The sequence below is a fragment of the Triturus cristatus genome, chromosome 12, assembly GCF_964204655.1.
Source record: "Triturus cristatus chromosome 12, aTriCri1.1, whole genome shotgun sequence".
In the NCBI taxonomy this organism is placed as follows: Eukaryota; Metazoa; Chordata; class Amphibia; order Caudata; family Salamandridae; genus Triturus; species Triturus cristatus.
The window spans coordinates 449,785,424-449,929,602 of NC_140595.1; positions in this window are offsets into that span (position 1 = coordinate 449,785,424).

The following is a 144,179-nucleotide window of genomic DNA, read 5'->3' on the forward strand; positions in this document are numbered from 1 at the left end:
AAAATAATGAAGATCAAAAAGGCTGCATAATGTGTGAGTGTCTCTCGGAATTATAGATTACAAAGATGACCATGGGATATCGTCGTTCAAACCAAACAGATCGCTTTTGAGTTTGAACACCCATTTTTGTTCTTTCAAGAACAAAAATCTGCTGATGTCGGTGACATGAGTGGGGATGAAGGGTTGCTCTAAGACCACCCATCTCAAGTCCTCCGGTTTATGAGCCAAAGACAGAAAGTGGTTGGTAAGTTTGGTGGCTTGTTTATTCCGTCTGATAGTACTCTTATGTTCATTAATGCGAATTTTGATCTTTCGTGTGGTCATACCCACATATCGCAATGAACAGGGGCAGGTTATGAGATAGATCACCCTGTCGGTGTTACAATTCGTGTGTTTTCTTAGAATCCAAGGTGAGTTGGTACCGATATCAATGGTTTTAGTTGCCTGAGTTTGAGGACAGACAGAGCACTGGCCACATGGGAAATGCCCCTGTACCGGTGGCAGGTTCCACAGGGTATTAGTGATGTTGGTAGATTTTTCCCGTGGTCTTGTGTGAACTAGGTTGTCTCTAAGGTTAGTACCTCTTTTAAAAGAGAAGAGGGGTGGTGGTAGCGCCTCATTCCCTACATTTAGAATCCGCCAATGTCTTCTGATCGTTTTTTGTACATGGTTAGACCATGTGCTGAATGTGTTGACACAGGTCATTCTCAACAGTGGTGGTTTTGGTACTGGAGGCTCTAGAAGTGCCCCTCGATGGTTGTTGGTGGCTCTTTTCCAAGCGCGTCTGACTAGGTTCTTGGGGTATTGTCTGTCTTGTAGCTGACTAGATAGCTCTTCTGCATGTCGATTAAAAGTGGTTAGATCAGAACAATTCCTGCGGACACGCAGGAACTGTCCTATGGGTAAGTTTTCCCGGAGTGATCTTGGATGGTGACTTTGAAAGCTCAAAAGAGAATTCTTTGAGGAAGGTTTTCTGTATAGCTCACTCCCCAGTCTGCCTTGGTCCGGGCTAATCACGATGTCTAGGAAAGGCAATCGGGTTTTGTCATAAGTTGCTGTGAAGCGTAAGAAATCGTTTTGTTCATTAAGCCATACATGAAAATCCAAAAGAGAGGTAACAGATCCATGCCACACTACCAGAATGTCATCAATGTACCTTCTCCATATCTTTATCTGATCTCTGAATGGATTTGACTCACTTAGTACATTGTGCTGTTCGAAAAGGTGGACATACAGATTGGCTAAGCTCGGCGCGAAAATGCTGCCCATGGATGTTCCTGAGACCTGCAAATAAATTGTCTCCTCGAACCTGAAGAAATTTTCCATCATAGCCAACCTGGCACATTCCATGATGAAGTGAATTGGTGTGATGGTGTCAGGGGTTCTCATCTCTAGACGACTCTCTATGGCTGAAAGGGTCTCTATTTGTGGAATAGAGGTATATAAAGATTCCACATCAAAGCTCACCAATATGTCTGATTCTGTGTCAAAGACGATGTCTGGAAGCAGCCGAAGGATGTCCTTCGTATCTTGCAGATAGCTCGGCATCTCCTTAACAAGCGGCTGCAAAAAGAAATCCACGAAAGTGGAAAGAGGTTCTAACTGAAAGCCTATACCTGATATTATCGGTCGCCCTGGAGGTGGTCTTTGTTCTTTATGGTAGTTGTATGTGCCTAGCATTCTCCTCAATGTTCACTTGTGGATGGGTATGTTAAGGGTGACAGATTGATATGTTCTTCTGAGTCTTTGACATGCAGATTTTTGGCTTGGATGCTTCGTCGGCTATGTATTGGTGTTGTTGTGTTACATGTCCATTGTGACAGTGGGTAAATCCATTGCATGTCCCGGGGGTGTCTGCTTGTGTAAGGGGTGTGTGTGACCGGGCCTGCTGGTGGGTGTAGTGTGATTTGGCACTGGGGCTCCCAGGTGATGTAGCTGTCCCCCCATGGAGCATGCTGCCATGACAGTGAGTGTGAGTTCCTGTCCTAGATATCTGACCTGGTTGTCTTGGTGTTTGTGTTTGCACTGGTCACAGGAGGGCCTTGTGCTGCCTACACCCGGGCCGAGTGTGAGCTATCTTGTCAGTACTTTCCCAATCCCTGTGCATTGTGCATGGTGCATGGGTATGTACCTGGGCCATATGGGATGAGGGCAATTGTGTCTGATTTGGAGTTCAACAATGTGTTTTGTGCCACCCACCCTCCCAGCATACCGGACATCCATTCTTGGGTCGCTGCTTCGTGTAGCATGGGACATAGCATGGCCTTGCTTTCTCAATGGAGCATACACATGTTAGTGGCATTAGCGTTGTTTTTGACTGTGGTTGTGGCCGATGAGTGCTTGGGGGTAGTTGCGTGCATTTGGTGTAGTTGGGATGCGGATGTCATTACCCCCATGTTACCTAAGTTGTTTGTGTACTCACCAGGCTCTGGAAGTCCTTGCAGTCCATGTACTCCCACCGGCGGAAGCAGGGCCATCACCTTCTCCTCCCAGGGATGGAAATGTACTGGTCTGCGGGGCCCACCACCTCCAGTGATGTTGCTGTGGGCCTAGTCATCATTCATTTTGCGCTTTATCGCCCTCCGCAGATCGTACCACCTGGCTTGGCATTCATTCCTGGTCCTTCTGATGGGTGCAACAGCATTCACCCTATCGACGATCCTCTGCCACAGGCGTTTTTTTCGGCTATGCTGGTCTGTCTGACCAATGTTCCAAACAACTGTGGCTCGACTCTGATGACTTCATTGACAAGGATGTCCAGCTCCTCCCTTGTGAACTTTGGATTCTTGTCTGTGGGCATGGGGTGGGGTGAGGGTGTGGATGGTTGTGGGTGTGTGGGTCCGAATGTGACGGTGTGGGTCTGAATTTGAAGAGGGGGTATGTGTGAAGGAGGTTGTGTGAAGGTGTATATGTTAAGGTGGATGGGTGCAGTTGTTGGTGTGTGCTCTCTAGCTGCAGTGAGTCTGTTGCAAAGGCTCATGGTTTGTGTGTGTGGGCCCTTTTTATTGGTCCATTTGTGGGTGGGCCTCAGTTTGAATTTTTGGTGGGTGTGTTATAAGGGGTGGTTGTGAGTTTGCCCCTCTGTTTGCCTGTTTGGATGTGTCCAGGTCAGTCATTTCCATTTTTGGTGCACTGTAGACGTGTTTTGTGGTGTTGTGCGAGTCGAATAGACCCTCCTTGTGCTGTTTTACAGTGTCCGTGGTAAAGTACGGTATAGGGGTACGAGTCGTACAGGCACATACCCCCATGCGTTGTGTATGTACGGTGCGTACACCGCCATTGCTAAGTACGGTGCGTACACCGCCAGTGCGTATGTACGGTGCGTACACCGACATTGCTATGTACGGTGCGTACACCGACATTGCGTATGTACGGTGCGTACACCGCCATTTCTAGGTACGGTGCGTATACCACCATTGCGTATGTACGGTGCATACACCGCCATTGCTATGTATGGTGCGTACACCGACATTGCATATGTACGGTGCGTAAACCGACATTGCGTATGTACGGTGCGTACACCGACATTGCATATGTACAAGTCATTCCCCATGTACGGGACGTTTTCTGTACGAATCGTAAATCGGAAAGCCGGTCCGGATCGTACTTGTACGCTCGGACTGTATTTTTACGATTCGTACGGAAAAGTGTCCGGGTCCGTCTCGTACAACTTTTCCCGCTACGATTCGTACGGATCGGGCCGATCCGTATGTACTTTTTCCCGTACGAATCGTACTTCACGGGTCAGACGTGACTTGTACGATTCGTACGGAAAAAAATAGCCATACAAGTCGTACAGAAAAAAAAATACAGGATCGGAATCGACCCCTATATTTGAGTATTGGGGTGTATAATTGACTACGTGAAAGACAGTGATTGCAAGAGTGTCTACATACACGAATGTGTACATGCATTAGTGATTGTATAAGAGAGTAAGTATGTGATAGTATCTATATAAATAAGGAGAGGGATGTGTGTATAAATAAGGCAGGTGTTGTGTATATATCTGCATAGGTGAGTACATGGGTGTATGATTGATTTTTGGCATGACTGACTAGATGTGTGAGTAACTCTATGGATCAGTAGCACTGTGTAAATGTATATATACGTGTATGAGTGGATATTATACTGATGTAATGATGAGTGACACCATGTATGAGTGACTGTATCAGTGTATATCTGTCTCACAATATATAGATAGGAATCAGTGGATGGATATCTAGTATCTGGTATTGGTGTGTCTATGCTTTTCAAAACAGTAGTCTGTATTTTAGAGTGCGTCTATCAAAGGTTATTTTACAGTGTGAAGAGGTGTGTCAGACTATCACGTGGATGATGTCATCAGTGATGTCATGAGTGATGTCACTGACCATGTCATGAGTGATGTAATATGTGACGTCATCAGCAGTGCATTGCAGGCGCGAGTTATAGTTAGCTCAACTAACTATAACAGACGAATTTCTCTGGTTTTATATAAGTCAAATGTCCAACTAACTATAATGTCCCTGTTTTTTTCAGTGAATTTCTAAGGTTTTTTAAATGCTAATTCCTAACTATAACGTGTGTAAAACCTATGGTTTTTCAGTGAATTTCTAAGGTTTTTTTAAATGTTAATTTCATATTTTAATATTTATAAAACCTATATTTTTTCAAAATGTTTTTTTATATTTTACACTTCTGTAATCCTTTTTTTAAACTTTACAAATTATGTAATCTTTTACATCTTCCCCACAAAATATGTATATATATATATATTTTTTTTTTAGAAAACTACAGTCCCGTACCGGTAGAGTTCCAAGCTCGATCAACACGCGAATCCTATCCACCACATTTAAATGATGCGCATTTCGTATCCGAAGGGTTTGTGGAACCGCGTCCCGCGTAACAACATGTACATATGAGGTCGCACCAGCCGCTACTTTGGTATGCGACGGGTACGTACTACCAAGCCAAGCGTTACGTCATGTACGTATAGGGTCCCGCCCGCTGCATGTTGCGTATGCGACGAGTGCACGCTGCCATGCCCTATGTTACATCATAGATGTACGATGTTGCACCGCATACACCATTCCCTCATTTTTTTTTATCTCAAAACTATATCTAAAAACTTTAAAGTGTATATGAGAGCAAGTGATAATTAACAATATTTTAAACAGTTATATATTTCTAACTCTAATAAACTTATATTATAATAAATATATTTTCTAAAAAAATCACATGGGGTGCAGTCTCATTGCGCACTGGCTGCGCGATTGCCATGTAACCATGAAAAAAAGCATTTCATTAGTTCATAACATTTCCCATTCTAGCAGTTCGAAAACGCCACCAATTTTAGTCAATATCTGTACTGCATTTCATGAGACACACCTCTTCTGCTTAGAGAGCTTTGTTCAAAACTTTTTGCAATATACACATATCTTACACTACACACAACATGCAACCATCATTTTCATCAATAATCATGCTCTGTAAAGTAGCCTTCCACCTAAGATACCCATACACCTAAAAGTTACATTACCAACATTTTTTCCAATACCACAGGTAACATGGTTGCATACCCTGTCCACAACACAACGTAATATATTGCGGCCCAGAGACAGTATTATGCATAGATAATGAACACACGGACACAGATAGATAGTGGAAGTGGATACGGGCACATACGCTCGACTCCTTTTTATTACCATGGTGACATATCCAGTGACGTCTGTGCTGGATGTGTGTGCGGTAAGTCTAAACCAGCCTTTAGACAATGGTTGCTGCTAGCATCAACTACTACAGTAATCATTGGATCACACACAGAGATCCAATATTAAAAGAATCAATAATGTATGCTGCAGTAAGGTAGGGACAGTAGATGTGAAATAATACAGAATTAATTCCATCGTAAAAGAGCAACAACTTGTGGTATACTGACACACAATCAATAGATCTGAAATGATACACAAAAAGATTATATCATAAACGCTCCATCAGTTCTAGTGCACTCACATAACCACATGAAAAGCATTCTGCATGTGCACAGCTACCGATAATGCGTGCTGTAGACAGGCCGTACTAGGAGCAACATCTGTTGCCATCAACACTGCATCATCTGCAATACCGACTCAATCTGAATTATGAACACTGCTGTCTGCAGTGTAGGCCATAGAGAGCTGTCACAAAGGACCCACAGATACGTAAAATGACTTCACCTACCCAGTTTGTCATCAGCGAAGCAACAAAAAAGAGTGTGCAAAGCCTGCAATGATACATATGCATGGTGCAGACAGTACACACTGGAGCAATGTCTTTTCCTACAGGACTACCTCATCTACAATAGCGACTCAATCTCAATTGTGAACACTGCTGTCTGCAGTGTAGGCCAGAGTGAGTGGTCACAAGGGCCCATAGCCACATGGCATTCACTTGAGTTCTACAGTTTGCAATACACCAACTAAAAAAAAATGTGTGCAGAGCCTGCATTGATGCATATGAGCGGTGCAGACAGAGCTCACTGGAGCAATATCTTTTCCTACAGGACTGCATCATCTACAATGCCGACTCAATGTCAAATGTGGACACAGAAGTCTGCAGTATAGGCCAGAGAGAGCGTTCAGAAAGGGCCCACGGCCACGTGGCATTGACTTGACCTCTACAGTTTGCAATACACGAAGCAAAAACAATGTGTACAGAGCCTACAATGATGCGTATGAGTGCTGCAGACAGAGCACACTGGAGCAATGTCTTTTCCTACAGAACTACCTAATCTACAATAGCGACTCCATCTGAATTGTGAACACTGCTGTCTGCAATGTAGGCCAGAGAGAGCAGTCAGCAAGCTCTACAGTTTGCAATACACGAAGAAAAAAACATGTGCAGCTCCTGCAATGATGCATATCAGTGGTGCAGACAGAGCGCACTGGAGCAATGTCTTTTCCTACAGGACTGCATCATCTATAATACCGACTCAATGTCAAATGTGAACACTCAAGTCTGTAGTATAGGCCAGAGAGAGCGTTCAGCAAGGGCCCACAGTCACGTAGCATTGACTTGAGCTCTACAGTTTGCAATTCACGAAGCAAAGAAAACGTGTGCGGAGCCTGCAATGATGCGTATGAGTGGTGCAGACGGAGCACACTACAGCAATCTCTTCTCTTACAGGACTGCATCATCTACAATAGCAGCTCGATCTGAAATGTGGACACTACTGTCTGCATTGTTAATTAAAAGCAGTACTCACACACACGACCATCAATACTTTTTCTCACTCCCTCTTTACAAAATAAAACAACATAAATTACAAAGAACTCTACAATGAATAAATCAAAACAATTCGAATTGGGATTTCATTTCTCCACAGTCTACACTATTCACTGTTCCTTTAGACTTCCAAGATAAATTTGGTCATTTCACTAAACCTATAACTGATATAAAAAAAACTTCTTGAAGCAAGTATACTAAAACAATATTGTGTATGTTTCAATAGACGTTCTAATTACTTAACTACTGGATTCTGTAATTAAACAATCACCACACAATCTAAATTGTGAACCCTGCAAACTGCAGTCTACACCATATCCAGTGGTCATTCACAACTCACAGCCACATAACGTTGGATTCGGAAGCCCGGATTTGGTTGCACCTGCTCAGAGGGGTACACAAAAATCATCACAGACTTTAACTTATGACATCCTCAATCATAGAATCAAGACCCCATTTCACTGTTTGCACCTGCTGTACCACAGTATACTGCACCGACTACTGTCAACAAAGCCCAATAACCATGTGCAGCACTTAACTACAGAAGCACAGAATCTGATGCACCTCAACAGACGGAGTTCTGTGAAAAACCAGGAACAGGTAATATCGGACATCATCCATTGTGTGATCAAGACACCATTCCACTGTTGGTACCTAGAGTTGGTTGCGCCTCATCAGAAGCTATACACAAAAATCATCACACACTTCAACTTCTGACATCCTCAATCATAGAATTAAAACCTCGTTTCACTGTTTGAACATGCTGTACCGCTGTGTACTCCAGCAACTGCAATAAACCATGCCTAATAATCATGTGCTACAGCAAACAAATGATGGACGGAATGCTGACAGTGCAAACATTCTCCCCCAGTCAATAGATCTGGGTTAAATCCATCGTTATTTTGCCCACTATGCCAATCCATGTGCAGCAGTTAACTACAGAAGCACAGGGTCTAATCCACCTCAATGGAAGGAGTTCTGTAAAAATTAAGCAGAATGTAATATCGGACATCTTCCATTGTGGAATCAAGACAACGCTCCACTGTTGCAAACTAGAGTTGGTTCCACCTGGTCAAAGGGAGTACCTTCATCTCCACTCTCAGATGCAGTTCTAACATCATCGATTATGGCATCAAGACACCGTTCTACTGTTGGGACCAAGAGTTGGTTGCAGCTGGTCAAAGGGAGTACCTCCATTTCCACTCGCAGATGCAGTTCTAACATCGTCCATTGTGGGATCAAGACACAGTTCCACTGTTCAGACCTAGAGTTGGTTGCACCTGATCGGAGGGGGTACCTTCATCTCCACTCTCAGATGCAGTTCTAACATCGTCCATCGTGATATCAAGACACCGTTCCACTGTTTGGACCTGCTGTACCGCGGTGTACTCCACCGACTGCAGTCAGCCAACCCCAATATTCATGTGCAGCAGTTAGCTACGGAAGCACAGAGTCTGATGCACCTCAAGGGAGGGAGTTCCCTGAAAACTCATTAGCAGGTAATATCGGACATCGTCCATTCTGGGATCAAGACACCGTTCGACTGTTGGGACGGCGAGTTGATTGCACATGGTCGGAGGGGGGTACACAGAAATCATCACAGACTTTAACTTCTGACATCCTCAATCATAGAATCAAGACCCCGTTTAATTGTTCGGACCTGCTGTACCGCACTATAATCCAGCAACTACAGTCAACAAAGCCCAATAATCCTGTACAGCAGGTCGTTACGGAAGCACAGAGTGTGATGCACCTCAACGGAGGGAGTTCTCTGAAAACTCAGCAGCAGGTAATATCGGACATCGTCCATTATGGGATCAAGACACCTTCCACTGTTGGGACCCAGAGTTGATTGCAGCTGTTCGAAGGGAGTACCTTCATCTCCACTCTCAGATGTAGTTCTAACATCGTCCATTGTGGGATCAAGACACCGTTCCACTGTTGGAACCTAGAGTTGGTTGCACCTGGTCGCAGGGAGTACCTTCATCTCCACTCTCAGATACAGTTCTAACATCGTCCACTATGGTATCAAAACACCGTTCCACTGTCGGTACCTGTCAGACTACTGTGTTACTATTATACAGAGCACTCCACGCTCCTGGGCCTCAGGCTGGGCTCTGTGTGCCTGTGTCGCGGTAGCCAGCGATAATCTCAGGAGCCTTCCGAGCTCGCAGACCTCGGCCCAGGACCTTCCGCCAGTACTTGGTCAGCCCTCTTTCACATACAGCGGTGTCAAAAGGTGAACTGTGGGGCATATATGCGTCACAGCGGCCTCGACGGTTTCTGAGTACCAGCAGGCTGAGAGCATCATTCACGCACACACCTTCGCTCACAGCATCAGCCTCGTGGCGGTGTAAGCTGCGCAGATCTGGCAGACACGTTTGCCAATCCGGAAGAGAACCACACCCAAAGAAACGTGCCTTTTATTCATACCCCTACGCTAGCCTTGCGTACAGCGAGCCAGCCCACTTCCCTAAACATTTGGGGGGTGGGGAGGCACGTACGCACTACCATTCCGTAATCTTCCCTACTGACTGTACTATCATGGTTGCGCCCACTGTCCACTTCACTCAATAGACCATCAGTGTATGTTGACATGTACATGTCTGTGCTTTGCATACTCAAGTCTGTCGGGCACATCCCCTCAAGACTTTGCATTGCATACTTTTATAATCGAGAATTACTTGCCACCTTCACACATAATTTGCTCTCATCTCTCCCCGCATTCTGCATAGTGAGGCAGAGGTGCCATGCCATGTTTGGTTTGTGTACATGGCTAGCCACGGTTCCCACAGTACGTAGTGTCATTGAGTCTGCTACGTGCACATGTTGTTTGTCATGTTGAATATCATTATATAAGGTAGCGCGTTTATTCACGAGCAGTGGCTTATTCCATTTACATATCGCTGTCTTAAAGAGCATACAAAAGTTTTTCTCACAGGTGAATAGTGCGACCACAATGGCAGTCATTCATTACTATCCAAGAATGTCCAATTGCACGACGCTTCTAAGCTGACAGCCACCAATCTTGCCTCCTTTCTTAAAAGGATGCCAACTTCCACAATCACACCAACATTCACACAACTTTCTAACACCAGTTATCTGCTTCTCAATAACATACACTCCTACGGAATATGAGCTGGCATACCGCATGTCCTTACTGTTTCAAACACAGTAACTTCCTGTGGCAATATCTATTCCTACCCACACAAACTAACTCCCAAACTTCAACTTGGCCTTCAATTCCTAGTTTGAAAACACATTTCAAGAAACAAACCAAACTAAAAGCACCTTTGTTCAGAACAGAAGTCTCCCTCACTTCTGCAAAAGAAATTTATCGACTGCAGATACCAGGAACTTCAAATAAAATACACTCCCTTTTAACAACGAACCGCCAATTACACTTTGTGAATTGTTACACACTTTTTCAACACATGTCACACTCAAGGTCTGGCACACTTTTTTAACAGCCTTCTAACACGCTTTCAAACTGTTCTTCTTTTAATACCAGACTACATTCAGACATTTTTTCAATCATCTCTGGAATAACAGGAACAGTGCCCATAATTCTCACCCTCTTTGCGGCCATCCTACTACTAATTCTACTTCTAGAAATGGCTACGCTCTCTATGTTAACAACTATGTCCGACAGAATATGCCTCTACGCCAAGCTACATCAATAAGGTAAAAAAACGGAAAAACTTTTCGGCTGCCTTCGTCTATCCATTATCGGAGCTAGCTACAACATAACATTTATCTACACTTATGCAATATGCGTACAACCATTATTTGATTGCAAATCTTGCCCATTCGACTGGCGAATGGATGTATGCCTTGCTAACATCTCAACAATCGCTCCAGATATCCAGCAGGTAATGGAGTATCTTGAAAACCATGAAAGTGATTGTTCTGGCAGTGGAGCAATGGTGAATGCAATGCAAAAAGGAATCGCAGCGCAATGGGATTTCTGTGCAGCCACGAAAGATCTCCTGCAACGTGCGACCTTTCACAACATCGCAGATTGCCTGCCTATTCAAATTACCGCTCCAACATTCGAGGAACATTACTGTCCCTTCGAGGATATGAATTGGATCGCTTTGCTTTTCTCACCCGATGGCAACAATAGCCTCTTGGAACATCACGCATCTCAAGCAGCTGAAGAACTTCTGGACTGGAATCTCCAAGACTTGTAAGAAACTCACATTATTCTTGAATGGATTATTTGATTGCAAATCTTGCCCATTCGACTGGCGAATGGATGTATGCCTTGCTAACATCTCAACAATCGCTCCAGATATCCAGCAGGTAATGGAGTATCTTGAAAACCATGAAAGTGATTGTTCTGGCAGTGGAGCAATGGTGAATGCAATGCAATGCAAAAAGGAATCGCAGCACAATGGGATTTCTGTGCAGCCACGAAAGATCTCCTGCAACGTGCGACCTTTCACAACATCGCAGATTGCCTGCCTATTCAAATTACCGCTCCAACATTCGAGGACCATTACTGTCCCTTCAAGATATGAATTGGATCGGTTTGCTTTTCTCACCCGATGGCAACAATAACCTCTTGGAACATCACGCATCTCAAGCAGCTGAAGAACTTCTGGACTGGAATCTCCAAGACTTGTAAGAAACTCACATTATTCTTGAATGGATTTTTTTCCATCTTTTTTTACTTTTTCCTTTAAATTTTTTATAATGCACTTCAATACTACTACTTTGATATAATAACTTTCTAAGTATACTCAGACATTTGAACTCTATCCTCATTATTCAATTAAATTCAATAATCTTTATTCTCGATCATCTTGATCATCAAAGATACAAATATATAACAATTGTTTAAAAATAAAAATTTTCAATACACTAGACAAGTTCATTTAGAATTGAGTTTTGAACAGAAAAAAGCCCATGGGTGGAACATTTAAGGAAAACAAGAATTAATAAACCAGTATCTTAAGGATCATACAGTACCCCCCACTTTCAGAATGCGAGACCGAACATGCCACATGGCCGTTAGATACTTTGCCACAGCGAAAACAGTCGGAGGTGACAGGTCAGTTTTAAGGATTCTGAATGCTGGGCGGTAGTTCCTACAGCCCATGTTCTTAAGGATAGGCAAAAGCCAATACCTCCTTGCTCTTCGATAGGCTTTGCAAAAAAGGGCCACGTGCAAATCACTCTCCCGGGAATGTATACAGGCAGGGCACTGGTCTGTTGTAGAAGTGCAGGACCAGGAACTGGTAAAGGCCCTCAGAGGTAGGGAACCATACCTCCACTGTAAGTAAAGTTTTCTTGTCAACACAGGACCCATACCATCTAATACAATTTCCAAATGATAAGAATCTTTCAGTTGAATAAATGTATGGGTCAAAGATCCCGCACGTGTATTTGCTATGTCAGTGGTCAACTTTGATTGAAAGTAGAGTTGTGTAAGTGCCTTTCGAGAGATCCTCCTACTGGAATTAGCAGGGTCAGTCCATAGTTCCGGGAGGCCTAAACCTTCACAGGTGCTCCTTATATATTTTAGCCAGGGAATGTTGTTGGCATTTGGTGAGGCCAGGAACTCCTGGAGCTCGCATCTGTAGTCGCTGAGGTCCTGGCTACTCCATATTCGTCGCCAGAAAGCTAGGGGCTTCAAACTTAAGACCTCAGCTATTGGCCTTAGACCTAGATCTAATCTCAGGGGAAACAGTGGGGTGCTAGAGGGAAGGGCCACTAGTTGCCTGAGAAATTTATTCTCTGTTGTTGTTAGATTTTTTGCAGGAACGTGGCCCCAAAGCTCCGCCCCATAGACAACTGATCCCCGAGCCTGAGATTTATAAATCTGTATTATTGGGCCTAGTGGGCGGTATATGGATTTGCCCATCATCCTTGAGATGCCCCCCACTTTCTGTGTTAGTTTCAGGTTTGCCTTAGTCGTGTGTGAACTCCAAGTCATCTTCTCGTTCAGGGTTACCCCAAGGTATTCAAATGTGGAGACCCTCTCCAGTCGCACCGTACCCAGCAGAGGGTTTGGGCGTGATGAGGGGGTAGGGTTTAGAATCATAAACTTTGTCTTGGAGGCCTTAATTTCTAAGCCCCTCTCAGTACAAAATTCCAAGAACCCATCCACTATCCTTTGGATACCCATGGGGGATTTGGACAGCAGCAGGGTGTCATCCGCAAACATTATGGCGGGCACCCTGCTGCCATTCAATTTGGGGGCATCAATGTCTTTGAGCTTAGACAGATGAGCGACTACCCCGTTGACAAAGAGGCAGAACAGGGTAGGCGCAAGTACACAACCCTGCCTCACCCCCCTGTCAACGGGGAATCTTTCAGTTAAACCCCCCGCCCTGCCACATCTGACCCTCGCAAAGTTATCCTGGTGCAGTTTGATCAAAATAGCCAGGATCTCTGGTGGAACACCCAGGTCACACAGAACGGTCCAAAGTTTGGATCTGGGCACCAAGTCGAAGGCGGCCCGCAGGTCCACAAATACTGTGTACAAGCTGCCGCCCTCGACAAATGCTGTCCTCCAATAAATAAGATTGAGGCGGAAAATTTGATCCGTGGTGGAGACACCTTTCCTAAAGCCTGCCTGGTAGGGACTCATGACAGCAGCTTCGTCTATCCAGTTCTGTAAACGATCTAAAATGAGCCTCCCGAAGAGTTTCTGCGACACGTCTATTAGGCTGATGGGCCTGTAGTTGCATGGGAGCAGGGGCGAGCCTTTTTTAAAGATCGGGACCACCTCTGCGCCAAGCCAAGTACAGGGGACCTCCATGCCCCCTAGAATCGCATTAAATAACATCAGGAAATAAGGGGCCCATATGTCCGGCTCCTGTTTGTAAAGATCGCCAGGAAGGCCGTCCAGGCCGGGCGCCTTTCCCGTTGACAAGCCTATTATGGCCGCCCGGACTTCTCTAAGTGAGAAAGGGTCCCCTTCCACAAAGTGTGTCGATGGAATTGTTTCAGAACTCCCGTGGCCTGGCTCCTCTGTATACAGAGACTGGAAATGTTCCTGCCAAGCCTTTGCAGCAATATTTGGCTCTATTGCCGGGGCAAGTTCCCCGGAGCCTAGGTTGACAGTTCGCCAGAACTTCCGTGAGTCCATAGACGCTAGGGAGCTGGCAAGTTCCTCCCACTTCTTCTGCTCCCAATCTGTTTTTGCATTGACGATCAGCTTTTTAAATTCGCGTCGCCTAGCTCGGATTTCCAGCCTATTTTTACCGTTCTTAATACTCAATAATAGTTCACTCCTGGCTTTGCGGCACGCCGCGTTGTACCATGTGCACTGATTCCTTCCACCCCCCCTCCATGGGCCATTAATAAATAAGTCTATAGACAGACTCTTTACGACTTCCTCATGGTTCAACCAGATTTGGTTATGGGTATCCCCTCTGGTTGGTTCATCATTTAAAAACGCCATGTTCTCTAAAATAGGGATAACATTTTTATAAAACTGCGGGAGCTTGGTTGAACTTGCTGCGATTTTTTCCAACTTGATTCTTCTACTATTACTTTCGAGGACTAGATCGGGATTTGTTTTGGATGGTTCTAATTCCCCGAGATCTAGTCCAGGAAGGAGAAAATCCAATTCCAGGGCATTATGGTCACTGTCTTCTCTGTCGGTGACCCTGAAATCTATGACATGTGTCCAAGATGATAATTGCACTAGAATATAATCTAATCTTGATTCGCTGCCTTTGCGGTTGAACGTGGGTTTGCTCGGAATGTCAGAATTGGTTCGCCCATTGCAAGCCCTAACCCCATATCTCAGAGTTAAGGCTGTAATCTGTACTGCCAGTGGGGTCCAAGCTTTGGGCGGTGGGGATACTAACGGTGATACTCGTCATCTTATCTCTTCCTCTAAGAGATCCCCGTCTAGGAGACCTGGCAGGGGCTCAAAATGAGAATTCAAGTCCCCACCCACTAAAAAAGGGAGACCCTTGGGAAGTTCAGACAATAGATCCGCTAGTTCATCGATGGTGGATGACTCCTGTGAGATGGTAACCGGTCTCGAGTATACATTTACCAGCGCTAGTCTACAGCTACGAGGCCATTCCAGTAGAACCACGAGTATGTCTTTTGATGCTACTGGAAAGCGCGTAGCTTTGCATCCCAGGTGGACTGCAACCCAGGTTTCAAGTCCACCGGATGGGCGTCCCCTTCCTCGCCATTTCGCGGGAATGGAGAACACAGCGAATCCCTGCCTAGCGTGTTCCTCCCTCTCCCAAGTCTCCTGGAACATGCATAGGTCTTTGGAGTCGGTGTATTCAGTCCATTCCTGGTGTTCAGATTTGTTTCCCAAACCTGCCACGTTCCATGACAATATTTTAAGCATGGGTGGCCTATCATTCATGATGGTGGTTATTGTGCGGGCGTTCTCTTTATTGCTAGTCATGATCTCTAAGCATGTTGGGGGGATGGTTTCGTCCCCCACAATCTGACCTGCTCTGGCGGTAGGGATGGTCAAGAACCCATGATGTTCTAGACTATCGGGAAGCTTTATTCCAAGGTTAGTTTGATACGCAGACTCCCGCGTTGGTTTGTGTCCTGGTTTGCCAATGGAATTACTCCAGCCCTCTTGATGTTTGGGGGTATTGGACGAGTTTGCTTCTAAGCTAGTTTCGTCCACAACCTCCCATGCTAGAGGGTTGGACTTCCTGCCCGTGGGAATAGGTAGTCAATCTATCATATCTAATTGACTATACCTATTATGTGTTGGAAAATAAAATTGCTGGCATTGCTGAAGGGGTTTCCGGGGATAATAGTTTTGCCCACCTGCACCCCACTTGACACTTTTCCTACGGCAGACTTCCCATCCTCCATCGTCCAAGTTGGAGGTATAGTGGGCTAGCTCCTGTCTTTGAGGCATAAGTGGTTCTCTCCTTCCTCTTAACAGCCCTCCATCCAATCTATCGAAATATGTATGTTGTTCTTGGGTTTCCGAATGCCCTTGTTGTAGAGATCGAGGGTAATGATGATTTTCCCCTCTTTTGGGGTCTCCCCACCCGGGTGGTCTTAGTGGCTGATCCTCCCAATTCTCATCCTCTCTGCCATGTACTATGGGAGGGTAAAGGAAAGAGAGGGGTAGAGTTTGGACAGAGGTCACTTCTTGCTCATCCACATATGTGCTGGACAGTCCTGCGGTGCTTAAAATTGACTATAATACAGTCACTGTTTATAGATTTAATAGTGTTACCCAGCCATGAAACCCTTCGTACCATGAGAACAGGGCTCAATACACCTTCAGGAAGTGGTCTATATGTACAAAGCCAGTTTATGACCTTGTTTTTGAGAGAAGCAGTAGATTCTTCGGGGGCGGATTTCAATTCTGGTACCCCCGCCAGAATGACAGTGTAAGGGGCTGCTTCTGGTGGAAGGTGTATTGGTCCAGGGTCTAGTCTCTTGCTCACACCCCCCGTCGGAAACTCCCCCTTTTTTCGTGCATTGGTTGAGGCACAGTCACTCAGCCCTGCAGGATTTACCCTGTTTTGGAGGGGAGAGGAGTGAATCGACTGTGCTACATGATTTTGTGGGACGTTTACCTTCGGCTGAGTGTTAGTGCTTGGGGGTGGAGTAGATGATACCTGGTGCACTATATGTATAGCATTTTTAGTGCCGTTTGCGGGCTGAGAGGGTCCCCTTTTTGTTGACCTGTCTGGAGCCTCAGTCCCACCATTATTCATTATTTTCAGGCTATCAGCTAGTTGGACTGATGATTTTTCTATGGCCGTGAGCCTAGCTTCTATTTTAATAAGCCTTTTTTCCAGAGGACTTAGGAGGTTACTTATAAGAGTGCCTATGTCTGCCAGGGTGACATCCTCCTCATTATTATCGGGGAGGTTTGCATTAATTTGAATACTTGCCCCCCCCGGTAGATTGGGGCGCGGGGTCTTAGTTCTGCCTTTTTACGTCGTTTCCCTAACATTTGGGCATGGAGTCTTTTGCAGGGGATTCAGGGGGAGATTTGAGTGATTTAACTCTCGCTTGTTCCTGTTCGTGTTCCCTCCTCTTTTTTTCGGGATAGCTCCCTCTCTAGTGTCCTTTCGATGTGTCGTTTTAGGGGTTGTGGAGTTATCATTGTCAAGATCTGGGGTAGGATTTAAAATAGGCATAGGGTGGGGTTGTGCAGGGGGGAGAGTTAACATACTACAATCAGCAAAATCATTAAAATCCTTCCTATTTGACTGGGAAATACAGATTGATATGTCCGTTGCCTCAGAGGGATTTGTTGAGCCATCCACCCCTGTGTCCAACATAGGGAAATCTGTGCTTACCACGGGTGACTTTGCCAGAGCCAGAGGGCCCATGGACGATCTCCGCACCCAGTCCAGTTCTTGGGATATTCGTCTTTCTAGAAGCGTTATATCCTCGATTAGCAGAGACCCAGCTTTCACGAAATAATTGTCAAGTGTTCCCTTTGATGTAGGTTCACGGGCCATAGCACTTTTGCTCCTTGTTTCTCTTGAGGACATTTCTGGAAATGAGCGCGAGTGATAGACCTCACACTTCGCCACAGTTTGTCACAGTTTTTGGAAGACCCAAGGGGTAGGCCCGGGCCCGGCCTCTCCTGTCCTCGAACGGCCTCAAACGGCCCGCTCTTTGCCCGGTCTTCGCCCCGCGCTTCGTTCCGCGCGCGTTCCGCTAGCGCGAGTGAGGTCGGCGAAATATGAATGGAAAAGGGAAAAAGGACTTCGGGGGGAGTGGCCGAGAAGAGGACCCAGCTGCGGCGATGTTGCTCCGGCTGCGGGTAAAGCTGGTCCTCGCAGTCCCGCCCTCCCATTAAAATGCAGGTTTAAAACTGATGGCGTGGAGGCAGGAATCCGCAGCAGTCAGGGCACACAGATTGTTCCTGCAATTGGAGCTTTATACTCCAAGCGGCACCCGCGCAGCGGGGGCCGCGAGTCGTGGCGTTGATCCGGGGGAGGGGCCGAGAAGAGGACCCAGCTGCGGTGATGTTGCTCCGGCCGCGGGTAAAGCTGGTCCTCGCAGTCCCGCCCTCCCGTTAGGAATCCGCAGCAGTCAGGGCCTCATTATTCCCCCTTACGTCTCCAGTCTAACCAGGAATCGGTGATGTATGGCCTATGTAAATACACTATTTACTTCCAAAATTAACCTAAACCCGACACCCGTTTAGAAACCACGTCTATTCTTTGTGCACACACCTCTCTGCCTGCCTGTTATTCACAAAGCCCTTTCACACAATTTTACTCAAAGTCAGCCTCTGCTCAGAACCTCCCGATAAAAATGTAAAAAGACAACTTTGTTTAGGAACTGGCTGGCACAGTGTGGTAATCGTAAACTACCTTTATTTTCATTATACTATGTATTTATTCATGTCTAATAGCTATTCTGTAGGTCACATAGAACTGTAACATATAATGTGCAATTCACTGATGCAGGAGCTTCGATTTGACTACAGCAGAAGCAATTGGAGTTTGTCTAAGCTCGATGCCTTGACTCTCTACACAAGAATGTTTTTTTGAAACAGCTGAAGACAATAATGTACGGTTTGACTACAAAGGTACCGAATGTGCTTCTCAGAAGCAAAATGTTTGTACTCATCCTCAAACTTCCAATGTGGGTAGAACTAGTACCAATTCTGACACGCACCACATTGAATTTACTGTACAACAGATTGCTAACTATTCTACTGTTGTTAATTTTCTGTTACAAAAAAGCACTGCCCAGGTACATAAAAAGTTTGATGACTACATTTTGCAATTTCTTTTTTATTTCTTTCTTATCGTACCTTTATTTTCTTTATAGAATGTAGAGTCATTCAAGTGTAATAGCTATTGTTTATTTCACATGCAACTGTAACATGTAATATACAATTCACCTATGCCGGAGCTTACGTATGAATACAGTTGAAGTGGTTCAACTTTGCATCAGCTGGATACCCTAGCTCTTGCACCAGTGGGTCCAATTATGGCACTGAAATAAAGACACTTTCTATACAATTTTCAAACTCCATCCCTTTATTACTCACAACCAATTTCTTAGACACAACTCATTTTACCATTTTCCTTCTCTGGCACTGCAACATTCTGCATTATATTCTTCACAATTATTCCTTTATTCCTGCTTCCTAAAACACTAAATTTGACTCTTCAGACCAATAGGTATGAGTAGTTTGTTTCAGACTCCCTGTATAGAATAAACGCACACTAACACTACTTACACAGGTATGCTTCAGTGGCCAGTATCCTACAGCGCCCACAGCACGTCACTTCACAGCAATAAACTCATGACTTACACTCACAGTTTCATCCCCGAGTCTTCATACCGATACCACTAAGTACTTTGCTTCCCACTCCCGCTATACTTTAAATGCATACTAACATCACCTGCACAGATATGCTACAGCGCCCACTATGCTACAGCACCCAGAGCACATCACTCATCACTTTACAGCACTCAGCTCACAGTTTAGACGCACGGTTTCATCCCAGAGTGTACCGGCACCTCACATCAGCACCATCTCATGGTGGGCAAAACAGCACTTTCACACCAGTAGGATAAATAATTTGCTTCACACTCCCTCTATAGCACACCCTACCCACCCTACAAACCTCACAGCACTCCTACCCTCCTCTTTCCCACTTTTTTCTCCCTTTTTCCCCCTTACTCGCTTCAACAGAATCACAAAATGGCGGCCAACACTTCCTAGTTGCAACCGCTCGCACCGCTCGCAGCCAATCAGCAGTAAGGTCATGATCGTAACGCCTCAGTAAATCAGATGACAGAATTCCCAAATATCGATATCAGTAAATTTTGATATTTCTCAAAAACTACTGAACGGATTTAAACCAAATAAACAAAAGCATGCTTTCTAGACCAAGACCCTTCTCCCTTCCAAATTTGGGGTAATTCCATTCACCCGTTCGACCTGTAGCCTTGACTAAAGTTTCCTATGGAAATTAACATTGAAAAAACACGTTTGGGGACCCCCTTTTTTCTCATCCCCCCTTCACGAATCACCTCCAAACTTTCAACATAGGAGCTGATCTCGACAAAGAATTAGTTGTGAAAATGTTGTGAAGATTCGTCAATCGGCGCCAAAGTTATTGGAAATAGAATGTTGCCATTTTCCTATAGCAACTAGGTCCTAACTATAACTACCTACTGGCGACCGCCAGTAGGTAATATATATATATATATATATATATATATATATATATATATATATATATATACATAGAGTGAAGCTCTGAAACGCGTTAGGATTGTGAAAAATATGCATTGGACTGTGGCTGCTGGTTTCCGTAAATATATATGATGAAAATCATCCTGTTTTTGGTGTGATTCTTGCCTCAGGGCGAACTTTTGTTTTGGATATATATATATATATATATATATATATATATATATATATATATATATATATATATATATATATATCGAAAAGTTCCAACTCCCACTACTTCCGACCTCCACACAGCGGCGGCGGTGAAGAAGGAGACTCAGACCCCGCTGAACTTCAGGTAAAGTATTTATTTCGATTTACAACCCACGCACGACGCGTTTCGGGCTTCAAGAGCCCTTGATCACATATATATATATGTTCCCAAAAAGTACCCTGCGCATCAAGGACGCCACTCCACAACAGACCGATTGACCACAATCTTTTATTTCAAACCAGCGCTGGCAATTCCAATTGTTTCTCTTTGTGACGCATTGCGGAGCAGCTGCTCCTTCTTCATGGGGAAAACTGGCAAGTACGAGTTCACTCAACCTTCAATTTCCACTTTTACATGCGCTCCCAGGTGAGCTGCATGCCGGTAGTTGTAGTGTTAATTTTTCCCCTCAGTGGGTCTCGTATTCTTGACAGCATATTTCACTATCCATATTATTAAAGTTATTTTGAGCCCTCCTTTGGCCCTCAGAATAACAGTGATGGTTTCAATTTAAATTCTTTTGTGCTGCAAGCAGGCTCGGAACGATTTCCAAACCCAGCAGACCTGCATCGTTGTCAACAGGCTGTGCAATCCTTCACGGACGGGCTTCCACGTGCACATATTCCCAAAAAGTGCCCTGAGCTTCAAGGACAGATGATAGAAAAAGCCATGAACACTGAACTTTCTCTATTCATCCAGGAACATAAATTACTAGACTCCTCCCAGTTTGGCTTTAGAAGCCAACACAGCACAGATACAGCTCTGATTACAGCACCTGAATATGTCAGAACAACATTAGATAAGGGTGGAAACGCTGCCCTAATTCTATTAGATATTTCTGCAGCGTTCGGTAGTGTTAGCCACAAACTTCTTATCAATCGTCTGTTTGAGATAGGAGTCAGAGGTACCACTCTCAAGCTCCTCAGATCCTTCCTCACAGACAGAACACAGTTTGTGGAATGTAATGGTCACAGGTCTACATCTTTTACTCTACCCTGTGGGGTTCCACAAGGATCGGCATTGAGTCCCACTCTTTTTAATCTGTACGTTATTCCTTTGGCCTCTCTGATTAAAAGCTTTGGTTTCTCAGATGTCTCATATGCTGACGACACCCAAATCGTCAATCTCCCATCATTTTAGTCCCCTAACTGGTGGCCTCAGGAAATGGGTGCGCCCCCAACTCCTGTTTCCAAAGTGAAAAATCTGGGAGTCCAATTTCATGAAAAACTTTCCTTTGAGGGACACTCTAATACCATCACCTTTCGTGTTTCTTTATGTTCAAATCACTTAGGAAGGTTTTCCCCTTCATCCCTCTGGACCTACGCAAAGCAGTGATCACTGCACTGTTTTTTTCTAAAATAGACTATTGCAATGGGCTTTTTCTGACTGCCCATAAGAAAGCTCTGGACAAGCTCCAAGTCATTCAAAATGCAGCTGCCAGATTGCTTCTAGGAATACCAAAACATCAATCGGTCTCCAAGTTTCTCCCCTTACTTCATTAGCTCCCGGTGAGTAAGCTGGTAATGTTCAATATTTGTGCATAGTCTTTAAGGCCCTTCATTTCGAGGGTACAGAATCCATAAAACAGCTCTTTCAACAGTACACCCTACTGCCAAACTCTGGAACTTGATGCTTCTGAAACTAAAAACCTTAAAAAACGTATATCTATCTTTCGTAAGGCTCTTAAAACCTGACTGTTTAATAATTAGCCCAGCACCACTCATTTTTGTTTCTGTCCTTCATCTGACATCTGGTTTTATCCTTACATTGGTCCACCCTCTGGGAGCCAGCACCTAGACACCTATGGGTAGTAGTGAGCTTTAGAAATCTTAATTTCATTTCATTTCATTTCCAGTGAAATTCAGCAGGGATAGTTACCTGAGCTAACTATAACTTACGCTCCAGCAATGCACTGCTTCTAACCTCACATATTACATCATTCATGACGTGGTCAGTGACATCACTGATGACATCTCAAATTACATCACTGATTACATCATCCAGTGAGTGTAAGTATTTTTACGAGTTTATGGGGGTTAAACATATATACTAACCTACTACAAAAGTTAAATTAGTATACTTGATGCACTACTACTGAATGATACTACTTCTAACATGTATTATGTGAGTTTCTGTGTGACTGTATTCTTGTGTGTATGGGTGTGTAAGTGGCTGTATGTGTCTATAAGTGGATGTCTGAGTAGCTGTGTGGGTGAGTGAGATGCTGTGTGAGTGACTGCATTGGTGAGTGAGTGGGTGTGTCAGTGGCAGTATGAGTGGCTCTATGGGTGAAGTTGATATTTTGGTTAGTTTTTCTGATATAGTTGTAGTTGATACTGTGTGTTTCATTATTTTCGATATCATCTATATATTTGAATAGCAGACAATATTTTGTGTTTGACATTTATGTGTTCAATATTACTATTTTATGATTTTGTCTGAGAGATTATTGTCATCGATATTTGTGTTTCTTTTGTTAAGTATAGGATGACAATATTTTTGTATTCAATATTATTTTGATAATATTTAAAGAGTCAATATTGTTTTTCATGATATTCCATCATAGAACTCAAAATGTCAAAATGGACAACTATTTAGCCATCCATGGTCAGTTTCTCAAGAATGGCTCACTATTCTTTTTCAATAGCCAGAAGATTGATAATAATGTCCACTGTGTTAATGTTGTGCCACCATTGTACCTGGGATCCCAAAATTGTATCCGAGGATGCCCAGTATGTCAAGTATGTGCCACCATTGTGCCAAAAGGCTGCAAAGATTGCCCATTTTGTCATGACTGTGCCACCAGCATGCAAGGGAACACCACAATTGTTGCTAAAAATCTCCATTATGTCATGAGGTGTGCTGCCATTAGGCCTGGAAGAGTCAACATGGAGCCCCATATCTCAATAACCATATATCCAAAGTTCTGTATGCACCAAAGTACAGACTTATTACAGTGTACACATGCACACACACTCAGCACAAGTGCACACTTACATGCACGAAAATACTCAGTATAGCAGCTGTTGCTTTAGATCTCACCACTTACAGTGGCAATGATCCAGCTGTGTGACTCAACCCACAATGCACCATGTCTGTAGTCTGTCACAGCACAGATCTTGAACCAGACAGTCACATCACTGGTGCTGCCTGCTTTACTAGGTGAGAGTTGGGGCCGTTACTACTAAAGAACACACCTGTTGCAATGAAGAGAAGCACTTAGCTTTGGAAACTTGGCGACAGGCAGTGAATTCCAGGCTCAGAGAGGGCTGGCTGGATGGAAATACATGGCAACAGGGGAGTCAGCAGGCCAGTGACAGAAAGAGCTGAGAGAGGCTCTCTGTCACTTGGGGGAATATTTACCAGAAGCTAGTGCCTCTGCAGTGGCATTTTTTTTTAATGCAGCGGCGGCACAATCAGTGCTCCACACTGCTACATATTCACAAACTGATGCATTTGGACCAATGCGTCGGTTTGTAAGAGGCCTGCGTAACATTATACCTGCACCAGGTAAAATGTAGGCAAGGTAGGCATTACCACGTTAAAAGCCACGTTGAACTGATGCAGCGGAATTTACAACTATTCACTGCTTCACTCTATGAATTGACTGCATCAAAATCCCCACACCTTCTCAAACCAGGCATAAGGATTGACACAGGGCCTTTAACATGGGACTCGCCTCTGTGTTTTGACACATTGCTGGAGTTGTGTCAGTCTTACGACCAGCTCCAGCAATGCAACTCTTTAGCATCAAAAGATGCGCCAGAATTTCTGCTGGATTATGAATCCTTGTGCCATGGAGCACTGTATTGTAAATACAATGCATCAATGGCGCTGGTAGGCCATTTGTGGCAGGTGCAAGAAATCTGACGCATTGATGCTGATGCATCAGTTCATGTAACAATTCACCTAAGTCTGTGGCCTACAGGACCTATCACATGACGGTGTCATCACTAACGTCATGTGACTGATATCCCATACCACTGTCTCTGCCTGGAACCAAAGACATGGCCTCATGTGTTGCTCCAAGCAAAAACTGACCCCACACACATTAGGCAGTGGGTTTGAGAGCAGGAGAGACACGTGTAGGTAAGAGCTGTGGGGCCGGGTTGGGGAGGGATTCGACAGACTACCATGAGGGAAAATTAAATAAATAATTATTTTTCACTCGTCGTCTGTCGAAATTCCCACCCAACCAGCCCCACCGGGACGCAGCTGGTTGAGAGACGTAGGGGGACACATCATCTAAATACTTTAAATACTTGTACCAGATGTGAGCATTCGTAATATGCGATGAAGGTAATCAGAGGTAAAGAAGACCGTGAGATACTCGGCCTCTAGTCAGACCACTCACTGGTTGTGGTTCCATGGCACAGAATAATATGTTGTTGGCTTCAGTTCTTATTATACTATTTTTTTCAAAGCTCTAAGTCAAGTGGCTGGTATTGGAATGAGACTTCGCATTTGTTCTTATTCAACTGAAACTGACGATCAATCCACAATCGAAAGCAAATAGGTTGAAAAAAATGATAATTTATGTGTTTATTGGGAATAAATGTAATGCAAAGTTCTAAGGAACTTAAAAAAAAGGTTATTTGAGACTTTTAGTAAATCAGTAGTGTTGCCACCGAATAGCCAATGCACCCAAAATTACACAGAGCATTTTGCAGTCGACTCCTTCCATCATTAGTGCAATAATGCTATCCTTTTAATTGGAAAGGGTCACAGAAGCCCTGGGCCTACATTTCCTCTACGCCCTCGAGATACTCGCCATTATAATTCGAGTGTTTTTTGTCTGACTCCTACAGTGAAGAAGACCCTCTGAAGCACAGCTAGACACAGAACCCTACTCGCAAACTACGAGAACTTGTAGACTGGCATACCCTCATTTTCAATGCCTCAAGGAGTGAACACTCAGATTCCGTACTAAAGAGGACACAGAATCCCAAATTGAACCTACTCTGCCCTACTAAATTTAAAACTACAGTCCATTTCTGCCTTTCTCGGCCTGGATGGCTATTTTGTTCGTGTCATTCCTCAATAAAAAGGCTGCCACTAAGGAACTGGTGCCTTTTATGGATGCACCCCAGCAATGACACAGCACTGTTCCCTATTTATTGCTGCTGGGATGACAGTACTAAAGGGATTTGCATATTATAAATGCATAATTTCCCTTAATGAAATATTTGATATCCCTTTGTACTGAAACTGGGGAAATCCAATTCTGTTCTTGTTGGAAAGGTGTGTCCTCCTACTTCAAGGTTTGTACATGTGAAGCAATTCCTTGCAGACAGGCATCAGTGCACTAAACTGATTTAGAAAACATGAATGTATTAAAGTGCTGCAGTGCTAAGTTACTGGGATTGTTTTATGGATGAAAAATGGACGATTGACCAAGACATTTTTTCAGAGGCAAGACAAGGGAAGAAGACAAGGTCCAAATTTCCAAAGATGACCATGATCGTGGTCTGAGGTGCAACCTTTCAATATATTACTGACCAAGGTATGAGGTAGAGAACGGGAAGTGATGAAGTCATCTGTTTTTGTGCGTGTGCATAAATGCAGCCAGTTATCTGCCTTCGAGATATGTGATCATGCCCCTGTCAGTGCTGTCAGTAATGGCTGGTTTCTGTCCATCTGTTAATGACTGAGTTGAGTGTTAATCTCCTCCCACAATAATTCAGGTCCAAACTCCACAAATGTTCTTGACAGCCTTGCAGAAAAAAAATGATTTACCTTTATTGGAGTACAGATGAAGTATCAGTTTGGAACCCTCAGTATCACTTTTGGCAAATGCTTTCCTGTTTCCATCATCAGATCAGGTCTTCAAGATTCACACTGATGGCTTGCAAAAACATCTGTCCTAAATTTCTTGTACTGCGTGGGGCTTTCTATTAAAAGGCAGGTAGAATTTACTTGGTGGCTTCTTCAGTGACAGCTGATGAACTTTGAAAGTGGTGGGATGTAAATGCCTGCCTCAGATTTAACAGAATTGTCTCAGCTTTCTATAAAATAGTTTGGGGTAGGCAGTGCTTAATTTGTTAACGAAATAAGTGCTAGGGCCCTCTTCAGGAGCCCTCTGCAACTTTCACTACCCATTGCCCCTGAGATCTCTGCTAATGACAGTACCAACACAACTACTAACCATCACACTCCTACTAGTGTGACAATCCAGAATATTCCAGGCCCCCAAAGCTACAAGAATGGCTTGAGTGGAAGGTATTAGCCATTATTTTTTTTTTTTTTTTTTTTTTGATAAATCAGCATCGATGAAACAAGTTTACAATCAGAAGAAAAAAGAACAAACAACCAATAATCATTCCATAATGAGTAAACATACACAGAAAAGAAGTATAATAATCAAATCCAATTACTCACTGGAGCCCATAATGAGAACCCAAATTCTTTCCTTCGTGTACTTTTATGATTATATAGGGAAATTTCCAAATTATACAAGGATAACAATTTAGCTTTCCATATAGAAAAGGAAGGTGCCTCCGAGCTAAGCCATTGTGAGGTAATACATAAGCGGGAAATAGCCATACAAAGAAACAAGAAGCCTTTCTCTGGGGTTGAGCGATTTCTGCTGTTGGAAACAAAATCATAACCAAAGAGTACTAATTGTGGTGTAATGTCAACCGAAACTCCTAAACCTGAATTCAAAAAACAGTGTATTTCTTTAAAAAAAGAGGTAAGTACAGGACATTCAAATATCATGTGCAACAAATCAGCAGCCCTCTGGCTGCATCTAGGACATCGATCCCCCTTATTTGTACCCCATTTGGCTATCTTCGCTGGAGAATAGTACAGATCGAAAATTGCCATATAACATTGACTTTTATAGCTACCTGAGAATAAAACCGCATCCAAAAGATTCAACACTACTTGTAAATCAACACCGACTATCCCTAGCCGCGATTCCCAACGTTGCTCAAAATAGGCAAGATCATCCTGTTTGGTTGCAGTTTATTGGGAATAAATGTAATGCAAAGTTCTAAGGAACTTAAAAAAAAGGTTATTTGAGACTTTTAGTAAATCAGTAGTGTTGCCACCGAATAGCCAATGCACCCAAAATTACACAGAGCATTTTGCAGTCGACTCCTTCCATCATTAGTGCAATAATGCTATCCTTTTAATTGGAAAGGGTCACAGAAGCCCTGGGCCTACATTTCCTCTACGCCCTCGAGATACTCGCCATTATAATTCGAGTGTTTTTTGTCTGACTCCTACAGTGAAGAAGACCCTCTGAAGCACAGCTAGACACAGAACCCTACTCGCAAACTACGAGAACTTGTAGACTGGCATACCCTCATTTTCAATGCCTCAAGGAGTGAACACTCAGATTCCGTACTAAAGAGGACACAGAATCCCAAATTGAACCTACTCTGCCCTACTAAATTTAAAACTACAGTCCATTTCTGCCTTTCTCGGCCTGGATGGCTATTTTGTTCGTGTCATTCCTCAATAAAAAGGCTGCCACTAAGGAACTGGTGCCTTTTATGGATGCACCCCAGCAATGACACAGCACTGTTCCCTATTTATTGCTGCTGGGATGACAGTACTAAAGGGATTTGCATATTATAAATGCATAATTTCCCTTAATGAAATATTTGATATCCCTTTGTACTGAAACTGGGGAAATCCAATTCTGTTCTTGTTGGAAAGGTGTGTCCTCCTACTTCAAGGTTTGTACATGTGAAGCAATTCCTTGCAGACAGGCATCAGTGCACTAAACTGATTTAGAAAACATGAATGTATTAAAGTGCTGCAGTGCTAAGTTACTGGGATTGTTTTATGGATGAAAAATGGACGATTGACCAAGACATTTTTTCAGAGGCAAGACAAGGGAAGAAGACAAGGTCCAAATTTCCAAAGATGACCATGATCGTGGTCTGAGGTGCAACCTTTCAATATATTACTGACCAAGGTATGAGGTAGAGAACGGGAAGTGATGAAGTCATCTGTTTTTGTGCGTGTGCATAAATGCAGCCAGTTATCTGCCTTCGAGATATGTGATCATGCCCCTGTCAGTGCTGTCAGTAATGGCTGGTTTCTGTCCATCTGTTAATGACTGAGTTGAGTGTTAATCTCCTCCCACAATAATTCAGGTCCAAACTCCACAAATGTTCTTGACAGCCTTGCAGAAAAAAAATGATTTACCTTTATTGGAGTACAGATGAAGTATCAGTTTGGAACCCTCAGTATCACTTTTGGCAAATGCTTTCCTGTTTCCATCATCAGATCAGGTCTTCAAGATTCACACTGATGGCTTGCAAAAACATCTGTCCTAAATTTCTTGTACTGCGTGGGGCTTTCTATTAAAAGGCAGGTAGAATTTACTTGGTGGCTTCTTCAGTGACAGCTGATGAACTTTGAAAGTGGTGGGATGTAAATGCCTGCCTCAGATTTAACAGAATTGTCTCAGCTTTCTATAAAATAGTTTGGGGTAGGCAGTGCTTAATTTGTTAACGAAATAAGTGCTAGGGCCCTCTTCAGGAGCCCTCTGCAACTTTCACTACCCATTGCCCCTGAGATCTCTGCTAATGACAGTACCAACACAACTACTAACCATCACACTCCTACTAGTGTGACAATCCAGAATATTCCAGGCCCCCAAAGCTACAAGAATGGCTTGAGTGGAAGGTATTAGCCATTATTTTTTTTTTTTTTTTTTTTTTGATAAATCAGCATCGATGAAACAAGTTTACAATCAGAAGAAAAAAGAACAAACAACCAATAATCATTCCATAATGAGTAAACATACACAGAAAAGAAGTATAATAATCAAATCCAATTACTCACTGGAGCCCATAATGAGAACCCAAATTCTTTCCTTCGTGTACTTTTATGATTATATAGGGAAATTTCCAAATTATACAAGGATAACAATTTAGCTTTCCATATAGAAAAGGAAGGTGCCTCCGAGCTAAGCCATTGTGAGGTAATACATAAGCGGGAAATAGCCATACAAAGAAACAAGAAGCCTTTCTCTGGGGTTGAGCGATTTCTGCTGTTGGAAACAAAATCATAACCAAAGAGTACTAATTGTGGTGTAATGTCAACCGAAACTCCTAAACCTGAATTCAAAAAACAGTGTATTTCTTTAAAAAAAGAGGTAAGTACAGGACATTCAAATATCATGTGCAACAAATCAGCAGCCCTCTGGCTGCATCTAGGACATCGATCCCCCTTATTTGTACCCCATTTGGCTATCTTCGCTGGAGAATAGTACAGATCGAAAATTGCCATATAACATTGACTTTTATAGCTACCTGAGAATAAAACCGCATCCAAAAGATTCAACACTACTTGTAAATCAACACCGACTATCCCTAGCCGCGATTCCCAACGTTGCTCAAAATAGGCAAGATCATCCTGTTTGGTTGCAGTTATAATTTTAGACAATTGGGATATCTTACATTTCCTTTTTATACATTCCAAAATTGGATTCTTTTCTAAACTAATCTGACCTCTTGAGATAAGTTTAACTAAAAAGCTTAGAATCTGAAGGTATTTAAAAAAATCCATATGATGTAGCCCATATTTCTCTTGGAGTTCAGAGAAAGACGTCAGCTGATTATTAGAAAATAAGTCCCCAATGGCTCTAATCCCCTGAGTGTTCCATCTATGCATAATTTAATCTGAAAAAATCATAGGCAGTTTCCCTATTTCTCCTAGAGGCATGTATCGATGATATTCTTTTATGGTAAAAAGTTTATGCACTTTTAGCCAGACTGCGGCTGCAGCCACCAAGATCTTAAAACGGGTTCTTTTATAATAGCTGGGCTCAAAAAATTTAGAGAATAAGTAGTTGGCTTCTGGCCCTAAAACAAGCTCATATATAGAAGGTGAAGAAGCAGGGTCAGAATATACCCGAGGGCCAAAAAATAAGATCCTCATGTATTGGAGCATGGCCGCCCAATAGTAGTACTGAAACTGGGGAATACCCAGCCCCCCCCTTGACATTGGTAGAGTAAGTTTCTTAATGGCTCTTCTTGACCTCTTATACCCCCAAATAAAACGGGAACACATTCTTTCTATTTTTGTGAAAATTAGGTTGGGTATAAGAAGAGGAATTGAGCGAAGGAAATAAAGAAATCTTGGAAAAACCACCATCTTAATGACATTACACCTACCATAAATAGATAGATGTAAATAGTCCAAATTTTCCAGCATTCTATTAGAAGAGATTAGAATTGGATCGAGGTTGAGACTGACAATTGTTTCAACCTTCGAGGCAATTTTGACCCCTAATATACAGCCTCCGAAACAGTGTTGACACCTAAAAGAGGGCCAGTGCCAGTATAGAGAACTTGCGTCTTATGTAGATTCAGTTTATAGCCGGATAGAGATCCAAATTCCATGGTCACTGTTTTAATACGGCTCAGCGCTTTAACGACATCCATTGTGACAACTGCCACATCGTCAGCATAGGCTAACACTTTAATAGATTGAGACATAGGTTTAACTGGTATAATCTCTGGATCCTGCTCTATTTTTACCAAGAGAGGTTCAATATAAAGAGCGAAAAGTAAAGGAGAGCAGGGGCAACCCTGCCGGGTGCCTCTATGGATCTGAAACTCCGCAGAGTGCTGCCCAGATATACGAATTGAGGCTGCCGGCCTAGTATAGAGAGCTTGTACTGCTTTAATAAAGGATAATGGAAATCCTTTCCACTGGAGGACGGCCCAGAGAAATTCCCAGGACACCCTGTCAAATGCCTTCTCGGCATCCAACAGGGCTACCCCTATTGGGACTTCTGACACCTGGGACCAATCCAAAAGAGAGATTACTCGGCGGATATGATCTATAGTATCTCTACCTGCTACAAAACCGTGTTGACGATGAGAGACTAATGGTGCTATAACCTTGCCAAGTCGTCTAGCAAGAAGTTTGGAAAAAATCTTACTATCCGCGTTAATTAAAGTTATAGGGCGGTATGAGGCAAGTTCGAGCGCCTCCTTCCCTTTCTTTTTAAAAACTATAATGGTTGTTTTAGACCATGAATCAGGAGCTGTACCACTAAATACGATCTGAAATAAAGAGGTTAGTAGGTCCCGTAGGACAGACTGAAACACAATATAAAATTCCAAAGGAATCGAGTCAGGCCCCATTGCTTTGCCCCGCGGTAAAGAGAGCATTGCCAATTTAATTTCCTCCCATTCTAAGGGGGTAGCAAGAGTGTCCTTCTGAGCCTGATCCAAACCTAGAGAGGGGATCTCCTCCAGATACTCAGCTGAACCACCGATTTTTAATGTATATTGAATTAATAAACAACTGTTGTGCTTATCTGTAAATTAGACAGACAGCGCCACCATGTGGTAGACTGCCATAAGTGCAGGTGTTGACAAATAAGTGCCAGTGCTGAACCCTGGCAACCACCTGGTCAATTTGAGCACTGGGGTAGGGGCAGAGCCATCTTTAGGGCAGTGCATCTGGTGCACTTGCACCCGGAGCTAAGCTTGGGGGCAATGTGTTTAGAAATAATTTATTGAGTTTAAAAGCACAGTACCTTTTGTGTCCAGCAGTTTTCAGGCAACCTTTAAAATGTCAAGGTAACTCTAGTGGTTAATGTTCCTGCTGGAGAGGGAGTGGAGTTTTATCTTGTGGCAGTTTTGATTCATCATTGATGCACAGATAGTTAATATGTCTTCTGCAAAGAATATGTATCATGCAGATCACAGAAATGTATTTTATGTGGCTTCCTCAGTGGGTTACCGCATTTGCCACAGAGATTCTTCTGTTACATGCAGTTCAAAAGTTACAATCCTAGCACAGCACAGTGACCTGCAGACTCTCTTCAAAGACCATCCAATCTGCATGGTATAGGTTAAACCATTACGTTTTCCCCCAGGCTTTCATAATTTGAATTTTGCTTAAAGGGGTTTGTTTGGGTAGAAATACGTTCCTATTAGTAAAGGAGCCCCAAACACTGTGGTATGTTTTAAATCCTGAGCTTTTGCTTCTCTAGGCCAAACACTCTTAAAATATACTGCCTTTTAGTATGGATAACCTGTTATTCCTACACCTTATGATCCTCATTGATTTATGTAACACTTCCTATACACTGATTTATTCATGCATGATTCTTTGTCTCACGCCGATATGCAAACGGCACGAGGTAACCCCTTCCACTGCTCGCAGAACTCCGCATAGGTTGGCAGAGTTTTTTTGTCACATCGCGGAGTTCCGTGTAGCAGAACTCCGCGAACTCTGCGCAGGCTTAAAGTAAGGCAGACACGATATCTGTCAGACACTAAGTTCATTGTACCTACACGTGTCATCGAAACTACGCTCTGACATACGCAGAGTGCAGAACTCCGTCCGAGTAAGTACGTGCAATAGTGATCACACTTCACTGCACATTTCAGTGCAAGATATGTCATGTGCTTACACTGGCCCTTCCATGATCAAATGCATGATAAGCTTTTACTACATGTTGATGGAGTTACTTGTGATGTTGAACCCAGCAGATCAATGGGGAAAATGAAAGAACACTGCATAATTCAAACACATTTTGTCTGCTCATACTGCATATTGCATATTGCAGGAGATATGCACATACAAATCTCCTAAATATGCAGTGTGAGCACACCACATATACCCTAAAATGTACAATGTGAGCAAATGACATAGCATGCAAAGACATGGAGGATTTAGGCATGATATTCTAAAACATGCAAGTTTAAAACTTCACTCATCGCTTCTAATACATACAGTGTAGATGCATCACACATATCCAGAAGCACTGGTTGGTCAAACAGTTAAGTCTGCTCATGTTAGGGAAGCTGAGCTATGTGTTTTATCATTCTTGACATAATGATGCAACCAGTGCAGGAAATTAAGTGACTCCAGCGAATCACAAATCCAGCAGCTAATATTGAGCTGTATCTGGGCCAGCCTCAATAAAACCTGCTCACTTTGTCCCCGTGTAATTTTCACACACCGGGACACAGTCCCCAGTACCCACATTTTGGTTTCTTTGATTTTGGGCAGTGTCTGCAAGGGGTGAAGGTGGTCCTTAGTTTCAGTTCCAGCTGGACCCAATACAAAGGCCTCACTTAAAGGACCATCAGTCCTTCTTCTGTTGGAGTCTAATCATTGCTGTGAGCTAGCTGGAACCTAGCACCAAGATTACAGTGACATGAAGTGAAGGAAAAGCACTCAGCTTGTGGTCACTTCACAAATGCAATAGATTAACTAGTATTTGGAGGGTGGCTTTTGACTGTGATTAAACTCTGTATGTAAGAGATGCACATACACTGTACGATTGTGGCACATATATGTCTGTACGAGTAATTATACTAATAATCATGTGTATAGCACTTCGCGTCAGAGGTACAAAGCATTTTCTAGTTCCATGCGGCCTAATTCTGGCAATCGGACCGTTTGCTACCGGAAAAATGCTTTTTCTAATGTGCAAAATGTGATTCGGTAATATGTTTTTACGATTTGGTAATTGGAAAAGGAGTGCTTTGGGTGTTCCTTTCAAAAACCAAATCTGCACGGTATGTATTATTGTTTTGCGAACTAATTCCTATCGCAAAACAGTAATACTTAGTCACCATTTTAAAAGTGGCGCTAACCCATTCACTAATGGGAAGGGGTCGTCTTGGGACCCCTTCCCCTTTGAGAATGTTAAAAAAATATTTTTTACATATTATATTATGGACCACTGTCTACTCTTCAAAAAATAAAACTTTAAAGTTTCATTTTTTTTTCTTTTTATACACATCCCATTTTCCTTTAAGGAAAACAGGCTGAATGTTTAAAAAAAGACTGCTGTGGTAAAAAGCAATCACATACATGTTGGACTGCTGACCGCAGCAGAGCAGAATCCCTGTGATGGCTGCAATTGCAACTTACTTCATTAATATTCATGAGGTAGATATATTTGTGACACACTTGGAATCCATAATGAAACTCAAAAGAGTTTCATACATTAGAAATTGCGATTTTCTAATTGTGATTTGCAGGAAATCGCAATTCGGAAATCGCAATTCCTATCTTTGTACATCTGGCCCCTTCTCATTTATTTTTTATTACATTTATTTTATAGGACTATTCATTCCAAAGTAGAGTGTCAGAGTGCTTTTATGCGGAAAGAGTGAATCATACAAGTGTAAGAGACAATGTACAGGAGATGAGGGTTACAAGGTGTAGGAGTCACATATCATCCACACTGTACATATTGCATGTTAAGAGTGCTTGGTCAGGAGAAACACAAAGTCAGGATTGAAAACATAATGCAGCCATTGGGGTTTTCTATACTAAAAATACTTTTTTATTACCCAAAAATCCCCTAAATATCAACCATAGAATAATTAAAGATTGGAAAAAAGCAATATGATTCTGTAGATATGCCTTGAAGTTTGCATGTAGCACCTGGATGCAGGTTCATAGATCATTGTGCTTTAGTAGCATATTATAATTTCTAAAATGCTGGAAGTATTCTATCACAAAAGCAGTAATGCACTGTGCTACCTACATAAAATCCAAATCTGTGAATTGCATGCCACACGTTGGACTTTTCAGCAGGGACTTAAACCCTCAATGCAACTTTATGGTGTGTCAAATATTGAAGCGGGACAACACACAGCTCTTTCCAGTAAGTGCATTAAATCCCTGAGTTATCTTACGGTTATTAATTCCTTTGAAATGTCTGGGCTGTTAGATATTTTAAAATGTAGCCTGTTTGTTTCCAATTACATAAACTAGAACAGATATTCTGTCACATTTTAAGTTGTTGCCAATTTCTTTGAGAGATTTAAAAAAATGTGTAATTTGATTGCCAAATTTAGTTCTTCATGACTCTATCCCTCGTCTCTCCACCACTTTCCTGCTACCACACCCTGACTGGCAATGTTCTAATTCCCAGCACTGGATGTGGCTCATCATGAGTCCTCACACAATATATTTCAAGGTGATGTGCTTATTAACAATGAAAATGTTTATGACCAAGGGCTGAATCAGATTAATATTTTACCAGAGAGCCCGTGCTGGATAAGCCCTTTAAGAGCTCTGAGGCATGATAAAGGAGTGTGGGTAGGAGAGCTATGGAACATTTGCAGCTGAAGGGATGCCCAAAGTTGACATGGTGAAGTCCTCTTCTGCATTGCTGGGCTCAGTGTTTCCCAAATATGTCCACGGCTCCACAAACAGTCTGTCACAAGAAGAGGAAGTGTTCTCGATGGATAACTATCACTTGTTCATGCAGCTGCATGAGCTTCTGCCTAATCAGAAGCAGGGATCGGGCTGAATGTTGACCCTCCTTCTTTAAACCAACTTCTGATCAGGCATGACGGCACATGATGGACAAGCCCTGAGGTTCCATTTTCTCACATGTAGCACTGCCACAGGCTAGTGCAGCATGTCAGTTATGTATTGTGAATGTGTGCAGCTGAACAGTACAGTCACAGCATGGCACATATGCAAAGGACCCAGTGAAGCTGCCGACTGCTGATGACACAATGTTACTCTTAAAAAAACAATTGGTTTTTTTCTTATGTAAAAATTGTAGGATGAGGATGCTCAGGTAATTACGGAGCTCAGGAATGAGTTGAGAGGTGAAGCCCTAGTGAGCTACCACTGGGCTGTCTATGACTTTCCCTGCACAATTTATTTCAGTTTCTAAGACTCGGACTCTTAAGCTGAAAGGTGCATTACTTGTAGTAGAGCAAGGTTTGTGATTTGGAGATTGAGCACTTCTTATACTTGATGTTCAAGGAAATTCAAGGAGTTAACTGTGAGGGCCTAGGATTTGGTGGCTGGCAATGCCACATTGTACTTGACTTTAGCAAAGACAGTAACAGAGTATTTTCAGGGCTAAGTAGTTCCTAAAGGATTGTCAACAATTTTTTGGGAGAATGGGCATTTCCTTTCTACAAACAACAGTCAATGATCAATCTAGGTCAGGACAAAAAGCCTGATTATCAAGCATAATTCTTTCTGGAACTCTTTTGCTGGGGTTGTTTGATCAGGAAAATATGACTTTATGTATCCCAGTAAGGATAATCCTCTTCAGTTGGGTCTAGCTGACCAAAGAAGATATCCCATCTTTTTAGTGGCGTTCACGAGGTGAGATATTGTATGCTCATACTGTTGATGTCTTGTCAGGAGCCCCCTAGATGCTGATTCTGTGAAAGTACTAGCTATGGTTTTAAGATTCTTTCACTGCATTCCTAAAAATGAAATTCAAGGAAAATACTTTTAGGGCTTTAAAATTGATGGCTTGCAATGCCATGGATTGCTAAACTTTGCAACGAGATCAACTGATAATATTCAGCATTAAGTAGTACTCAGAATATTGTCAAAATGTATTGCAATACTGAGCATATTATTTTCCACAAACAGTCAATGGCCAAAGCCTGATGTTCAAGTAGGGGAGGATTGGAATGGAGTTAGGGAAGTGAAAACATGCAGTGGTAGCTGGTGGGCAAGTGCTGGTATAGGTCAATTCTGACTTGTCATACCAACCATTGTTCCTACACTGAATATGGGTGTAGGAGGATGGGTATCTCTTGGCCTAAGTGTAGTTTGGAAAGTGGGGGGGTTATGTGCACAGAAAGACAGGAAAACACTTGAGCTCCCATGGACAGCTTAAAGGAAAAGAAAAATGTAGTTCCCTGAATGCAATCAATGTCAGCATTTGAAAGATGGAAGTCAACCAAGCACAACAACAAAGGACCAAAATGTTCCTGGATGGGACAAACAAATGAAGAGCAAGGAAAGCCATTGAAATAAAAGGAGACAACTGAGATAGACAACAAAGCCCTTCATTATTGAGCAAGGGCTGAGCTGACCCGAAGTCAAATGTATGTGTATAGGTGTTGGAAACAGTAGGTCTGGTCATGGACAGTCAATGCTGTCTGTAGCTGAGATTGATCATACAGAGGTCATAATTACCTATTGAGGTCACAAGCTGAGGTCAATGCAACAGAAATGTGGACAATCCTCTAGTTTAGTGAGATAATATTTTTGAGTTAACTATTGAATGAACTGAAAATGTTTGGTTCCTGTGGGACTTGGCCCTTTTTGGCTTAAGTTCACTAAACTTTTTGCTTTCCCCCAAGACCTTTTTTCTGACATGGCGTTGCCAACTTAGATGCCTTGGGTACTTTGGCACGCCTGATCAGTGTCAAAGTGCTCCCTGTATAAAGTGTAATGGTAATTGGTTGTCCATAATTGGTATGTTTGCCTTACTAGTAAAGTCCCTAGTAAAGTGCACTATGTGTGCCAGGGCTGGTAATGCAAATGCTACTAGTGGGCCTGCAGCACTAATTGTGCCACCCACACAAGTAGCCTTAAAAAGGGATCTCAGGCCTGCCATTTTAGTGCCTGTGCGCAGTTTGTTAAACTGCCAAAGTTGTTCTGACTAGTGCACCCACTTGCCAGACCTTACCCTACCCTTTCTATGCACATCAGACAGCCCTATTGTAAGTCCAAGATACCCCCTGGGCAGTGTGCAGTGCATGTGAAAGGTAGGACATCTTGCCCATAGGACAGTATGGGGAGGCTTTGTAATATGATTTCCAGCCTATCTTCCCAAAGGCTTAAGATGGAGAGGTGAAGTTTAATGTGCCTGAACTCACAATGTAATAACCCATCTTTTTATGAAGGTGGTTTTTGCATTGTGTGTTTAGAAGCCACTCTTTTAGAAGTGGCTGGGTTTTTGTGCTCTAACATTTCTGTATGTCTCTGCATTGGTTGTGGATTGACTGTCTGGATTTGAAAGTGATACGATCTGGGGAATGTCTTGGCCCTGGGGAGGAGGTGAGACAGTAACAAGCTGACCTGCATCTGGAGTGTAGGGGGAGGAGTAGCCCCTAGTGGTGAAGAGGCCTGGGTTGCTGCCATAAAACAATGGTCCCATCTTCTGCTGAGTGATTGAGAATCCAGACCCCCACTCATCAAATAAAGAAGGTGTCACTGGCAGGGAGGCACCCAGAGCTGGTTTGAACAGGGGTCAGTGCCCCCTGAACACAAAGACTTTAAAGACAATTAGGGGTATAACTATGAGAGCTGAAGCCCGTGAACTTTAGAGAATGGATTGATCAGGTTTGAAGAAGACTGAAGATACTTCATGGTCAAGAGGAACCTTTGCCAAGGAAGAAACAACTGAAGAGACTGAAGGAAAGGACCGACCCTTGCTGTGTGTTCGGCGGCTGGCCTGCAGTTTGCTGTTTTAACCAAGGAGAGGCTAAAGGGACTTTGCTGTGTGCTGTGCCCCCTGCTTGAAAGGACTTTGCTGTGTGCTGTGTCCGGAAGTAACTTATCCCCAAGGGCCCGAGGTGAGCTGGCTCCCTGTTGCGGAACCGCAGGAACACAAAAGTTTCCAGGAGAGTCTCAGCAACGCTGTGTGCGTTTGCTTTTTGCAGCCTGAGACCGTCGTAAGAAATGCCCTGTGAGCGTGGGCACCTGGAGTCCAAGCGAGGCTCAGCAACGCTGTGTGCGTGTGCTTTTTGCAGCCTGAACCCTTCGTGAGGATTGTCCTGTTGTCATGTGCACCGGAGTCCAAGTGAGTCTCAGCGATGCTGCGTGCACGTGCTTTGTGTAGCCTGAGACCTTCGTGAGGATTGCCTTGTTATCGTACACACACGGAGTCCGAGTGAGTCTCAGGGAAGCTGTGGGCGTGTGCTTTGTGCAGCCTGAGGCCTTCGTGAGGATTGCCTTGTTATCGTGCACACCAGGGGTCCAAGTGAGTCTCAGCAACGCTGTGTGCGTGTGCTTTGTGTAGCTTGAGACCTTTGTGAGGATTGCCTTGTTATCGTGCACCCGGAGTTCAAGTGAGTCTCAGCGATGCTGTGTGCGTGTGCTTTGTGCAGCCTGAGACCTTCGTGAGGAGTGCCCGGTGATCGTGCACGCGAAGCTCAAGTGAGTCTCAGTTACGCTGTGTGCGTGTGCCCTGTTGCAGCTCGAGATCTTCGTAGCATCAGCGGCCCGTAATTCACGAAGATTGCATCGGAGGTCCAAGTCGCTGGAAGAGGAGAGGAGATCGAGGTCGCACCACCCAGGTAATTTGTGTTGACTCCTGGGGCGGGGTGCGAGCTCGGAAGGAGACGCTCTCGGCCTCTCCTATTCCTGCAGCATGAGCCTCTGCCTCGGCTCATATCGCGGCCCGTACTTGCCAACAGAGTGGCAGTACCGGGGCCGGAGCTGTGGAGCTGCACTTTTTGTTACACCATACCCGTGTGGGGGCAACTGTTGACAGAGGCTGACTGCGAGTCAGCATGAATGGCTGAGAGACCGCCTGAGGCACCATGATCAGTGCTGGTGCGTATTAAGCATTGCATTATTTCTGCATAACGAACTACCTGATTGTCGTATTACGCATTGCAGTGTTTCTGCATAACGAACTACTTGATTAGTGTATCACGCATTGCATTATTCCTGCATACTGAACTACCTGATTAGTGTATTACGCATTGCATTATTTCTGCATTACTAACTACCTGATTGTCATATTATGCATTGCATTGTTTCTGCATAACAAACTTCCTGATTAGTGTATTACGCATTGCATTATTCCTGCATACCGAACTACCTGATTAGTGTATTACGCATTGCATTATTTCTACAGAACGAAGTACCTGATTGTTGCGTTACACATTGCATTATGTTTACATTGCAAAGTGCCTGTTTCTAGCATTATGAACTGCATTATTTTTACATTGCAAAGTGCCTGATTCTAGCATTACGAACTGCATAGCATTGCATTAGGACTGCAGTGGAACGTTTAGAAGTGCTCATTATCGCCAGAACTTACAAGGGCTGGCTGGCCTAACAACCGGCCAGGAGGAATATTACAAATACGCATATGTTGGATTTATATTGTGTGGTCTTATCGTATATCTTTTTATATAAATGTATACTCGTTTTTATGAAACCCGTGTGGAGTCCATTTGTGGTGTCATCATTGGATTGCTGTGAGCGTGGTTAAAAATACTTTACACATTTGCCTTGAAGATAAGCCTGGCTGCTCGTGCCAAGCTACCAAGGGGGTGAGCGGGGGCTATCTGCAAAGGTGTCCTTCCTTTCCCTGATGTGGAAACGAGGGTCCCTATTTGGCCTAGGGTGCCTGCCTCAGCCAACCAGGGATCCCGGGTCTAACAGTTTCATATGTTGTTGCAAACCTTGTTTTAAGTCAATCATGATAAGTACATAGATATGCAGATTTCCCAAAACTCTTACACAATTCTGTACTTTGTCCATCATCCCTTTAACTGAGCCTCCTTTTTACTTGTAAGTCTACTACTTCTTCTTCACATTCTACAACATCTTTGGTGAAATCATGTATTTGCTCAAGAAATGAAGTGCCAGGGTGGAGGGCTGAAGAATATGTTGTAAACAACCTTTGTGTATTCTTTTTTAAAGATCGCATGCTGGTGTTAAAGCGGGAACAGGGATTAAAAGACACAATTTACCATCAACAGGGCTAACCCCGGCATTATTGTCACCTCTTAAAATGAACCTTTGCTATTGTTATTGAAAAGAGGAGGGTTAAAACATTTTGTCAATGATAATTGCAATAACTATTCTAAAGATTTTAGTCAATCTCGAGAGTAGTTAAAGTTTTGAAGGGTTTGAATAATTAAACCTTTTATTAGATCATCGGTATTGAAAATCACAATTTAAATTCAGATTAATATCAACCGTCAATATATGATAGAAAAATAAAATCAATAATGGTTAATCAAATCAGTAAAATTTTTGCATCAAAACGAGTTCCACAATGGAATGAATCCCAATTCTAAGAATTGGGTAGAAAATGGAGCTAGTCAGAACCCATAAGGAGCTCTAAATTGGGAGAGTGAGAATAAGCATAAAGCTTTAGTATTTAAATCAGTTTAAATAGATCAAAAGTATCAAACGAGGAACTTCTCATTAAGTGCAGTTCAAGAACCTCAGTAGAGTCTCTATGCAATTAAGTCTAGGTCTAGGTAAATGGGAAAGTGGGCAAAGACAGTGTTCCATTCAATTATTCTTTATTCGATTATATATATCATAAACATAAAAGATAAAAACATATACATAAAATCCATGTTAAAACCTTAAAAAGCATCATTAGACATATTACTGTACAATTCTTTCCTAAAAACAATGTGTGAACATTTAAGAACATTATAACATTTCTGTAAAATTCTGCAACGTAGCCTAACCTAGTCAGCATTATTTATTAGACACACATTAGTTTATTCCAGTATGAGACACCTTTTAAGAATCCAGTAACCACCAACATCACCTCCTGATCCAATAGTAACTCTAAATATAAAAAAGCAGGGTGAAACTGAGTAACACCCCTTACTTTTAAAAGTGGTAATAAATACCTTCTGCGTGAGAATTAATTATATTTACAGAATAAGACCAGGTGTATCAAGGTCTGGAGTGAGCTACCATCACTAGGGAAGGTTAAAAGAGCATTGGGTACAAATTGGCCTGGAGGGAAACAGATCATTGTACGTATAGAACCCAAATGAAATTTACTAAGCAAAGACCCGTCCCTGGGATGTTTAACTGCTATGAGATGAGGTTCAACCCCAATATCAGATTTCAGCAGTAAATAAGATCTGTTGGAGTTTTTCTCCAGGGCCCAGGCTTCCCTGTCATCTTTAAATATATTCAAAATGTGTTCCTTAAAGAGACTACGATCACCCTCGGCTGGTTAAAAATATCCATGCAATCTAGGGAACAGGCAACGGATTTTATATAATTAATCCACTGTATTTTATGACCATACGTGCATTCAATGCAATCCTCAGTCACACTCCTGTTAAACCCCAGTCTTCCATCTACCCAAACAGATATCAAAAGTAACAGTGGAGCCAGTTTAACCTGATCCTGCACATAATTCAATCCCAATTTCTAATGGATTGCAAATAAGGAGCTGTTTGGACCTAGCCCCAGCAGTCTTCTACAGAATTGGTCCTCTTCAAGCTGAATCGATCTACACCTACGGTACCCCCAAATGGCTGCATAGTATGTCAGGACTGGGGGACATTTCATTCTTTAGATTTTCAGCAGGGGCAAGATGGGTTTATGCCCCACCGACAGTGAGAATCTAGACAAGGCACAGCAGGCTTGTGTGAATTGGTAGCAACGACTGGATATACAAGAAAGCCAGTTGTTCTGATGGTCAAATGATACCCCCAAATAGGGAATTGTGGAAACCCTAGTGATTTTCTGCCGTTTGATATCAATAGGTAATTTTCTAACTTACTTCCTCCCACAGACCATATAATGGGTCTTTGAGCTGTTTGTATCTAGGTCCAGATCATCCATGAACTCCACAAATTTGTCAACCAGATGTTTTAACCTGTTTGCCATTCGGGCCATCAGCACGGCATCGTCGGTGTATAGCAGGGTAGGCATACTGGCAGACTTTACCCTAGGCAGGTCAACCCTATTCACACTCAAATAATTATTCAGGTTTTTAATATATAATAAAAACAATATTGGAGCCAACACACATCCCTGCCTAACCCCCCCGTGGGAGACTAAAAGATTCAGTTGTCTCCCCCTTTGTACCGTATCTGACGCAGGCATTTCTGTCCGCATGTAAAGCTCTAGGAAATACGACCAGCTGGGCTGCCAATCCAAAATTCCTTAAGGATGTCCCACAGCTTAGATCTAATCACCCGGTCAAAGGCACTAGTGAGGTCCATAGAAGCAAGCAAAATAGACCCCTGCTATACTACAACATACTTTCCTATAATAAAGTTAAGGTTCAGGCACTGCTCCAGAGTACCCATCCCTTCCTTAAATCCATATTGAACAGGGCAGATGATATTATTTGCCTGGGCCAAGCTTCCACTCACTGAAGGACAATACGCCAAACCACCTTTACCACTGAAATAAGCAGGGCGATTGGTCTATAGCAGGTAGGATCCTGCCTATTCCCCTACTTGAACACTGGAACTATGGTGGCAGATTTCCAAGTCAGCAGTAGACCTAGCTGGGTCACAGCATTAAGAACATTAGTCAGGACTGTCGCCCAGAGATGTGGTTCAGCTTTATATAGATCCATGGGTATCCCATCTGGTCTAGGTGCTTTGCTAGACGGGCTACCCATGATGGCCTCATAAACCTCCTCTTATTCAAACCAGATCTCTAGTGGGTGCAATTTATCAGCATCATCCTGAAGAATGGGGAGTTCTTTGCCCAAAGCGTAAACCTTATGATAGTGGGCAACTCAAAGGGCTGGGGAGATAGAAGAGCCTATATCATCTTGCCCAGCCACATTAACCACTACCCAAAAATCCTTAGAATCTCTGGAGAAACAAGTGGACACCAGCCGATCCGAAGATGCTTCCTTCAGTTCAGCCTTCCGCCTCCCCAAGGCTAATTACACACCCTCCTGGCATCCTTAATAATATCCTGGTTGTGGAGTATAATGTTGAGGGCCTCTCGCAACTGGTTTCCTGCCAACCTAAAGGCTTTGTCTTGCAGCTTGGCCTTGCACCCCTGGGTCTACTCGCCATATCCCTTTTGATATTTACGGTAGACTCATTAAGCTGGTTAAATGCATCCACAATTAGGGCAGGTGATGTTTCCAAAGATAACTGGGGCTCCTCAATATTAGCAATAGTAAGGCTAACTAAAGATTTAGGGCCTCATGTAGGAAGCCAAATACCGGTCGGTAACGGGCGATTTTCAGTAATTATACCGTTACCGACCGGTATTTTGGCTTTTGAGATGTAGGGGGAGAATTTCATGATTCGGTATTTACCGAATCGGTAAAATTACCGAATCGGTAATATTACCGATTCGGTAAATTTACCGATTCTGTAAATACCGAATCATGAAATGAGATGTAGGGGGAGTGTGTGGTGGGTGTGGGGATTCGTTATTTACCACCAACTAAAGGTTGGTGGTAAATGACGAATAGGTGACAAAAAGCATTTTTGTGCACGTTTAAGTGTGCAATGTGGCAGACATACATGCCCTTAGGGCATGTATGTGCGCCACATGTGCACACATGGCCGAATCAGGGGTACAACAGGGTGTCAATGTGACACCCTGCCACCCTTGCATGTGCTCCCCCATTACCGAATCGGTATTTACCGATTCGGCTTACCGAATTTTTCCGAATCGGTAATATTTACCGACTCATTACCTACATTGCATTTACCACTTCATAAATACCGAATCGGTATGATTCGGTATTTATGAAGTGGTAAATGCAAGCCCACCTACATAAGGCCCTTAATCACTTTAGGCATTGGGAGGTTACGCTACTTTACCCTTAAACCCCTGTCTTTAGTAGTTAGGCCCATCAGTCCTGGGTCAGCATTTTCAGCAGGACCAACATTTACCCTGAGTACAGTTTCTATTGGGTTGTGGTCACTAAAGTTAGTTTCATGAACTACTGCTGGGCTGATATACTGATCAAGAGACCTTGAACTAAAGATATAATCAATGATGGTCCCTTTACCCCAACCCACAAAAGTGGGGAGTTCCCTAGACAAACTAGGGCCCACAGGTATTACATGTATTAAACTGGCTTGTCCAAGTGCTTCTGATAGTTTACGTCCCCTCCGGTCAGACCCTTGATATCCAGTTACTAGGTTCTCTAACACAAAAGGGTTACTATCTATGGATTTTTGTCCTATCTTAGCATTAAATCCTTACTCATTATAATATTAAAACGTTGGCAATGGGCATATGATGTAGTCTCTATGTGTGACACTACTTCAAAAAGTGCCTCAATCTGACACCCGGAGTTGCTAGTCGAGTTGTAGAAATTTACTATTTAAAAAAAAAAAAAATCTTTAGAGCTGGGCACCCAAGGAATCTGGACTCCTCTATATTTAAGGGAAATTGAAAGTACCCTCAGATTGGCTGAAAATCGAACCAAGATAATTAGTCCCCTTTGTGGCCTATGCCAAGGGGAGGGATTTGTTGCCACACAAAAACGTTCCTAACCATCCAGACCAACCAGATCAAGAGCCCAAGTCTCCTGAAGCAAAATGAGATCAAAATCAGAAATTAAATTCTTTCATTCAGGGTCCACCTGCTTATCCCTAATCCCCACTATGTTTCAGCTTAAAATATTTAAAGAGCGCTCTGGAACACTTAGAAGTGTAGACTCAGCAGTAGACTCAACAAGAAGATTACTATAATAACCAATGTGTAGGCAGGGAGGGCTATCACTAAATGTACAAGGAAAAATACCCTGTAGTCAATCATTTTGGTCCAAAGCACAAAGGGGATCGAATCTGTTACTCACAGGAATAGCTATTTGTTCAGAGAAAATAGCAGGTTGCCTAGAGGTATTAAAATTCATACTTGCCCTTAAAGGGGGATTGGGCTGTAAAATACAGTAGAAAAAGCCAAGTGGAAGAATAATAATCCGTGTTTCCTTAGTGGGCAAAGAGCCAAAACTAGATAGTAGATGCTTGGCCGACACGGGTGACCTACAATTAATCACAACACTATCCCCCCCCTAGTAATTTTGGCATAGGACCAACCCACCCTACCCATCTCACACACAAAATGTCATCAGAATCTTTACAGTCAAAATTTGCATTATTTGTCAACCAATGGCATTCTTTGTTTTTCAGTTGGTCAGTAGTTTCGATAGTGTGGGTTAATACTTGGGACCCCTGGCAACATAAGGACAACAGTCCGGAGGTAAATTTAGAAAAGGGAGCCATGCATCTGGCTTTATCTTCCTGCCCACCAATTCCCCAGACGCTAGTTGGTCCAAACAAGACCTATGGGACCGATCCTATTCTGAAGAACTCCTTACTGCAGATGAAACTAAGGGAGTCAGAGGCTGGGAAAGCAACTGGGATTGCTGGGGTGGATTGGGGTCACAAATGCTCCTTTCATCTACAACTTGACCTCTGGAAACAGTAGGTTGCCCATAAGTATTGAGAAAATCAGGCTCCATAGTCCTTCCTCTGAAAGAAGAAATTGAATCGGGAATCTTTAAGAGGGTCAACCCCATCAGTCAGTTTGATTATAACTGACTCCAAGGTAGATAATCATTCCATCAAGGGGGCTATACTATGGAGGATCATGTCCTTAAATGTATCAATCACATCAGACCAATCCGTGGCAGAAATATTCACTGATCCCAAAGAATTAGCACTTGGCTGGTTTAAGGATGGGTTCAAAGGTCCTATTGTGCCCCTTGCTTTAGGAGGTTGTTGGGTTTCCCTCTTCCTTTTAGGCCAGGGTGAACACTTACTGTTATTAGGGTTTCGGTTGCTGGATTGTCCAGAGAATGAACCTCCGGAGAGGGGCAGGGAAGGCTTGGCTTGACCTGGGACACTGCGTGTCGTTGTGGGCCAAGACTGTGAGGCCTGTATGACCAACCCCCAAAGTAATGATCCAAAGAGAGTGTTAAAAGAGAGGGTTAACATACTCTAGGAACACACACTATTACAGATATTTCATCTTTTCGTCAGCCAGTCAGCGTTCAATGCTCTCATGGGAACAGGATCACTCCTCATCTTCTCACATGAATACAAAAGTCCTTTGATGATAATGTTGCACTCTCAATAATATGTTACCAACTATGCTTTCATATGGAGTGTGTTTCCTTCAGGCTGGCTTTCTCACTTATGTACAATGGTATTTTATTTTCTAATGTCAGCTTCTAACCAGAAACCTATGTTAGAATCAAAACATCTATTTAATAAAAGAAAAAAAATTTGCAGGATCATCCTGAAGGGAGAAAATAAGCAGGTTTGGAAGTCAACTTCACATTTTAAACTTTTCAATTCAATGCTTGAAGTATTCATTACCACATTATTATACAAATTTAGTTATATATAGCAAGGATCTTTATATATGTGGAAACATTCTGCTAACAACTTGAAACTACATAAGCAACTTATTTGTTCATAAATCCAAAAGTTCATGGTGTGTTCAAAAAGCAAACTTTGTATGTGGATTCAGCATCTTCTATTCAAGATTCTTTTTCAAGCAACATTGCTTTAGCCATTATTGAGGTCTAGTGTGAGTAAGTAAACATTTTACAGTTTTATGCATTCTAAATACGTTATTTCATTAGGAGTTGCACATTTATTCTGCATATTAATTTAGAACCAGTGCTTTTTTCTTTCTTAATTATAAATATAAATCTGCTCTCCCACTGGATTCCAAACGGGCATAGCGCATGAGCACAGCAATTATGCCCAAGTGATGCCATCACTCTGTAAAGCTCTATGAGGTAGCTTCCAGGAGAAATAAATGAAGAAAAGCACTGCAAAAGTGAGGATTGGAAACTCAGAGGCATCAAGAATTGAAAAATGCCAGGAAGGATGTAACCTTTAGCGCTGGGTGTGCAATGCACTTTGAACAATCAATATTTGAAATTGTTAGTACTGAAAGTAGTAACATTCTTCAGCTAAACCCCTATACTGCACACCTGGAAGTAAAAGATCAATAGATCTAGTTGGCTCCTCAGGATAAAATGACTCACACAAAAGGAGTGCTAGGGGTCTATTTGCCATACACCCTCCAACATGAAAACAAGACCACTAGTACGGCAAATTATCTATTCCTGCGTTTTCTTAAAATAACGAAGCTGTGTCTAGGGAAAAACAAAAAGCAAGACAGATTTGATCAGAAAGGCCTCACTCATTACTTGTGGCATGCTTTATCCTTAGCCAGGATGACACACTTCGGGCCTAATTTATGAGGTTTTGCCGTAGGGCAGCGCAACAGGCCTTCCTGCTGCACTTCTATACGGCAAAAGAAAAGGGCAGAAATGCGCCATATCTTTGAGATACAGTGCATTCCTCTCCTTTTCCCCTGCGCCGGCGCACAATGGGCTGCCGTGCGCCAACGCAGGCACCTTTGCACCATGGTGCCATATGCCTGCGTTTTAGGGATGATTATTTTTGTAGAGGAAGGGAAACCTTTCTGTACAAAAATAATCCCAAGAGGCTTCTTCCTCTTTCTATGCGTGCTGCAGAATGCAGCAGGCATAGAAAAAGGAAAAACGAGGAGAAGTAAAGATATTTCTCCTCGTTGTGCCACCCTTACACCTCCCCTGGGGAGGCGTAAGCTTTTGGTGCTGCCTCAGATTTACGATTTCTCATAAATCTGGGGCAGTGTCAAAAGCCCATGGATGTTGCTGCAAACGCCCCCAGCAACACCCATTGCACGCCCCTTTAACGCGGAACACTGCGCTAAAGGGACTGATATTTATCAGGCAGCATTAAGCCAAAAAAAGTGGCTTAGTGCTACCTGATAAATATCACGCACGCTTTGGCGCAATGGAACGTCAAAAAAAGTCACGTTACGGAGGCGCAAGGAGCCTCATAAATGAGGCCCTTCTTTTTGTCTAAGTGCTTGTTGCCCCCTCTCAATAAAAATCCTCAAAAGTCCTACATGTGGCGAACAGCATACTAAAATATTTAAAACCAACCAACAAGAGTTTTGGTACCATGCCTGAATCAATAAGTTATAAATATATTAAAAAAATGTTGGGCTTAAAATTAGGTAAAACCAAAGGGAATGATGGACGGAGTGTTGAACAATGCAAGCACTCACCGCCAGTCAACTGATCTGGGTTTAATCCATCATCATTCTTTAGCTCACTTCGCCACCTCAGTTCAGACATGGCCATATGCAAATCAGTCTGACCCTGTGCCTCATGGAAACAGTCCAGCCCGACCTGCCAAGCTATGTCTTCCCTGACCCGTTAACAAGCATCCTAGGACCGGTTTCTGGCTAATCAGCCGTCATCAGCCAGGCTAGCTTGAATTCAGTGGCAAAGTGAGCAAGGGACCCACGTCTGGGCATACCCTGCGAACTTAGGGCGAACAAAGTAAAACCAAAGGGGATGATGGACGGAGTATTGAACAATGCAAGGCTTAAAATTAGCACTGAGGTGGGGAGATTTGTAAAACGGTATTACCACTATGCTAACCACTGCCCCTTTTCACTATTTTACCCAATATGTAAAGTTTAGGAACATGGTATCCCTGAATTTGTATTTTGTAATGCGTACTTCCAATTTCAAAATCATAATCAACTGTACTTTCTAAACACACCAAGGAAAACTAACAATGTGGCTCATTTGGGTCATCACATATCAAAACCCTAAAAGTTCAGCTGAGCTACAGCAGTGCTCCTCATTTCCTCAATCTTCTACTTCTGCCATGATCTTAACATCCAGAAATTGGTTGTACCACTCTGGTATTTTGGACCATACCTTAAAGGAATACCTATGTTTCCAAATTATGTTTTTTAAGTTGTCAATTATGTTGTTGACCTTTCCTGTGCTCAAGAAATCAACTCATAATGTCCAATGAAGAGGCAATACACAGATAAACACATAATCTCACATTACTACAAATATGTGTTTCCCTCTCTTTCGCCCTGGGGGCTCATGAGCTCCAGCCACTCTGACTTCTATAGATTGTTATCCAGGATGTTGTTGCTCGACTTGGTATGGTGGAAACCTCGGTATAGGTCGCTGCTTCCACTCCAAACGGCACATTTGCTCTTCGGCACTAGACGGCAATACAATGATAAATACAATGCTTAATTTGTGATGATGGTAGCAGGTGGTGGGAAACAGCGCTCATTTTGAGGAGCAAGGACCAAGGGGCATATTTACAAGCTGGCGATAAAAGATTATCGCTGCTTTTGCAGACGTTTTTAGCCGAAAAGCGGCAATAATTTTATCGCCTAGTTAGCAAGGCCACGCTAACGCGTGAAACCTTGCTTTAGTGTGGGGATTCCTAACGCCCAGCTTTGCATCTCTAATGAGATGCAAAGTGGCCGTTCCTGACCTGGCATGACAGGAGAAATGTCGCTAATCATCAGGCTCCACGCTATGAAGCATAGCGGCAGGAAAAGTAGCGATAACCCCTGTTATCGCTACTTTCCTTACACCTGCTTCAGGACTGACTTAGCCATGATATCCTATGGAAGGTGGATATCATGGCTAAGTTTGTGAGTCCCTATCAGCAAGCTAACGCCACACTACGTGAGACTATCGCTGGGTTTCCAGCGATAATCTCACGTTAGGCAGTTAGCGTGAGGATTTTTATCACTGAGGAGATAAGCGTTGCTAATAGCACGCTATCTCAGCGATAAAATTCCACGTTACCCGGCGATAATTATCCTCACGCTAAGAGCGCTGAGCGATAATTATCGCTGGGTGTTGCTGATATGCCCCTACATTTCCATCATCAGTCTGACCCAGAGCAAAAAATGTAAAGTCAAAAAGAAAGAGGGACTCATTTACAAAAGTTTTTGACACATGGCAGCACAGCAGGTCTACCTGCTGTGCTGCCATGCATCAAAAGAAAAGGGCAGGAATGCGCCATCGCTATAAGATATGGCGCATTCCTGTCCTTCTCCCCTGTGCGGGCGCACAAGCAGCGGCCATGCGCCAACACAGACCCCCCTGCGTCATGTTGCAAGGGTGCCTGCATTGCAGAGATGATCGTTTTATTTAGGAAGGGACATCTTCCTGCTCAAAATCAATATTTGATGGCATTTTTCTCTTTTTGCGTGCATAAAAAGAGAAAAAAATGAGGAGAAATAAAAAGTGTTTCTCCTCGTTGTGCACTCCTAAGCCTATGCCGCTAGGGGCCTCGTAAATGAGGCCCAGAAGGAAGAAGTGAAACATAGGAAACCATGACACAGGGAGAAAACAATGTAGATTAGTGGAAGAAGGAGGCTTGAGGTGGATTCAAGAAAAGACAGCCTTGGTAATAGGCAACATGGCATTCGGCAGCACCAGTGGCATGCTCCTAAGGAAAACCTTGATTCCTGCACTTACACAGTCTTACAATTTTAGCGCCAGTTAAATTGCGCCAAACACAAATCAGGCACTAAAAATAACTCACTGGCCGCTCGAAAACGCAGTTGATGAATTCTTGCAGCTCCTTATCACTTTTCATAGAGTTTCCAGGGGGCTGATTGCTTACGTCTTTCTTTTATTTATTTTTTCTCAGTTGTCCATCTTGTGAGAGTACTGTCAAACACAATGACGGAACGTTCCTTCCCTATCATTCCTCTTTGCAACGTTTGTTTGTCACTGATTTTTGTATGGGTTGCCTGTTAAAATATACATAAAGCATAAACAGTTTAATTACAAATATAAATTTGTACATGTATACCTCACATTAAATGCACTGGAAGGGATGAAAATGGCATAAGAAGGCAGTACAGGCTGCTACCGGACCAGGCTGATGCGATGGTGGGGGGGGGGGGGGGGGGGGGTTAGTGGACTAAAAGAGAAAAAAACCATAGCCACACTGTCTCAGATGCATTGAATTAGTTATATGGCGCCACTCATACCAGTGTAGGGTGTCCGAGCACTTTGCATCACACACACATTACACAAAGACAATCAATCATACGTGTGTAAATCCGTGTATAGGAAATGTTACATAAGCCAAAGGACTGAAAGTGTAGGAGTCACATGTCATCCATACTGGTAGGCAGTATAGTTTAAGAGTGCTTGTGTGGAGAAGCACAAACGCAGAGTCCAAAATAAACAGCATAGTTGGGAGTATTCTTTAATAATAAGAATCGATTTCTAGCCAAATTAACCCTTTTTGCAACGTTAATCAATGTTCTAATAATGTATACTTTGCAGTGTGTATGCAGTTCTGGGATGAAAGTTAATAGCTCACTATTCTATATTAGGACTTTAAGTACTGTCAAACACAATGACGGAACGTTCCTTCCCTATCATTCCTCTTTGCAACGTTTGTTTGTCACTGATTTTTGTATGGGTTGCCTGTTAAAATATACATAAAGCATAAACAGTTTAATTACAAATATAAATTTGTACATGTATACCTCACATTAAATGCACTGGAAGGGATGAAAATGGCATAAGAAGGCAGTACAGGCTGCTACCGGACCAGGCTGATGCGATGGTGGGGGGGGGGGGGGGGGGGGGGTTAGTGGACTAAAAGAGAAAAAAACCATAGCCACACTGTCTCAGATGCATTGAATTAGTTATATGGCGCCACTCATACCAGTGTAGGGTGTCCGAGCACTTTGCATCACACACACATTACACAAAGACAATCAATCATACGTGTGTAAATCCGTGTATAGGAAATGTTACATAAGCCAAAGGACTGAAAGTGTAGGAGTCACATGTCATCCATACTGGTAGGCAGTATAGTTTAAGAGTGCTTGTGTGGAGAAGCACAAACGCAGAGTCCAAAATAAACAGCATAGTTGGGAGTATTCTTTAATAATAAGAATCGATTTCTAGCCAAATTAACCCTTTTTGGAACGTTAATCAATGTTCTAATAATGTATACTTTGCAGTGTGTATGCAGTTCTGGGATGAAAGTTAATAGCTCACTATTCTATATTAGGACTTTAAGTTATAAATTGCAAGTAACAAAATGATGTCTCTTTTGAAAGCAGTAATCTGCTGATCTATTTACATCATATGCACTCTGTAATCTACTTGGTACACGTTCTTTGCAGCAGGCATATTAACCCTCTGCACTAACTTCACCTAAGTCAAAACCTCAACTTTATAAAACACTGATCTCTCTCCAGGAAGATAATTAATCACGCGAGTTTTCTTGACGTTATGTGAGGCCTGGTAATTGCCGGCGGAAAGAAACGCTGCAGCAGGTGCTTCAAAAGCTTAATAAACTTTCAAACACGGCGCCCCCAGGAAACCAGCACCCGGTGCGGTGGCACCGCTCGCACCGCCCTAAAGCCGGCCCTGCTCCTTCCTGCAGTCCCAGCCGGCAGCAGGAAGCACCCGGGCTCCCAGGTTCCCCTGAGCCAATCACAACGCTGCAATGCAGCATTGTGATTGGTCTGAGTGCCATGGTTCTGCACTCAGACGGGGACTGGGAGGCTTCACATGTTCCTCACCTTGCTGTGTAAAGCAAGCCCAGTAGGGAAGATGCAAAGTATGTATGACTGTTTGGCAGGCTGACCACTCCTCTCCTTGCTCTGGCCATCCGTGCCCCGCCCGAGAGCCACTGACTGCAATTGGAAAACTGAAATGTTAATAACGATATGTTATTATCATTTTTTTTTTTTTTTTGTTCAGTGGGAGACGCTCTGTAAGAAGGGTTAAAATCCAAACTTAGCAAATAATCGAATATAAAAAGAAAATTGAATAACATCTTCCACAAACCATTCATTCATTGAATCACAGAAAAGATCTGTAAGAAAAAAATGAATGTTCTCTATTTGTTACTGACTGCAAACACTGTGGACTTTGTGCATAGGGGTAATTGGAAATTTGGAATATCAGACACAAACATGTGTACAGACACTTCTCTAAATTCGTTTCAAGCTTCCGATTTGAACTTCTTACTGTACGAAGTATTACGTTTATTATCATGCACAGTAAAACTTTTAAAAGAAGGCATGAAGTAAGTGACACAGCATATTTCTTCACTAGGTGTGTTCATGCTTCACAATGTTACACAAATGCACTTTCGTGGTACATTATATACACATTTCTGTAACGTTGTTTATTTCTATATTTCATCAGATACCACACAGTATTTAAATGGATTTAGGAATAAAGTAACATATACCATTACATGTATTGCCCATTCGGTTCTACTTCCATGGTTTGCTAATTATTGCCACATATTTAGGTGGATAACTTCTCGTCCATTGCCTCGTTGATGTACCCGCAGTGCATTATTGAATGCCCATTGAACATTTGCATTAATGTCGCCACTGACAAGTCATTAACCACATAATCATGAGCTACTAATGCATCTACAATCCGCAGATCAGTGATCAGTGCTGGTTTTACATTCTAGTAACAGCTGTAAATTATTCATGACCGTCCCTCGTTCAACCCCCATATGGTTTCCCTCTGATGGATGTGACGATTACAGACATCGGTGAGTCAGCGAAACAAAATTAAGTTTCACCACGGACAAATATGTGTTTTAAAAAACAATTCACAGCATTCACTTCGTGGACCTCACATTTTCTATGCCTACATAAGACTGAACCACATCAGTCTGAGTGAATTGAAACAATCAGACAGAGTTTACTCTAAATAAATCTCCTTCTGTTATTTTATAATTTCCTGTGAGTTATTACAATTTCTTTTTGCATATCATTTCATATCTTTTGGGACCCGTTCTTTGTGCTTCTCTGTTCCTCTATCTAAAGCGAGTGTGAATCTATTTATGACCAGAAAGTGATTTTCATATGTGTTACTTCTCAGTACATCGAGTCATCATGTCAATCAAGCACTCAGTCCCGGACAGTCAAATGTCTCCTACTTCAAAGAGACTTTAAATCTAACAGCCAATATGAGAGGAAGTAACAAAGTTACTTCATCACCATTTAGTATTTCTCAAGTCTAAAAGATTCAACAAAAATAATTATGTTTGGCCTATTTCTAACTTTTTTAAAAAAAATTGTAATTCGGCAATCTACTTACATGTGTCCTTTTGTAGTGCAAGAGGTGCCCCCCAGGTCCTCGACACTTGGCTGGCATTAGTTAGAACTTTTCCTGAAGAAAAGGTGAAGTTACAGAAGTTTTGTGCTCCTCGTGATGGCAAAGCGATCGCTTCTTCGTGCTAACCACAACAGTCCACGGAGAAATGCAATGCAAGACTTCCATATCACACCAACATTGACAGTCCATGATTATCAACCAACCTGAAGCTCCAGTGACAACCACCTCTTCGTATTACAACAATGACCATCCACAACGCTCGGCATGCTCCTGGCACCAACATCCTCCTCCGCGTGGAATATTCTGAAATAAATGATGGTATGGATATCCTCAATGCTTTAAGGGCTTTATAAAAATCTTTAGGTCCACTGCCTAGTAAGTAAAACTGTTTATTACTAAGGAAAGTAGGGAAGCATTCTCATTTATGCAATTCTCTAATCTGTTTTATTTTATCTTTGCATTGATCAGCAGAACATAATTCTACAGATAATCATTCTCCATGCATGTTTTACATGAATTGTCCAGAAATATACACTCAAATCAGGCTGGTCTGGGTATTTTTCAGCAGCATTTTTATTAACTCCTCTTGTGAATGAATGTGTTACACTGAATTTATAGGCCAAATGTGGTGCCCTGGCGATATATCCTGTGAGAAATCCTGAAGAGTTAAACATTTTCAAGTCAAGTTTATTAAAATGTATAATCGGTTTCCACAGACACTAACAAATAATGCTGATTTTAAAAAGAAATATTTTTCTCTAGCAATAAATGTTTAAAAAAATAATTAGCCTGTTCTTTAAAGTTCTCAGGATAGTTTAATAGCCTCCTTATGGTTCTATCCACGAATGTATTTTAATTATTGGTTTTTCTTTGTTTGTGGGCATCCAAAGATAACACGACCCAAGACGTGTCTAATTGAAAAGCAAATATTGCTAATTATTTCATCCCATTTATAATTGTCAGAGTTCATGCATTCATTAATTTGGTAACAGACAAAACATTGTTATAAAAACATTCACTGCATGGTTGGAAGTGATCATGTCTTTTCATTCCACATTTATAATGGAAACAGTCTTGAAACATTTTGAACATAATTAAATCCTGCACAAAGTCAATATTGCTAGTCGAATCCTTGAGCATCTTATTGAAGTTTGGTCTATTCTCATCTGCTGGCAAAATAATGACATCTCTTTTGCCACCAAATAAAGCATGAAGTTAGTCCATTTCAGTTATATTAGAATAACTTTGAACAATAACGCAGACGCTTGTATATAAAACCTACTGGCAGATACATGCATCCATTGAACAGATTTATCTACAAAAGAGTTGACGTCAGAAAGCGAGCAAGAAGAGAAACCAAGGAATCAGAATAACGGAGTAGATAGGCCTCTAATTTCATCCTAAATTGCCAGTAATCTGACAAAATGTTAAAAAAACCAAAAATCTCTTGACCCACATCTTTAGAATGAAATATTTGTATCATGAGGAAAGCAACAGAGTGCAAAAAAGAGGCTGGCATGAATGTAAGGTGTGAACATAGGGAGAGAAAGGATGGACCCTTTTAGTAAAAAAAACCATAATTCTTTGAATTGGGTCTATAGAGTGCCAGGTGTGGGCATTCTGGGCCCTCAAGACATGATCATATCTCTACTGTCCACAACCCAATCAGATCACCATGTTTTGCAGGAGCTGTAACTTGGAAAACATGTCCATTGAAGTCCTCGGTAGTTGGCAATTCTCTAGCTGAAGGGAAATAACAAGTAGACCACCTTATCCAGGAGCAAGAATCTGACGGAATGCAAGGTAGGATATTTTTTAACAGCTTTTTCTTTCTGCAGACATTAAATTCTTTGACCTGAAAGAGAACTACAAGTTAAAAGCAGACCCAGGACAACATTATAATAGGAAAGTTTCCAACCTCTTCACCAATGATTTGAAGCTAGATCAAAAATAAAAACAGCTAACTCATCTGCTAAGACCTCTCATCAATTGTTTTAGCAAGTAATGGGGGAACTGCAGGGGCTTTTCATATTAGTTGGAAAAACATACCAAAGACAGCAGGGCATTAAATACACCCTTCCTGGTACACTGAGCTGGGTTCAATTTCCCCTGTAAATTTTTCACTCGATGAAATGACTGACCTCAATTGCGCAAGAGAGCTTTTTGACCTGTTAGAGAGCCAGCCCGTGATCCATGCCTACTCATAGTCTACCAGAACCAGAAGCACATATTTCAATGCTTTCCTCCTGTTTATAGCTACGAGGAGTCTGCTAGACAAAAACATTTCTGATCTCTCTGGATTCTTTGCCCCCAGATTTAATAAAACCGGTTTGCCTGAACTTTCAAGCTGATGATCCAATCCACTTTGAGGAGTGAAATCAATTTGTTCACTTATGACAAATATTGGTATCAATTATTGTTAATCGTGGTGACCTTTTTCGCTCCAAGACCTCAGTTTGGGCACCATGCATGTGGTCACTTTTTAACGCCATTTTATAGGGCATGGCGCTGCCCTCCACTTGGGCAGGGGCAGAAATTATCCCAATTTATAAAAAGGGTTCACCTCTTAATCCAGCCAACTATCACCCCATAAGTCTTTTAGACGTTAGCCAAAAAATGTTTGCATGCGTCCTCTTGGGGCGATTGCAATCTTGGATAGAGGAGAGTAATGTTTTAACACCTCTACAAGCAGGGTTCAGGGCTAAGATCTCTGCTATTGACCAGATCTTTAGATTACAACTCATCCACTGGAAAACTGTGGTTCTAGAGGGTGGCAGCCACTACCTCACGTTTGTGGATCTTAAATCCCCTTTTGATTTAGTTCAGAGGGATCAATTGTGAGGCATACTTCTGGACCTGGGATTTCCAGAAAATATCTGCTACCAGTTGAAATGCCTTCACCAAGATAATTATGCACGGATAAGATATGGCAAAAATGGTGAACTTTCTGCCCCTGTCCCCGTAGAGAAAAGGGTATACCAAGGATCTGTTCTGGCCCGACACTCTTTTCCCTTTTTATCAATGAACTAATAGAATCCCTGCTGGCTGGAAAAGACATCGATGCACCCAGGTTAGCAAACTGCAAAATTCCAGCTCTTATGTTTGCGGATGACACGCTGTTACTTTCCAGATCACCTATGGGTATTCAAAGGGTTCTTGCTGTATTCAGCGTTTTTTTGAAAAAATCTTGGGATTGGAGATAAATTTACAAAAACCAAGTATATGTTTTTAACACAAACACCACAAACTACCCAAATCCCCAACTAGATGGTAGGGCCCTAGAGAGAGTGTCCATATTTGATTATCTGGGGATCACACTAACCAATTAAATGGAATGGGGGACACAAATAAAGAAAGCTAGTTTAAAACTTTCCCAGTCTACGAAAGGTATCATAAAAGTTTACAAGAGCTGCATGCACAAAGTGATAGGTCCTGTACCAGAAATTTACAAGACACAGGCAAGGGTTGCGGCCATGTATGGGGTAGAATTATGGGGCCACTGTTCACCCACCTCTCTATCATTGACAGAGAATTCATTTCTCAGGCAATTGCTGGGTCTTCCTACTAGCGCTCCATTAACACCTCTTAGGATGGACCTAGGGATCAGCCCTATAGCAGATGTAGCCTCTTCTAGACCTCTCCTATATTGGCGACGCATTTGGAGTACCCCCGAACTAGCCGAATACAAAGAGGAGTTGAAGGATGTTATGATGCTAGAAGGTGAGGGGAAACTCCCCTGGCTAGCCTATATTAGGAACCCTTGCAGGCTCTGGGGAGGGTAAACATATGGACATCTGCTGGAGAAATCTGTCCTAGGACCCCCAGAAAGGCACTCCTCGAGACCCATAGAGATTTTAAACTGGCCGAATTATGGAAGGGGACCAAGCTTGGATGCCTGACTTCCAGGTTCTTGGAAATTAAACAGCAATACAGGCTAGAACCAGCGCTAGATTATATTCAACCACCTCTAGCAAAGAAGCTTTATCTCCAATTTAGACATGGGGTGCTCCCACTTCGATCATTTACTAATAAGTGGCAGGGCTCCCACACTCTAGATTGTCCAGGGTCCGACCAAGCAGAGGAAACTGAAATGCACATACTTTTCTTCGGCCCCACCTATGGGAAGTCAAGGTCTCGGTGGATGCTACAATTGTGTAGGAACATGGGGACCAGACATTGTACCGAGATGTTTAGGTTTTTTAAATATGACACTGATATGCCTATTGTGTTCTCCATCTCGCGGTTTTTATACTCAATGTGGTGCACTCGGAGAGCTATTCTAAAGAAAGCCCCTACTGGAGATCCTTAGATTTACAGCAATTATTAGTTATGCTATGTTATGTACCTTTTAGAACAATGTGGTATGTGCACTCAATGTAGAAATGATGTATTTTATGCACATTGCACAATCTTCTGTTGCGGAACACTGAGCAGGCTTGGGGGTGCAAACTTACGAATGCAGCCACGATTTGTATTATTAGTGTGATTTTAGAAGGAAAAAAAAAGGGAAACAAAGTAAATAGTTTTTTAAATGACGTGCTGTATTCCTCTAAAAATGTATCGTTTTGTGTTATGTGCTTTTATGGCCTGCATGGCCGAAATAAAGATTTTTTTTGACTGACTGACTATTAATATTTGCTGAGTCATATTTCACAAGTGTCCTATTGATGTCTATGAACAGGAATATAAGACTGGAGAAAGAAACATTGGCAATCTAGAAAAGAACAGTTAGGGAATGTTTGAAGGAGCAAGGATTCCATGTGAAGTTTACTAGGTGTTAATGAGCTTCATTTTCCTGTTGGTAAGCATTTGTTTTATGTTCCTTTTCCAAAACTCTCAATATTGAACCAAGAAAAGGTATACTGCTCACTGACACATATTGTACATCTTCTCAGTAATTTTAAGGCACACAACATCCTAATAGGTTTCCTTGCTCAAAAAGTCTATAGTGAATCAGGCTGGATCCTGCACCCTTCCTCCGCAGATCTGTTAATGCATACTTAGCTTGAACTTAAGCTGTAGTAAAGCCATCTTCAGTCTACAATTCTACAATGGTACATCCCAATGCTGCATTTAAAAAGGGAAACTATACACACATGCCAAAAAGGTTTACTACATGTTATCATACCCTTTTTAGTCTTTCCCCACCTTTCTCTGAGCCGCAATAGCTGTTTTATATTTTTAATATCTGCACCACCTAAAACTCTTTCTAGATGTGGTGGGAGGAGGTCTTGGAGTATAACATTCAGGACAAGAAAGAGATGACTGAATATAATTAGGCACAATTTCTTCTGGGCTTTCCTACCACACCCTGGGTTTTTGAGCTCCATTAGCTACCCATCTTGCCCTTCCTCTCTCTTAATGTCTGCCCCAGTAGATGAGGCTGAATCGCTGCTTGAAACTCCTAACTGCAATCTTCGTGTCCATCCTACCTACCCCACCTTCACCCTGTTTTACATTATTTCTCTGATGTTCATGATACACATGCACCACCTTTCTTTTAAATTTTTGTACCCTCCTATCTTTATTAAGGGACTTCCTGGGTGGAAGGTACCCCCTTTAATTAAACCAAATCAGTGGGTGGATTTTTTAATCTGTTGTCACATGTGCGCTTAAACTTTTCCACCTCCACTAAATGTGTGATGAGCTCCAAAAGCTTTACATTCAATCTTTATCTTAAATGTTGCTACCCCTGCTGCTAGACAATTCGTACCTGATGTTGAATAGCTTTTAGATGCATTTAACCTAACACTCTACGTGCACCCAAATTGATCTACCTCATTTGGTGACTTTTTACCTTAACAGTTTCTTTATTAGCTGCTTGATAATCTGTATTTCAGCTGGAAATGCTCCAAAATATTTTTACTTTATGCGCTATGTATCCCCAAAAGTACCTACCTCACTGTGATAATTTATATTTTATATGGTTCCTTACCCGTTGTTAGACAATCTGTAATTTTGTTTTTCGGAATTGCTGCTGGTCAGTAACCTAATGCACTATATGCTTCCAAATTGTTCCTCATCATTGTAATGCACTTATTTCAAATGTTTCATTGTCCGCTGCTAGGCCATCTGTACGGTTAATCTAACATGCTATGTGAACCCAAAGTAATTTACCTCATTGTTAACCTAATATGCTACATGCACCCAAAGAAATCTATCTCATCTTGAGGTTTTCTATTTCAAATGTTCTTTAGCTCACTGCTAGTCTATCTTTATTCTATTTGGAATGGTGACTAGATCTTTTTAACCCATAGTACTACATGCTTCCAAACTGTTCTTCCTCATCCTGATTTTAACTGTCTTGAATGTTGATCCGCTCTGTCACCCTAATTCGCTCCATACTACCCACCTCTATCCCACGGACCGGACCCCTAACTTCCTGTGGGAAGTAGATCATTGGGATCCTGCATTTCTCCCCTGTCTCCTCGCAATCTTAATCTCTCCCCCCTCGCTCAGGCCTATTCTTCCACTCGCTGGTCTATAACAGGGACTCCTCAAGTCGCTCTTATCACTCTTCATTTCCCCTCCCATCCTTATCCCCGTAATCTCCCCACTTCCCAAATATGCCACTCCCCCACAACCCCCTCTCTCCTCCTGATCCTGCACTCTCTAGACATGGCTCCAACTCATGGAACATCCTATACCCCTCAAACCTTTCAAAAAACGGCAAGAAAAACTTCAAGCATAAATTACTCACTCATCTCCCAGAAACCTTAATAGCCGATACCTATCTTAGTCTCACCTCTCCCATTAAATCGAATGAAATTTTCTTTACCAAATGCCCCTCTAAATGGAAAAGCACCTTCCTCCGCCACCTTCAAATCTCTAAATCTACTAACATTCCTTATGGTTTTAAACTGTCTACCTCCCCATCCCCAACGTTTCCCGGTGAAATTGACATTTCCATCTTCAAAACTGGCAACATCATCATACAAGCCTCAGACCACCACCTCACCCTCTTTGAGAAACACTTTAGCACCTTGACGAGCCAACTCTCTCTACCCTCTCCTAACCCCACCCAGACCCAACTACCCAACGACCATATTCGGTCGCCTCCCCCACTAGATCTCCCTCTCCCACCCCTACACATCAACCCTGTACAGACTGTCCTACCTATTCTCCCTCTCACCCACGACCAACCGTCATCTACCCTTCTCCCCACCCCTAACCTCTCTCCTCTCACCCTTCCCCTACAACTTATACTTCCTGCCCCACCTCTCCCGCTGCTAATCTCTCCCTCCCTGAATGGCTCCCCCCCTCTTTCGGAAGTAACCATTCCCATCACCCCCAATCCCCACTCTCCACCTTCCTCTGCCCTGAATGACCCTACTTCCAACCGTTCTCTATAGACGCTTAACATCCTGCAAAACAGCTGGAAGGTCCTTCCAACTGCATCTTTGGACCCCCCTCCCCTCCACACACTAGATGTCCTGCCAAGACAAGAACGAAACCTACTGCATCCCCCACTCCCTTTCAACTGAACCCTCACCTACTCTTCTAACTCAGACGCTTACCAACATCGAGCGATATCTCTCCATTGTGACCTCTGAACTCTCAGAGCTCAGAAAGGACTAAAACTCCCTCAAATCCCTGGTCCTCCCTAACTACAAGGAGGCACCCTGTACTGGCACCCAAGGCATGCACCTACCCAATAAGTGGAGAACTACACCCTACCGTGACCGAGCTCGCAGGCCTATGCGCACTGTTAATGACTTATCCTCTTATGACCTCAGGAACCTCTGTGACTCCTTCCTCCCTTATCTGTAGGTTCCCGACCTTCCCCCCAACATGCCAATATTCCCGTGATCACGGGTATCAACAGAATCCCATCCACACTCCCTTCCCCCCGACCCCCAGCTCAACTCACCTCCATCCAATGCATTACTACATCAGATGGCCCAAACCCCCTCTCCTGCATGCTAGTAAACTGCAGCTCAGCGGTCCGACATGCAACCGACCTATCCGAAACTATACTCAGCGAAGACATTGACATCGCCTTCCTGACAGAAACCTGGTTCAAGGACCATTCGACGGCTTTTCTGGACCTAATCATCCCACCCGGCTTCTCTATCCTCAGGAAAGATAGGTCCATAAAGAATGGTGGCGGTCTAGCCATAATATATAAAAACATCCTTAATCTCTCCCTTCTAAAAGACTCTGACCACCAAACCTTTGAATACCTTGGTGCTGAACCCCCAATCCGACTGCACAACATCTACCACCCACCGGGCGAATCGCTTCTCTTTGCCAAAGAACGGTCTGACTTCATCTCACTAACCTCTCTTTCAAACTCCAAAAATCTCTTCCTAGGTGACTTCAACATCCATTGGAACAATTTAGAGGATCCTATAATCATGCGCCTCAGTAACCTCCTAGAGATTAATGATCTCAAACAACTATGTCAACATCCAACCCACACCAAAGGAGCAACTCTTGATGCTATCATTTCTGACAGTGACTTTACGACCCTGTCTAGCATCAATCCCACTGACTGGTCGGACCATCACCTCATCCTTTTTAAGATCGTAACTAATCCCGCTCCCCCAACAAAAATCTCCAAACCCTTAAAATGGTCCAGAAACCTTAGTCAAATTCCCTCAGGCGTTCTTGAATCTGAACTCCAAGCCCAACTCCTGCTCACCCATCTCTCCCACAATGACAACGAGCTCATGGAGCATTTTAACAAGACAGTCAATGAGGTGCTGGATCACTTAGCCCCTCCCAAACAAAAAAAACAAAGAAGCATCCCATTCAACTCTTGGTTCAACTCTGATCTGAATAATGAAAGACGCTCTCTTAGATAAACTGAAAGAACATGGAGACAACACCCCTCTCCCTCCCACCTAGCACTCCTCAGATCAGCAAGATTGAAACACAAGAAACACATCTTCAAGGAAAAGGCTAGTTTTTTTCATTCCCAGCTTGATCGCGCCAAAAATAGGCCCAGAGAACTGTTCAACATTGTTAGAAAACAAACATCTTCTGCCCCCCGGAGCTGATTGCCTCCTCTGAGAGATGTGCAGATATTGCCAACTCCTTCTCTGAGAAAATCACAAAAATCGAGCAACCTTTCCTCCATACCCCTGCCTCACCTACCCTTCTACCTGCGGGTGTTATCTTTTCTGTCCTCTCGCCCCCGTCGACCCCGCACCTTCATCCCAGCACTCCAACACATAGTCCGGTTTCTACCTCTCCTGTTTCCTTCCCCTCCATTTTAGAGCTGAAAAATAATGCCTTCTGGCAAAATTTCCATCCTGTCACTGAACAGGAAGTCCTCAACATCATCTCTAAACTTAAACCTTCTTCGTACTCCAAAGATCTCCTCCCCCCCAGCCTCGTCCAGAACCTCAAACACATCATCGCCCCTTACTGGACTTCAATCATTAAGTCCTCCTTTGCCACGGGTTTGTCCCTGGCTCTCTCCAGCTCGGTCAAATCACTCCCATCTTCAAAAACCCATCAGCCGACCCGAATTACCCGAACAACTTCCACCCCATTTCGAAACTCCCACTGCTATCTAAAGTCCTGGAAACATATGTGCTCTCCGACAACCCGACAATCACATCGACAATTTCCCACTACTTGACCCGTTGCAATCCGGTTTCAGAAAAGGATGCAGCATGGAAACAGCCATGAACAAGATTGTCGACGACTTTCACTGGTTCCTTGACAATGGGAAGTCCTGCCTTCTCATTTTCCTTGACCTCTCCGCTGCCGTCGATACAGTTAACCACGACTCGCTACTTAACTCACTCAAAACCCGTTTTGGCATCAACGGTCTAGCCCTAAAATGGGTCTCCTCCTTTCTCCAACACAGAACACAACAAATCAAAATCAAGGGCTGCCTCTTCAACCCCACGCCGGTCTCCCTAGGCATACCCCAGGGCTCCATTCTCTCTCCCTCCCTCTTCAACCTCTTTATGGAACCCCTTACCCTCATTCTGAAACAAGCAGGAATTAACTACCATCTCTACACGGACGACACCCAACTATACTACAAGATCAAATCCCACTCCGATATTCTTCACCTTAACAATGCCCTGAGTATGATACAATCCTGGTTCTTCTTCAATCACCTCAAACTTAACCCTAATAAAACCGAAATCATTCTCTTCTCACCCAAAAACAACAAGCTCCCTATCCAAGGCTGGCTCTCTGACCTCAATGCCCTGAACTGCTCGCTCTCCTTATCTAACTCAGCAAAATCTCTTGGCTTCAATATCGACAATAAACTCACTCTTAACAACCACATTAAGAATGCGGCAAAAGGAGCTCTCTGCACCCTCCGTCATCAAAAAAAACTCAAACCCTTCATTCCTTCTGACGACTTTAAATGGGTTGTCCAATCCCTAGTCCTCTCCAAAATAGACTATGGTAATGCTATCCTCACTGGAATCCCCAAAACACACCTCGCTCCCCTCAGATCTGTGCTTAACTCCGCCGCCAGGCTAATCACCGACTGCAAGCGCTTCGACCATATCTCCCCAGCCCTCAAGGCCCTAAACTGGCCACCCGTTGAGAGAAGATCAGCATACAAGACTGCTTGCATTACACACAAATCCCTCCACCAACAAACCCCACTATATCTCTCCGACAAACTTGAAAAAGCTGGCTGCGCCCGGCAGACGAGAAGCTCTAATGCTCTTCTTCTCATCCCCCCATCAAATAGGTGCTCCACACAATCCCGTTCCTTCTCGGGAAACATCCCGAACATCTGGAATGCCCTCCCCAGAGACCTGCGCTGCAACCCCTCGTACCACAGCTTTAAAAAAGATGTCAAATTCCACCTTCTTTGCAAATACTGGGTTCCGTAATCGCTGCATTCTACCCTTTATTCATCCCCCGGTATTCATTCCCCCCTGACAGTCTTTTTCTGTCCGACTCCTCTCCCCTTTCTCTCCCTCCTTGACTTTTTTTCTCCACTCTAATGCTACCCTCCCTCCATTTAACACTTACCTCTAGCTCCTCCTCAATTCTCCTCCAAACTCGTTGCTCCCTTCTCCTCTCTTTTGCTCCTTCCCACCCTATTTCACTCAATTCTTCTTCTCTTCCTCACTTAACGGACCCGATCCCTCCCTCTCCCCCTTTCCTAATTTGAGCAATGCTGCATGTTTCGGTCAATGTACATCTGATCAACCCTATCTCATTTAACTGCTTAAACAAAAGCCTTGCCCCAGGTTAACTACCCTCCTTTAGCTCCCTTGCCTTTTTTATTGTTTCTGTGTTAATTGTCTGCAGTGACATTTTCTTTCTACTCATGGCCATATCTGTTAGTTTATTTTGCTTATTTAAGAAGTTTTTTTGTTAAATGTGCAATGTCTGTATACTTTCCCCGATCCAGCTGAATCTACTGTACCGACTGGAATCTTAATGCTCATGTAAAGCGCTCTGCTACCCCCGGGTCTTGAAGTGCTATATAAAACTTTTCAAATAAATAAATAATATGAAATACCATATAGATTCATGTTACCGCTTTGCTGCGCTACTTTATAACTTTAGAGGATATCAGCTATCCTGAGACACTTGAACTAAACGTTGCACCCATGACTTTAACTTAGATGAAGAGAGCAAGCTGATAGGCTGAATATTGCACTTCCAACACAGCAGTCAAATAATCCAACCCTATTATATGGAGCTCTTACAACACCAAGTTGTATTGTTTGGTTGGTATAAAAGAATTTGGAACTATTTGAACATTTAATATAAACTCTTCTAAGAGTGTGGGTTTGTTGTATTATCTTAAGGGTTAACCTGTGATATAACAGAAAGGATTCTTAAGTCAGCTATGTATAACGGTCAATACATAACCTTCTAGTCGTTAATACGAATTGCTAACATAAGGAGGTGATTAATCTAGTCAGAGGGCGAAGTGTCACTGAAAATGTGTTTAAGGTAATAGTTTTTGTGTTTAGTTTCAGGAATTACGGGTTCAAAATCAAAGTGAGGAGAGTTGGTCACACAAAGCTGTTGCTGAGGTATATTTATTCACAGTGACAGTGAGGTGCAGAACTTTTATGGCAAGGTACTAAAAATATCTTTGCCTTTAAATATCCACTACTTCTCCCGCAGACTTGATTGCACTGCAGAAGGGATGAGTCAGCATGGTGCAGCCCAGTGTCTCTGTTTTCTCTCTTATCCCAGCCTACTTTACCCATTTGAACCACTGACCTCATTTTCATGTTTACTCTGTATTTGATGCATTGGGTGAAAGTACAGTGTATTGCCTTGTTGGACTCATAAAACAAAGGTGACAGAATCTTGAGAGGACCTGACAGAAATCCTCATCCACCCCTCAGAGGCACCTTGTAATACTATTAATAAACTTTCATTTACTAAGGGCCTCATTTAGGGTTTGGAGGATTAAATATTCTGTCATAAACATGGCAGATATTCATCCACCAACTCATGGTCCCCTCACTTTATTTAGAGTGAGGGGAACAACCATGTTTCAGATTGAAAAATTACATGTGGCAACGTTGCCCCTATCTCATATCCTGAAGTATCAGTTTGTACAAGAGCAGGTTCTCTCAGTAGCTGCTAACTCATTAATTGTCTGGAACAGCTAAACACAGTTCTGGATCCCACCACTAGCCACAAATGTCTGATATATTTGCTATTCATTAATTTCTATAGCACCTGAATCACCCCATAAGGGGTATCTCTGCGCTTAGGACGGTGTGCTACAGCCAAACCATAGGGACTCAGAAAAGAAAGGTTTTTAAAAGATTCCTGAATTGAGCAAGGCTCTGGCAGTCGCGAAGCTGGAGGGGAACTTCGTTCCAGAAAGTTGGGGCAAGATGAGTAAATGCTTTGCCACCCTTGCTAGCCTTTTTAATTCTTGGAGTGCAAAGGAGTAGCTTGGATCCTGATCAGAGGGGCCGTGGGGGAGTGTACTTGTTAAGTTTATCTGACAGGTAGGAAGGCCCCAGACCATTAAGGGCTTTATAAACAATGCAGCCGATCTTGAATTTCAACCCCCTTTCTCACAGGGAGCCAGTGGAGTTTGTTAAGAAGTGGAATAGAAGCCGTTCTGGGAGGGGCATTTGCTACAAGTCGGGCGGTCGTATTCTGGGCAATTTGTAACTTGTTTAAGGAAGCCTCGTTGGCCGAGGCTAACAGTGCATTACAGTAGTCCAGACGGCTTAATACTAGGGCTTGCATCAGTGTTTTTTTGCAGAGGAAGGTAACAGAGGGAATACTCTTCTGAGTAAACTGAGTGTGTGGAAGCAGGTACCAGCAGTGGTAGTGGCGTGCGCATCGAGCATGAGATTCTGGTCGATCCGGATTCCTAAATTCTTGACCACTTCTTTAGGAGAGGGGGCTGTGCCCAGCTCCTCCGGCAACCACCTGGGAGTCCAGCTTATGGCTGCTCCTCCAAACATGAGCTCCGATTTCTCGGCATTCAGTTGGAGGAAGTTGGTCTTCATGCAGCAATGGTCTTCATGCCCTCAGAAAAGATGAGTTGTGTGTCAGGGCTAGATTTATCAAAGGTGAGCAGGAGCTGGGTGTCGTCCGCGTAGGAGATGTGACTGAACCTTAAGTTCCTCATTAGTTTGGCCAAGGGAGTAACATAAATGTTAAAGAAAGTAGGGCTCAAACAGGAGCCCTGTGGTACCCCCTTGGTAACTTTTGTGGTTTTAGATCTAAAGCTCCCCAATGTGACTGTCTGGGTTCTATCAGTAAGAAAGTCTGTCAGCCATTTTAGTGCAACCCCCTGTACTCCAATGCCCTTAAGTCTCTCTAGTAGAATATGGTGCAAGATAGTGTCAAATGCTGCCGATAGGTCAAACAGCATCAACAGTGCCGCCTGACCATTGTCCAGGGCCATTCTGATGTTATCAGTTACCTCTATCAAGGCGGACTCGGTACTGTACTTGGCCCGGAAAGCTGACTGGGAGACATTGAGAGGTTTCAACAAAATCAGACAGATGCCTGTTTATATGCTATTCAATAAGCTTGCTCTAAAGGGGGAGAAAAAAGATATGGGACTGTAATTGGATAGCTCAGTAGTGGGGATCTTAAGATTTTTACGAATGGGTACAACTTGAGCTGCTTTCCATTCTGGGGGGGAGTCTGCCAGCCCTCAAGGAACTATTAAGAATAGTACAGATGGGTGTGGCTAACTGTTCAGATAATCTGCAGGAGATTTTTGCGGGGATTATATCTACGGGGAAACCAGATTTTATTTTGGTAAGGAGAGATTCAACCTCTACCGGAGTGAGTAAGGGAAAGCAGAGCAGCTGCGAGGTGTTGTTGGGGGAGGCAGGATATACTGTAGTAGGGTAAGATCGAATTTTGTTGGATGAGATGATTTTATGGTAGATGGCTTCAATTTCCTGTGTTAGAAAGGAAGCTATATTGTCGCACAGCGACTGTGAGGGAGTTTCTGCAGTTTCGCAAGCCCTGGGATTAGGGTAAGTCTTCAGGATCTGGCAAAGGGTCCTAGAATTGTTCCCAGCTTGCTCCAGCTGATGAGCAACGTGTAGCTTACGAGCGGATGTAATATTTTTATGATAGGAGGACAGTGCCGCTTTATATCTCTCTTTGTCTTGCACACTGTGGGAGTGTCGCCATTTCCGTTCCAACTTTTAACATTGGCTCTTTTCAGTTCGGAGGGCAGGGGAATACCAGCTAGTGGGAGTGTATTTTGGAGAGTGGGTCTGTGGTTTCATAGGAGCTACATTATCTATGATGGCATGTACAATAGAATTGAAATGAGCTAACTGTTTCTCTACACTATATGTGTTAGTATCGATGTTCCAAGAGCAAAAAGGGGTCAGGAATTGGTCAAGCTTCAGTTTGTGCCAAGGTCTGTACCAGCGTGTGGCGTGAAATGTAGGGGTGGAGAAATTTCTGGAACTCATAAGTTGGAAATTCACCAGAGCATGGTCAGACCAGGTCAGAGGATATGTTTCCCCACAGAGGATATTCGTGGAATTGATTAAAATAAGATCTAAAGTGTGTCCTGCAGAATGGGTAGGGGCGTTGTTGATCTTCAAGAGATCAATTGTGGCCATGTCTTTTAGGCAAGCTGTGGCATCAAGATTGAAGGCATTCTGACTGTGGATGTTAAAATCCCCCAGGAATAGGAAGTTTCGGGTAGAAATTACATGTGGGGAAATGAGTTCCATCAGTTGGCTATTAAAACCTAGTAGCGGACCAGGGGGTCTATAAATGAGAGCCCCTTTCCAGCTATGTTGAGGGTGCAGGTCAAGTCTAAAAACTAGGCATTCTATTGCATCCGTGCACATCTGATCTAAAATAGAGATAGATATGTATTCCTTATATATTAACCCCTTCCCCGCTCATGACGGAGCCGCTCCGTCATGAGCCACGGTTGCCGTGTGCTCATGACGGAACGGTTCCGTCATGACACGCCCGTTGGCGGCCGTTCCGCCTACGCGGCGCTGTTTCCCCGCCTGTGCGGGGGGACAACACAACTGGGCGGAGTCATGACGGAACCGTTCCGTCATGAGCACAGCCCAACCGTGGGTCATGACGGAGCGGCTCCGTCATGAGCACAGCGCCACCGCGCTGCCCCCCCCCGCACCCCCCAGCGCTGCGGCAGAATGTCCACCGCAGCGAAGGGGTTAAAGCTATGCCACCCCCGCCCGTTCTGGCTTGTCTAGTTTTTGGATTCTGTAGCCATCTGGGAGTGCCATCGCAATAGAAGAGTTTGAGGAGGGTTTGATCCAAGTTTCGGTAAGAAACCCAATGTGTGGATCATTTTCAGTCAGGAGATCCCATTTATTTATAGCATGTTTAGGGAGGGATCTGACATTAGCTAAGAAGCAGTTCCAGCCTATGTTGGTGGGTTGGGTCAGGACACGACTTTGGGGATTTTCCTGTGGGGCCCAAATCCTTTAATTCGTTCAGTGGGCATACCATGAGGCAGAGTATGATGGAGAGCAATGCTCTGAAATCTGCATACGCTGCATAAAAAAGGGCCTTCTAGTAAGGTGTGTGTGTTAGGTGCTCCCAGGGGTTATGCCTGATCATAAGACTCACGGTGTTGCAGATATCTGAGGGAAAACTAGCAGGAGTCCCGGCTCCTGGCGATGTCCAGGTGCAGACGGGCGCAGATGGGCTTGTCTTAGGTGCGCCTTTGGCGTGCCAGCGGCGCGTCTGCTGCATGTCGCACCAGCCATCAACTAAAATAGAGATTCTGGCCACTAGACCGCTACCCTCGTTTCCGGTCTCCGCCGGAAATGCCCCATGTCACGTCCTTCAGCACAGCCTCCCTCCGCTCATCGGGCGAGCCCGTGTTGGACCGGGGAGGAGTACTTGGATAGCGACAGAGAGGTAAGAACTAAAGAGATGTACAGTTTAAATCACTTTTAAAAACAGCATGTTACAAAGTGTTGATATGCCTAAAATTAAATGTAGAGCGGTAGCAGTACCGGGAATTCAATGAAGGTTTAAGAGCAGTGTGTCATAAAGAGCTGATGTGCCTACAATTAGATGCAGCGTGGCAGTCGTACCAGGAATTCAATGTGGCAGTGTGGATCGAGGCTCATATAGGTCTGGCTTTGAGCGTGTCCATCTGGGTATATTATTTGATACAGCTGGAGGACCTTATCATGGAATAAACTCGTAAAACCTTTATTGAATCCAGTCAGGCTTGTTTGAACAACCTTAAGCTCAATCGTGGGTAGCTATGTCTTTCGAGCAGTAAGGCTTATATAAAGGAACCTGGTGTAAAGCATTTAACATTACCAAGCAGCAAAATAAAAAAGTCACACAATACAAAAGAAACACAAAAACAATTTCTAAAAATAGAGTGTTTTTTAATGACTGCAAGATGAGCAAAATCAACTGTACGGTTCCAGAGATATGATTTTTCAAAGATTGTATCACTTTTAATTTCAAGCGCTCCTAGAAATGGGGGTCTCTAGTTGGCAGTGGTTAGCACCCTGTCCAAGTAGGGACTCTTCTAGTCAGGGTATGGGGATAACACACCTAAGATAACCTCTGCTCACCCCCTTGTTAGCTTGGCACCAGCAGTCAGGCTTATCTCAGAGGCAATGTGTAAACTATTTGTACCAAACCCACAGGCAACACAGTGAAAACACTACAAGATGAACACCACACTAGTTAGCCAATATGTATCTGATCAAAACAAGTCCAAAACTACAAAACTTTAATATACACAAGTAAAGAGATGAAATTCTTAAGAATAAAGCAAGAATACAGTTCCTTTAAGTTGATAGTGCCAACCACAGCTAACATGGCATCGTAACCACCATATCTGACAGCCCAGTCCGACCTCAGTGGAGTTGAATGCCGGTTACGGCATCGGGGAAGACGTACAAATGGTACCTTGGAAACTGAAGAGGCCTTGCAGTGGAGTGCAGCAGTGAGGCATCACGGCGTCGCTGGCTAGGTGCTGCAGGTCAGGCAGAAGTCGATGAGTCCTCGGAGTCACACGAGTTGCAGATCGAACTCCATGAGATCAAAGTCAGGAGTGTTGACATCGGCAATGCTGGGGCTGTAGTGTCGTCGTGGGCGGTGTGTCATGCACTTCACAATGCGCTGTCCGTGGCTTTGTGCAGGCAGCGGCATGGTGGTGGTTGGGAGCAATGACATGAGAGTTGATGACGTTGTTGGCGGTAGGCTGAGGCTGTGGTGTCATCTAGGTCGGTGCAGTGTGGCAGTGTCCTAAGCTGTGGTGCAGACAGGAGCATCGGTGATGGTGCTTAGGCGTTGTCATTGGTGAGGCCAACGTTGCGGTGCTGTCAAAGTGAGTGCAATAACGCAGTGTCCATGGCCACGGTGAAAGCAGCAGTATTGAGCTCAGCGAGATGCAACATTGTCAGGGAGAACAGGGATGCAGTGTCGTCGAGGTCAGTGCTGCGCTCACTCAGATAGCGGGAACCATGGCATCAGTGTAGGCAGCGGCATCAGTGACTGTGTCGGGAATGCTTTTCTTGCTGGTACAGCTCGGCAAACACCTCCAGTGGCCCAGAACTGGGATTGGCGCCACTTGGCAGGCTCAGGACTCCCAGCAATGGAGTCCAAGTGCTGAAGATGAAGTCTTTTGAGTCCCTGTGACTTCTTAACAGTAGGCAAGCACACACAAGCCATTGGAGAAACTTGAAGCAGGATCAAAACAGTCTAGTTCCTTCACTGCCCACAGACAGAAGTAGCAACTGTAGGCCAACCCAGCAAAGCAACACACAGCGAAGGGGCAGTACTCCTGACAGTTCTTCAGCTATTCTTCTTGGTCCTCTGTCCAGAAGTGTTCTACAATTCTAGGGTCAGAGCCCCATTGCTTATAATACTTTTAGACTTTAAAGAATGCAGGCTTCAAAGAAAGTCTCTCTTGCTTAGTAGAACTAGTTATGTCCTCCGTGGTCCAGGCAAACTACGGTGGTGGAGACAGGATTGTGAAAGGCAGAAGCAGCCCTATTCAGGTGTCAGTGACAACTCCTCTCACCACTCTAGCTCGGAAAGACCCATCAGTTGGTGATGGGTCATCAGGATATGGAGGACACACCTCAGCTCCCTTTTGTGAGACTGTCCAGAGGGAATGCACAAACAGGCCCCTGTCAGCCTAAACCAGATTTTGGTTACACAGGCAGGCAGAAGCACAGAATGGTAAAGCAAGAACATTTTGACTGTAAAAGTGCCCTTTTCAAACATACAATTTAAAAAACACCTTCACTAAAAGATGTATGTTTAAATCCTGAGGCTCAGGGAGCCCAAACTTCAGATCTCTAGCTGTTCTCAACTGGAAGTTACACTTGAAAAAGGTTACATGGTGGCTCCAATGCACTAGTCCTTATAATAGTGAAAAACAAAATTGGCAGTATTTCACTATCAGGACATGTAAAACATACCAGTACATGTCCTACCTTCCACATACACAACACCCTGCCCATGAGGGTAACTAGGGCCTACCTTAAGGGTGCCTTACATGTAGTGAAAGGGAAGGTTTGGGCCTGGCAAGTGGGTGCACTTCCCAGGTCAACATGGCAGTTTCAAACGGCCTCACAGACATTACAATGGTCAGCCTGAGATAGGTTTACAGGGCTACCCAAGTGGGTGGTATAACCAGTGTTGCAGGCCTACTAGCATCATTTGATTTATTGGCCCGGGGCACACACAGTGCTCTTTACTAGGGACTTATTAGTAAATCAAATATGCCAATCATGGAGAACCAATCAGAATTTCAACTTACACAGCTAGCACATGCACTTTAGCACTGATTAGCAGTGGTAAAGTGCCCAGAGTCGTAAAGCCAACAAAACCAGGGTCAGAAAAATAGGAAGCAAAACGCAAAAAGTCCGGGGATAAACTTGCAGAAAAGGCCAGGTCCAATAACAAGCACTGGTCAACAAAAAGTTTGCAAACTTTTCGAAAGTTGTTAAAAGTTAGTACTATTGCTCCGTCCCAGCTTGGGTGACCAAATCTGACAGGATGGAATTCTGGGGGGCCAATGGGGTCGTTCTGGACAGTTACATGGGCACTAGATGGTTTTTCAGTCCAGTTCCAGCCTTTACAGCACAACCACCATAGAAGATAATGTAGTGGTCCTGATGCTAAAGGTGCAGGATGAAAAGATGCTTATGGATGCTCTGGTTGTACTACAGTCAATGGTGGTGTCTTTTTAGTGGTTCCTCGGGTCACAGGTGAAATGAGGTGACTTTGGCCAGAGAGGGTGCGGTATCACAAAGTCCTCTCTCTGGGGGTCGATGGTCAGCAGAAGCTGGGCTTAAGGTCTCTGGATACAATGGTTGGTGCAAAATGGTTTATTGGGGTCTACTGTTCCTTTGGAGAGATCAATCCAGACTTTGATGACACTCCCAGGTCTAGTAGACTTGGGTGCAACTTTTGGCCATTAAAGATCGGTCTCTCAAAGCTCCCAGCAGCAGCTAGCAGCGAATCTTCCCTGGTGGTGAGCACTTTGGCGGTTGGGGCTTCTTCAACTCTTTTGTCCCTGGAGCTGCTTCTAGGAGATCAGCAGACTTATCCTTTGATTCACTGCTTTGGTCTGGGGCTGGAAACCACATTTTTCCACGAGCTACAAGCCATAGGCACAGCCAAAACTTCACTAGTCCAAAGTGCAGCAGGTGCAGTCCAGAAGACAGTGCAGTCACTCTTTGTGCAATTCCATGGATAGCAGGAAAGCCCTTCTTCAGTCTTATTTTTAAATCCAGCATGATCTGAGGGTCCAGGGTGCCCTATTTATCCCACTAAAGTCCCTTGAAGGAACCACATGGTCACTAGCCAATGAGCTACCAGGTCTCCTCCCTTTGGGTGATGACTTTCCAGTAATTTGTGGTATCTGACAATCCCAGAGTGCACCATTCTGGCCACTCGCAAGATGTTAGGAAGCTTCCTTGGATGGAAGGAGATCTGTAGCCGACCCTAGAGGTGTGGCTACCTGGGGGCGGTTTGGGTGCTGGTCTTCCCTGTCTGTCCCTGTCTCCAGCTTGTCAGCCTGAACAATGGGCAGCTACTTGGGAGTGCTATCACCATTTGCCCATCAAAGACAGCTTCTCCTCTGAAGTTCGCCTTTTGAGCTAACACTGAGAGTGACTTCCTGCAAAGGGGAGGTGACACCTTTCCCGGTGGCATGCAGTATTTGATCCTAAACCTGGGAGTCATTAGCACCACTCCCTAGGTGGGCAGAAAGCTTTCTCAGGGTCCGAGCCAGTGTAAGGTCACTGGACCACTGGGTTACATAGTGACAACTTTCTAAAAGTTGCCTAACTTTTAAAGTATCATTACATTTGACCTGGGCATCAGGTTAACCCAGTTAGGTAGTCCGATTCAGAAGTTAGCCAGGTTGCGGTGTCACCCTTTAACCCTATGTTAGCCAATGAGGCTACTAACTTTCTCCCAGTAAAGCAACAATTTGGGGGGATGGCTGTTAAGACATATACGTCTATATGTCCTACTTAAAAACATACAGTTCCCTGCCATATAATGTTAGGGGGAGGGGTGGCTTTGACATTGGTTTTAATGAGAACGTCAAACTAGTTGTGTCACACTACCCTTCCAATCTGCAGTGGCAGGCTGGGAGCCATTTTGTACTTTTGACACACTCAGGGTTGCACAATCAGTGCATTAAGAACATCAGAGGGTCCCTGTACTAAAGAATAACGGGGTAAAGTAGCAGGGAATAAACAATTCAAAATACAAAAAGAACAAACCCCTATTAGAAAGATAACCTCTCAAAACCACAGAGTAGAAACAGTAAATTATTATATTCTTTTGTTTTTTATTATAAAAATATATAATTGTAGATCAATTTCTTTTTTTGAATAAATCATTTCATTTTTCGTTCATAAATATTCACACATAGCCAGCTATTCATCAGGCTAGAGTAGACGAAGCAATACAGTTACAAGGACAAAAACATTTAGACAATGACAATCAGTGCAATGCATATAAGATAATCACATACAAATATGTGGACGATACAATACAAAAACCTAAAAAACACACAAATGCGCCGACGCACGTTTGGGAGTCTTCCTTCCTCAGGGCGTTGATGGCATTTCAAAGGCGGAGGAACTTAATACAATATAATAAGATAAACCAACAAATAAATCAGAAATGACTAACATAAACTAGCTTTTATGCCTCGTCAATATTATCTGTGGAGAAAGAGATAACTAGGTTATCCATTGTAGAGTACAGGAAAAAATAAGCACAAAGTACTTCAGAGGTGCTTGAATACAAGGAGAGCTAGAGAGTAAAAGATAAAAATAAAAATAGAAATCAGAATGAGAAATAGGAAGTAGTAGCCAGTAGGTGAGAAAGAATTTAAGACTCATAGACCATTAGTGAAAAAATTAAAATAAAGGTGAAAATAATAATAATTAAATAATGAATAATAAAACGTCACCTTAAAGTGTGCCCCCTACAAGAGCATAAATTAAGTGAACATGATACACACTTGTTATCTTCAAAAGAAGTCTCACGATCAAGATGGCCGAGGGATGGGGAACAGGGAAGAAACTTCCCGAAATCAGAATGCACTCAGGTACAGAATGAGGAGGTTAGATGTCCCAGATCTGATTCCTTTGTCAACAATATGTCTCGAAAGACTGGGGAGAAGAAGCATCAATGAGCCTTGGAAACCTTTAGCAGATAGTCAAAACTAAATATATAATTCAGTCAAACTAGCCTCTTAATGCAAAAATGAATAATTATATTCAAGCGGATACATAGAACTTACAAAGTACGCTGGTGAGGTCCTAGTGACGGTAAAGGCGTACGCTCCCAGAGTCAGAATTCTTGCGGCACACGCAACAACAATCTCGATGTAACTCTAACCCAAAATCAGTCTGTATACAATGTAATCTGTAGAAAAAACGGGAATTTAAATATCAAACTGGCCTCTTAATGCAAAAATGGGTAATTATATTGAAGCAGATACATAGAACTTACAAAGTACGCTGGTGTGGTCCTAGTGAAGGTAAAGACGTAAGCTCCCAGAGTCAGAATTCTTGCGGCACACGCAACAACAATCTCGCTGTGACTCAAACCAAAAGTCAATCTGTATTCAATATAATCTGTAGAAGAAATGGGACAGTACTCCTTAAAAGAATAGAAGGAACTAATAACCAAAGTTCAATTAGAAAGCAAGTGATGGACACAAGCAGAAATTATGTCTAACTTCGCAACATAACAAGCTAACACAATGGAAAACTGGGCAGCTCGTACAAAAAGAATCACAGAATTCAAGGGCATGGATACAGATGAGTACTCAACAAAACTTACTTCACAAGAAGAGAATTCAATCGCAAATGCTGGGTTCTATGATAGGGGCCTCACGGTCTCCCCACCGCTGGGTTAGCGGATCACTGATGGAAGCACTGCCTAAGTACTAAAGATCGAAATCGTAGGGGAGGAGAGAAACGGGCAGGTCGCACCTGAAAATGATTACACGAATCCGTAAGCATCGTGTTTCCCGCCTAGTAAAACGTAAAGCTGCGCCGCCATCTTGGAACGGGTGGTGGAAAAAGAGCCGCGGAACTAAAGAGGGGATCCATGCAATTCACCCAAACTCCAGTGAGGCATTAGGGGGATCCAGTATTCCGGAATAAAACACAGGCGCCATCTTGTAATGGAGAAAGCATCAAAACTCGATACTGGTAATGTATAAACAAAACCTAAATATAAAACCAGGGCAATGAATGGCCTAAGCGGATGTATGTAAGAGCAAGAATTGATCCTCAAGACATTACAGTCGATCCAAACGGATAAACACTACAATTGGAAAATATAAGAATGTAAATAAATGAACCAATTGGTAGACATGGGTTAATTACAAAAGAGCAGTAGTGGAACGCTTTCCCAAGAAAAGGGAAGTAGTGAAATGCTTTCCAGTTATTCCGGAATGAAACAAAGGCGCCATCTTGTAATGGAGAAAGCTTCAAAACTTGATACTTGTTATGTATAAACAAAGCCTAAATATAGAACCAGGGCAATGGATGGCCTGAGCAGATGTATGTAAAAACAAGAATGGATCGTCATGACATTACAGTCTATCCAAACGGATAAACTTTACAATTGGAAAAGATAAGAATATAAATGAATGAACCAATTGGCAGACATGGGTAAATTACAAAAGGGCAGTAGTAGAACACTTTCCAGAGAAAAGGGGAGTAACGACCAAAGGTGGAAAGGCCAGTATGCAGGGGATATGATCAGAAAATTGTTTCAAAAAGATACTAATAAACATCAAGATATCAGCAGATCGCGTTTTCCCAGGGGAGGGATTCATTAAGTCCAAAAAACTTCTCTTTTCTTTCTGAGGGCTTCAGTATTATGGTCTTTGGGTATTTTTATGCGTTCCAAAATTAGCCATTTGAGGTCTTTAATCAAGTGCTGTTTTTCAATCCAATGTTTGACTAAAGGAGCTCCTGAACGTTTGTTATTGATGGAGGATTTATGTTCGCAAAAGCGAACACGCATCTCTCTACTCGTCTCGCCCACATAGCCTTTGCCACACGGGCACAGGATTAAATAAATCACATTCGTAGTCCTGCAATTCGACATTTCTGTAAAAGCAAAAGTCTTTTTGCCCCATTCAAGGGTCGGAGTGGTTTTAACAAAAGCACATGCCTGGCATCCGCCACACTTATGCGTGCCAACGATAGGTGGGGCACCCGTAATGGAGCGCTGGACCATAGGATTTTCAATTGGCAAAATTGATTTAACCAGTACATTTCGCAAATTTCTATTTCTGCGGAAGGCAAAAATAGGTTTAGGCAGGTCTTTCTGTTGGTTACCAGAATTCACGATATGCCATGAAGAGTTGATTGTTTGGTGGAGTTTATTGTTGAAAGTGGAGTGCTTAGTAACACAAACCAGTTTCTCCTGTGTATTTCTGCTTTTGGGGGTCAATAGGGTATCTCGATTGTAATATTTAGCCCTTTTGTACGAATCCTTAATTATTCTATTAGGGTACCCTCTATTCCTCAACTTGCTTTTGAGGGTCTCTGCATGATCTTCAAAGGATTGTATACAAGTACAGTTCCTGTGAAGACGCAGGAACTGACTGAAGGGGATGCTGTCTTTTTGGCTGCGAGGGTGGAAGCTATGGTATTGGAGGAGGGTATTGCGGGCCGTAGGTTTAGTATATAATGATACTTCAATATGATCTTCCATGGCCTCTATCCAAATATCCAGGAACTCAATTTTTTCTTTGCTTGTTATGGAGATGAATTTCAAATGCGGATCGCAAAGATTGATCCAAAGAATACATTCGGAGAGTTGTTCCTCAAGTCCCCTCCAAATAAAAAAGATGTCATCAATAAACCTATAATAGTGGGTGATATTCTCGGAGAAAGGTGCTACCTCATTGTATATAAACCTCTTCTCAAAAACCCCCATATACAGGTTGGCCACATTAGGAGCACAAGCGGCTCCCATACTGATGCCCAGTGTCTGTTTGTATACAACTTGATCAAATTCTAAGTAGTTTTCATTTAGAACAATAGCCAGACACTCAAGAATGAAAAGGTTGTCCAAGTTATTAGTACTATCAGTTAGAACACTTCTTACAGCTTCCAATGCTCCGGTAAGAGGTATATTAGAATATAGAGCCTCAATGTCCATTGAGACCAGAATGTCCGTGACAGGGTTAAATTCAATACCCTCTATCTTGGTAATAAGGTCTCCTGTGTCCCTAATAAATGCTGGCAAGTTGCTGACTAATGGAGCCAGAAACACATCAACAAATTTAGAGAGTGGTTCGGTGAGTGAACCAATGGTGGAGACTATAGGTCTAAACGGAGGCCTATCCAAGCTTTTATGTATTTTAGGGAGGCCATAAAGAATGGGGATCTGATAATGTTCTTTATTAAGATATTCGAATTCTTGAGTACAGATACTCCCAGTGTCTAATGCTCTTCTGGTGATATCAAGGATATTACTCTTGATTCTCTGATCAGGATAATTCATCACCCTGGTATAGTTTTCAGGGACATTAAGCATATTATAAATTTCAGCTTTATATTGGTAACAGTCCATTATGACGATACCACCGCCCTTGTCGCTCGGTTTGATCGTGATTTCCTTATTGTTAGCAAGCGATTTCATGGCTTGGTATTCGTGATAAGTCAGGTTATAGGGAGGTTTAGGTACAAATCGCATCATTTGCTTGATTTTCCTATTGACAACTTTTTCAAAAATCCCTACCTCGGGGCCAACCTCATCTAGACTGGGAGTAAAAATGGATTTAGGTTTTAGTCCCGATTTATTCTCTGTCTCTCGTGCATCACGATTTTCAAAAAATCTATTGAGGCGAACTTTCCGGAAAAAGGATTGCAAGTCTTGATTTAGTTCAAACTGATTAGGACCAGTGCTGGGTACAAATGACAGGCCTCTCGCGAGGAGATCCTCAACATGTATATCCAGCCTGATCCACTAAAGGTTGAAAATAGGGATAGGTTCAACCTGGGGTAAGGGGTCTATTCTCTCCAGTATTGGTTCCGTCTGGTTTGGAGGAATTGTGGGGGGTTGTTTTCTGTGTGTGGATATCGCCCCCTCTCCTGTGTTCTGTATCTCCCTCTCATATTCCCCCGTCGGTTGCCTAAAAAACTGGAGTTTCTTCTCTGTCCCTCAAAAGCACCTCTTCTATTGCTGTAATTATCAAACGACCCATGGCTGTCTTCCCCTTCAGAACCTGACGTATCTGAAAACGTTAGGATTCTCTTGCTGGACCAATATTGATGATCAGGCTGATTGGTGTAGTCTCTAGAGCCATTGTAATATTGAGCTCCTAAGTATGGATAGACTCTCTCCTCAGAGAAATATCTTATGTCCTTACGCAGTTTTTCAGTCTTTTTCTTGATAAGATAATCACTAAAAGAGCTCAGTTCGGTGTTGATATCATCAAGTTTCCTTTTAGCATCTTCTACTGGGTTGTTTTTCTTCATAGTATCCTCTAACTCAGCAATTTCCTTCATAAGTACTTCAACCACTTCTCTGGCTGTCTCAATTATCAGAATCATGAGGTCTCTTGAGCATTTATTGGCTATAAGTGACCAACGCTCAAGAAACTTCCTAATTTCAATAAAGAGGCCTGGGATGGTTCTAATTCTAAGACCGTTAAGTATCACTCCCGCTTTCAGATATTCTATCATGAATTCCGCATGGGACTCCATTCGTCTTGCTTTCTTTTTAAGATTGAGTAGTTTAAACCACTCTTCATTTTCACCTTTATTGGTAAGGGCCGTACCGCCTGGTAATGAGCTATCACCTATTAGTCTGGCAAAGTCCTCATCGGAAAACCCAAAGGTTTTGATTTTGTCCATATTAACAACTGTTGTTATAAGAAAATGAATAGGTGTGACTTATACAAATCTGTATAGTAGAATGAAAAAAATGATAAATAAAGTAAAAAATGAGATAATAAAAAACAACAAAGAAGGATAGACAGAATAAATGAGAAGTAAAAATAATCAAAAAAATGGAAATAGAAACTCTCCAGGAATAAACTAGCAACCTGAATCTAAGGCAATTAAACCCTCACAGCAACATGCCGGGAACTAAACAATAAGAACATCAGAGGGTCCCTGTACTAAAGAATAACGGGGTAAAGTAGCAGGGAATTAACAATTCAAAATACAAAAAGAACAAACCCCTATTAGAAAGATAACCTCTCAAAACCACAGAGTAGAAACAGTAAATTATTATATTCTTTTGTTTTTTATTATAAAAATATATAATTGTAGATCAATTTCTTTTTTTGAATAAATCATTTCATTTTTTGTTCATAAATATTCACACATAGCCAGCTATTCATCAGGCTAGAGTCGACGAAGCAATACAGTTACAAGGACAAAAACATTTAGACAATGACAATCAGTGCAATGTATATAAGATAATCACATACAAATATGTAGACGATACAATACAAAAACCTAAAAAACACACAAATGCGCCGACGCGCGTTTCGGAGTCTTCCTTCCTCAGGGCGTTGATGGCATTTCAAAGGCGGAGGAACTTAATACAATATAATAAGATAAACCAACAAATAAATCAGAAATGACTAACATAAATTAGCTTTTATGCCTCGTCAATATTATCTGTGGAGAAAGAGATAACTAGGTTATCCATTGTAGAGTACAAGAAAAAATAAGCACAAAGTACTTCAGAGGTGCTTGAATACAAGGAGAGCTAGAGAGTAAAAGATAAAAATAAAAATAGAAATCAGAATGAGAAATAGGAAGTAGTAGCCAGTAGGTGAGAAAGAATTAAAGACTCATAGACCATTAGTGAAAAAATTAAAATAAAGGTGAAAATAATAATAATTAAATAATGAATAATAAAACGTCACCTTAAAGTGTGCCCCCTACAAGAACATAAATTAAGTGAACATGATACACACTTGTTATCTTCAAAAGAAGTCTCACGATCAAGATGGCCGAGGGATGGGGAACAGGGAAGAAACTTCCCGAAATCAGAATGCACTCAGGTACAGAATGAGGAGGCTAGATGTCCCAGATCTGATTCCTTTGTCAACAATATGTCTCGAAAGACTGGGGAGAAGAAGCATCAATGAGCCTTGGAAACCTGTATCAGATAGTCAAAACTAAAGATATAATTCAGTCAAACTAGCCTCTTGATGCAAAGTACGCTGGTGAGGTCCTAGTGACGGTAAAGGCGTAAGCTCCCAGAGTCAGAATTCTTGCGGCACACGCAACAACAATCTCAAAGAATATAATAATTTACTGTTTCTACTCTATGGTTTTGAGAGGTTATCTTTCTAATAGGGGTTTGTTCTTTTTGTATTTTGAATTGCACAATCAGTGCTGCAGTCCTGGGTGGACACTCTGCCTTACATGCCCCTGGTACCCTGGGTACCATATACTAGGGACTAATAAGTAAGTCAGTACTTGCTAATTGGGGATAGCCAATTCAACATACACTTTGTAATGGGTAGGAACACTGGCCTGAGGTCTTGTTATCAGGTCTCAGTGCACTCTTAGAGTGAAAAAAAATAGCATCAGTCCAAAAAGTGGGAGTGAAAATGCAAAAAGAAGCATTTCCTTACAATCAAAAACTGTTTTCCAATGGCGATATATGTAAATTGCAATATGTGAAAGCACAGAAGTTATGTTTTTGTCAATTTAGCACAGTGAACTGAATTATAGCATATCAGAACTGAAACTGAGAATCTAAAATACTGAATATCAAACAACAGTCAGTGGTGGTTGGTTATTTTACCAGGGAGGGAGGGAGGGGACAAAACATGCACACATACACACTCTCACCCCCATGCATCCACACATGCACACACATTCATTTACAACACTCACTCACAAATACACATACCTTCCTACATAGATGCATGCACGTAGAAAACAAAAAAATAACACATACAACTTGCCTTAACTGCAGCTTTTAGAGAGGAAAACCTCGGAAGCCCCACGAGGGTTGAGACTGCTGCCTTTTCAATGGGCAGTCAATAAGGAAAGGCAACAGTCCTTCATTCGTCAGAGAGTGGGATGTGGTCAGTGAGACTGTTGACCCCACACCACTCTGTGACGAGATGTAACTGATTGCCACTCAGCCCTGGACACTTCAGGGCTTAAAACTGAAGCACATAGGTCTGCGGCAACCAGTGACAACCCCCCCCCCCTTCATATCTATCTTTTAGACTCCATATTGGCTGTCTTGCACTGGTTTTAATCAACTATGCAAATAATGCAAATTTACTTACTTAACCTTGTCACAAGGGGGACAGTCTCAAGACACTCTTTTCCAAGGTGAGGAGGTGACGTCCACAGGTCTGTGAAATCCTCAGCCTGGTAAAGTTCAGCTCAGATAGCTAGGAGCATGTGCATTTAGTGCATGTCTAGCTTCTGTCTTCCTGACCCGAGCAAAATGACTGTCTGTCAGGCTGACCTTTGTTCAGCCACATAGGTACTCTTCTTGCCTGGAAAATAGTAGGAACATGGCTCCTCAGCCCATACGGAGGGTCCGCTGCTGCAAACAGAAATTTGCTAATACTATGTGCACATCATTCATAATTAACACATAGGTACACAATGGGCATTTTGCACCGGCAATTTACCATCAAGTGAAGTAGGTGATATCCAGGTGCAAAATATAAAAGGAGACATTGAATGCAGTCCACTTTTTCAGAATGGCAGCCCTCTACGTCATGGTGAGGAGACTGCAGGAGGAGACAGGAGAGAGTATAGAGGCAGCATATCACACTTTTTAACAAACTGAAAAATAAATGGGAAGTACAAGTTAAGCAGGTGGGGGTTCTTGGAGTTGATTGAAGAATTAAGGCCAAGTGTGGCTAGAAGCACCATTTGTGGTCAGGCAGTTCCTGTTTACATGCACTTCATCTGCTCCTTACACATCCTGGCCTCAGTGAGTTGCCAAGATATGGTCTCAGTAGCAGACCAATTTTACAAAGTGCAATTTCCTTTGTTTTTAGATTTGCCTTGACACTCTATTATCATAATCTATGCTCACACTGCCTTCCCAAATTCACACTTGAAAATGCAGGACTCTGTGCAGAGATTGGATATTGTGACACACTTCCCTAATTTTATTGATTTTGGAGAAGGAACCCTTGTATTAGTATGTCCAACACCACATATTGAATACCAATATAGAAACTATAACCCTGGAGACCATAACGCTAGTATTTTCTCGACATACATGTGATATGAATTTCAGAATGCCTAATCACAGACCTTGTAGCACAACACCCTGGCTGAACCCATGATTCATTCATGCAGCACCATTGTGCCCTCTATTACCATTTGACAAGTGGAGAGCTTGTAGATGTGTGTTGTACATTAAATCCCTGTACTTCTAAACATTCTCTATAAAAAAACATTCCATAGTTTCTTGATTTGTAATTAATTGATTTGTACAAAACTGTGCAGATGGCATTCGGCCGTGGCTTCTAGCACTATACTAAATCCCTAGGGAGAAAAGGAAAAGGGCCAACATTAATCATAAAACAACTCAGCCAATAGTTTGAATATACGTTTGACCTACCTAACTTAAAGAAAACATGTGCCAGCACAAAAGTGGCGGATCTCTGCAAAAGGTGCCTAACATTCGCAAAATTGCTGCTTGATACTCTTTCCTACTTAACATTGCAACAGGATAAGGCCTACCATTAGATCCAGACAATGATGACACTGAGGATGAAGACCCACCCACCACTATTGATCCAGCTGAAGGCCAGGGATAAAAAACTTCACAAATCAATTAATTCAGTGGGGCCCATACACATATACCCAAATGCTTATCCACACTCCCTGATAAATCCGCTGGGGGGTCAAGTTTTATAATTCACCTAAGTTCTGATTAGTTAATTCCCTGTCTCCACAAACAATTTGGAATAATATTCAATGCCTAACTAATCTTCACAGATTAACACTCTTTCCTCTGGTCGATGGACCATTAGTTGAGTTAGATGATGGTGATAATAACAGTTATCTAACTAATTTGTAGATCTCAGTGAAATAACCACAGACTCCGGGTAAGATTCATAAGCTTTATCTAAGATTTCAGTCATAAATTGAACGCTCATTAATACAGATTCACAGTGCAAACTCCATCATTCTTAACATGGGAGAGAACATTTTTCATTTGGCAATACAATCAATGACACAAACTCATTCAACAAAATCAATGCATAAGAGTGGATAGATGAAGAGACAAAAGATACAAATCAAAAGTACATTTTCAAAAGAATATGCAGATTTTAAGATAAAATAATATTTACCTATTAGAAATACTGAAAACCAACCCTCTGGCCAAAGGACTGGTGGGGGTCCCCTGAATTACAATCAGGAGACAAAGACTATGGGACAGGATCAAGACAAGGCAGATACTTACTAGACTTCTCTACAAACCCAACGCACCAGGATGCATCCCTCTCTTACACTCTCTCCCTCCTTGATGTTCTTCCGGAATCAGCTAATCTAATCAGGCTATTCTTTGGATCTGAATCTTCCCAGACTGCTCTCTCTCTTCTCTCTCGACCCAGCAGCAGCTCTCGCCTCTCTCTATGCTCTCTTAATGTTGCTCCAAGCGCCCCTTCTCTCATCAATTACTCTAGTTATAGTCTATTTCTACATGTCCCACCCTCAATAGATGCAAATATTAGTCAAATATGAAATATGATTGGATGGGGCTAGGGGAGTTTTCATCACACTGTGCTGGCATATTCACTTTTATTAAGGTGCTAAACCCTTCCCCTTTAGCTCATTCATAATTTTCATTTTCCATACACTTATTGTTGCCATATTTAGAATACTTTCCAAACAAGCTTCATAGATGAGGGATACATCATCTTCACTTTCCCACGTCTTCTATCCTTGGTATCTGGCAGCTGTTCAGCTTTCCGGTCATTGGGTCACATTATAAATCCACTGAGCATGCGCGACTCATTGTCATCCAGTGCCATTTTCTCCGTTTTTCATAGACGTAACAGGCCCAAATGCACACTATTAATAAAAGAATCATAAACAAAATTTTATTTTCTTAATCATGTAATTCTTACTGTTCACCACCCACTTCTACTCTATCCCATGTTATTATTATTTCTCTGGGCAAAAGCATTAAAAAAGCAGCTTTCTTTTAAATTCAAGCAAGCAGATGCTGGGCATGCAGTTCCTCGAGACCAAATGTTAGTCCTTCTTACGCATGCATGAGATTTTTCCCTCTCAAAAAGAGTTAGTCACGTTATCTCTACGCAATTCTGGCTTGCACATGCGCAAAGCATTTTTACAAATTAAAGCGGGTTTTAGTCGAGTTACATTTTACTTTTTATTAATTGAGCATGCGTAAAGCTTTCTTCCCATGTGTCAGTGTCTGGTGTGTATTAGTTTCGTCTCATCTACAGTTTTAACGGTTAATAAAAGATAATGAAGGATTGCTCCGAGCAAGTTTCTTTTTCTCGAACCCTTGCTCCATCACTATCATACACCCATAGTTCAGAAATGATACAGCAGTATAGGAAAGGACATGCAGAAAAAACATAACCAAAAACAAAGGTATGCACTGTACATTTCATTCAGTCATAAGTAACACAATTGCACAGTTTGAAGATGTAAGAAATGCATTAATTTTGTTCATAGGTTGTATTTCAACAAAAAAAATAACCCAGCCAGCCCTGCCTGTACTTTATGGCGATGAGTAATGAAAGTACACAAAATAAACAAACTGCATATTATAATTTTAAAACCTTTGCTCTTCCTTCTTTCTCCCTTTGTCTTTTTTGTCCTCCAGCACTTGCTACATCACATCCTGCATCTGATCCTTCCCCACCGTGCTCTTCCCCATCAATATTGTGATTGTTGTGAGCAGTGTGCTTGATAGTTATAAAACAGAGGCCCTGCTGAGGCTAGAATGATCCTCACTTTTAGCAATCTTTGTCTGCTCCAAAGCTGTTACATGAGATATTTACAGCTGCTCCCATGAAAAGGTGGCTTAAGGCATGGGGGTGTGCTGCAGTACCAGTGGTTGGCCATGGGTGATGTAAGACTTACTCCAAGGAATATATACCTGCTTTGACTCTTTTAGGCATCTTCTTTATTCAGAAGCACATTTTGCGAATTTCAATTGTCTGACTCTTTTGTATGTGAATGTCTTGTTTTAGCATGCCCCTCACAAACTCCTAATTCCATTTCATTTAACCTCATCCATGTTTTAGAAATTATTGCCCAATTTCCTACCACTCCATTGGTCCATCTTACATTTACTATAATGTTTTATACTAACAAAATAAATAGGAGAGGCAGAATTATCTGGCCTTAAATTTTTGAATTTGCATTAAAGAACTGATTGATGGATCAAGCTATGTGTGAGTCTTCAAAGATGAGAGCCCAAACACAAATCCATGTAATACCAGAGTAATCACATAGGGAAATACACCCAGGAAAATCCACACAAGGCAAGGTACAAAGTACAAATCATGAAGGTTTATTTAAAATCAACAATCAATCCAGAAATCAAAACGGTAATGGTTAGTTAATCAATTCAAAAAGGCTGAAAGTGCAAATACCATGTCAATTGGAATTGACAGTGGAAGCTGCGCCCTAATTTAGTCAATAGCTAGAACTGAATACAGAATAGGATAAAGAAAATAATGTTTAAAGAGCAATTTCCTTAGGGACTGTTCAGTTAGCAGGAGAGAAAGACCATGGGAATATTCTAATTATAGAGCATTAAACAGACTAACATGGAGTCGGCACTGTAGGACCAAGAAGGAGCCAGGATTGTTAACCAAATGAGATACTGTACAGTCACTGTGCTTTGCCTTAAAAGTTATATATTATTTACCAATAGTAAAACAGAAAACACATTACATGGAAATACAACTCGCTACATCTAATAAATAATCCTGTATTATGTCCTACAACAGAAATAAAAGCACAATTAAAATATAAACAGCCTCCCCTCATGCAGACAAAGGAAATGCCCTTCAATTGTATACAGTTGAAATCTGTCCTCTCCAGGAAAAACTTCAACAGAAAAGAATACATTTTAAAATGTTACAGTGCAAGCAAGACAGATAAGCAAACTGTATTTGGTACAATTAAATTAAAAAACTTTAATCGCATCTGAAGCTCCTAGGTGCACCAGCAGGGGAAGAAAAAACATGATAAAAATGCCCTGCAACTTATACATTTTTAAAATGCTAGCCCCACTCATTCCAACTCTGAAATGTATTCACATTAAGCACAGTAAAACCCTTGCATTTATGTCTCTCTAGAGTGAATTAACTGAAATTATTCAGTTGTGGAATTTGCTTCCACAGTAGCATTACTGTAGTACTGCTGTACGTACTGGAAAATACAGTTGATCAATCAGTGAGTTCTTTCTTCTGTTACTCTATATCTACTCATACATAGACAAAAACACCAAATTCACAAAATCCTTTTATAACAAATAGGAATCTTGTCACTTTAAAAAAATTAATATTTGCCTATTTGCAAGTATCATACCTCAATACACTCACAGCATCAAAGCTGAGAACTAAGCCACGTTTTCATGTATATAATTAAAATTGCAGTTATTGAAGAAAGAAGTAACGTTAGCCCAACCACCCATTCCATCCACTACAACAGATCTCTTCAGTATGTGGTGTATTAGTATTGGCCTTACCACAATTTTATTTCTGGCATCTTCAATGGAGTCTAATAGGTACAAAACAGTACCTTACATTTTGATTTACATCACTTTCAAAGAGTAACCAACAGCAACCTGCACATTGGATCCAACTTCTTGTCATCAACTACATCACTGAGTTATTCTATACACTTCTCTTTAATCTTAATCAGCCCTTTCTTTGATTAGTAATTTCTGGAAATAATATTTTAAGGGGTGCCTCTGCAAGTAAATTCTCTACAATGCAAACCCAGAACCTCTCAAAGTTGTGCCTGGAACCCACCAGACAATAAACTCAAAAAGTATCTTTTAATACCCACAGATTCAAACAGTTCTTCAGTTTTAAATTGGAATAGATTTTCATACCTAGTTCTTGACCAATACAAACATGAGAATATTATATATATATATATTGTTTTCCTCAATGAATAACTTTGTATTATGAAAACATAAGTAATAAAGGTCGAACAAAAATGACAGATTTGAAAGAGTGGAAGGTTTCAATTTATTTTTCCAAATGTTATAAAAGGAGGACCAAGATTTTGCAGGGGGTATTATTCTGGCCATTTTGAAATTACAAATTTTTCATATAAATAGCATATTTTTATATATATATATGAATGTGCCAGTCTCCTAGGTTCGCATTTCTTAATAAAAACTGGTCTTCCTTTGACTAAATGAAATGTACACATTTAAAATGAAAATAAATTAGATTAATAGGCAACTATTGTAGATAATGTTACTCACATTTGAAATATTTGCTTTGTGATGATTTTTTCCCTTTTCATTTGCACTTTTTGTTAATACAAAATGAAACTTAATAGCTAATCGCATTAAAAAAGCATTTTTGCGTGCAGGCTGGAACCTGAGATTGAATTCTTCAGGATTTGAGTTGAACGTGTATAACTTTTTGAGGAGTAAGGTGGGGATCCATGAATGTTATCCACCAAAGTGAAGTATACAATTCTGAGCCAGAGTCCTATTGAAGCAGACAACACCACCGCTTCTGGACAGCCCACTGTTTTGTCTGTTCATTGAGTGATTTACTCTGTATTGCTGATGTGGCAGGTTCTTTCTACCAAAAAGTAACCAAGACTTTGAGGCTCCTGTAGGTTGACTAGAGGAGGTGGCTGATCTGCAGATATATGCATGCAATCTTTCCTTCAAACTTTAAAGTTCCAGAAAAGCCAAATACCTACCTTGTCAACTTCCATGTGTATTTGTCCACTCCCCCTAGTTAGGACCCCACTGAAACCAAAATGAGCTCTGCCAAAAAATATTCAAACCAGCATTAAAAAGCAGGAGGACACAACAAAAATGTGCCTCTGAGGCATGGCTGAATCATGGCAGCACATACTGTCCCTAAAACAGGCCCCACGCCTCCAGCCTATGGGAGAAATGCTAGAGTGTTAGAATGGCTAGCCGGCCCTTCAATCAATCAATCAATCAATCTATCAAGGATGGTAAAGCGCAACTACTCACTCGTGAGGGTCTCAAAGCGTGGGGGGGTGGCTTCGTTGAGTGCTGGGGTCACCTTCCCCTTGTAAAAATATTTATGGTAGATGCGCGACATGCTCAATATTCAGGACATAAATTATCATTTCTAGCCATCTGAGACATGTAATCTTTGTAAAATTGGTATGCTAATTTATGCTAAACTTATGCTATTTTCTAAATATAAACTTGTAACTGTAATCATTTAAACTGCTTGTACGCTGTGGTAACTGTTGTCATATAAAGCACTCTGACACTTGCAGGTCACTATAAAAAAAACAATAAAATAAACAAATAAACAAAAAACAAACAAATAATAAAAAAATTAAACAAGAAATACCCTAAGCAGCATTTCACAGTGGAGTTGACAACACAACAAGCCAGAAGCAATTTATTACAAATTGGACTTGGTAAAACAGTGTATGAGTGACTGACTTACCATCAACTCTTCAAAACAAATTAACTCTCATTAGAAGGTTAATTATTGGGGCGTGGCTTGGCGCCCGCGAGTGATGGCGGCGCTCGAGTAAGGCTCCGGAGCGGCGCTGTGAGACAAGCCGGTTCCTGTCTCTCAATCCTGGAGGCGAACGGCTGAAGGAGAGTCGGAACATGCCCTGATCACACCCGACATCGATTGAAGTCTCCTCATGCCTCCGCGACGTTACTACAGCCGCTTGTGAGTTCCGACAGGATTCTTCGCTTGCGGCCGCCATCTTAGTTTTGCCGAGCGACGCGCGTTGTGCTGAGGTAACTGCAACATCAGTTCAGCGCTATGAGTGTAAGACAATATACACTCTTCGTGGGCTTATAATTTACCCCCATGACTGCTTCTCCTTTTATGCACCGAATTTCTGCACTGCCTGCCTTTTATTTGGAGCGCTTGTCACTTATATAATCCACCAACAATGCTCCTTCATGACGCGCCCTTCTTTCCTATGACTGCTATTGAGCTGTTTTTCCAGCCATGACACTACCAGCGCTCTATATGGATTACTTTCTGTCTTCCTTACAAGTGGTGAATTCTTTTTATTTTTTTCATTTTTTTTTTTCTCTCAAAGTAGCGCGCCTGGTTGCTTCTCTGCTGTTAATGTTACTACTCACTGCAGGCTTCTGCGAGGTACATGAGAAGACATTCCACCCCATCTCTTGCCAATTTGCTTGAGATCACTTCATATTAAGCAGTGCGTTGGTGCCTACATTCTGCAGTATAATGCCACACGAATAACATCCTGGTCTTATCATCAACGGCTCCTTCTGTTTTTCCTCACACACCTTGATGACCATTTACACCTGAGTACTATGAAGATGGTTGCACTCCTTTCATGACGTATTCAACTACCCTCATACTCCTGCGGTGTTCTCTCTTGGGCTGTCTCCGTTTTAGCTTCCTGTGACATCTACTGTGTCATCCACCTCACGGCTTTGTTACATGGGTAAGCTCAAGTCAATGTCGCATTCGTCTCGTTCGCCCAAACCTCAGATTGTGAAGAACTCCAAGGTTTTCTCTGCTTTTTCGCAACTGGAAGACTCTCTTAACTCGTCTGGCTCAGATACACCAATGCATCCTTCCAGGCACTCGCAGGATAATTCCAAATCTAACACGAAGAGGCTTAAGTCGAACTCCCTTTCACCCCCAATGCATTCAGGACCAGTATCCATGGAGTTATTGTTAGAAGAAATAAGATTCTTGCGTCCTTTCATGGAAGAGACTAATATTAAGCTCCAGGTTCTTACGGATAATTGGTCGCAAATGGAAACTAGGGTAACATCGATTGAAAAATCTGTTCAGTCGTTCCAAGAGACATCCTCTGTTGTCTCGAACCTGAAGTCTCAAGTCTCGGATCTTCAACAACAAGTGGAGCAGTTGGAAAACAGAAATAGACGCAACAATCTTCGTGTTTATGGCATAGTTGAAGGACTCGAGGGGTCTGATCCAATCGCCTTCTTCAAGTCGTTTCTCCCCAAGCTCCTGCATCTGCCACAGGACAAGGCCCTCAACATTCAGCGTGCTCACAGACTGGGTCGGCCACCTTCTTCTGCTTCTTCCTCACAAAGGCTCAGAGGGGTCATCATCTACTTTTTGGAATATACCGATCTCTTGATGGTACTGGCGGCGGCCAAATCTTCTCCGAATCTGACTTGGTCTGGCTCGTCTCTGTTTTTTGCACAGGATTATGCCAAAGCCACTGCCAATCGTCGCAAGGTTTTTCTGAGTTTAAGAGAAGACCTACGTGCGATGGGAGCACGATACGGCCTTTATCACCCATATCTATTCAAAGTTACTTATAATAATAAGACTACAACTTATGAAGATCCAGTGCGCCTACAAAGCTTCATCAATGCGCACAGATCATCTGCCATGGACGCCTCCGGACCATCATCCTCTGCTCCTGGTTGACTAGTGCCTTTGTGACTCTCCAATGGCTGCTGCTTTTTCTCTTTTTCCTGTTCTTCTTCAGAGACTTTATCTAGGTTGCAGTTAACCTGTGTTCTTCTGATTCTCCGGCTATCCACTTTGCCGGTGCTCTATTGTTTATGCATGATGGTTGTCCCCTGTTCTATTTTGTTAGTCATGATTTCAACATAATCTCCTGGTATGTCTTAATTCGTTGTTCTTCTTTTTTTCGTCTTACAGGAATTTTTATTCGTGTTTAATGATGTCTCCCGGTCCCTGCTTCGTTGCTCCTGGATGTGCTGCCTCACCCATGTGGTTCCCTCCATCCTCCACCCCTTCTCGCATTCCTCCTTTGTAGGTATGTTCCTTCTTTATTCCCTCATTTGTCTTCCCTGTACATCCGATGATCTTTCCTTCTATCTCTCCCTCCTTTCTCTTTCCTTGTTCTTATTTTTGATCACTTGTTCCTATCTTGTCTTCCTACCTCTGATCGGAACCTTCTGCTTGTGTAAGAGTTGCATTCCCTGTCTTTCTAGGTACATTTGTCTCTCAACTGCTTCCTTATTTCTGGCTTTCTGTTTAAATTCTTCTATTGCTCCCTTATATTCTTCTTTTTTTGATAGCGCGTATGCTCTTGTTTGCCCTCTTCTTCTCTCCCACTTCAGCATTTTCACATTGGTTTTTCTTCTTTCTCTTTGTCTTCTCTCCTTTTCATGGGTTTTTCATTCAATAGTCATGTTTTCCACATTCTTTGTGGGAATATTACTGTTATGTCATTAAATATATTGTCATGGAATGTGAAGGGTATTAATTCCCCGATTAAACATCAAAGGATTTTGTCACATCTAGCCAAATTGAATGTTGATGTTGCATTCCTCCAAGAAACGCATTTAACTGATGTAGAATCTGTTAAGCTCAAACGTGGATGGGTGGGCGAACTCTTTTATTCGCAGGGTGACGGCAAACGGAATGGTGTGGCAATTTTGTGTCGTAAATCTCTCCCCTTTCAGGTTCTTACCCAGGAATCTGATGCTTTTGGTAGGTGGGTTTATGCCAAGCTATCACTCAGAGGTGTTCCAATCTCTCTCCTTAGTGTTTATGGCCCAACTACGGGTGAACCCTCTTTTTGGGCTGATTTTTCTCCACTTCTAACTAAATTTATGGACTACAATTTTATTCTGGCGGGGGATTGTAATCAACCTCTGGACCCATTTATTGATAGGACATCTAAGACCCCCTATATTCCTAACAAATCACACAAGCTATTTAGTCATGCTATTGGGCAGCATAAGTTAGTAGACTCTTGGCGCCTCTGTAATCCAAAACTACGGGAGTACACTTTTTACTCTCCCTGTCATCGTTCCCAGTCACGACTAGATTATGTCTTTGTCTCCCACAACCTTGCTCAATCACTTTTACATTCCGAGATAGGCCCGATACTGCTTTGAGACCATGCTCCTGTTCTCACAAGTGTTGATGTACTCCCTAAGATTGATGGTCCCAGAAGATGGCGATTTAATAACTCCCTCCTTGCTGATTCCAAGTTTACAGCTACCTTTACCTCCTTTTTTGATGAATTTTTTCTGATTAATGATAACATCGCCCTTTCGGAACATACTATCTGGGATGCTTTTAAAGCAACAGCACGTGACTTTATTATTAGTTATGTTGCGAACAAACGTAAAACTGCTCGACGTTTCACCAAGAACCTCCTTTCAGATATTAAGAGATTGGAACATGAATATTTCACCTCCCATTCTGCTGATAGCTTGGCAGCCCTTGTTGCGGCAGAATTGAAATTTAATGAGAAATCTACGGAGGCTGCCTCCTTGTATTTGTTGAAGTCAACTGCTAAATTTTATGGGGGTAGGAACAAAGCAGGGAAGCTTTTAGCTAACTATTTGAAGATTAAACACAATAAGTTAAATATTGAATCTATTTATGACTCTGATGATAACCTGAAACACGTGGATGTTGACATTCTTGCTGAGTTTTCACGTTTCTATGAGACTCTGTACACATCTGAAACCCAACCCTCTCCCAACTCCCTTGCTCGCTTTTTCTCCACCATTCACACACCATTCACTTTCCCCCTTGACCTTTCCTCCTTAGAATCTGACGTTACACAAAAGGAACTGCTCACTGCTTTGCATCATCTCAAACTCAATAAGGCTCCTGGTCCTGACGGTTTTACCGTCGAATTTTACCTTCACTTTTCTAAGTTGTTGATTCCACGACTGCATTCCCTTCTTCATACCTTTATTGCCCAAGGTGCTTCCTCAGGGACATTTTCAGATGCTCATATTTGTTTAATACCTAAACCTGGGAAGGACGTTAAATATTGCAAAAATTATAGGCCTATATCCTTAGTCAATATTGACTATAAACTTTTCGCTAAAACATTGGCGATCCGACTGGATCACCTTCTCCCCGATCTTCTAGGTGAAGAGCAATCCGGGTTTGTTAAGGGCCGACATATTACGGACAACACTAGACTCTTATTTAACATACTGTCAAAGTCCTCCCGTTGTCAACACTCACTTGCAGCGGTTGCCCTTGACGCCGAAAAGGCGTTTGATCGGGTTGAGTGGCGCTATCTTTTTCACACCCTTACTTGGTTTGGCTTTGGCCCTAGATTTATTTCCTTAGTTTCCCTGTTGTATTCCCATCCCAGAGCTGCAGTATTTGCGAATGGTCAAATTTCTTCTTATTTTGATCTAGGTAGAGGCGTTCGCCAGGGTTGCCCTCTTTCACCCTTTCTCTTCAACCTTGCTCTAGAACCTTTTTTGTCCAGGTTGCGTCAGAATCCCGCTATTCATGGGTTCCAGGTTGCAGACTTTCATATTAAGCTTGCTGCTTATGCAGATGACATTTTACTTTTTCTTTCTAACCCCGCAGAATCTATTCCCGCTTTTCTAGATGAAGTCCGAAACTATTCCTCTATCTCTGGATATAAGCTTAATCATGATAAATGTGAGATCCTGCCCCTGACCAAATTCACTTTCAAACAAGAATTTAGTGCCTCTCAGTTCACTTGGTATCCCTCTCATATTAAATATCTGGGATTATATATTACCTCCTCCATTCCCGATACTGTCTCTCTATGCATGTCCAAGTGCGCACAAAAAATTGCGGACCTCACTGCAAGGTGGCATCCTTTATATTTGTCCTGGTGGGGTCGTCTTGATACTATTAAAATGATGATCTCCCCTATTATTCTCTATACGCTATCCAATATTCCAGTATCCATCCCATCGAGGTTCTTCAAAAAGATTAACTCAACGTTATCCTCATTTTTATGGAACTCAAAAAAATCCAGAATGTCCCTTGCCAGACTGATCCGTCCTGCTTCTGAGGGTGGTGTTAACTTTCCTGACTTTCCTACATATCAGAAGGCCTTTTTGTTACGTCAAGCTTCCCTTTGGCTACAAGATCCCACCGCCTCCTGTCCTTTGTGGATTAAGGTTGAACGTACTCTCCTCTCTCCGTTTTCTTTTGCAGAATATCTTGCTTTTTCCCGTAAACCCTCTTCAATTCCTACTCCTATCCACAAGTATACCCTCAAGCTCTTGCTGTCTGCTACTCCTGGCCCCCCTACGACCGTCGCTGATCTCCTCTCTTCCACCATTTGGCATAATAAATATCTTTTAATCGGTCGAAAGCCCTTTTACTGGAAATCTTGGAGAATCCGAGGTTTGATTTGGATCTCGCAACTTTTCTCTGGCTCCACCTTTATCTCTTTTCCTGATCTTCGTTCTTCTTTTGATCTGCCCTTATCCTTACTCCCCAAATATCTTTTACTCAAAGCTGCTGTCCTGGAGATCTACGAGCAGCTTTCAGGTTCTCCTCCTCCCCTTGTTTCACATGTCCCTACTTCTCAACTTCACTCTCTCCTACGTAACTCCCCCAAAGCGTCTCTTATCTATAAACACCTCCACACACATGAGTTACTCAGACCTAAATCCAAGGTTGAACTTCAGTGGGAAACTGATCTTGGAACAGATTGGCCGATATCTCTATGGGATAAGATATGGGCAAAACTTCGTAAAACTTCCAGAGCGGCTTCCCTGACACAGTCCTTATTTTTCATTTACAACAGATTACTTCATACACCTTCTACACTAAATAAGCGATTTCCAAATACCCCAGATATATGCTGGTCGTGTGGTACCCCTAATGCTACCTTACTTCACATGATATTTCTTTGTAAGCATGTGCATGATTTTTGGTTACAGGTGTGGGCTCAAATTAATGTTATTTTTCATACCCGTATTCCTTTTTCTCTCGCTCACCTTTTCTTGGGTAGTCTGTCCCCTAGCTGGGATAATATAGATATGTATGTTCGCATCGTTGATTTGTTATTGGCTGTAGCCTTTCAGCAGATTACTGTCAACTGGAAACATACATCTAATATTTCTTTCAAAGCGTGGTGGTACAATGTCTGTCACAATCATAGACTTGATAATGCCTTTGTTTTTCCTGTTCATTTAGCAACTAAACGCGCAGACTTATGGCTTCCCATTACGCTATACTTAGACAATTGTGTTGCCCGTTCATCTCGTCCAACGCCTGCTCAACAAGAAGTTTCTAAACCCCCATGATGCCCTTTCCACATCCAAAATTCTCAAGCATGCTGTTTTGTTTTTATTTTTCTGCGAGTAGCTGTTTAACTTATGACTGATGTATCGTATATGCTTCTTTTTAAATACCCATGATTATTGTTTTGTTGTACATTCTCTCTTACATATTGCATTTGATATCCCCTTCTTCCCCTTCCCCCCCCCCCCTCTCCCTTCCTCTTCCTTGCTGATATTATGTATTTACCCTCACTTTTTCATTGCCTAATAAAAATTTTATTGAACTTAAAAAGAAGGTTAATTATTTAAAGAAATAGCATTGTCCTCTTAATTGAAATTACCTCTATTTATGGTCTTGTTCTGTAACGTAGTCTAATCTTTTGATTTTGGCTGGTGTTTCTGCTGCTAACCAAAATTCATGCTTCGAAGTCCCAAGTCAAGGACCTCACCAAAATAGCGTTTTTCTAACAGTGGCACATAGGGAAAAAATATTATTCATGCAGTGGCATCTAGCAGTATTACTACTGCATAGCTTAAGTTCTCTAACTGGAAGGGTGTAAATGATTTTACAGAGAATTTATTGGCCATGTTGCCTACAACTAGTTCTGTAAGCCCTAGTCTTTTTGAAGCACACTGTTACTTTGACAATACATCAGAACCCACCATTAAACATCATCAACAATGTAGCATACCCATGCAACGAAATCACCCCTATTCACCAAACATCTCTCAGATCAGAAAGAGATGATCCTCTTATATTCATATCCAGAGGTGCCACACTCAGTAGAGATATTGTTTATAAGGCTTTCATTTAAAGCCTTTAGCATGACTAACCATATTGAAATTGGGTTATTCATTTTACTGACAGTATAACAGTGGTTAAGAACATCGATTAGGCACTATTGTGGCGTCAACCAGGGGAAGCATGCTCTTCCCCTCTGTTTCACTGACTCATCCAGGTCTCCAGGGTCCTGAGCCTGGCAGCGGAAATAGTGACTGGCAGTCTCCCCCATCTTCTCCTACCTCTCCCTAGTCTCCACAGACCAAAGGGAGACAAGAGAATGTGGACGGCAAGGTGGCTGTACCAACTGTCTTCTCCCCTGTGAGAAATGATCTTTTCAGACCTGCGCTGGGAGGGAAAATGCAGCCGTGCTGACAAACAGCTTACACAGAAGCACTGTAAGGATTTTGCTGGCCCTCTACTCTCAGTGTAAAATTTGGAAGCACAACTTCAAGCTGGGAGGAGACAGGAGTGCTTAAACAATGGTGATGGTAGCTGGCAGGAAACCAGGGGCCGTATTATGGAAGGTGTCCCAAGGTGCAATGGGCATGTGCACCCGCTTTGCAGGCCCAGGGCATTTTGGTATTACAGAGAGGGCACTTTCTGTAATACAGATAGCACTGGTGCTCATGTAGCGTCAGCGCTATCATCAGAGGGTGTTCCCTCATTTACATGGGGGTGTGGGCGAATGTAAATGCGGGAATCCCTTTGCTTCTGCGCCTGCACCATATTATAGACGTGGGCATAGAGGCAAAGAAGCTGTCAGGAGGCGCAATGGCAGTGCGCCCCCTGATGCCAGCCCTCTGGAGAGGGTAAAAGGCGGAAAGTTCTTCACTGCACAACCTGCAAGGGGTTCTCTCGACCCTTTCAAAAGTTCAGGTGGGTTGCCGCCTGTACAGTGAAACATGGAGTGGCTGCTTCAAAGCCGGTACATCTTTCATTTCAATGCACGGCCCCAGAGCAGCATGACTTCCTGGCTGCCCTGAGGGAAGCCTATTTTAAGGTGCCCCTTGGGGCAAACAGGAAAAGTGCTCCCTATATGTAATAGATGACACAGCGGTTCCTGTGGGCTATGTGGACATTATTTAAGCAATATTTATGCGAAATCGCGATAGAAAAGGGTGCAATAATATCAGAGGACAATGAACCGACTACACAGTGTAATTCGGTATAGCATATTTATAAACAAAACAATCGATCTCAATATAAGTACACTTCTTTTCAGTCAAAAGTGCAACAGTTTGTGCATTGTGCCCCCAAGTGCAAAATGGAACCAACAAAAAGTGAATATATAAAGTGAATAAATATAATGGTTTCCATAAATTTCAGAGAAAAGGCCATATAAATATATTGTTTCAACAGCATAGGTACAATGAAACATGCTGGGTAATGGTCATTTCTTAGTGCTTGTCAATGGCGTTTTGACCCTTCTATGTATGTGGGGTCTCTTCAGGACTGGCGTTTTTGGGACATCTGGATGGTACTGGGAAGCGCAGCCTTGGTAAGTGTGATGTGCCACAGTGAAAAGTGAAAATAAAAGACTCACACGAGGACCCGGCCGGGTTCTCGATGTGAGGTAAGGCAGGCGCTTCAGGATATTCAAGGCCGGTTGGCTCAATAATAGTTGTGCTACAGCCGTAGCAGTATCGTGGCACGTCCTTTTAGGATGCGGTGATAACGCACTGGAATTTCCAGATAATGTGGGACCGGACGGGTCTCCATGTAAACTTCCAAAGCCGCGTGAGTCAGCTGCAGTGCAGCGTCTGGATTCTGCTGCCGGTGCGATGGTTGCATTTTGCACTTGGAGACACAATGCACAAACTTTTGCACTTTTGACTGAAAAGAAGTGTACTAATATTGAGATTGATTGTTTTGTTTATAAATATGCTATACCGAATTACACTGTGTAGTCGGTTCATTGTCCTCTGATATTATTGCACCCTTTTCTATTGCGATTTCGCATAAATATTGCTTAAATAATGTCCACATAGCCCACAGGAACCGCTGTGTCATATATAAAACTAGTACCCTGGTTCCGTTGTGAGTAGGGTTCCCCTGTTCTTTTCCTTGACCCTATATGTAATAGGGCCCAAAGGCATTTTGTTTTTTAATTTGGGTGGCGAGAAGATTTGTGCAGAGCGGTCAAATGAGAGGAGACAGTGAGATCCTTATTCCAACTCCTGAGACAATCCAGATGAGGGAACTCATGGTGTTGTAACTCTCCCTACAGAAATATACCCTCACACCTGTGGTAGTTAAAACCGGGGGCAAATTATGTGAGCAGCCTGTACAAATTCTGATTTTTTACACCTTTGAACTGGAGAAAACGTGGTATTGCCACAATATTCAGTATACCGAAGTTCGAAAACAGTAATGGTGTACGCCAGGAGTAATATATGATGAACAGTTGTGTTAGTATGCACCGGATAGAAAATTACAACTCAAGGTTGTATGATAGTTAGAATGACCTCTTTAATCGGAAAATTAACAGGAAAGGGAAGCTATTTATAGATAATATTCGACAGAGATTCTTCAGTAATCATTAAGCTCAAAGTGCCAATAGAGTGGCAATAATAAAGACCCAGTTTATGGTTCTACAACAGTTGTTCTGAATCAATTCAGTTTGCGGTAGAATGTTATTGGCTGAGTTGAGTGGGTCGCTAGGCAGGGAAAACTGAAGCTTAGCTTTACTAAAAAAAGTAAAATATACAAATCCTCTAGCAAACAAAAAAGTGAGGCAACTACAAAAAAACAGATTAATCAGAAAAAATAGGTATCAACGAAAGTGAATGTAAGTAAGATTTTTTTGTTTATTGTTTACATTTCTTTGCGTTTTTTTCTGTACGGGCTAAAAATATTTTATCATTTCTTCATTTTAATTCTATTACAAGTGATTGGTTGTAAACAACTTCACATTAGTTAGAAACATCTGTGTGAATGGCGATGTCGCCCATGAATAAAATTGTCCTGTGCACTGCACATTACAGGCACAGAGATTTACCACCTGCCAGGATTTTTAGGACGACGGGTTGTACTCATATTGACTGCATGTGACAGCACTTTTTATTTTAGGATGAGGCGCCACATTTTCCCTGCAAGGAAAGGAATTCTGATTTAAAGAAATGTCGTCCCACAGGTGTGCCAGCACTGAGGTCAGTCATCTTGCTTCAGCGGTGATTTATATTGTTTCCAGGATGGATTATTCTCCTGTTATGCATTCGAGTATTCCTTCTAGTAGATAAAATACACCCACGTTGGCTTATCGCCATGTAAATGACCCGTGCACTTTCCCAAATGTGTTCTGCTTTGTGGGGACGGTAATCTGTCAGCATAATGTATGTGCCTGCACATCTCACAATTCTTTTTACAACGTGCAGCTCCCATTGGATGGTGGGCCCCGAGTTTTCTGTCATGGATGATAATGTTATTGCATGTGGAAATTAATTCTTTGGCTCTGGTGATTTATGCGTTCGAGAGCATTTCTTCTGTAAATTTGTTTGTGGGACTCTATAAAATGCCACAATGCTGCTGGTGCGCGGAAATGCGAGGATCTTGTGGAATTGGCCTATTTTTTGTTTGCTTCCTGATGGATTTATTTAGTAATGTGTTTCATCAATCTGTGCACAGGCCTGACCAATGCACAGAGCCAGTTGAGGATTAAGTGAAACAGAAAATATCAGCCATACTCATTTTATGAATGCAGCTACAAATCCTTCCAGATATTAAAAGCAGGCATATGTTGTTTCCATTGTTTACTTTGGATTTTCGATTCTCCGGCGTGAGTTAGTTCTCCAAGTGGAATCTAAACACTTTCCAAAACCCCTCACGATCATTCATTTCTTCTCAAGTAAAACGTGCTTGTTAGCTTTGATGTATACTTCTGAAGGTGGACAATTATATTTTGGAAGAAAGAGCTATTGACAATGCTCATAAAAGCTCTGCATTTCTTCTTAGTACTGAAAGATGAAGAAAATTCCCAGGATTTTCTTTTCCTATTGACTGATTTTAAATGATTGTGATGGATGACATCTCTACCCTGGTGAACAAAATCGTAGTGGTTGTAACCTGACCTATCTTATCAATATTCATGTGGTAGGTTGCAAATTGTGACTCACAATGAGTGGCCTGCGGGGGTCAGCAGACCACCATGTCTGTGATCGCAATCAAATAAACTTTATTTTTAAAAATAATACAGCCTATTTTCCTTACAGGATACAGGGCTGTATTCAAACATTAAAGTTCAAATTTTCATGTGTGTTCAAAAGTTGACTGTGGTCCATTGGATCACTGTGTACTGTGGTCTAAAAACATTTTTTTATATCCAAAAATGGGAAGAGGCCCCAAAAGAACTTTTTCTTTTTGCGAAAGTATTATTACCCCTACTCGGAGTATGTAACTTTTCAATGTTGTGTGCCCGGACTACAGGCAAATAATCAGGATACATACCCATGGCGGCCGGTAAGTTTTGGAGGGAGGGGGAAGACGGGACACACACACACACACGCACACATACACATAACACTCACAACCATGCATTCACACACACGCGCACGCACACACAAACATTCATTCTCAACACTCTTTCCCAAACATTCATACATGAATGCACATGTGCTCCAAACAATTTAAAAAGAAAACAAAACACTTACCTTCAACCAGCTCTGCGCTGCCTCGGCGGTTCTAGAAGGTTTTGGACTGCTGCCTTTCCTCATTGGCTGACCTAAGGTCAGCCAATAAGGGAAGGGAGCAGTCCCAACGTCATCACAGACTGGGATGGGGTCAGTGAGACTACTGACCCCACCCCACTCTGTGATGAAGTGTCACTGATTGACACTCAACCCGGGGCGTTTCAGGGCTTAAAACTGAAACGCCCAGGAGCGAGGCAATTAGTGACACTACCCCTCATCACTGAGGGGAGGGCCTCAGCAACATTTGCGAACGTCACGCCCTGTGACTTCCTCAGCCCAGCAAATTTCAGTTCAGGCAGCCAGGAGCCAGCGCTAAATGCACATATCTGGCTCCTGGCTGCTTGAACTGAAAGTGAACAGTGTCTGTCAGGCTGACCTTTGTTCAGCCTGACAGACACTGTTCCTATGGGGCAAAAGGGGCAAAAGGTGGAGGGGCGTGGCCCCTCCGCCAAAATGGACCAGCCGTGCCTGAACATACCATAACAAATTGTTATTTGGAAGGGATGTTCTAAACACTCCCCTTCCAAATAGGGATTCCATATGCCTTTTAAAACCCATTCACTAACGTGTTACCCAATCACAAAGTGGGTTTTCTATATTTAGTAAAGCCATTTTGTGATCGCGAACCCTGTGATTTTGCAAATCGCAGGCTTTGGGACAGCAACATGGCTTTATACAGCAGACTTCTAGTATCTTTAGAAGTATTATTTTAAAAAGCATTGACCACAGTAATGGGGGCCATTGAGATACTTAGGCCTTTATCAATTGTTCTCAAATGTGATCAGGATCTACCATACTCCATTATAATCTAGTGATGTCATCTTTAAAAATTCCATAGCCAGAAATGGATCTGGAGAACGTTTGGTTAGCCAAGTAAGACAAGTCCAGAACCAATGTTAACATGTTATGATCACCAAACAGGGATGCAATAACAGAATAGTGGAATACTAGGAGTTCACAAGAGATAAAAGTATAATCAATCATGTATAAGCAACCTCTCGCTTTAAAAGGAGTGGATAAGGGCTGATGACAAGTAAAAATACCAGCATAATGAAGGTTCCATATTGTTACCACTTCCTATAAGAGCTAACCTTGTCTGTCGACTAGTGGGGAAAAAAAGTGTCCAACTTCCTATGGCTTTGGAAATCATCAATTACCGTGTCATTTTAACTAGGTCCCAAATTAGTGTCATAATTGCCTGCAAGGGTGTAAAAAGTACTCCGGAGTTCTCACATTTGTGGGGACATAACACATCAACCAAGAAGGCATTCAACCACTGAAAATGAGTGATCTCCTTATAGAAATTGACAAAAATAACCCTTCTACCTTAATACTTTATTGTTTACGCAGTCAGTCCGACTCGCAATTATTTTACAACTCGGTGTGAGCGACACTCACTTAGATTTTTTTTCTTTATCAGTATTCACAGATTACCATTATTCTGCCATACTGCATAGAAATCTACATCGAAAAGTTTGAATGTATGTACACTCACAGACCATGTGATAAAAATCTCCTCATAGTCATTGGCATTTGGGGCAGTGCCCTGCACTCCAGGATACATTCTTGCGATACCCTTTGGGGACAGGTATGTTCGATGTATATAATTAATCTGTGTGTACTTGAACCATTGGTTTCTAGTAACAATCTTTGGATATGCCACGATTTTTCCACATTCAGTATCAGTCAGCTCTTTTTTCATGCATTGTGCCCAGGGGATCTTCAAGGGAGACATATCCACATAAAATACAGGTGCAATAGATAGCTGAGGGACTGATTCTGCATGTGGACATGTGATGTTTGTTAACAGTTTAGTGAGCAGTGCTGTACAATCTAGCTCTAACCCTTCAATCTCCCATGTATATCTGGCAGCTCTAGTCAGTGCAGCTGACCCACTGGTATGTCTGTGTCCTCCTATAATTTGGCAAATGTGTCCAATGTACCCCCGTGACAGAGCTCCCCAACTGTACTAATACCTGTGTTCCCCCCATGGTTGACGGTCGTATATATTGGTCAGCTCCATGAAGGGAGGCATACTCCATAGAGGTATTGCCGCTGAGTATGGTGTTTTGCCACCCTATTTTGATGTCTATTTATGGCAGCAATCAGATGTTGCCTGGGCAGGCCAAGGAGGGGGTCGGTGATTTTTGTAGATTTTCAGTGCACAAGCTGTATAAGCCACCTCACTGGCCACAACAACTGTGCTGCGCAGTAATACACTTTGATGTTTGGTGCACCATTGCCCCCTGCTTCAAGGGGTAAAATCATCTTTGTTAGAGCCAGGCGCTTCCTCTTGGTCACCCAGATCAAATCAATAAGGAGACAATACAGCTCTTTAAAGAACTGTCTTTTAAGTGTTTCTATTATGGCTACAAAGAAGTAGATGAGTGATGAGGGCAGTATGTGTGAGGTATATTTGTATCCACAAATGGCAAAACATATTACTTTTCCACACCAGAGAGGAATCCTCTGAAGCAGGAGACTGAGAGCCATCCACTAGGAAGACCAGGAAGAGGCATGATTTTGCCCAGTTCATCTCCAGGATCAAGTAGAATCCAAATGTGTCAAGTATGCCATGATCCCTGGCAAACTCCACCCATGTTCTCTTTAAGTATAATACGGCATCACCCACATATAATTAAACCATATGAACTTTGTGGAAAGCTAGATACTCCACTTTGCTGATCTCTCTATCCTCGTAAATGCTAGAGGCTCCATCATTAATGTGAACAACAACAGAAATATAGGGCAGCCCTGACATGCACCTTTTTGAACCTGTATGGGTGGGGAAAATACTCTCCCTGTACACTCCCAGGCCAAAGAGTTTTCATAGTAGTCGTATCCAAATAATGACAGGATATCCCAGGCCAAGCCTTCAAAGCACTTAAAACAGTTCAGGCCATTCCAGAGTATCAAAGGATTTCTTTATACCTGGAGAGGCCATGGCCAAATGAAGATATGTGTGGTTTGTCTTTACCAGAACCTAAAAGAGATAGATTTTGGTGGGTGCTCTGGCCTTGAATAAACCCACATTTATCTGGGTATACCAGATTGATAATACATGGAAGCAGTCTTCCCTCCAATACCTTCCTTAATATCTATTTTTTAACATATTTTTATTGAGTTGCATCAACAGTACGTTATATACATTTTCCTAATATCTAATACTCAGTATTAAGTAGCAAGAGGGGTCTGTAGGATTTAACATCCAAAAGGTTTCATATTACTGTAGGAAGGACAACAATCGTGATCATTCATGTGGACTCCAGAAGGGGGCCTTTGGACAGTGCATGTTCACACATTGTAAGCAGTTTAGGGCTAGTTGTTCTTATATATGCCATAAAAATCAGATGGTAATCCATCTGTACCCAGTGTTTTCCCATTAACTCGCTGATCTATCACCGGTTTTACTTCCTCCACTGAGATGGGGGTATCCAAAGTGTCACTATCCTCAGCAAATGCACCAGCAGCCCAATGTTTGCCAAATACCTGTGCAAGTCAGTTGGGTCATTCTATGCTGAGCTGCATACAGTACTGTATAATAAGTCGCTTAAGTGCCATTACTATCTAGTTGTGTGTCTACAAGGAAATATGAGGGTGACCTTATCTCATATATATCGGTGTGCGATTTTACTGGCTATATATTCCTAGTTTGATCATTTTCCAGTCCCACCGGAAGTGCCTGGTATTCTTTATCCTTGTCAAATCTAGAAATACGTGTTGCTGGATATGTGACCACCCCCCCCACCCCGAGTCACAAGCTCTTGAATCTCTGATTCAAGACTGATTAGTTGGCAGTTCTATACCATCTCAACCCATATGAATTTTTAAGATACATCCCTCTCATTACCACCATAAACGCCTCACACTGGGAGGCACAATCGCCCACTGTTCCTTCATTCTCCTGAAAATATCAGCCAATGTGCACAACAATGTTGTCCTAAATTAACATCTCATAGGGCCTCCACCCTCAACCTCCATGTCAGAAACACTGGCCTTGAATCACCAACGTCCACACGCGTCCTGAGAGGACAGTGTTCAGATAATGTTTTACTCAGATACTCAATCTCCAACACTGATAATTCCATCCTGTGTTTGATAAAGAACATGTCTAATCCGGTGTGAATCTGTTGTAATCATGAATAAAAACAATATTTGCATGAATCTGTGTATATATCCCTTCAGATCTCCCTAATTAACCATCATGCAGCACATTGAACCTCTCTGATGCCAGACAGCATGCTGTACCACCAAAGGTGGCAGGGACCTATCAAAGTCAACATCTTAAACCATGTTATAATAAACTCCCAGGACCCAAATCCTCTCTATCACATCTGATAGGGTATCATCTAAAGACAACAGGATTTGTGGTGGATTCATATTAGGGGCATATATACTCGCCAACAAAACATCAATCACCTCAAGTGTGCACTCCACAATACCTGCTATCTTTATAAATTCTCAAATTAATTATTTTGTATGGGAGTCCAGGGACCACCCACACCAGCACACCCCTTAAATAGGCTGAGAAAGAGGCACCCACCAATTGACCTTGCCAGCAGTGTCTGAGTTTCTCAGGTTGTAGCTTGATTAGATGGGTTTCTTGGATGCAGGTAAAATGTATGGAGTGGCATTTAATATGTGACAAGACACCAAATCACTTTGCTGAGGATCCCAAGCCCTGGGCATTCCAAGTTAAATAATAGCAACTATTGTCTGTGGAATATAATGAAAGTCTGCAACTCCTGGGTACCCATATTCCTCTTGAAGCTGTCCCTGCATTTTGTGTCTGCATGGATCCTGTCTGACTACAGACCAATCCGTATACACCAAAGGTATGTGTATTTCCATGAATATGTGTTCTGAGTGTGCAATATCCGACACAATCGGCAGAGGTTTCGTGACCTTACTCTCCACCCCAAGCCCCAACTGAACAACTGAATACTGTGTCAAATAGTAAAACAGTGAAGCATGCAGCAAATATAATTTACCATTGTAGCATAAGTAGCTCTCTAAGTGCCTCCTCATAGTCCAGTGCAGAAAAAAGGACACAGATTGCAATTTCTTCACTGCCAGGTACTGCTCCCCAAGTTAAGGCTGAACAAACATGTTCCCAGCATCCGGTCTGCTATCAAAGGAGTGCCTCGGGACAAAACCCTTGGATCTCTGAAATTGAGGGGCCACCTGAGTCCTCTATTTTTTCCTGAGTAGCATGATCTGAGTTTGACACATGTGTATTCTGTTCTCTTTACATTGAGACATACATCACTAGTTTCAACCTCACTTGCACTGCCTATTGAGAGAATGGGTGACCATCCAACACCTTCATGGCTCTACTTGTAGCACAGACTCTCAAGTGTCTGTACTTCTTTGGTGTGGCTGACCCTCCTGAATTATACAAACCACAAGGTTCATGCTCTTTGACACAGTGTAGGATAGTGTCTCTGTTTCTAAAGTATAACATCCATGCCACCACTGGGTGTGGTGGTGCTTCCAGCACCAGCAGGCAGCTCGGTACCCTATATGCAATCTCCACCTGATAGAATTTGGGGGGATTTGATATCAAACACATTCACCAGAAACTATTCTTCTGGAAGGACATCTGTGGAGTCAGACACCCTGCTATGTGAGAAGATGTAAAGCTCTTCTGTCCAGGAAAGGCACAAGAGCAACCGTCCACTTCATTTGCTTCCGCAGTACATCAAAAAATCATGTCACATGGAGTGGTATCCATGGTTAGAAGAGTATTAGCACTGAGCAGTTAAGTCATCCATCAGAAACCCAACCCAACTTGTTTGGCAATGCTGACATTGGACCATGTCCCCACACCAAAAAGGTAGCAGCAGTCACTTTGCCCCCTTGGAACAGAATGGGAGTATTAGCCCCAGTCTGCCTTCCATGGGGTACAAAGTCCTCAAGACACCACGGAGCATTTAAATAAAATAAAGAATTCCCTAAGGAAGCCCCACCCGGGCATTAGGCCTTAAACCTAGCTCTAAAGCCCCAACAGTCTTTCAGCCACCTTGGGAGGCAGATTGGGGTGTTTATCTTCAATCTGCAACCACCATGGGGGAGGGAAGAAATTGCACTAGATCCAGGCATAATGTTTACAAAAGGAATGGGTGAGGTCCATACTCCCCACTCCTAAAGCTCCAGCCGCCTTTCTGACCATTTGGTCCTCAGAGCATCCCAATGGGGCATAGTTTTGACATATGGTCAAACAAAGGGAGGTAAATCCCAACGTTATCTTACCTGACTCAAGGAATTGCCTCACTATTCAGGCTTTGGGTCAGGCAGCAACAAGGCAACCTTACCATCTCTGTGCATTTCTGAAACCTAGAGGCTCAAGCAAATTCAGGTTGGTGTTGATTGCTTTGATCCCACTCTGCAGCCACGGCCTGTATAGGGCGTGCCTCCGGGCGGTGACGTGGGGCGGGTGAGGGGCAGGGTGGGGGGGGGGTTGTAAAATGCGGCAAATGGACGATTTCAGGTAAGTAACGAAAAAAAAAAAAAATTGTTGCGCGCGTTGCATCGCATTTGGCGATGCAGTGCGCGCAACAAAATTCGTTTTTTTGGGTTTTTTTCTTTACTGTTGCTTCTAGGGACTCCTACAAATGTGGCAGCCCCAACAGCAGACTTTCTTTAAAAGTGCCACCCCAATAGTCCCAGGTAAAATAATGTATACATTTGGAAGACATTTCCTAAGATTTCAGGTACTCCTGGAGCTAGGACTTTTCATTCCATAAATTCTAGGTTGTGGGGTATTGTAGTTCCAGGTCCTGTGAATATTTTGCAGCATGTGTAAAGGTAAACAACAAACAAATATATGATGCACAGAATTGAACATGGAAATGTTTAGTGAGAAGAGCAGTATTGAGGGGGACTTATTGTATACATTGTTTGACATTGAGAGGTGATATAATCCCAACACGTTTTAATATTGATTGCACTGTTTAGAGACATTATAATTCTGCTTTCAACTTACTATTGTGGTAATGCCCTGACAAAGTCAGAAGGCTTGACTCTGCATCAGCTATGTTGCATTGGTCTTGCTGTGGGGAGGAGGTGTATTGTGTTTCTAGAGTTCCGAGCTTGCTGGCGCACATGCCCCCAGCATCTTGAGCACCCCTCTTGGTTGTGAGCTTAGAGGACATGACCCTAACCATTTCTTCCTGCCATTCTGTATAAATGTGTAAATTTGGAATTGCATTTAGGATTGTGTGTAACAGCACCTGGCTCTCCCAAAATATCCCCAGACTGGCCATCACTCCCCACTTCACAGGCGCCACAATATCTTCCTATATGATATGTACACCCAACAAAAAGAAATAGCATAACATAAAGTACTTTTCCATTTTATAATAAATAACTCTGACTGGAAAGTGAATTATTAAACATTGTTTGTTGAGTGCTGAGTGTCTATCGCACATCATTTACCAATCTGGCTTGGACTGCCCAAGTCTCCCTATGTTGCCGCTGTCTCCCTACCCTGAAAGTCATGTGCTGAAAAAAGGATAATTGGTTCCCATCAGTAGCGGATACTGACATTTGAAACTGTTGAGGCGTAAAAGTTAGGGAGGACTTTTAAGTAGAGAGCAAGCGCTTTTCTTTTCTTTTTGCCTTGCCATAATTTTAAAGACTGTGTACCCCTACGATGAGGGCTCCATCACACGCATTTCCATAGAATCACAATTACAACTGGAATATGTGACCAATGTCCCGTGCTTTCTCTACAGAGACGCCAAGGATTGGGTGGCCATGTATTCTGAATACGTTTTTGACGGACTGACAGGCACTGTGAGAAAGTTCACAATGCTTTCAGCTTCAGCTCTAGAGCTCTCAATCACGGTATAAACACTGGTGCAACTTGGTTCAAAGTATGGGTGATCAAGAATGAAAAACTGCTCCAATGCATTGTGGCGTGGGACGTTAAATGAACTGGTTTAAAAGCCAGCTGTATGACATATTTCACCTTTAATCGTTCCATATAGTATTCCTATGTTATGTTTAATGAGGGAGACACAGTCCCAATTGTATATAAATCACATTTATACATCAATACTGAGATGTGTTTTGCACTGACAGAAAAGATCCTGAGGGCTCTACAGACTGATGTGGTGAGAGAGAGAGAGCATTGGTGCAGGGGAAACGAATAACTGTTGTGACTCCAGTACCAGTCTTAGAGGCTGTCACGAAAGCCAGAATTTCTAACGCTAAGGCTTTACATCTGCAATGGATACAGTGGGCCAACTCTCTCAATGCTACAGATGTAGACTACAGATTTGACTCTACACTACAAACTCAAGCATACCTGCAGTACAAAAATGAATACTCTTGGTCTAATGAAGTCATGCCTCTTGAGCAGTATGATTACATCATCTATACTGATGGTTCTGCACAGCCTGCCCTAGAGACAAAACACTAATATTCAGCGGTGTGCATCACTGTTAAGGGTAGAATGCAGAATGGTGAATTCCACCCTGAAAAGACTTACACTCATTCACTAGGTGATAGCTCAGCACAGCTTGCAGAATTCAGAGCTCTCTTTCTGGCACTGGAGAAAACGGAACCCCGGATTCCCCATACTCATAGTGTGCTCTACACGAAGACGGACAGCCTGATGACACTTATCCATAGGTAATGGGGAGTCAGCCCACCCAGCAGGGATTTGGCAGATCACCGACCCTAGGCAAGACTAGGTTGGGGGGCGTTATGTGAAGTACACTATACACAGTACTTGTATGCCTGCATACACTCATAGTTATAGCACAATGGTGGTATCATTCATCTTTTTCACTGCTTTCATTATGCTAATTATGCTTTTCTGTTGTATTCCACTGATTATGGCAGCGCACGTATTTATTACTAGAATCACAATGCTTCGACAAATATTGAAACGCCTTGCTGAGCACTTCTTTTGTATTTCTTTAGGTATCCACGTGAGTCCAAATGAAAGGGTTCTGGATCTGTTCCCACAATTTCCTTGGGAGATTAGGGTTGTAATGTTCTGAGGTTGCATACATGTTGGTTATCCTGTAAGGTTAGAGGTCCAGATGGTGCACTGTAGGCTAGCAGGGATACAAGTCAACATATCTTGAGGGTGTGCATGGAATCAGTCTGGCACAATCCTGACGTTTATGTTGTCCAACAAATGCACAGCTTTACCGGAGAAGCCAAACTATATATATGTATTATAGCTTTTTTCATTTTTTTTTATTCGTCAGATTCAGATACTAGTTTCACTGACAGCGGGAGTTGCAGGTAGATGTTGTTACCATTAGTTACAAGCCAATTAAAAATCACAGTGCAAGATGAAAAACCATACCAGATACTTGTGTTGCATTGCGATCACATTTTTTATATTTATAGGGTGAAATTGCCGGAAGGTGTTGTAGCGCTTCATATTTTAGCATCAGTTACATTACTCAAAGTCATATTCATTTTTATTTTTTAAGCATGGGGAGATTAAACAACAATCACAGGATGTAGTGGAAATGGCAAGCCTTACAAGCCTAACTGATCCGTGAGTTGCTCTCATGTGGTTTCTAATAGTAATCAGCATGAGAGAACCAAACGGGGCAACGCTCATCCACCCTAAAGAAGGAACCACTGCTGTTCTCATGTAAGGACTTTGCAGTATTGCAGACCCCATGACAGAGTGATGAAAGACTCAAGTTAAAACAATTGGGGCCACTACCTCTGGATAAAAGCTGACAAAATACCTACTTTTCATTATGTAAATAAAATGTGCTGCGTTTTAGAAAAAAGGTCTTGAGATTGAGAAATGACTATAGAATGATCATCAATAGATACGTGTCTCAATAGTAGCCTTTCATCTGTGATTTAGAAACTGAGCACCATGGCAATTAAAGAATTAACCTTGGTTCTCGGGCTAGCTATGTTATCGCCTTATGCATATTTCTTTCAGATGGAAAATATTACTCCGTTTGAAGCAATCTTTTCCCTTTCACCTAAAAAAGTAGGAATAGGCTAGTTCCCGCCTCAATTAAGACTACTTGAATTAGAGAAGAGCAATGCATTTTGGAAAAGAAGTTGTAAATGTTATGACTGCACAAGGTGTTACAACAGTGTGAGTGTGGGGAGAGGATGTGGTCTGTCGGCTAGACTGCCAACTTTGGTGCTGGAAACCAAGGTTCGAACCTCATACTGTGATTCTGGGCAAATCACATAGGGGCATATCAGCAAGCAGGCGATAAAAAATTATTGCCGCTTTTGCGTCCGTTTTCGGACGAAAAGCGTCGATAATTGTATCGCCTTATCAACAAGGTCACGTTATCGCATGAAACCTTGCCTTATCGCCATTTCCCTTAACGCCCATCTTTGTATCTCTAATGAGATGCAAAGTGGGTGTTCCTCCCCAGGATAACGGGAGAAATTTCTCCTATTATCAAGCCTCACGCAAAGCAGCATAGCGACAAGAAAAGTAGCGATAACCTCTGTTATCGCTACTTTCCTTACGCCTGCTTTGAAACTGACTTAGCCATGATATCCTATGGAAGGTGGATATCATGGCTAAGTATGTGAGGCCCTATCAGCAAGCTATCGCCAAAAGTTGTGTGATTATCGCTGGATTTCCAGCGATAATCGCACATTTGGCAGCTTGCGCTCTGAATTTTATCACTTTGGAGATAAGCGTTGCTAATAGCAGGCTATCTCCGCGATAAAATTCAGAGTTGGCCGGCGATAATTATCCTCACTCTAAAAGCGCTGAGCGAAAATTATCGCCGGCCCTTGCTGATATGCCCCTTAATCTCCCCATGCCTGAATATGTAACGTAACCGGTGCTCATGTATAGCGCTCCAATACCTTCGGGTCGAGTTTGCGCTATATAAAATCTGCAAAAAAATAAAAAAGTGTTTTTTACATATACACTACCTAATCTCAGGACACTGCTATTAGACCTCACATTTCCTTTCTGCTATTTTATACCTATGAAAATGGAATATTCACCTATTAGGTAGATTTTCTTCATTCAGCTGTGTTATCTGTTCATCTGATAATCAGGCGACTCATGTAAAGTTGGTTTACAGGTGCAAATGATTTTGTGATAGAGGCCCAGAATAGTTTGCCAATACCACCTTGCTACATAATCACAGGCACACCGAAGCGTAACAAATCCGGAGTCAGTGGTGCATAACCTGTGGAGCTGGTTGCAGGTGTTGGGCACTCATTTTTGAGGACTGGGACTTACTTTTCTTCTCAGAGCAAGTAAGCAAAAGGCAGAAAAAAGAGAAACAAGGAGGAACATGAAAACAGGAAACCAGTGACAAAGTGAGAAAGCATATATAAAAAGAACACGTAAGAGTGAAATAAAGAAACAGGGAATGCAGGGAGGTGGAAGAAAAAGGCATGAGGTGTTATGGGATGAAGTGTAGGCAGCCCTGGTATTCATTGACCTTGGCATTCCGCAGCGCTAGCAGTGGGCTCAAGGAAAATCTCTTACCTCAGCTCGTATTTGTATATATTTTATAATATATTATTCTTTCCATATATATATTAAGCACTGGTAGCAACAGCTCCCTTTAAAACAACCTGGCTTTCGCATATTGGCCGTCCACACAGAGCAGAACACGGAGCTTTCAACAAAAACCCACCCCTTGAAATATTCACAAAGTGCGCTCACCCCAAGGCCAGCGACTCCTCCGTTTCCTCAGCTCCATTATCAGCCGCATCGTTTCATCAGTGCCGACGGCCCCGCAGCAGAGCGAGTCACAAGAAAACTCATCTACATATTGCTTCTGGACTCGCCGGGATAATGTGCGGAGACAAATTATAGTGTCACAATAGAGCTCATTAAATTGTAATATCTGATTGTTGTGTTACCCTTTACTCCCCAGGTACCCATCCCTTCTGAAGCCTCTGGGAAGCTTTCCTGAAAGGCACACAGATTTAAGGACAGTGGGCGTTCACATACATGAGACAAATCTATTGTGTGCTTTCGAGTAAACGTGTAGCAGACGACCATCAACGGCCCGGGTGTTTTATAATGACGCTCCGGCTCTTCGACGACAAAGCTCGGGTCTGCCGAATAATGTGACACGCGCCAGGTCCCGGAAGGGATGCAAAGCTGAGAAGTAAATACTGCAGGGGAAACCGGCGGCTATTCACACCTATTTTTCTAGCTGCAGTCGAAAGAGATTAACTGTGTGTGTCCTGAAGAAAAATAACCCGCGTCTTCTGCAGCTGTGCGTGAATGCTTCATCGAGGAAACCAACGATACTTAGAAATGTTTCATAATTCTGGAATACATATCCGGCGTCCTACTGATGTGACTGCAGGGATATTCTGAGAGAGCTATTATGAAAACCGCAAATTATTAAGGCGTGTAATTCCGCTCATAATGCGTGCATACGCTGTGAAGGGCTCAACAGCCTTGTGCGCTCTGTGATGATAATTAACATGCTATTGTTGTATTACGAATCAAACTCATCCCGCTGAGGTGGTAAAAGATAAAAAGTCATTGATAGATCTTGACATGTTCTGGATTGTTTTTTCATCGTGGGAGAGTGTACCTTTTATCTAACAATGCCAATGTAAATGAGTCTGTTCCCACTCACATTTCTACTGACAAAGACACAGACTGTATGGAAAAGAGTGGGACTGGGGAGTGTTTTTTTTTTTCATGTAGCTGGTTCTTTACTGGAGGTTTGTGTCTCTCTGTGTTTTCCCAAGGTACCCCATCTATTTGGAAGCTCCAGTTCCTGCTGGCTGCTGGTGTGGCAGATCTGTACGGCTCACCCACAGCAGTCACCCAATCCCACTTTGCTGGGACTTACATGTTGTTACCAGTGAATGAATCAGAGCCTTTGCAAGTTCTTGCCATGTGCCAGTAGCAGGGAGTGTGGGTCAAGCAGCTAAGAGTGTAGAGCCACTGTGCAGGGGACACGTAGAACTGCCTTGGTGTTCATTAATGCTCCAGCTGACAGCATCCTGCTACTACAGTGTCCTTGGGAGGGCCAGTAAGTTACTGTGTATTTGACTTGTAAATGCTGAAGCTGAATGCTGATAGCTGATTGCCAAACACTGACTACTGGTTACTGTGAGTCTCCCTGAAGAGATGCCTAGAGGCCAGAGGTAAGCCAACATGGCATGGGTCAGTTGGCAAAGGCGACCACCAAATGGCCAGGTGGTGCAACTTGGCTTGTGCGTTTGGCTAAGAGCTTTTCTTCCTGAAGCTTCCAGCTCAGGCAACTGGAAAAGGGAAGAGATCCACAAACCTTCCTTCCAAGACCCTCGCATAATAAAATCTGCATGTTACTCAACCGCTGCGATACCCATAACCAGATTAGAGCCACTAGATGTTGATAAACGTGGAGCACCGGGCTCCACGTTTATCAACATCTAGTGGCTTGCATGGGCAGCACCACATTATCTAGCAACAAGAGGAATTGAAGAACATCAAATGGGAGGGACACAGGGGAACAGGTAGGAAAGAGACAGACTTCCTACTAAAGAGGATGAGATTAGGGAGTGATAAGAGGGGTTTAGGGAAGTCCAGGAAGGGGTTCAGGGAGGTACTGCACCCTCCCAAACAAGAGTAAGTCAATAGCATTACTCTGGGGATGGAGACATGTAACTTACACTTTTGTAGTAAATTTACACTTAATGTTTGTGAATATCGAAAGTAGTTAACCTACTACAAAGTGTAAACTTATGCAAAAGTATAGCAAACCTTTATGAATCGGGTCCGAAGTGTCTAGGAAGATTGTCCCAACCACAAAAGAATGTCCCAACCACAAAAGATATGGTAAAGGAATCCAAGGAGGCAATATTGATATCCCATAAAATCAAAAGCAGGCAATCAATGAATTGAAACTTGTAGACTATTCTTCCCTTATTTTCTACTCAATTTATTGTCACAAGTGCTGCCATAAACGGTGCTGGCATGGTACACATGAACAGATGTGGCCATTTGGCCGATGATATTAGAGTGATTGCACTCACACTGGAGGACCTAGCTGATTGAGGCTGCCTGCAAGCCTAGCTTGGAAAACAGGAAGGAACAGCAATCCAGTAATGCTGCCCCTTTATACCATACTCCCAAGTAGTTTCGCTAGACCCAGTGCCTCAAGGCGGCAAGGTATGAGGCAGGCTTGCGGCATTCCTTTTATGTTTTGTGCTCTTTTGGAATGGGCAAATGGCATGCACCATCTGCCTTGAGGTTTATTCAATTCAAATGTATTTGAAACCTCATACCTGTGAGTAGCCATCACAGCCAACCATTGCCATGCCTAAGCTAGTAAACAGGAGTACGTCAGATCCGATGGACTAGTTGAAATAGACAAACCCCTATACAAGAAAAGAAGAGAGGTCTTGCAGCTCTGGGCACACGTAACATCCATTTATTTTGTAAATGATTCCTTACAGACTTTTGTAATTTTTCCAATCTAGGGTGACATGTCTAACAACGAGTATTTACCTTTGCCTTTTCAGACTACAATACAGATACTGTCAGCTCAGACGATCTACTCTAAATTATGGCTTCCTATCTTCTAAGGAATGCTAATCCACCTCTTTTGCTGATAGTAACTCTTTTTTTCTCACTATTGTGAACTAGTTGTCAGCCTAGTAACTGTCTAGAGGAGGATATTGAATAAGAGATGAGAAGTCTAAGAAAGGAGATTGCTGTGCTTACAAGAGATTCCAAGGAATGCCACATGGCGGCCGAATGTAGTGACATATGTAGTAAGGAGTAGAATATTTTGAAGACATCTCCGTTTTTAGCTTAGTTATCCTTTACTTTACCTGTTCTCTGAAACACTCTTACCTTTACAACTTAGCTTGACCTGGTGGATATCAAATTTAGACTGCTAGATACCACCCCATCCTGACTGAAATTTACAGACATCGGGGGTATTTGTTTCAATGTTTCATGGAGAATCCCTCCAAAGTAGACATTGCTTAAGAATAATTATCCACATTTCATGTAGGCAATGTTTGCGATCGCTTGAGAGAATAAACAGATTGCAACATCTCTTGAGACAGTGGCAGGTGGTTACATTTAATAATACAGGGGCGTCTGCGAGCAAAGTGAATATTTTAACCCAGTGACAGGCACTGTGATTAACCAACAATGCATTTAGGTTCAATTCCAAAGCTCTCAATCATAGCTCGTTAACAGTGTTTTGTAGGCCATGATTGAGACTTCTGGAGTTGAGGTTGAAGACAATGCAAGTTTCACACACTGCTTGTCAGTGGGTCAAAAAGTTAATAATATTAGAGATACACTTGCCCACATGTCCTCGGTGTTCTCCGGTTCTGCAGTCCACGTGTGAGTCCTGGAGCTTCAGCAAACTACTCTACCAATCCAGACACTTCTCTCATGCTGCTGATAATGTTAAATAGCATGAGTGAAGTGCCAGGATTGGTTTTGAGTGGCCTGCTTCAATGCTCCCTCAGGCACTGAGGGCCTGTGCCTGCTCTCCACGCAGCTGTCCTAGACAGCTCACGTTGGAAAGGTTTAAAGTGAGCATGTCAGGCTGGCAGTCGCAAGACAACCGGCCAAGTGACATGCCAAATTAAAACTGGAGAGAGCACCACTCCTCCTCTCCTGTTATCAGCCAGCATGAATGGCCTCCTAGCCTTCAAACACTGCTCGGGCTGGGAGCAGGGAATCATAAAATGCTAATAAATTAATTTTATTTCCATTTTATTTCTCACCTTTGCTGCCCTATGAGCGGGTTGAGGTGGGGGTGACTCTTTGTCCAAATGAAGGAACCACAGCTGTCTTGAGTACTCTTTTCTATCTTCCCCCATTTGTCTTTTGACATTGCTAAAAAGGCTAAGCAGATGTGTTGGATTCCACCTCACTAGAAACATATGGCAATTCAGACCATGATGGTGCCAGTTTATAAGATGGAAGTGATCATGCACAGTGCTTCCACACCATCTCAGAATATGAGGAGATGGAAGACTTTGTGATTGAGGCCAAAGTGAAATCTGCTAAATAGATAGCTATTTTTGTATCAGAATGATGTATGAGTCCATAACTGAATATTTATTTTTAGTTGTCTTTTTTTCTTTCTTCTTCTTCTTCTAAATGTGTGAATATTTTGATGCATGGTGACAGGAGAAAGTGAAGGATACTGTTGGGCTATCTACCAAACTATTATTCATCAATGATTGAAAGGGATAGGGAGAGGAGTATAACCTACTTAACACAAGTTCTCCAAATTCAAAAAGGGAAGGAGGGAAAAGGAAATGAAGTTGGTGAGTGAGTAAATGCATAGAAAAATGGCAGCTGTGGGTCATGAATTTTAAAATCTGTAAAGGATAAATTGAAGATTATGTCAATGATGTAAATAGGGTGAAAATATTGGGAAGTGCAGAAATATACTTGTTAGAGGAAACACACCTTAGGGCAAGAACTAACAAACTCTTTACAGAAGCAGACATTCCAATCCAACACAACTGTTGCAAATAAAGAGGTTCTCAGGATTATCTGTGCTCATCATAAAATAAGGGAAGAGAAACTGGAGATTTTCTGGTAAGAATTGATCATAGGGCTTGTATACCAGACCCTTGATAAGGAAGGTCATAGTGGGGATATAAAAAAAGGTCCTTAGTAGGAATTATTCTTCCAAAACTGTTCTCTGTTCAGAGAGATGTAATCAATCAATCAATCAATAAATCAGCATTTGTATAGCACAACATTGTCACCCCTTGGGGTATTTGGGTGCTAATGGCACCAGATCTCTGTTGAAAAGCCTGGTCTTGAGTGTCTTTCTGAAGTCTGCTAGGAAGAGTGCTATTCGGAGGTGGAGAGGCAGCTCGTTTCAGTGATGTAGGAGAAGGAGCAGCCCCGCTGTGGGTGAAATGGTTGAGGGGGTATGTGTGAGGGCAAGAGAGGAGGAGTGCAGGTGCCTTGTGGGTAGATGGGAGTTCAGTCAATGATTGAAGTAGGATGGACCTTGATTGTGTAAAGCTTTGCAGGCATGCATGAGGAACTGTCATCTCGTTTGGATGGGGAGTCAGTGGAGGTTTCTGATGTGAGGGTGATGTGGGTCTGTTTGAGGAGGTCCAAGATGAGCCTGGCTGCTTCATTCTGTATGGTTTGGAGTCTTTTGAGGAGCTGGCAGGAGATGCCTAAATGCAGAGCATTGCCGTAGTCAAGGCGGCTGGTGACGCGGGCCTGGGTGATGGATTTTCTGGTGTTGATTGGGATCCATCTGAAGATTCTGCAGAGCAAGCGAAGGGTGTGGAAGCAGGAGGAGGCGACTGCGTTGACTTCTTGTTTCATCATCAGTTTGCTGTTGAGGATGATGCCTAGGTTGGGTGCGTGGTCTATAGGTGTTGGTCCGAGTTTTCCTAGTGACCAGCTGTGGTTCCAAAAGCGGGTGCTTTTCTCAAATATCAGTACTTCTGTCTTGTTGGAGTTGAGATTGGGGCAGTTGTCTTTCATCCAGTTGGCCACGTTGGTCATAGCGTGGTGGAAGCTGCTTTTGGCTTTGGAGGGGTCCTCGTGAGTGAGAGGATTGGTTGAGTGGCATCTGCATGGGAGATTATTTTGAGTCTGTGAAATCTGACAACGTCTTTGAGTGAGGTTATTTAGGTTTTGAATGAGATGGGACTGAGGGAAAATCCTTGGGGTACACGGCTTATGGTTCGTAAGTGAAGGGAGGGAGCCATATGCTCTGAGTGCAACCTGTGAGGAAAAAGACTATCCAACAGAGGGTGTTTTTCTGTGTGGTGATGTTGTACAGTCAGTTGATGAGGGTGTGTTGGGAGACGATATTAATCACAGCAGAGAGGTCAAGGAGGATCATAGCCACTGCTTCTCTGCAGTTGAGGATAGATCTGATGCCGTCTATGGCAGCGATCAGTGCGGTCTCAGAGCTGCGGTTGGCATGGAATTCTGATTGTGATGCGTCAAGTAGGTGGTTTTGTTCCAGGTGTTCGATGAGTTGTTGGTTGATGGTTTTCTTGAGTACTTTGGCAGGGTAGGGGAGCAGGGATATTGATTGATATTTTTAGTGATTTTTAAAGTCGGCAAACTTTTGTTTAGGAGGGCTCTGACATCTGTGTGTTTCCAAATGTCCGGGAACGCTGCAGTGGAGATGGAGCTGTTTATGATGTTGGTGAGCTCGATGCTGATTGGGATTGTTCCGAGGTTGAAGAGTCAGTCGTGGCAGGGTGCAGTAGGCACCCCGGAGTGGATGGAAGACATGATGGCCGTGGTGGTCTGAGTGGTCAACGGAGACCAGGTGGTGCTAATTTTGCTGGTGTGCATTTGTTGGATGAAGTTGTTAAGGTTAAGAGCCGTGGGTTGGGGTCAAAATTGTTGTAAATGGAGGCAATCTTGGTGTGGAAGTAGGGAGGGGTGGATGGTGTGCTCTGTGACTGTTGGTTTGGGGAATTCCTTGTCTATTTTGAAGAGTTCCTTTGTGTGGTTGGCAGCTGTGTTGCTGTGGGCTGTGATGGCTGCTTTGTTGGCTTCCTTGATGTGTAGGTGGTAGTTGTGGAGGGCTGTATTATGAGCGGCTCTGCCGGAAGGGTTCCTTGTGATGCGCCATTGTTTCCTGAGTTGGTGGCAGTTGTGCTTGATGGTTATGAGCTCTGGGATGTACCAGCTGGCCTGTTTTGAGGTTTTGTTGGTATTTGCTGGTTTCAACAGTGCAACTCTGTTAGGCACTTGGTGATCCATGTGGAGAAGTTGTGAATGGCTTGGTTAAGGTCTGATGATGCTTCAGGTTGGGTGGTGCTGAGGGCCCGTGTCCACTGTGTCTCGGTTACCTTGCTCCAGCTGCAGTGGGAGGAGCTGTGATGCATGGCAATGGTGATGGGGAAGGGAACAATGGTGTTGTTGGCCCAAGTGAGTTCTGTGACGTGGATGAATTTGATTCTGTCATTAGCGGTGAAGATGGAGTTGAGTGCGTGAGGCAATGTTGTACAGGTTCTCCAGGAGGGAGATGGAGTTGACATTGTTGGGGTCGCCAATGTGGAAGTTGAGGTCACAGAGTAGGACGTAGTAGTAGAAGTTGATGGCTAATGGTGTTATGAGGTTTAAAATGGTGTTGCAGAAGGCCAGTCAGGGTCCCAGAGGTCTGTATAAGAGGGTGCCTCTTGTTATGGTCTTGGGGTCGGTCTGTAGTTGGAAGTTGAGGTGTTCCATGAGAGGCATGGTGTCACTGTTGGTGATGGTGCATCGGATGGTTTCTTTGTAGATGATGGTGATACCCCGCTGAGTTTGTTTGAGCGGTCTCCATGTATAATTTTGTGTCCGTCTGGAGGTGGGGTGGCAATTTCAGGGTTTGAGGAGGGGTTGAGCCATGTTTTGCGGTGGCAACCTCAGGGTTTGAGGAGGGGTTGAGGCACGTTTTGGAGATGAAGGCAACATCAGGGGGGAGGGGATGATGGTGTCCCAGATTTCCATGGCATGTTTGCAGAGGAATCGTATGTTGAGTAGGATGCATTGGAGTGGTTCCTGGTTGTTTGTGGCCTTATGGGTTGAAGTGGCGGGGGATCCAGTGTGCACTGGCAGTCCTGTGTTGCATGCGAAGTGGCAGTGGTGGCAGATGAAGGGTCCTTTGGTTGATTGTGTGGAGGATGTGCGGCAGCTGTTGCTCAGATGATTAGGGTCTAGGGCCAGGAGCTCCTTGGAGGTGTAACAGCAGATGGTGGGAGGTCCGGAGGTCCTGGCTCTTGGCACAGTCCAGATAGGCACAGATGGACTTGCCTTTGGAATGCTGGTGGCACAGCCGCACTGCAGTCTCCATTAAGTAGGTCCTTTGGGGAGGTGGGTGATGGTTGGTGGGAGGAGGGAAACAGTAGGGAGCGGGAGGCAGGAAATAGCAGGGAGTTGGAAGTGGGTGGGAAAGGAGCATCAAGAAAAAGACAGAAAACAAGGAAAAAAGGAAAAATGAGTAAAACTGGCAGAAAAAAAGGACAATTGCAGATATAAAGAGGAGGTGGAGACAAGCAGAAGTGGCAGTAATCAAGATTAAGGCAGAACGAGCAGAAGTGGCAGAATAAAGAATACAGAGAAGTGGCAGAAATACTGAAGAAGTCAAAAGAGGTCAAAAGGACGTGGAAGACGGCAAAACAGGCCAAACAGGGCAGCAGAAGGCAACAGGGTAGGAGGTCGATCAGAGGGCAGCAACTGAGGTTTGAGGGAGAGTGAGCTGTTGCAAATGGTCAGGAGACCTGTTGTGGGGAGCTGGCAACAAAGCCCTGCACAATGGGGTCACACTGTGGGCTCCATTAAGTAGGGCCTGGGGGAGAGCAGGGCGCTGTGTGGCGGGAGGCAGTAAACAGTGGGGAGCTTGAGGCGGGAAACAGCATCAAGAGGTCCGGAAGAGAGCAGCAAGAAAAAGGCAGAAATAAAGAAAAAACAGCAAATGTGAGCAAAAGTGGCAGAAAAAAAGGAGAAAGTCAGAGATAAAGAGGAGGCAGAGATGAGCAGAAGTGGCAGTAATCAAGAGAAAGCCTAAGCAAGCAGAAGTGGCATAATAAAGAAACATAGAGAAGTGGTAGAAATACAGAAGAGGTCAAAAGGAGGCAGTAGATGGCAAAACGGACTGGGCAAAGCAGCAGAGGGCAGCAGGGGAGGAGGCCGATCAGAGGCTGCTAAGCGAGGTGCGAGGGAGAGCAAGCTGTGGCACCTGGTCTGTAGACCTGTCATGGGGAGCGAGCAACGAGGACCTGCTCTTTGGGGTCATGTTGCGGCCTCCATTAAGCAGGTCCTGGGAGGAGGTCGGGGCACTGGGTGGCGGGAAACAGTAGGGAGCAGGCGGGAAGAGAGCAGCAAGAAAAAGGCAGAAATAGAGAGGAAAAGCCAAAAATTAGCAAAAGTGGCAGAAAAAAGGAGAAAGGCATAGATAAAGAGGAGGCAGAGACAAATAGAAGTGGCAACAATCCAGGGAAAGGCAGAATTACCAGAATTGGCAGAATAAAGAAATACAGAGAAGTGGTAGAAATAGAGAAGAGGTCAAAGGGAGGCGGAAGATGGCAAAATGGAATGACCAAGGCAGCAGAGAGCAACAAGGGAGGAAGCCACTGAGAGGGTGGCATGCCAGGTGTAAGGGAGAGCGAGCAGAGGCAACTGGCCGGGAGACCTGTCATGGGGAGCTGGCAACGAAGACCTGCACAATGGGGTTGCGCTGCTGCCTCCATTAAGTAGGTTCTGGGGCAAAGGCTGGGTGGTGGGAGGAGTGAAACAGTGGGGGGCAGGAGGTGGGAAACAGCAGGGAACGAGAGGCAGGTGGTAAGGGAGCAGCAAGGAAAAGGCAGAAATCAAGGATGAAAGGCAAAAATTAGCTGAAGTGGCAAAAAAAGGAGGAAGGCAGAGATAAAGAAGAGGCAGAGATGAGCAGAAGTGGTAGTAATCAAGAGAAAAGCAGAACAAGCAGGAGTGGCAGAATAGAGAAATACAGAGAAGTGGCAGAAATACAGAAGAGGTCAAAAGGAGGTGGAAGATGGCAAAACGGGCTTAGCAGGCCGACCAGAGAGCACAAGGGAGGTGTGAGGGAGGGTGAGCTGCGGCAAGTGGTCAGGAGACCTGTGGTGGGGAGCAGCCAACAAAGATATTATGGTACCAGAAGTTCTCTGGGCAGTCCAGGGCCGAGTAAATGGGAATGATCCAAGAGACAGCGGGATAGGAGGTCAGTGGTATAAATGATTGGTACCAGTAATAGCTCCATCTCTTATACAGCTGTTTAATTCCATTCTAAGGGGAAGTGGAGGGGTGTCAAGTCTCCCTCCCACCAAAGTCCATGGGATAAAGTTTCCAGGGATTGAGCAAAAGCAATAAATCTCATCATGGTATGTTCGGAGATGAGAAAATACAGGTTTATACCAAAATGTATTAGTTATACTAATTGATTCAAATTTTCTCAGAACCTTTGATATTTTAGTTCAGTAGACAGAATAGCATTTGTAAATATAACAGAGAAGAAGTAAAAATGTCTGCACTTTTTGATGCTTCAATCATTTGTGGGGGAAACTTAATTGGGCACAACACTTTTGTATCAATGGACCCGCAGTAAGAATCCAAAGAACATTCCCTTAAGCAAGCAATACATGCAGGAATGTGGTATAATGCTAAGAGCTAATTTTAAAGATGATGGGCATGATTCACAAAGTAAAACATAACCGTTTGTGTAAGTTTACAATTTTTTACAATTTTACAATTCACAAAGGAATTTTACGAGTAGTATCTTTACGACCGCCTATCCTTTTATCTTCTGAGGTTCTGCCACAAGTGCGGAGACTACGCAGTCATAAGGATACTACTAGTAAAAATCCTTTGTGAATTGCAAAAAAGTTTAAACTTACACAAAAGTGTAAGTTTACCATTGTGAATCAGTCCAGATATCTCTGCGAAGGGAAAATTAAAGGTTGTATTAACTTTAAATACCATTTTGGATCACTCACAATCCAGATATACCTTTCATCATGACTAACTGTCTTCATGAAAATGCACCTCATTCAAGTGGATATTACCGACTCCAGGACAAATGAAAAATTTACAAAGCCCTAAGTTAGACATTAATATCTGTTAACACAGTGCATTTAGAGCAGCTGGACTGAGAATTGTTTATCTTTCTAACATTTGCAAAGATTTTAATCTGCATTCCTCTAAAGAAGCTTTTTTACTGTGTATGGCTAGTCCAACAACTAAAAAGGTAGCTCACAGGCTTACAAAATTAATGCATGCCTCATTATACCTGTTAAATCAAAATTGAATATATTAATCAATAAATAATACTTTTCAGAACTAGGTCACAATATTCTATTTTTGAAGAATGATATTTGTCAGTGGTGACTACCTTGCTGTTGATTCTGTATTCAGGGACTTACTTCAGGTTCTGAATGCAGTGTTTATTATGACCAATTTTAATATAAACGAACAATATATTTTTATTATGATGTAATGTTATCACACATTATGTGTTTAACGTAGCATAATTGGATTGCAAACCTAAATGCTGACTAAAGATTTTTACTTATTGTTTGCCCTGACAGCCTTGGGGGAGTCTTCCTCTTAACTTCTTGCCTTCCTCCTCCACTTTTCTGACCTTGTTATTGCTGATATTAGATAAGATTAGACTCTGTGCACTTTACCACTACTTTCCAGTTTTAAAGTGCTTTTGCTCTCTCCCCTAAACATGGTAATATTAGCTCATCCCCATTTGCCATATTTAATTTACTTATAAGTCCCTAGTAAAGGCCACCGCATGTTCCCAGGGCCTGCAAATTAAATTCTACTAGTGGGCCTGCAGCAGTTATTGTGCCATCCATTTAAGTAGCCCCTCTAACCATGTCTGAGGCCTGCCATTGCAGAATCTGTGTCTGCAGTTTACACTGACATGTCGACCTGGCAAAATAAACCTTTTGGTAGGCCCAGACCTTTCCTTTTTATACATATAAGTCACGTCTAAGGTAGGCCCTGGACAACCCAGAGGGCAGAGTGTAATGTATTTAAAAGGTAGTCCATGTACTTTTAAGTTTTACATGTCCTGGTGGTGAAAAAAATCTCAAAGTTGTTTTTCACTGCTCCAAGGCCTATCTCTCCTATAGGATAGCATTGGGATTGCCTTATTAGATTTTTTAAGAACAATTTCCAATTAGGAAGAGATAAACCCTTAAAGTCTGGTGTCTCTGGAATCACAATTTAATATCCAAACTTATGGTGAAGTTGGATTTTAAATTGCAATTCTAAAAATGCCACCGATAGTCGGCATTTTCTTGCTTTAGCCATTTGGTGCCTGTAGGATGTCTCTGGTCTCATGACTGGTTATAGTTGACAGTTGGGCTTTGTGTATTTCACCAGGACAGCAACAAACAATCGCAGCTTAGGTGTAACTGAGCAGGCAATCCTGACAGGATGAGAGAGGGGAGCTTGACCCAGCATTACTTGCACCTGAATAGGCTGTGTCCTGTCCTCACAAAAAGGGCTGCTGGACCCCTGTAGTTAGTCTGAAGCCAGGGCTGGCAGGGCAAGGCATCTGTGTACTTCAAAGGCATCTCTGTGTACGCTTTTGAAGTCTCCCCCACTTCAAAAGCACCTCTGGGTATAAATAATGGACATCAGACACCTCCAAGGCAGTACACTTCTGGACCTGTGGATATTCAGCCAGAATAGAAGGACTGATGTGCTGCTGAAGGACTGCCACTTTACTGGACTCCTGCTTTGCTGTGCTGACCTGCTGGCCTACTGCCCTCCTGCCTGGGTGAGAAGGACTGGACCTGCATTACTTGATCTCAGAACCCAGAGTGACTCCAAGGGCTCCTCGGGGACATAACAGGCTTCCAACCCTTGCACCTGGACTTTGCCATCTGCAAGTCTACCCTTCCAAGTGGTGTCACCCCAGTCCTGGGCCTAAGGTGCTTGCCAGTGGGACTGACGCTTCTTCTCTGCTGAGCAACGCGTCCCGGAGCAGAATCAATTCATCTCCTCGGCTGAGTCAAACATCCCGAGCAGAACCGATGCATCGTTGCTGTTGCATGAATTGGACCCCTCGCAACAGACTCGTATCGCTGCTGGACTGATGCATCGCCTTCGGACTCGCTGCTTCACACTGTATTTTCCTGGTGCGGGCTTCTTGCATCCCTCGTCAACGGCAGCCTCGATGACAACCCTGAAACTCTGCATCACAGCTTTTCCACTCATCTGAAGCGACCCATCACTTCTGCTGTGCCTGGCATCCTAGAAACCAGACTTCGTATGGCAAACCTCGCTGAAAGGATCCTCGACGTCAACGCATCAGGACCTCGCACCACAGCCTTGCCTCATCTCGGAACTAACGCATGCAATGCTCTGCAACCAGGATTTAAGGTACTTTGTTCAGCGGGCCTAACTGGATCCCTAAAGCCAGCCCACGCTCCATTGTGGTCAGACTGAATTTGTGACCTTGTCCGAGTGACCATTTGTCCCTCAATAGCGTTTGGTGCTTTTTGGCACTATTTTTCACGATAAACATTAGAAATCAATATCTCTAGTTCTATTTATTGGATTTTTGTCATTTTCGTCTTGTTTTATTTATTAAAGTCTCCTCTTTTTTCTAAACCTTGTGTGGTATATTTTTGTGTGGTGTTGTCACTGTTTTGCTGTCTGAAATGTTGCACAACTACTTTACACATTGCCTCTAGGTTTAGCCTGACTGCTCTGTGCCAAGCTACCAGAGGGTGAGTACAGGTTCACTTAGGGTTTGCCTGCCTCTTACCATGGCAAGGATGGTGGTTGCTGCTTGACCAGGGCTCATAATTCAGTCAACCAACAACCCAATTTCGAACACTTACTCTCATATTTTATAAGGAACAAAGAACCTACGAATCACATGGGTTCCATATTGGACCTGGCTTACTTTAAAGAAGGCATTTTACAAATGGAAGACTCTGCACCAGTAGACCTCATACACAAGTCTCAGAAGCCATTCTCCTTTATTTTCTCGATAGCAAGAGATGCAGGCCAGCTGTTTATACAGCATACTCTGGATACATTGGCACCTTCAACATACATATTTCACTTTCACTGGACCAGTAATAGGGGTTATAGCATAAATCAGGACTGTGAGTAATACCAGAATACAACATCCCTGATGTTTTCACCCCTGGGCACATCATTTGAGGAAAACGGGACAAATATATGGGTGAGAAACAGACCGAAAATGGTAAATAGCATGGAGGGCTTGATGAGGATGCTGATTCCTGCAAGATATTTTACATTTGTTGTGAGTCTTAGAGTAGCCCAATATCACTCACAAAATAAATTCATCACACCAGCTTATCTGACCCAAAACTATGGGTTGCTCACACAACTCAGAGTTCTGAGTCTTTACTTCTTCTTTCTCCCTTAGGATTCTAACAGTGTCATTGAGCATTGGGGAGAGGATGTGGCTTTACGGCTAGAGCGGTCAACATCAACACTGGGTAACTGAGTTTGAGCCTCAGCAGTGAAGTCAACATCCTGTGATTCTGGGCAAATCACGTAATCTCCACGAGGCTAACAAAAAATGAATGTGACCGTCTGTAACGCAACTGGTGTTCATGTAAAGTGCTCTGATACCTTCGGGTAAAGTTGCCCTACATAAAACTCTGGAAAAAATAATAATTGGGCAGCATGTTTGGACTATAAGTAGACTAGCAGGTGCCCAGCAAAGGACCAGAAAAGTGTCAATATAGGGTTTTACTTACAGTTGTGGTACCCCTTATTCAAGATGAATTCTTGTAAGTCATATAAACCCATGTATGTGCATTATTGCAATGCTAAGCATCTGAGTTGATCACACATAAGTGGATAATTCCTACTTACACATTATTAGGAAGAGGAAGTGTATCAACATACAAAAGTTTATTTTATGATATACTTTCTGACCTAGTCTCCTTATTTCAAATGTTTGGGAAATTCTTCATAAGTACATATTCAGCTGATGTTTGCAGGCCTTTGCTTGTGCTTTCCGAGAAACACCGCAACACATGATGGAATAATTGCTGTTTCAATCTAGCATTTGGTATTGTAGGGAGGGGTGGAGTGACATATATGAGGGTTAGAATATGTGAGGGGTGGAATGCCTGATGTGAGAAATGGGGGTCTCTAGTTGGCAGCGGTAGGTACCTTTGTTCAAATAGGTGCCCTTGCTTCTAGTCAGGGTAAGGGGGATACACTTCTAAAATAACCCTTGCTCACCCCCTTGGTAGCTTGGCAGGAGCGGACAGGCTTATCTCAGAGGCAGTGTGTAAAGCATTTGTGAACACATACAGTAATGCAGTGAAAACACTAAAAATGGACATCACGCCAGTTTAGAAAAATATTAATCTTTATCTAAACCAACAAAACCAAACACGATAAAAATCCAACATACAATACTCTTGAAAAATAGTACTTGGGCAAAATAACCTTTAAATTGCAGGAAAATCAATAAAATACAGTTCTTCCAACTCGGTAGTTCCTCCTGGGGTTACCGCGATACTGAATAAGACAGAGTCTAATAATTCCAGCCAACCGCGTTGATACGGGACGGCTAAAGCGTCGACAGACTCGGACACAATACCTTTCTTGTTGTGACCAACACGTCAGTGCGAGTCGGTCGGGGAAAACGTCGCGGTCGTGTTGTGAAACAGAGCTTTGTGGCGGATGATGTTATCACAATTCGGTGCAAGCAGCAATTCATTGACGGAGTCGGTGAGACCAGGGCTTGCATTGAAGGGTGAGACAGTGTTCGCTGTGGTGCTGGCAAGTCACAGTGTGGCGACGGAGCCAGGCGATGTTGGGGTTGGGCAGCAACGTAGCAAAGCGTTGCAGAGTGCGGTGCCCTTCAGGACGTGGTACAAGCAGTGTCTCATTGACGGAGTCGGTGAGACCAGGGTTGCGTTGCGAAGAGAGGCGTTGCTCTCAGCGGTGCTTTTAGGACACGGAATCCTGCGACGGACTCGATGACAGAGTTGGTTACCCTTTTCTTCTGCGAGACGATCAGAGACTATGCCCACAGACATGGTGAGGTCTTTGCTGTCCATGAGACCTCTAGAACAGGGGCAAGCTCAGATCAAGCCCTTTGAGATCTTCTCTTCAAGCAGGGGGACAAAGCAAGCAGCAAAGTCCTTTCTCCTTTCCTTGGCAGCAAGTAGCCACTGCAGGCCAATCCCAGTGAGCATCCAGCACAGGGGCAGTATTCCTCCTCAGCTTCTCTGGCTCTTATCCTTGGCAAAGTTTCCTCTTGATTTCCCAGAAGTGATCTAAAAATCTGGGGTCTGAGAGTGTCGGTACCCAGCCAAAACCAGTTCTGTCCCCACTGGTGCAGCTTCCTGGCAGGAGGTGGAGACAGCATTGTTGAAGGCAGACCAGGCCCATTCAGGTGAAAGGAAATCTCCTCCCCCTACTCTATATGCAGCCCAGGTTTATTCAGCCCAGCCCTGACTCATCAGACTTCTGGAGCCACTGCCCCTCTCCAGCCCCTGTCATCCAAAAGCCAGACATGCAATACACAAACCTAGCAGGGGCACACTGGATGGTTAGGCAAGAAAATACCTGCTTTCTAAAAGTGGTATTTTCAGACACAGAATGTAAAAATCACCCTCACTAAAAGATGCACTTTAACATTCTGAGTTCAGGCATACTAAACTTTATTCTCCTACCTTGCTCCCAGGATCATTTAGGTTTCTAAGATGTTATAAACTAACTCCCTATTCTGTCCTATGAGAACAGGTAGCCTTGCAATAGTGAAAAACGAAATTGGTAGTAATTCACTATCAGGACATGCCACATCCACCAAGGCATGTCCTACCTTTCACATACACTGCATCCTTCCCACAGGGGTACCTTGAGCCTACCTTGGGGGTGTCTGACATGTATGAAAAGGGAAGGTTAGGGTCTGGTAAGTGGGTGCACTTGCCAAGTCGATATGCCAGTACCAGACTGCACACAGGCTCTGCAAAGGCACACCAGAGTTACATTTACAGGCTGCTTGTGTGGGTGGCACAATCAGTGCTGCAAGCCCACTAGCCGCATTTGATTTACAGGCCCGGGCACACACAGTGCACTGTCCTAGGGACTGACAAGTAAATCAAATAGCCAATCATGGAAACACCAATCCATAACAGTAATTTACAAAGGGAGCACTCACACTTTGGCACTGAACAACAGTGGCAAAGTGGCCAAAGCATCTAGACCAGCAAAACGGAGTCCAACACACAGCAAAAACACTGGATGTAAAGGCAAAAAATGCAGGGGAGACCCATGCCAATGGTGCCAGGTCTAACACCTGAATTACTTTCAGTCACTGGTAATTACTCTGGGTCACAATTCAGTTCATCATTATTTCGCCTACTTTTTCACCTCAGAAACGAATCAACCATATGCAGATCAGCTTTGGTCACACTTCAATAGGAACAAATCAACACAAATTGCCAGTATAGCAACACAAGCAACCCCAGACTGGGCTCGTCTTGTTTGATCATCGTCAGGAGGGTGCAGTTTGAGTCCAGTGGCACAATTAGTACGGACCCATGTCTGGTCATATCCAATAAACTTAGGGCACCAGACCGAGGAGAATAAAAAATCAATGGGTGGAATGCTAGAATTAATCTCAGCAACTGATAATAACCCTTTGCTGCAATATAGGTCATCGGTTTATTTTTGCCTACCACACCATTATAGCTAGCAATCAGCCACAAGCAAATCATTCTTGGTACTGCTTCAATGGAAAGAGTCCTGCACTAGCTGCTAGGCCACACAACATGGGAATATGAAATGTGAATTTACTTTGTTTTTTTTAGAAAATCAATCATGCATTGTTTTAAGTGGGGTGAATATTTAACACACAGGAGAGCAGACCTTGATATTTGTCACTGATTTCTATCCTTAAAACCCACAACATTGCATACACATACATATTTAAACTTTTCCCATGGATATAGAGGTCATCCCAATCTTCATTGTCCAAAATTGACCCTTGCAGGTCCTTATCTCATTAATTTACTGTTTAATAAAGATAAGCACTGGTTCCATTCATGGTGCCAATATATAACTTAAAGCAGTCAAGATAATGTTGTTTTCTTTACACATCTATTTTCCTTAGTGTGCTGTGCATTCTACATGGATGAGTAGGGAGAAAGAAAACACCTGTTTCTAATTAAACAGGGTCTCAAGATGCCGAGCACTGGCTTTTAAAAGCAAAGTTATATTTAGAATGATGAACTGTGTTAACAACGTTTGATAAATGGAGCAACAAATGATGAATTCTTAGTGTCATTCTCTGCTTTGAATGGTGTGCTTTATGTTTCCTGATATCACGTGCTTCTACAGCAGTAGGCACATTCAAGTTAATGTTTTACAAATGACCACATTTGCATTAAAAGGTTCCAGTATGGTTCGACAATTCAGAAGCTAAAATGATTGAAAATGGTTTGAAATGAAGGCACATGATTGTTTCTGGTTCTTTTAAATTGCACAATTGTGATGCAAGGATACTGTTGTAGGCCCTGCATGAGGGATTGATCATGGTTTTTTGATGTGATTTAGGCTTGCAGAGAACGTATTATTGTCTATTAAATGCATATGGTCTGTGATATTGCACATAGTATTTTAGAATAACTGCTGACATGCTCTCTTTTGGAGTACTAACTGGTTCATTGAGTTGGGATGAGTAGTTTTCTTCCTGCATAGCGCCAATTAATTTTATTTTTTTGAGAGTTTTATATTGCGCGAACTAGACCCGAAGGTTTTAGAGTGCTTTACATGAGCATCAGCTGCGTTACAGACCGACACACTCATTTTTTATAGGGACGGGGAGATTAAGTGATTTGCCCAATATCACAAGTGGTTGAGCGGCCCTGCCCAGACTCGAACCTGGATCCCCAGCTCCCAAGTCGACCGTTCTTGCTGTTAGGCCACATCCTCTCCCCAATTAAATTGACACACCATAAATAGGCGAGCAGTGGTCTAACATAGTACATTCATGTTTCGGCACATTAATAAAATTGTTGAAAAAAGGGGTAGGTAGTACTGGGACCCAGCGACGGTCCGTATAGGGCGTGATACCGGGGCGGTGACGTGGGGCAGAGGAGGGGCAGGGTGGGGGGGTTGCAAAATGCGGCATACGGCCGATTGCAGGTAAGTTAAGAAAAAAAAATACGAATTTCGTTGCGTGTGCAGCATCGCCAAATGCGATGCAGCGCGCGCCACAAAATTAGTTTTCTTTATTTTTTTCGTAACTTACCTGCCATATGCCGCATTTTGCAACCCCGCACCTTGCCCCTCCTCTGCCCCACGTCACTGCCCCGGTAACACGCCCTATACGGGCCGTCGCTGCTGGGACCCCTAGCATCACACCATTCTGTAGATAATGACGGGTACATACTTTTTTGGATAATAAGAGATATATTTGGAGAGTGGGAAGCTTTCACAAAAGGGTGGGATTCCCCTACCTGGAAATAAGTATAGCATCAGGGTAAATTAATGGACGGGAAGGTAGCTGTTACTGGACATGACAAAACATAACAAATTTGATGTTACTCTTTTAAATGTCTAGTTCTTGGTCAACCCCTGGTTTCAGCACTTAAAAAATATATGCACTTAAAATAGAGTCTTGTAAGATAAAGTGATAGGTTGGATTTTACATTTAATGTTAGTTTTCAAGTTGTAAATGGAATCATGAATGGTGTAAAAGTGTGTACAATTTGAATTCTAAAATTGCAAATTGTTTTATATGGTTTACATAAATGGAGAAATCCGATCGAAAATTATTTGGCTCTGTAATTCGTTTAAAAAAGTAAAAAGATTGAGGACATGCCTGGAGCTCTTTTGAGACATGGATGATATAGAAGAACATAATATACTGATTTAAGTTAGCCTAACTACTGATACTATATTAAACATGATTTTACACATTGGAGTTAAAAGACCTGTTTTCGTATTAAACTGTTGTCTTGCACAACATGTTTTTCTATTCCACTGCAGATGCTGTAACTTTCTAAAAGCCTTCTCTTAGCTAATAAATAGGCACTTGTTATGTATTAGACAACTGACAGTGCGGTTCTCACCCAGAGGGGAGGAGTTGGCAGGAAATGCGACTCGTGGGAAAAACTTCCTGAACCACAAGATGTGAATGATGTATTCTTTCAAGGTCGTGATTCCATAGTCTATTATGAAGTTGTGAGAAACTAGGGAGTTTGCTGAGAATTGATTGGTTATTGGGTACAGGAAATGTATCAATTCTTGCAATTACATTTTAGCTGATTTAGTGTGTGTTCCTAGAACAGAGTACATTCCTCCAGGAGAGACTCCATCCAAGCCTTTTCTGTCTCTCTCTTAGGGAAGAGGCATGCCTACTGATTTATAGCTGAGCATACTTTCCAGCATTTGATAATCTAATTTGCTTAAGTGCTAAGACGTCATGCCTATGCATTTCTATTTCTCTGATCAGAACACTTCATATGGGTTTCTGAACTGACAATTTTCTTTGCTAATTGAAAAAATTGCCATTCTTATGCCTAAACTCGATTAATCTATATAAGAGGTTTTCTTTATGGAACACACTTGCTGTATTTTCTCTCCTTTATTTGTAATCCTTCCTAATGTGTTATTTTATCTTGTTTTAAAATGCTGACTGATAGATTATTCAAATCTGAAATGATGTTGACTAAATATTAATATTTACTGTACAAATAAATTGATCTGAATTAATTGATGATAAAACCATTTTCCTAACATTAGCTCTCTCTCTGTTGATTTTTGGGACACAGGTTACAGCAGGTGCAGTTCTCTTTCTGAAGTCAGAGTTCAGCAGGTGCAGTCCTTCTTCTTTCTTCATCAAGTTCAGGAGCGTTCTGGGGAATGTATCCAGGGGTACCACTTTTATACCTAGCACTAGCCTGTGAGTGGGGTCGACTCCCTGAACAATAGGTAAAAAGTTCCCAGGGGCAACCCTACCCACTTAGACATCATTTTTGGGGGTTTAGCCCTAGACTATCCTATGGTCTACTGCCCTACCCAAATTCAACATGGCAGAACCTTTCTTCCCCTAGCCAGATCACTGGGCATGAGGTGTGCCAAGGGAAATGAGGAACTCCCCTTGGAGCCCAGTTATGAAAAAAGTCCTCCCACTGGGATTAGTGCCACTCTGGCTACCTGTACAATAGCAGGCCTAAGAGTGAGTTACATTGACCTGTGATATGTGATGCCTCTCTGAAGCTTGTGCAGCTGGTGGGCACATCCCCAGACTACCCTGTCAAGAGGAGGTCACATCTTCTCCCAGCCAAAGACCTTTTGTTACCTGCCCTGCAAGCAATTCACAACTCACAGCAGGCTGCCAGAGGAACATTGAGGATTATCTCTGAAAACGCCACTAGAGGCTTTAGTCAGGAAAATGCCAACTTTTTAAAGTACTATTTGAAAAATAGCTATTTAAAATCTGACTTTACCATTAGATTGGATTTTATAAAGCTTTTAATTTGAGTCCTTGGACCATAGTTGTGGCTATTCCCAAATGCGTTATAATGTGTTATGATGTAAACCAGTGCTCTTCTATGGGACAGTTCGCCTTGCCACAGTGAAAAACGACTTTGGAGATTTTTCACCTCCGGGACATGTATAACCAAAGCACTTATGTCCTACTGCTTTAAAATATCATGCAGTCTGCCCTGTGGCAGTTTAGGGCCTACCTTAGACATGAGATAAATATTAAAAAGCAAAGTTTAGGCCTGTCAAAAAGAGAGATTTTAACAGGTTGAAATGACAGATTTAACTGCCATGCAAGGCTACTGTGACAGGCCTAGAGCCATGTTTTACATGGTCACTTTAGTGGTGGCACAATAAGTGCTGCTGTCCTCTAGTGACATTTAACTTACAGGCCCTGGGTACACTAGGTACCATATACCAGTGACTTACAGGGAAGTTAAATGCGCCAATTAGGATTTTTAGTCAAATAACAAACTTTGAAGGGCCAGGGCATATGCACTGTGGCCTGGTTGGCAGGGTCCCAGGGCACAGGGTGGAAAAAACAATATCATCAGTCTTGAAAAAATGGGGGTGATCATGCAAAAAGGAGGTGTTTTCTTAAATCATATATTAAATATTGCTCCAATACCAAATAAACTATTAAATCAGAAAATAAGACAGAGGGGATCTATCACAGAACAGGTTAAAGATCGCTGATAGCAAAAGCTTTGAGCTATTGCCCTTTGTGTGTGTGTGTGTAACATTTAGACTGTCACGTTTTGTGCTCCAGTACTGCCCTGGTGCACATAGTGGGGGTGCCATGTGATCACCCTTTGTAAAAATGTGTTTGCAACATCCCCAAACTAATTAGCTACATGCACTGCACCAGCAGTCCTGTGGACTGCTGCATGACAAGTCAACTGGTGTATGCATTGTTCAGTACAGACAAAACAGTCACAGATCAGATCACCTACTTTACCGACTAGCTAGGGGAATGACCCCATAACCATACCTCACTAGAATAACAAGCATTGGCATTGCCAATAGGTCTCGCTTTTGGGACCTTATAAGTATTTAGTTATGCAGCACAATATCGTTGGTGCAACAACATCAACTGTTGCATGGCTAAACACCTATAAGGTAAAAGGTTTAGCCATTCAACAGCTGATGGTGTTGCGCAAAAGATATTGTGCTGCAAAACTAAATACTTATAAGGTCCAAAAAAGCGAGACCTATTGGCTATGCCAATGCTTGTTACAATTATGGGCACGTCGTGCCCATCAGACCCCTCCCTCCCCACACACACACACACTTGGACTACTGATGTGCGCAGACTCGGGTGGCTTCGGCACCCTCCACAAAGGACGGTTGTTGAGCCCACGCTGGGCGGGCACCAGACTTGTTTACACAGACATGAGAGCAGCAGCACCCTCGTGCACACATCTAGAGGAGCGGCGCTCAGTGGTGCACGCTTGGTCACCATCACCCTTTAGATACACTCGAAGCAGGGGCGCAACTAGAGCCAAATTTCGAGGGGGCTAAGAAAAAATTTCGGGTGGGGGGCTGACTCTTCCAGCAGTAGTTAAGAGGGGTGAAAAACAGCAAAGCCTCATTCACAAGCAAATGGTCTTTTAAAGACCTGTGAAGTACTCGGGTGCCCAGGAAGCCGTCTCAGCCTGGGTTGCCACACACGACGTGAGGGGAGTGGGGCTGAAGCCCTTTGATCCCAATGTGCGTTGCGCGCCTGGCTCGAAGTCATCTGCACTGTCCCTTACTGTTCGTACCCACCCACACCCCTATTTAGACATGTTAACGGGCAATATGTTTCTTATGTGCATACTCGTCTACACCCCTCGGAGGAAGAGCCTCGAAAGCCCCTCGTGGTTTCGAAATGAATCGTTTAAAATACTGGAAGCACTGCTTCCGATGTTTTTCATTTTTTCCGAGTTTTTTTGTTGTTGAAGTTTTATATAGCGCGAACACGACCCGAAGGTATAACAGCGCTTTACATGGGCACCAGTTGCATTACAGACCCATTAATTTTGAGGCGCGGTGATATTAAATGATTTGCTTAGTTATGATTTGCGTTTCGCGGCACGAAAGTGAAAGCAAATTTGGCGTGTCTGCTCGCGGCGCGAAAGTGAAAGCAAATTTGGCGCACGCGTTTGGCGGGGGCGGGGGAGCGCATTCCAGGCGGGGGAGCGGACCCTTTGAAGTGCTCCCAAAAAGCAGAGTGCATGGCGGCACCAAGTGCGTGATTGTGCGCGTGCTAGCAATGCAATCCGCTTTTTGGGAGCACTTTGAAATGCCCTTTTACAATAGTCTCGCTTTGCGATCGCTTACGCGATAGCAAGGCGAGACCTAAAAAATGTGGGCACCTAGTATACTACTCTTACTCAATGTGCTGTGCATTATGAAGAATTAAATCACATATAGAGATTAGAACCATAGGTAACTAGTTGCCCTGCTTTAAGATAATGGGCCTGGACACTGAATAAAAATGGGGTAAATGTTAATCTAAAAACACTTGACTGTGCCAAAGAGAATATTTCTGAAAAGTCAATAGATTTGTGCGTCACATGTCGGGTATGGAGATGGATGTACGTCCTGAAAGATAATATGTGCAAACTATATCAATGTGCATAAGACAGCTCAGAAAGGTGAGAAAGAAGTTCAGCCACCATGTTGATTCATTCTTTGACCTCTTTGCTAAGATTTTCGGAAAGTGGCATCACAATGGACAACACTACACACACTTTCTTGTACTCTCAAATGCAAAGTACAGGACGAATTGGCTAGATGCTGTGGTAATGTCCTCTGAAGACTATAACAACACTTTTGAGACATGGCAGACCTATTGTTAGAAATGGCGATTTCTGGTTGGCTAAGGCTTGCGCCAGAGTCAGGCAGAAACCACAACTCTAGTCAGGGCTGGGGAGTTACACGCCAAAGATAACCCCTGCTCACCCCCTTGGTAGCTTGGCACGAGCAGTCAGGCTTATCCCTGAGACAATGTGTAAAGCGTTTGCGCGCGCACCCAGCAACAACACCCAAGGCCCACCACAAAGGAAACTCCACACAAGGTATTCTATAAAAATAACCTTTGTATTACCAAAACACATTAGATAAAAACACACACTTTACAATGTGCCAACAGGCACGGGCAGAATTTACAAGGGATTATATGTACAGGGGACAGGGCCACATGGACCACTGTCAGGAATTAGCACTTTTTAGAAATAGCACTTAGAACATAGGAATAAAATTACTGTAGCACCAAATAACATATATAGCACACAACCAGTACTTACTGGTATCAGGTAAGTATCACCTACGCAACCCTAACCACCTTAGGAGAATGTCACGCAGGGAACTAGGACCTCACTAGCACCACCTGTACTAGGAGAAAACAAACAACCACCTAAGTATCACAATACCTGTAGGGGTAATAGCACGTTACACATGATGCCTAAAACATTCAGAGGTGTAGGGAAGGAAAACACATGATGCATAAAATACATTCAGCGGTGTAAAGCAAGGCACATGACGCATCAAAAATACATTCAGAGGTGCAGTTTAGGAAAACACATGATGCATAAAAACATTCAGAGGTGTAAGGAAGGAAAACACATGATGCATAGAAAATATATTCAGAGGTGCAGTTTAGGAAAACACATGATGCATAAAAACATTCAGAGGTGTAAGGAAGGAAAACACATGATGCATAGAAATACATTCAGCGGTGTAAAGCAAGGCACATGACGCATAAAGTACATTCAGAGGTGCAGGTTAGGAACCTTAGCGAGGAACTCACATGAGCCACCACCTGTGGCAGTCCCTGGGCCAACTGGCCTGGTAGGGGCTAGGACGCTCTGTCCCAGTCAAGCTGTGCCTGCTGCGCAAGCCAAAAAGCGTAAATATCCCAACCTAAACGTTGCAGCTGCCCACTAAGTGCTGGGCAGCTGTAGGAATGAGCGTGGGCACCACTGTGCCCTTTAAAACGAATCCGCCTCTCTCGTGGAGCCTCTCCTGGGCTCTAGCCAAACGAAATGCCCCCTACGTTGGAGCCTTCGTGGGCTCTGCTAACAATATGCCCCGGTGGCGCCTCGGGGCTCTAAACAGCAACAACAGCCTCCTAGAGCCTCTCAGGCTCGAGAAATAATGCCCCCGTGGAGCCTCGGGGCTCTAACCAGCAACAACAGCCTCCGAGAGCCTCTCAGGCTCAAGAAATAATGCCCCCAACGTTGGAGCGACCCCATAGGCGGGGGCCGCTCGAGGAGTCAGCCGGTCTGGGACCGGCACCCACAGTGCCTGAACGGAGTCCCCCAGCCCTTCCCTACTCACCGGGCTGTTCTCCGGGGACTCCGCTCCTCTCCTGGCCGGAAGGCGGCTTCTCTTCTCAGGGCCCCGGGGCGCAGGGTAGGCTCCTGCCTGCTCCGGGGCTTGCAATGCAGCGCGAGTCCTCCGTGGGAGGCGGGGTAGGCTCCCGCCCTCCTACTTCCGGTCCTGGGTGTCCCGGTCAGCGCTGCCTGACTTCCGGTGCTTCCCCGGCCGCGGCGGTGATTCTTGGCTCGTAAGAGGGGTAGGCTCCCTCACAACCACCACACATAAGCGGGGTGGGCACCCGCCAACGAAAGGATCAAATAAGCGGGGTGGGCACCCGCCAACGAACACACAATGCGGGGTGGGCTCCCGCTCGATCCGATACCCGAGGGGGGAATCCCTACGCCGGGGATTCCCTCGGTTGCGACCGGGCGACACAGGAGCGCGCTAGAAGCGCCAGGGCATCAAAATGAAGCGCTCCTAGCGCTATACAGCAAATCACAGCGCTCCCAGGCGCTACAAGCAAAAGGTCCAGCAATACAGTCTTCAAAAGGCAGGGGGGCAAAGACTGGGCCCAGGGGCCAGCTCACAGGGCCCTCCAGCAGGGAGGCAGTCCCCAGTGGCGGTCTATCCTGGCGCCCAGCAGCAGCAGGCCCCCCTCAAGTTGGATCCTGTAAGAGAACAAATTGTAAGGGGACACAGCCCCTTTTTATACAGTAAACCCTTTGTCTGAAGGTGCAGGGAAGGGGCGAACCAGTTACAACAGGTTCCTGAGCACTTTGTTTTGCTCAGCCCCTCTCCCTATTCACTGGACAGGCCAGGGTCATCAGACGCACCACAGGGGCCGGAGCCAGCATTGTGTGGGGAAAGCCCTGTCCTATTCAGGACCTAGGTGTACTCCTCCCCAGCCATCAGTATGCTAAGCTCCCTATTCACCACTGGGTGACTCCTCCTGACCCTGGGGAATCCCTAGCCCGTCACATGACCTCAACCAGCCAATCGCCAGACAAGGCACACATTTCATACTGCACACCGAAGTGCCCACTTCTAGAAGTGGCACTTCCACACTAGGTACATGCACGCCGCACACATCATCGCGCAGCATTCAATCACACGAGTCCGCACATACCAAACTCGGGCCTGCACACCCCACGCATCAGGAACTACCAGGACACATACATTCCCCCATGCATTCCTATGGGAGGGCAGGCCAACCTCACAACACGCACGCACTTTACCCTGGGACACAGCGGTAAAGTGCGCAGAAACCAAAAACCACTACACCAGGTTACCAATAAAAAGCAAAAAGTTCAGGGGTGAACCTGCCAGAAGGGCCAAGTCCAACACCTATCTAATGTGATGTATTGTGATATCTACGAAACATTCAAAACGGGACCTGTTACAAGTATAGTAGCACTTCTTGGAAGTTTTGACACTTTCCTAATAAGGGGGCATATTATCAAGCATGGAGTTAAAATTATCGCCGCTTTAGCGGCAGAAAACTGCCCCTAAACTGCGATAATGGGCTTGATAATATGCTCTATGGAATTACAATTGAATTACAATTGAAGCCCATGTTAGACGTCCTTCACATCTAACATGGTCTTCAATTGGAATTATCAAGCCCATTATCGCCGTTTTAGCGGCAGTTTTCTGCCGCAAAAGCGGCAAAAATTTTAACGCCTGGCTTGATAATATGCCAAAAAGTTCTGATCTTCGAAGTATATCTTCCATTATAATGTAGCAGACCTATCGTAACTGTCCGATGAAAAGTAAATGATTGCTACATTGCCCCATTATTATTACGACAGTCTTGGTGGAATGTCTTCTTTCTATCCCATGAAAAGTGCACCAGCTCCGAATACAAGAGCTTTTTGTGTCCCAATGGAAGTACAGAAATCGTCCTAATAAATGAAAGGCTGTCTTGCATCTGCTGGAGTTGAACCTTTTGGCCAAAATATTGCACACAGATATCTGCTACTGGCACATTAACCCAGCAAGCTTCAAACAAACCTATGTCTCTTAAGCGCGGGTACTAGCAGTGCTTGAAATGGAAAAATAGAAGTGCAGGTACTCTGTAGCAGAGTACCTGCTTGTTTCTGAGAAGTGCCAGTACTCTCCAATTAAAAGTATAGCATTTCACTTGAGAAGTGCCGGTACTCTCACTCTCAAAATAAAAAAGTGCAGGTACTCCGTACCAGACAGTACCCGCCCATTTAAAGCACTGGGTACTAGTGAGATTGTGCCTTGCACTTGTAAAGGCATCTGGCATGAGTCATTCTGTCAGAGCCCTGCAAGTGCCTCAACAGCCTATGGTTTTGCTAAATTTTGCGATTTTATAAGAGAGTATGCAACTGAAAGAGCAGAAAAACTGGAGCAATGTAATTTCTTGTAGCTCAAGGGAGTGGTCATAAAAGTTGATAGATTGTGAGTATCACAGCATAACTAGCTCCATATCCTTGCAGGGTCCTGATATTGCCCCCCAGGAAATGTAATACCTGTACAGAAGGCTAAGAAAATAGTTTAAACGGCATGTAAATAATTACATCCACTCCTCATTTTAGGTCAGGCTTAACAGTGCAGCTGTCTGCCACAGCGTTTATTACCAGTCGTCTAAGACATACACATACAATGGCTTCAGAGGAGTACAAATCTCTTACCTCATGTTATTACATGATTGATGTATAATTCTGCATCCTAGGAAGTCCTTCTATTTTGTGAGGTATTTTGAGGAAGGGACTCTTTGGAAATCGCGGCCAGCATGACTCGTAGGTGAGGGGTGGGGGATCACACGGAGAGGGGGTCGAGCGGGGGTTTAATTAAAAAAAAAAAGTTTTTAACGTACCTATGCCGGCCCGGTCCCGCGTCGTCTCTGCTTCTCTCCTGAATAGGAAGCATGCAGCCTCCCTCTTCTCCCCTAAGCCAATCACAATGCTGGTAAGGCAGCATTGTGATTGATGGGGACGTCAACCAGCCATGCGTCTATTGGGAGGCCATTTTCTTGGGTGGCCATTTTCTCCATGTAGGCTGCATGCAGCCTACATGGTGAAAAGGCAGAGTGCGCATGACTGGTTTTGCCGACCAAACAGTCATCGCCCTCAGCAGTGGGCAAGCCACTCCTCCCCTGCTCTAGAGCAGACCTGGCCAACCGCTCGCCCCCAACCAAACCCTTCTGCTTTCTCGCAGTGCGAGAAGCAGAAACATAAAAAGGTATTTATAATACCATTTTATTTTCTGTTTCTCGCACTGCGAGAAAGCAGTGTGGCAAGGCTCCCCCGCCAACCTGCTCTTTGGACAATACAGAAGCCCTCTTGAATGAGGCCTTCCCCCTCTAAAAGCAACAAGTTCTGTGTTACAAGCAAATGTTTACTCAATGTATGTTTGA